The 144,179-nt window shown below is 42.9% G+C and overlaps 3 protein-coding genes across 3 annotated transcripts in view; 1 reads left to right on the top strand and 2 right to left on the bottom strand.

Moving 5' to 3' along the window:
* ACSL5 (acyl-CoA synthetase long chain family member 5) overlaps positions 1–11,720 on the bottom strand; it is a 41,546-nt gene extending 29,826 nt beyond the window's left edge. The window contains exon 1 of the mRNA XM_073354974.2: positions 11,606–11,720. The gene's annotated coding sequence lies outside the window, so the exon portion shown is untranslated. The remainder of the gene's footprint in view (positions 1–11,605) is intronic.
* A 12,240-nt stretch (positions 11,721–23,960) lies between these two features.
* On the top strand, positions 23,961–68,821 carry LOC140915217 (guanylate cyclase 2G). The gene is made up of 21 exons (XM_073354790.2): positions 23,961–24,332; positions 36,761–37,109; positions 43,403–43,512; positions 43,781–43,966; positions 44,520–44,664; positions 45,885–46,020; positions 48,340–48,443; positions 49,257–49,420; positions 50,697–50,846; positions 51,782–51,865; positions 52,768–52,872; positions 53,517–53,588; positions 57,119–57,287; positions 59,610–59,765; positions 61,105–61,282; positions 62,516–62,656; positions 63,540–63,732; positions 64,091–64,265; positions 66,145–66,243; positions 67,201–67,292; positions 68,738–68,821. The coding sequence occupies exons 1-21, from the start codon at positions 23,961–23,963 to the stop codon at positions 68,819–68,821; spliced, it is 3,264 nt and encodes a 1,087-aa protein (XP_073210891.2).
* Positions 68,822–76,412: 7,591 nt separating this feature from the next.
* TECTB (tectorin beta) lies at positions 76,413–86,989 on the bottom strand. The gene is made up of 9 exons (XM_078853935.1): positions 86,914–86,989; positions 84,761–84,951; positions 84,084–84,226; positions 83,908–83,980; positions 80,321–80,424; positions 80,150–80,233; positions 79,412–79,574; positions 77,729–77,798; positions 76,413–76,429 (listed from the first exon to the last, which is right to left on the bottom strand). Exons 1-9 carry the CDS (start codon positions 86,987–86,989, stop codon positions 76,413–76,415), a joined length of 921 nt encoding a protein of 306 aa, XP_078710061.1.
* Positions 86,990–144,179: the final 57,190 nt, after the last annotated feature.

Genomic DNA, 144,179 nt, shown 5'->3' on the forward strand with positions numbered 1-144,179 from the left:
CACTGGTATGCAGTCATCCTCTAGACTAGCACTATATGGGGATGAGACACTTGGCCAGTGGGTTTTATAGACATTTGCTGAAAGCAAAGGAATGGTGAACTCACACACATTTCATTCCAGGCTGTGGAGAGTGTCTAGTGGGAACAAATGCCTGTCCATTCCCCTAAACTTGACCCCTTCTGCCCTGTACCAGTCTTGTCTTTTCCACCCATAGCTCCTTGCCCCAACCCTATTCTCATCAAGGGAGCCCACTCTCCAATCAAGCTTCTCATGACTGTCCCTTAGCCCCACTAGTTGAAGTTCCCTCACAGCTCCATCTCTTGCACCCCCACCCAAGCATTCCCATACTCACATCCCAGTCCCCCTTCTCCAAGTCTTCTCCTCCCCCCCACCCCCCCGCACACACACAGGGCCAGTTCCCATTCTTCCCCCTCCAGCCTAGTTCTTGTCAGATCTCTGCCTCACCTCAGCCCAGTTCTTTGCAATCCCAGGATCCTTTCCCAGCCTCTAATTAACGTCTTCCCCTTCCCACAGGCTCCTTTTCCCAATTTAATCCCATGCTTTTGCTTCTGGGTTCATCTCTTGTCCCTCCACTTTCAATTTAGGCAGCTTCTTCCTCCTTGGAGCCTGAAGGCTCATCAGGGATGGGGAGGAAGAGGCAATGAATGAAAGCAGAGACAGGCCCCCTGCTCTGAGGCTTGCCTACACCTAGCTGAGGTACATGTGGAAAACAGCTACACCCGTAACATTGCTATTACAATGTACCGTCCCCAGCGTAGACACAACTATGTCAGTGGAAAAAATGTTTCTGCTGACATAGCTGTGGTCACTTGGGGAGGTGGTGTGTACATTGGCAGAAAAAGACCCCTTCTGTTGGTGTAGGTTGTCTACACTATGGAGGTTATGCAGACAGAATCTCAGTTCCAGTGTCTAGAGCCAACATGACTGAAGCATCCCACAAGTGCAATAGTGAGGAAAATCCTGCATAATCCCAAGCTGGAGCATGCTCTGTTCAGAGCCTAAACTGTGGCATCTGAGCACGTGCCAACTGCAATTTCTCCAAAAGCTCACAACTTGGTCACATTTGATGATATTTTTATGTGATAGGCCTCTTCCTGTCCCTACCATTACCACCCCCCTCCTGCTAAATGAGCAGTCCCTGCTCCAGAGCATATAGGAAATAACTTCCCACAGAAGGATTCAGAGTTTCATATGGACAAACTTTCCTCTAGCCTTATCCTTGAGGAAAGTTGATTTTAGCTGATACTTTCCAAAAAACAGCTTCAGGCAGACATCTGGCATGGAAGATTTCAGCTCAAAGAGTTATTTTTCAGTTCCTTAAAACACTGCCAAGCTTCATCTTATAATAGGAAGTATCAGGAAATGTTAAATAGGTGGGGCTGATAGCTAATTGTTGCAGCCCACAGTCATTTTAGATATACAATCCACATTCTGAGCCTAGTTTTCAGACACTGGGGCATTCCAGGGCAAACTGGAGCCTGATTAGCACTTTCCTGCTCTCCAGCTTGCTCCAGAGCAAGTGGCTTATCTAGCTAGTACAAGGGACTAAATTGGTCCCAGGCAGCCCCTTGATAGGGAAGAAACAAGCCAACTCTTCAGGTCCTGTTGTGGGGTTCTGCCCTCTAGCATGTACTGACCAATGTGGGCTGTTAGAGATTTTATCTGGATGGGAAGCTAGCAAGGCCATCTGCTCACTGCCTTCATGATCCTCCTCCCAACAGTCACCTGCTAACTATTGTCATCAGTAAGGCACCATGCTGAAAAAGTGTGCTAAAGTTCATTTAAAAATTGATCTTTAACAGGTTTATCACCAAAGAAATCTCAATCTCAGCACTGTGTCCTGAGATGCCAAGTGCATGCAGTTTCATTAGAGTCTAAATTGCTCGGAGAGCCAACATCTAGGTTAGTCAGTGAACTCTAACCTGATTCAACTGTTATTTACTACTCAAACAGAAAATGTAAAGAATTGATTCACTGAGCAACTGCTTTCTCACCCTCACTAACAGTCCAAGGCAGAGCCAGATTAACTATGCTGGACAAAGATCAGAGACTAGAGAAGGAGTGAAATTGTGCCCCCCCATCCCCATCTTGATTTTTGAAGAGACATAGGGATTAGGAGGTGTTTTACAGAAGCAGAAAGCTGTAAATCCCTTGTGGCACACCTAACGATTGCATCACTGGGATGTTTGATCCACAGGATGGCTGGGAGAAGAGAATCTTCAAGCCAACTGACTAGTCTCCCCAGGAATCAAAATTTAGGGGTATGTGGCCTCTTTAGAGTCCCCTCGTCCATCTGCCTGTCACTCTTGAAGACACTGCTAATGTCCAGAGGTCATCCCCCACACCTTACAGTGAGAGAATCAGTTCTCCTTACATATTCACTTAATCATCTGCGGATCTGAAGCAGAGGAGTTGCCCAGCTCCAGCCAGGATCTGGACCATGGAGTATCAAGGGTCAAGTCTGGGCCATAAATGCCAAGACAACCAGGAATACATAGCATTGAAATCAAATCCTCTACTTAGTAGTGAGCCTAGAGTCCAGTAGAGGCAGTTCTCCCACAAGAGAGAAAAGGGCATGTGAGTAGATACATCATGTGTGTGAGACAGTCATGAATGCAGGGTCACATCCTGCAACATTGAGCACCTGGAACTCATTGGCTTCAGCTGCTCAAATTCCACTTTAATTGGCATTGCCAGTACCCCTCAATCTGGTCACAGTTAGTTGTCTTGCTTAACTGAGTGATAGACCACCAAGGTACACAGGACTGTTGAGCCTGATCAATGGTCAGGGATAATGTGCACCAGAATCAGAGTGCAAAGGCTTACCTTTTATCAGAACAGTTTTATTACAGTGGTACCAGTTGCACTGCTGTACTCAAGGCTGTAGGTTACTTTTTTTTTTTTAATTGCACCTTACTCCTTTTTTAAAGGATTTCTAAAGGCTCTGTGGAAAGTTAAAGCAAATAAGACTGTATGCTTCTACTCATTGTGGATTTGAAAGTTCGACTTAGAGTTGATTTATCCTATTAGGAGAAAAAACCACTGAGGGGTGGAGATATAGTAGGGAGGGGGAAAAAAAAAATCTAATGAAGAGGGCAATGCAGGTGGTCAGAGTTATCTTTAGCCATGTAGAGGTAAGGGTTAATCTGTGAACCCTATGGCCTACAAGATCAGAGGATATATGGATTCCTGTGGCATAGGCACCACAGGGAATGGGGATGCAATACAGTATATGGGACAACCTCTTATTATATTCTCTTCAGTTGGAAGTCAGAGACCAGGACTGAATTCATAGGCACCTTTAAGAGGTTATTGGGCACATATCAGTGAGATGCGGATCATTTGCAAAGTGAGATGTTGCTGCCATCAATTTGCAAACATCTAGTAGATAATACGGTGATAAGTAACAGTCAGCATGGATTTGTCAAAAACAAAGTGTCAAACCAACCTGATAGCTTTCTTTGATAGGGTAACAAGCCTTGTGGCTAGGGGGAAGTGGTAGATATGGGATATATCTTGATTTTAGTAAAGCTTTTGATACTGTCCTGCAGGACCTTCTCATAAACAAGCCAGGGAAATGCATCCTAGATGGAGCTATTAGGTAGGTACAAAACTGGTTCCCAGAGAAGAAAAGGAGTACTTGTGGCACCTTAGAGACTAACCAGAGAGTAGTTATCAGTGGTTCAGAGTCATGCTGGAAGGGCACAAGTGTGTCCCACAGGGGTTGGTTCTGGGTCTGTTTCTGTTCAATATCTTAATTGATTTAGATAATGGCATATAGAGTACACTTATAAAGTCTGTGGATGATACCAAGCTGGGAGGGGTTGCAAGTGCTTTGGAGGATAGGATTAAAATTCAAAGTGATCTGGACAAACTGGAGAAATGGTCTGAAGTAAATAGGATGAAATTCAATAAGTACAAATGCAAAGTACTGCATTGTACTTAGGAAGGAACAATCAGTTGCACACATAAAAAATGGGAAATGACTGCCTAGGAAGGAGTACCATGGAGAGGGATCTGGGGGCATCGTGGATCACAAGCTAAATATGAGTCAGTGTAACGCTGGTGCAAAAAAAAATAAGCCACCCACCACACACACCATTCTGGGATGTATTAGCAGGAGTGTGATAAGCAAGACTCGAGAAGTAATTCTTCTGCTCTACTCAGGCCCCAACTGGAATACTGTGTCCAGTTCTGGGTGCCACATTTCAGGAAGGATGTGGACAAACTGGAGAGAGTCCAGAGTGTGCAACAAAAATTATGAAAGTTCTAGAAAACATGACCTATGAGGGAAGATTGTAAAAAATTGGGTTTTGGAGAAGAAAAGACTGAGAGCGGACATAAATTTTCAGGAGGAAGAAAAATTGTTCTTAACCTCTGAAGAGAGGACAAGAAGCAATGGGTTTAAATTGCAGCAAGGGAGGTTTAGGTTGGACATTAGAAAATTTTCTAAACTGTCAGGGTGGTTAAGCACTAGAATAAATTGCCTAGCGAGGCTGTGGAATCTCCATCATTGGAGACTTTTAAGAGCAGGTTAGACAAACACCAGTCAGGGATGGTCTAGATAATACTTAGTCCTGTCATGAGTGCAAGGGACTGGACTAGATGACCTCTCAAGGTCCCTTCCAGGTCTATGATTCTATCACCATAGGAGTTTTACTCATGGTGGCCATTTGGCATGCCTAGAAAAGGGTGAGAAAAGGGTGAACAGAAGGATTGTGGCCCTACATGGGTACCCATCACTGTTATTTGCACCTACAAGTGATAGCAGTAGTGCTCATTCCAAAGCAAGTTCACTGCCAATTGCCTTTGATGTCCTAAAGCCCTTTTAGGGCTCAGTCCTGCTTCAGAAAATTAGACTTTCCTTCAGCTGCTGATTGACTGGGCCTATTAGGTTTTCAATATCCAGCCAGTCACATAGAAGAGAGGAAATCTACAAGCAAGAAGCAGAGTGGCTTGGTTGGAGGAATACAAGGCTGTGATTGAACAATTGCTAGTTGTATCTGCTATCAAAGGCAGGTCATTTTGCCTACTGGCTCAGTTTTCCCAACTGTGAAATAGGGTAAATAAGTTATCCTCCTAGATGTTATATGAAAATTAGTTACTTTGGCATTTTGGACACATGAAATACAACATAAGCATTAAATATTTTCCGAGGATGAGAGGGGCCCCAATTCTCCTCACACACATGAAAGTCAGGAAGAGTACAGCTGACATTTTTGGAGTTGCACTAGCATAAAAGAGTAGTGGGGTGGGTGGCTGCAGGGGAAGGAATCCTCATGTTTAACATGGATTGCTTTCCTCAGGGTCCTGTCTAGCAGTTTAGTAAGCTTACAACCAGGGAAAGAAACCTTCAAGGCATTCAGAAATGCATGAGTTATTCTCAGATATGTCATTTTACTCTCAAAATGGAGAGTTTGGTACAACACGCCCTCCTTGTGGCCAGCTCTCAGCTATAACTCATGTTCTTTGAAGGTCATTCACTTGTCTTCTCTACTGCAGAAATCAAAACTTCAGGAGAGTATTCCCTTTCTGAAGTTTGTGAACACCACTTCACCTTTTAGATGGCAGTGATTTCTGGGCCTTGACTAATTGAGACAACTCCAAGCAGTATTGCTCAAATAAGGCTAAGGGTCCTTTTAATCTGATGTCCTAAAGCTTTTTGACTCAGTGTTATACCAATGACAAGTGCTTTACTCACATGGTTATAATGTAGACAAAGAAACCTGAGGGGCTAGACAGATTTGTTTATATAATCTCAAGCAAAACATGTCAGGAACAAAACCTAGGTCTTCTGATCAGTCCTATTCTGTAATCACCAATATAGGTGATCTCCCTTTAAGGTTCCTAGTCAGAAGGAGTTTACTATCTTTCTTGGTTGACACCTATATACTAATTAGGCCTTGTTTAGCCAGTTTTAGATAGTCAAGCTTCTTAAGGTATCAGGGTCGCAGCAGTGTTAGCCTGTATCCACAAAAAGAACAGGAGTACTTGTCGCACCTTAGAGACTAACAAATTTATGTGAGTAGAAGCTTTTATGGGCTACAGCCCACTTCAGATGCATAGATTAGAACATATAGTAAGATATATATATACACACACACATAGATACGTTAGAAGTTACTATACAAACTGTAATTGGCTAATTAGTTAAGATGAGCTATTAGCAGGAAAATACGTAGTGGAAAGTATCCTTACACCTACTTGTCAACATTATGTAAATAGATTCAATAGGTAGTTAATATTTAGTACTCTAAATACATTAAAGGGCCTTTTGTACACTAGTGACTCATTGGCACCCTGACAGCAGGATTGTCTGGCTATGTAGTCTCCCTCCTCAGGCCCTACGCTACCAGCACTCCCAGCTACCTTCGAGACACTACTGACTTCCTGAGGAAACTACAATCCATCGGTGATCTGCCTGATAACACCATCCTGGCCACTATGGATGTAGAAGCCCTCTACACCAACATTCCACACAAAGATGGACTACAAGCCAACAACAACACTATCCCTGATGTCACGGCTAACCTGGTGGCTGAACTTTGTGACTTTGTCCTTACCCATAACTATTTGACATTTGGGGACAATGTATACCTTCAGATCTGCAGCACTATGGGTACCCGCATGGCCCCACAGTATGCCAACATTTTTATGGCTGACTTAGAACAACGCTTCCTCAGCTCTCGTCCCCTAACGCCCCTACTCTACTTGCGCTATATTGATGACATCTTCATCATCCGGACCCATGGAAAAGAAGCCCTTGAGGAATTCCACCATGATTTCAACAATTTCCATCCCACCATCAACCTCAGCCTGGTCCAGTCCACACAAGAGATCCACTTCCTGGACACTACAGTGCTAATAAACGATGGTCACAACCACCACCCTATACCGGAAACCTACTGACCGCTATTCCTACCTACATGCCTCCAGCTTTCACCCAGACCACACCACACGATCATCGTCTACAGCCAAGCTCTGCGATACAACCGCATTTGCTCTAACCCCTCAGACAGAGACAAACACCTACAAGATCTCTATCAAGCATTCTTACAACTACAAAACCCACCTGCAGAAGTGAAGAAACAGACTGATAGAGCCAGAAGAGTTCCCAGAAGTCACCTACTACAGGACAGGCCCAAGAAAGAAAATAACAGAACACCACTAGCCGTCACCTTCAGCCCCCAACTAAAACCCCTCCAATGCATTATTAAGGATCTACAACCTATCCTGAAGGATGACCCAACACTCACAAATCTTGAGACAGGCCAGTCCTTGCCTACAGACAGCCCCCCAACCTGAAGCAAGTACTCACCAGCAACCACATACCACACAACAGAACCACTAACCCAGGAACCTATCCTTGCAACAAAGCCCGTTGCCAACTGTGCCCACATATCTATTCAGGGGACACCATCACAGGGCCTAATAACATCAGCCACACTATCAGAGGCTTGTTCACCTGCACATCCACCAATATGTTATATGCCATCATGTGCCAGTAATGCCCTTCTGCCATGTACATTGGTCAAACTGGACAGTCTCCATGTAAAAGACTAAATGGACACAAATCAGATGTCAAGAATTATAACATTAATAAATCAGTCAGAGAACACTTCAGTCTCTCTGGTCACGCAATTAAAGACATGAAAGTTGCAATATTACAACAAAAAACTTCAAATCCAGACTCCAGCGAGAAACTGTTAAATTGGAATTCATTTGCAAATTGGATACAATTAACTTAGGCTTGAATAGAGAGTGGGAGTGGCTAAGTCATTATGTAAGGTAACCTATTTCCCCTTGTTTTTTCCTACCCCCCCTCAGACGTTCTTGTTAAACCCTGGATTTGTGCTGGAAATGGCCCACCTTGATTATCATGCACATTGTAAGGAGAGTGATCACTTTAGATTAGCTATTACTAGCAGGAGAGTGTGTGTGTGTGGGGGGGGTTTGAAGGTATTTTTTCATGCTTTGTGTATATAAAAAGATCTTCTACACTTTCCACAGTATGTATCCAATGAAGTGAGCTGTAGCTCACAAAAGCTTATGCTCAAATAAATTGGTTAGTCTTTAAGGTGCTAAAAGTACTCCTTTTCTTTTTGTGAATACAGACTAACATAGCTGTTACTCTGAATCCTTTTATTTGATGCCTTAAGTAGAAAGGGAGAGAAAGCAGAGAAGTGTTATTAGTGGGGAAACCAAATTAGAGTGGTTAAACATCTTGCTTATAGTTACTACTGCTCAGTTCCTTGTGTAAGTATCAGTTATTTAGACTCATGAGTTATTAAGGTCTTTTTACCTATTCTGTGTACTTTTTAGCACCCTTAAGTTTATCCATAGGGATAGTAGCTCTTTAGAGCAAAGTATATTTTTACAGTTACACATAGCCACAAGTAGAAGTTCACCCTTTAATAGTAAAGGAAATAAATTTATATTTACTTTACTTATAAATTAAACCTTTTAATATAGTTACAAAGAAAATACTGCTAATGAAAAAAGGTACTAATACCTCAAGAACTGAAAGTAGGAAAACAAAAAAAACTTTAAAACTTACCTCTAGAAGAACAGCACTAGCTACTTGTTACAGTCACCTATAGAACACCATAACACATACTTCAAGACTAGCTACTGTTTGTCTCTGCCAGGTTTAAATAACCAGTAATCAGAAGAGCATGCTGGGAAAGGATCTTATAAAAGAGTGAACCTAGGCTGGAGAACATAGTGGTTCCTAGATAATTACAGGGAAGAGATTGAGTTTGTACCTTTCTGAAGGACTAGATGAAAGATAAGAAAGACTTTAAAGGTCAAAACTTGAGAGTTTGATGCAGTTGTTACTTTCTGAGATTGTTTTTGCTAATAAAAGCCCAGTTGTATTTTTAGTATTAGGGATTTTCTGTATTTCTAGTGTTGTATGCTGATACAATAGGGTTTCTCTACTGTTTGTGAGGTTAAAAAACAGAATCCTTTCTATTAGAATATCCTTTGCTCAATGCTATTATTTTTCCTTATTGCTGTTGGGTTTTTTTTGGTTGCTTACACCTGTGTAGGGTGCTAATATTCTGATCTGGTGATCGTTTCCCTGTTCCCACAAATATAAATAACCTTGCAAGGTATAAGGTAGTAGCTAATTGGACCCTAAGATTTTAAAGAGTGAAGTTGGGTTTCTTCCCCTTAGTGCCTTTCTGCATGTGAGAAATCCTTGGGGTTTCTCTTTTCTTAAAGGCCTGTAGACACCTCTGACACTCCTTCCCCTCCTAAAGGTAAGGGAACAGCACAGCTGTTGTTTGTTGTAGGTTTGGTGGCTATACTTCACCTAGTGCTCTTCCTTTAAGCCCAGAGATCAGATCCTGAACTCAGAGCTGTGCTATTCATTTTCACCAGCTGTGGATTTGGCTCAAGGTACTTAAAAGAAATCACTGTTGTAAGTACTGTCTTAATACACCAACTTTGTACATAGTCTGTCCCTAAATGTATCTCCTACAAACTCCTTGACTTCAACGGGGCTAAACTAGATATAAATCAGCACAGATGTGGGCCATTATTAATCTTTCTGTTGGGGAAGGGGGAGGTGATGTTTTGTGATTAAAGCACATAACAGGGAATTGGCTCTCTCATGGACTTGCTGTGTGACTGAGCAAGTAATTTAACCCCTCTGTTTCCCCATTTCTAGTATAAGAATAGTTGCGTATCTCAAATGTAGCTTGTTTTGTGTATGAAACTTGGCCATGTTCAGTTTTGCCCAGCACTAGCTGCTCCTTCGAATTCAGTCAGTACACAGGTATATATGCTCAAATAGGAAAAGCAGGCCTTCTATGTTAGATGTTTCCTGGATGCCACTTCAGGTGCATTTATATTCAGAAAATGGAGTGTTTATTAAAAGCAAATGAGTAAGAAAGTGATATGAATGTTGTGGGACTTCATATTAATTTTTTCATGATGACTTTCCAGCTTAAAAAACAAACATGGTTTGAGCCAAATCCAGCTCTCAGAAAAGGAGGGACAAGCTTCACTGACTCCAGTTAACAACTTTTTTCAAAGGGACAAAGTGGACCAGAAGCACAAGTACACAAATCTCAGTCTCTTGCCTTCTTAATGGGCTTAAAATGAAAAAAAACCCATCTGTACTTACACCCACTTGTAAGTAATTCAAATCAGTGGCGCAGACTGTCTATGTTCTGAGAACAGCTGTGTAATTGACTGCCTCCCCCCAGTAGAAGTGTTTGTGATGGAGGAGTGGTTAGGATGAGCTTTTACACAAGGAAACAGGGCAATTGTCCAAAGGTGGCAAAGTTACCTACTTACCTAAAGCAAATAGAGTATGCAAATAAGCAAGAAATACTCACTTAGTCCACAGTTCCCTCTGTACTGTTGCCACACCAGTGTTCGGAGGTGATTCCAGATCTGGAGTAGGACTTTCCTAAGTTTTAGTGAGTGTTCTGAGGTGTGTGCATGTGTTGATTTAGCTCTGTCTCGTCTCTTGGAAATAAAGTAATTCCCCTGCCCTTGTCAATCATTTGCACTTGGAACAACCACGTGTTGTGTAAATCCATTCTGGTTTGTATATTTAAGAAAATAGATCATAATGGGTCTCCTCTATGGTGCCTATCACTGCTGTGTATGTATAAAAACAGATAGGCACAAGGACTTTGTTTTGCTATTGAAACCAGTTATTCCATTGCTCAAAGATGGCAGTGTGATGCAGTGGGCTCGGACTCAGGAGACCCAAGTTCTCCTCTCATTTGCTAGTTGATTTTTGGCAAAATGCTTCATTTTGTCCCTCAGTTTCCCCCTTGCTCATTGGGGATAATGATACTTTGTCAGACTCTTTGAGATCTTCATATTCACAGTGCTCAGCAAAAGCGAAGTATTTATTGCAGGAAGCTGTGTTTCCGTACCATCTTGGTGCCACTGTCAGTTTGGAAAGGCACCTTACACTGTATCATGCTCAAAAAAAAAAAAAAATTTGAGGGATTATTTATTTCTATTATAGCACCTCTGAACCCCAGTCAAAGATCAGGGTCCCTTTGGACTAGACGCTACACATCTTTTCAGATAATCTAGTCCATGGATTTGTCAATCACTTAACTTCAAAATCTGTCATTTCTGATCACTTAAGTAACAGAAGTGGAGGAATGCTAGTTTGTTTGCATGGAGGTCAGGGGTAAACTTGGATCTGGATGGTGGCAAGGTATGCACTATGCCTTTGAATGGATAAAGGCATCAAACATATAAAAATGTGGCTATAACCCAGACTAGAGTCAGGTTTCACATTCAAGACTGCAACAGTAAGGGGAAGCTTATTTGATAGCTCTCCCTCCGGCATTTAGTATTCCTGGGATTGGCTTGCATGCTGCTTCTGACCTCAGCACTACTCCTTTCATAAACCCAGAAATCTAAACAGCCCAGTAATCACTCAGCTCTCGCCTTTAACAACATATATTGCGTGTTGTTATGGGAGCTTTGCATTTGCATGGGAGAACGGAGGGGACTGTTACTATTTTAATATCCCTTTTAAAATTCTTCCATAAAGGAATTTAAAATCATCATTTCCAATCAGGAGAAAGAATGTTACAGAGCTTACCTTGTTTTCCCAAGAGAGGGACACGATATATTGTGTGGGATTTATGTCCTACTCAGGTTGCTGTACAGCTCCAAGTGGATGTATAAGGCTTGTTCTTTTCACAAACTGTTCCTGGGGCAGGACTGTATCTGAAATAATCAACAGTGCTGCTTTAATAAACAGCTGACAGCGCTCCTCAGTAACCTTTGAACCGGCATTGCAACAGGTTCAAAGGCAGTAATTGTCCCTGATTAATTATGAGCAGTAATTTCAGCCAGTTAGAAATGTCAATTTAGACAAAAGGTTAAACATACAATTCTTACGCAATGGCTTTACAAAGGAACAGCACACCCTGAAAAGCTAACACCAGCCCAGAGAAAGCTTCATGCTTTATATAGGGCTTTCATTTGTTTTGAGTGCTTGGGATATGTAATAAGAGAGGCTTGATTCAGAATGGGACCCTCTTACATGCTTGTGATCAGGGCAACCAGATTATAATACCCTACTCCTTTACAACCTCATTAGAGAAGAGTCTTTCTAAGACATTTCAGGGAGGGGCAAATCCTGCCCCTGCCTGAGCAGAGGTGTAGATTCCCTTTGCGGTGGAACCTGTGCAGTTTTGCTAATCAATGGGGTAGTGCACTTCTTTGGCAGGGAGTTTGGTCCCTAGGGACTCCCACTTCAGCAGTGCGCAAGGAATGGAGGCACCATGGCCACAGTAGGGTCCAAGGACTTGCTGATTTGTGGAGTTCCTTATCTTTCCCCACTAGCATGGGGTGCTATGTAAGTGGGTCACGTCAGTCTTGGATTGTAGATAGGAAGCACAGTTCAGTGCTTAGAGTGTTAGCGTGGTCCAGTGACACCTGCGTTCAATTCCCTGGTTTACCGTAGATTCCCTGTAAAATGGGATAATAGCACTGCCCTACCTCCCAGGAGTGCTGTGATGGTAAGGTGCTCAGATATTATGGTGATGGGTGGTCATTACGTACAGATAGATATATCCTCTGTGTAACTGCTTCAGAGCCTGGGGAAAGGGCCTACCACCATGTCCGTGCGTTTGTCAGAGCCCAGTTTGGTTACTCAAGCCAAGAACTGGTTCAGGATTTACCTCTAATAGCTTGAAACACTACAGATCAAATCCCGAGTCCTTACTCAAGCAGGTGTCCCATTCAGTCAGTGATTTTGGGGTTGGCTCCAGAAACAACAATGTTGTGTGTAAGTTGTTAAACCATTATTGCAGCAGAGTTTTTTGAAGCGTTACAAATTACAATAGTACAGTTTTCATGTTGATTCAGGCCTGGCTGCAGCCTTGTGCATCTATGTCTTTTATTTTTAATGTGAACCAGTGAACCAATATTGACCCTTTTCATTAAGGCCTTGGGTAGTCTTAATCCAAAATACCACGATAGACCTTAGAGAGGCTTTTCCTAAAAGTTGAGTGACTGTTGCCCAGCATGAGGGTAGTTCTCTCATGTAATTGCACTCACTGTAGTATGTTAATCTATTGAGAAAATTATAGGAGTTTTTGAGCAGAAAGGAAATAAATATGGGTAAGATTCAAGCCTGATGTAAGCAAGTACAACTCTCACAGCAGTCTATGGCCAAATTCAGTGGTGGCATAATAGCATAACTTAACACTACTTTGCCTCTTATATCCCCATGTGCAACTGACAGAGTTATATGGTATTTCATGGGGGTGCACAGCCAGGGATCTTCAGCCAGCGTAAATTGGCGTAGCTCCATCAACTTCATTAGAGCTACTGTATACTGATTTATGCTCAGGATCTGGACTGAGAGTATCTTACATGGAGGTGTGAGGTGTAGGGGAAGAGCATAGCAGAAAAAGTACTAACAAAAAGATAAAGTAGTCTACCCATGCCTACACCCCACCCCATATATATACATACATACATACACACACTTGATCTTACACTTTCTTGATAATTACTTTTCCTTCAACACCCTTTTTCCTTTGGCCTTTGTACATCCATTGAGGGCCAAATCAATGCAAGTTTCGTTCCTCTACTATGACCTTACACCCGATCAGACTTGTTTTATGATCAACCTACACCATTGATAAATTCACTACTAACATGGCCCAGGAAGTCGAAGCATTTCTGAACTGTGGATTTGTCATCCCTTAATCAGGCAGATTGGGCCTTGCATGGAGCAAGTGTTTTGTTGAATTACTGACTCAACAGTTACCAATTATCCAGCCAGTTTCCCTTTTGAAAGCAGCTTTAAACGGACATATCTGCAAACACTGAAATGCTTCTAAGTTGAGACTCTGCAGTGCAGAGTTATTAAGTGTACTGTACGTGTGCGCCGTTGCTCCTGATTGAACGTTGCCTCACAGCTGGTGCTTGTGTCCTCCGGTCAACAGCTGAACTCTAAAGCACTGAACAAGTGACCTAAGACGCACTATCTCTAACATTTTCAGAAGTGCTTAAGGTTTCTAAGTCCCATTTTTAAATGTGACTTAGGCACTTAGTCCCAGATCCTCAAAGGTATTTAGGCATTACTCATGCCTATCCCCTAGGGGAATCCTCAGCCCCAAGGTAAGCACCCAGGCTCCCTATACAATGCATTGGGACAGACAGACAGACACTTAAGGAAGGGACCCTCAAAACCAGCAATCTGAGGGGGAAGCCAGGCAGGCCTGGATTAACCAATGTGCACTTGCACAGGGTCCCTATCTCAGGGGGACCCCAATGACTGGGATGGGGGAAAGCCAGAGGCCAGGAAGGGGGGGTGGGGATGTCATGGGGCCAGGGCCTCACTTACATGCTGCAGTGAGAACCAAAGGGCCAGAACAGGGAACTGGGTTAGCCACGCAGGACTGGAGCTGACGTTGGTTGCGTGTGGGGTGGGCTCACTCTCCAACACTCTCCCTCCCATCCTCCAGGGCCTCCCAAAGTTACAGGCAGGACCCAATCCCCTGGGGATCGGACAACCCCAGTGCCTCCCACCCCCCTAAGGCTATTACCTGGCCCAATCTCCCTAAGGTCTCCCAGCCCCCTGGGGCAGGATCTGATCCCAACCCCAAGGATAGGGAAGGTAGGGATTCCCATAGTACAGAGGGCTCCAAAATTCTTTAATTCAGCCCTGTAACCAGGCGTGAAATGGCAGGGAAAGGAGAGGGGCATGGGAGACTCCCTCTGCTCTGGATTGTCAGGTGCAAACCCTCTCATGGAGTTAGGTCACTAAGCCAGGTCAGCGCTTAGCTAGCCTGTGCACTAGCAGCTGAAACCGTCCCTCTGTCTCCTGCTCGCACCCCTGATACCTCTTTCACACTTGTTCTATGTTTCCCACAACTGTCTTCTGTGCCAGTGTGGGGCAGCCACCACATCCATCGATGGCCTCATCTGACCCTCTTGCTGCAGGGTCTGACACGTGCAAGGTCTTAGGTGCACTCAGAGCATGTTTACAGGATCAGGTCCTGCTGTGTTCCCCTGCCTAGTTTGAGAATCTCTCAAGGCCTCTGAGGCTTTAGGCTGAGCTAGGACTCTGAGCTGCTCTTTAGCTGTGGGTAGGGGTGAGGGTTTAGGCAGCTTTGTGAATGCGGACCAGTGGTAATGTTGTTGCCTAGGTGACTTAGCCTATGGCAGCTAGTTGTGATTGGTGATATAAATCACATAGTTTTATTTATGTTTCCTGACAGGAACCAATTCCACCTTGAATATTTAAATGAGCATAAGAATTCAAAATTTGTCCAAGACTTGTGGAAGCAACTTTAGAACTTGCCCTCTGTGAAATTTCTGCCTGTAAAATTTGATAGCTTGACTGACAGAGGAGCATGAACCTAGGGGTCAGAGCACTACTGTGGAAACTGCATCTAAAAAGCCAACTGAATGTCCTCCAGCATTCATCCGGCTGTAGTACAGACGATGGGCTATGTATCCATCTGTAGAGCTCTTACTGTAAATGTGTATTATGAAAGAAAGTACTTCCAGACCCAGTCCCATCCTTGCTGAGTAGAACTGTCTGCCAGACAACTCCTCTGGTTTTGATTTTTGAGATTTTGACTTTTTTTTTTTTTACTTCCACATTGGAATGGAAACAAAATCTTTCAAAATATTTTGCAAAATGGAATTGTGCGGAATGATTGGTGTCAGATCAAAAACATCAAGCTTTTCAAATTGTGTCTGTGTCTCTGGAAGTTACGGAAGAGTCCACCCTGGACCACAGAAACCTTCGTGTTGCAAACGGTGTTGCAATCAGCAGGTCTCCATAAACCATTTTGGTTTCGATGAAACAGCATATTTTGATGAAAAAACACGTTTTTCAAAAATTTCCTGACCAGCTGTCTTGATGAGCTTGTGCAATCAGCCCAAGATGGTAGGATGTAATGACCTTTAGATCTCTACTTAGTGCATAGGGCTGAAGTTTAATCCCTCACTCCTATATATATGTTTAATAGGCAAGAAAGCACATTGCTTTAGCCTTTTCTTTATTAGTCTTGTGCAATCTGTTAAAATGCAATTGGCTATTAAACAATAAAAGACTAATCCGTAATCCACTTAAATAAGCGATAATTGCCTGATTCATAGTAACATTAATTCGGTGCCAATAGTTTATAACCAGTAATATCTTTCTATCCGTCTATCTTTTTATGTTTGCTACATCAAACATAAAAAGTTAGACATATCGTTAAACGGCCCAGGTCGTTTAGGCTGCACACATATTTGAATATTTACAGTCACTTCGTATGCTTCCTGGATGTGCTGCTCTGATCTGGCTGTCGATTAGCAATGCTAGTGTATACGACTGGAGATGCCACTTCTGAATTCACTGAATTGACCCTGTGCTATTGAGAGTCTTCCATTCTCTCCCTCTGCTATGCTCCGGTGGAGTTATGCTGCAGGTTTTCTATCAAAAGTGTCAGTAAAGTAGGCTCAATGGCTTGAACCACAGCAAATAGCTCTACAGGGCAGCATGAGAGGCTAGTGAAGGCTTCAGAACAGGGCATAGGACTGAGGCGCTATGCAGGAACGGAAAAGTCTCTAATGCCAGCCTTGCCAGAAAGAGTCTGATCTTAGGCTACAACTACATTGCAAGCTAGGTGTGTAATTCCTACATACACACACAGTCCTGCTAGCTGAACGAGAGCTAGTGCAACTGTAAGCCATGCCTGCTTGGTGTGGCTCTCTGTCCCCCTCTACTGGCAGCTAGCAATTGGTGAGCTTGCTTTCAGCTCAGGCATTGGAGGCTCATGCATTATGCTCAAGGCTGCGATTCTGTCACAGAGGTCGCCGAAGTCCCGGATTCCCTGCTTGGTGTGGCTCTCTGTCCCCCTCTACTGGCAGCTAGCAATTGGTGAGCTTGCTTTCAGCTCAGGCATTGGAGGCTCATGCATTATGCTCAAGGCTGCGATTCTGTCACAGAGGTCGCCGAAGTCCCGGATTCCCTGCTTGGTGTGGCTCTCTGTCCCCCTCTACTGGCAGCTAGCAATTGGTGAGCTTGTTTTCAGCTCAGGCATTGGAGGCTCATGCATTATGCTCAAGGCTGCGATTCTGTCACAGAGGTCGCCGAAGTCCCAGATTCCCTGCTTGGTGTGGCTCTCTGTCCCCCTCTACTGGCAGCTAGCAATTGGTGAGCTTGCTTTCAGCTCAGGCATTGGAGGCTCATGCATTATGCTCAAGGCTGCGATTCTGTCACAGAGGTCGCTGAAGTCCCGGATTCCCTGACTTTCCGCAACCTCCGTGAATTCCGCAGCTGCAGCGGATGGTGCGGCTGACCCCAGGGCCTTCGGAGCAGCAGTCCCTGAGGCTTTGAAGCAGCAGGGGGTTGGGGGCCGTCAGCCCCTGCCGCCCGGGCAGGGGCTAGCTGTCGGCACCTGGGGCGCCCCAGACCAGCGGTGTTCCGGGGGCCCTCAGAGCAGCAGCGCCCCGGAGCCCCAGGAGCTGCTAAGTTTTTGTCAGTTTATTTATAGTAAAAGTCATGGACAGGTCGCTGGGCCGTGAATTTTTGTTTATTGCCCACGACCTATCCGTGGCTTTTGCTAAAAATACCCTTGACTAAATCTTAGCCTTAATTATGCTTCAGAGGTCACAGGTTTGACCCCAGCCACGGCTGCTGCCCGGGGTCTATCAGGGTAACATGAGCATGAATAGTGGGGTAGCCACGGTAGCATGGGCAGTTGAGGCACCGTTTAGCTGAGCTGAGTATGTACTCAGGGCCGGGGTTCAGGTGGGATTGTACTTGCTGCTATGGCTGGCTGCCTGTACTACTGCAATAACTATTTATAGTTACGCTCGCTCTCCTCAAGCTAGCGCAAGAGTGCGTTTGAAAGCACGGACCCACGCTCTTGGCTTGTCGCGTAGACGTAGAATTAGTTACACCCGTGTGACCGAGTAACTCCATTGATTTCATTCAGGAAATAGACGGCGTTCCCCTGGTCTTATCCTGGCAAAACCAAGGTCAGAATTTGTCTAGCTTTTTCCCAAGGAAAAACGTACTGTGTTATCTCTGTGGCCCTAATGGGAATCCCAAGAATGAAAGATTTTGGACTCTGCTTAATCTCCATCAAATGAATGTAGTTCACAGCACAACACTAGCAACTGTCGCATGGGTTCCAGTGTCCCATGTGACTCGCAGAAACAGCAATGCTGCCATGCAGAATGTGCACTCTGGAGTTCAGTGACGCTGTTGCTGTTTGATCCACTGATGTTCATTGCAAAGAAACACTGCGCAGGCGTCTCCTCCTGGAGAGCTTAATGCTGTAATGGAGGCAGGTGAAAGTGAATGGCCCCAAAAAGCTGTGCTCGAGTCCTGTTTTACGGCAGTTAGTAAAGATTACAGCGTGCCCAGTTTCCAAATGAGAATGAACACTGCTGACCCTGAGAAGTCTCGGCCATTCCTCTGAAGCTAACTGATCTCTACTTTTTGTTGAGTGTTCACATGTGGCTTGGTCGTGTTGCCTTGATCCTTTTGACTCTCACTAATCAGGTACCAAATCCTAAAAGGTGCTGAGCACCTAAAACTCTCATTTTACATGTTAGGTGCCGCTTAGAATTTGGCCCCATACTGTTCTGGATATTTTAGCATATTTAACTTTCCCCGCTGTAAGCATACAGCATGTGAAAGAAATCTGACATGGCCAGCATGAGCAGGCAAACAATTTTTGAAAGGGACTTTGATTATTGACCACTCAACTGAAAATTAAAGTAGAAGCAAGGGGTGGCTTTGGACTTTGGGACTATTCACTGATAAAAAAGCTAGCATTCAAAGAGAGCAATATCTGACGTGTAATATTTCGATGAGGCAAGATTAAAGACCATTTGGAATGTTTCTAAGTCTTAGCACTGTAAATTGTCTAGGACATTAACTTTTGCACAAATGTCCATTATACTCCATTATAATACACATCGACACCAAGGCTTGCCCCATCTAAAGCAAGGCCTAGTCTTGAAGTTAAGATCCAAATTTGGATCCAAACTTCTGGGATGTTTAGATCTGAGGCTTTGGTTTGGGTCCATCTCTGATTTAAGGACTGAATAAATAGCTCCACTGATGTCAGTAAAATTACAACATGGTAAAATTGGTGTGAGCAGAGAAACCTGCCATAACTACCCAAATGTGTATACATTATAAACACAGAGGGTATTTACAGTATTCGCCAGAACCCAAAACCTGAGAACTGCTTATAACTGCCACTTAAGTATTCTTTTTTTAGTCCTTACATAGGCTATTGACATTGAATCATTCGGGGTTTTGCCTGGGTAAGGACTGGAAAGAATCTATGAGGTTCAAGATTTGGCCTAACGAGAGTTGCAAGTGCCCAGCACTTCTTGGGATTTAGATTCAGGGACCTTATTCAGAGGCCACTGATTTCAGAGAGCTTTGGAACAGTCCCTATATCCTCACAAAACTGTCTCCAATCTGTAACCACTGGGGACTGCTTTCAAAAGATTTTTTTTTTTTTAGGCTACTTTGCCATGCAATCAAGAAATGAAGAAGTTAATTCCTTAGGCCTAAAATCAGGCTTTTAAATCTACACTTAAGCACTGAAATAAAACTGACCCTCCTTTCAGGGGTGCTGGCAGCAAATCTCCCTGATGTCACTTGTATTTAGATGCCTAAATGTGGATTTAGAAGCTTATCTTTAGGCACATAGGGAGGGATTTACAAAGGTACTTAAGGGACCTAAGCCCCAGACTTAGATGCCTTAAAATTATTTCATTAAGAGTCATGAATTATTCAGGCTTTGTTCACGTTCACTGGTTGTGAAGCAAAGGAGCAGTCAAATAAGGCTTCCTGGGCTCAAATTACCTGTCTCTCTTTAAAGAAACAATTTTCTTGGATAGAAAAATCTGTATTCGGCTATACTAGGCATATGCTGCAGTCTAGGGAAACATATGACAAGAAAAAGGAGATTGATTGATTTCTAACTCGAGGAATTAATGTTTCCCATGGCTGGTAACCTATAAGTCATGTTTATTAGGAGTTGATTTTATAAAGTATTTGAAAAGACAGTTATTCCAACGAACATGGTTTAAACAATTCCCACCTGCCTGATTCATCCGGCGAACAATCTGTGAGATTTCTGAATTTATTATGTGCAATATCATACTCTGTAGGGATGCAATTGTTGCCACCAAAATAGCTTTCAAAGACTTTCCAATACCCTGGAAATTGTGCAATTTCTGTTTCTTCAAGCTGGGTTCCCATTAATCTAGTTGCCACCAACCGAAGAATAGACGTTGGGCCCAAATTCACGGCTAGTGTAACTCCATTGATTTCATGGATGAAATTGGCCCTTTTTTGAAGTTTGACTGAGGGAGAATTTGTTTTTCTTACAAGAGCAGTGATTTTTGGGAAGCCAGATAGATTTTATTATCAAAGGAATAAAAAGACAGAAACACATTGCTTTACTCTCGCTGATCCACCTGTTAAAAGAATCCTTGGTGAGTTGTACCTTGTAGTTTTGGATGGAACTCATCTGCTTATCGCTTTCTAAAAGCAGTGTGTAAAGCCCATATTTGCAAACTGTGTGGCTGACAAATTTGTGCGATGCAAGGAACAATGTTCAAAACAATAGAGTGGGAGGAGGGAAAGGGTAGTGAATAAATGGAGTGGTTTTAAATGGGATTAGCAAAGTTCAAAACCAAACTTGTATATTTCCTCAGAAGTTTTATGGCCACATCTAGAACAGATATCTGTACAGTAGTTTGTTGTTGTACTGATGTAGGTATTTTTGTTATGCTTATTGCTATCTGTGGCCAATGTGAGAATAGTGATTTACTGTTAGAAGCCCCAAGGCTGTACTGAGCTTGCTGCAGGGCATTGGGGATGTATGTGAGGAAGTTTTCCCAAGATTGAGCCTGATTAGTTTTCTATGTGAACCTGTACTGGAATAAGAGATTTTCTTTTTCAGTTCTAATCTGTTTTGGGTCTCTGTATGGTGTCAGTTGCTTAAACAAGCATAGGAGAGCCTTATTATGTGCAAGCATATATGACCACTTGAGCTGCTACACAAGGATCTGCTGCTTTGTGAAAAGTGTGTCTCATGCACTGAAGCAAGTAAAGCCATAATGTGACTCCAGTCCTGTGACCTACAAATCCATTCCAGAGTTTGCGACTGCAGTGGCGAGAACTCCAAAGGTTTGAGAAAAAAGAAAAGGAGTACTGAAAGGTTTCAGAGTAGCAGCCCTGTTAGTCTGTATTCACAAAAAGAAAAGGAGTCCTTGTGGCACCTTAGAGACTAACCAATTTATTTGAGCATTAGCTTTCGTGAGCTACAGCTCACTTCATCGGATGCATTCAGTGGAAAATACAGGGAGGAGATTTATATACACACAGAACATGAAAAAATGGGTGTTATCATACACACTGTAAGGAGAGTGATCACTTAAGATGAGCTATTACCAGCAGGAGAGCAGAGGTGGGGGAGTGGGGGGGAAAGAAAACCTTTTGTAGTGATAATCAAGGTGGGCCATTTCCAGCAGTTAACAGGAACGTCTGAGGAGTGGTGGGGGGTGGGGGGGAAATAAACACAGGGAAATAGTTTTACTTTGTGTAATGACACAACCACTCCCAGTCTCTATTCAAGCCTAAGTTAATTGAATCCAGTTTGCAAATTAATTCCAATTTAGCAGTCTCTCCTTGGAGTCTGTTTTTGAAGTTTTTTTGTTGTAATATTGCCACTTTTAGGTCTGTAATCGCGTGACCAGAGAGATTGAAGTGTTCTCCGATTGGTTTTTGAATGTTATAATTCTTGATGTCTGATTTGTGTCCATTTATTCTTTTGCATAGAGACTGTCTGGTTTGACCAATGTACATGGTAGAGGGGCATTGCTGGCACATGATGGCATATATCACACTGGTGGATGTGCAGGTGAACGAGCCTCTGATAGTGTGGCTGATGTTATTAGGCCCTGTGATGGTGTCCCCTGAATAGATATGTGGACACAGTTGGCAATGGGCTTTGTTGCAAGGATAGGTTCCTGAGTTAGTGTTTTTGTTGTGTGGTGTGTCGTTGCTGGTGAATATTTGCTTCAGGTTGGGGGCTGTCTGTAAGCAAGGACTGGCCTGTCTCCCAAGATTTGTGAGAGTGATGGGTCGTCCTTCAGGATAGGTTGTAGATCCTTAATGATGCGTTGGTGAGGTTTTAGTTGGGGGTTGAAGGTGATGGCTAGTGGCGTTCTGTTATTTTCTTTGTTGGGCCTATCCTGTAGTATGCAGGAAATGCAGAATGTGAGAGTCCGGAAGGCAGAATGCACTTATGAAAGCAAAGAAGCAACTCATTCTGTCTAGGTATTTGTGTGACCCCTGTCAGCATAATATCCGATTATCCATGGGCTCTTGATCTCTTCAAGTTTTCATGTTCAAAGTGAACAGATAGGGCTGAACGGCAAAATTGCCACCGGGCCTTGGGGATGTTAATTTTGTATCTCTTCCTAGAAATGTAACCTCCAGCCTCACACTGTGATGGGCATAGAGAAGAAAAGGTTCTGTCTACAGCTTCATCTGGCATAGCCTTTCATGCCTGGAAATGGGCCTTCTAGTTCACTGCTGGGGCAGGTGGGGAAGCTTGCACTTCACAACCACCTGAGCTGTTCCAGGTAGAGAACTTTACTCTTCAGACTTCTCAAATCGATTGCCACCCTCTCTTAGCGCAGAATACACACACACAAAGTATTTTCTTGTTAGCAAACAAGGGTGCCCAAATTACACAGGTGTCTCACCTGTGTTGTATGGAAACTCTTCCATTTTAGGTATAAATGGTTTCTCCAATGGTGCATGTTCATTGATTCCTAGAGCGGCTTGAAAAAGACTATGCATGTTGAAATTTTGACCATAAAATGAAGGCAGGGAGGGAAATTTGTGAGAATTTCCCCTCCTCCCCCATTCTTGCCCCCAGCCAACTCCATTTGCTTGTAAAATTCCTCATTACTTATTGAGTGCTCAAAGAGGTGGTAGGTGTTCCACAAACCAAAGAGAGAATTCCTCCTCAAAGAAGGTACAATCTGCATTTGACATGACACAACAGCTGTCACAACAAACTAAGGTGACGAAGAACAAGGGTGACGATACACAGTTACTCAGTAAGCCTGTATACACGTTGATGGTAGTGTTACGTACTGTCCCACTCTCTTTCACATATAGTATTACATTATGTGAGGCATACACATTTGTTTGCTTTCTAACTAGGCCAGAGTGTGAAAGAAAGTAATATGTGTTTTTACTGTAGTGTTGTGATAGGAATCAAATTCAGAATAAGCCTGAGTGGATAACAAGGACTGAGTCTGAGATCCATGCTGTCCCTTTTAAAACAAACATGCAGAGTTAACCTGTGGAACTCATTGCTAGGGGATATTTCGAAGGCCAAAACTATACCAGGATTCTGAAAAGAACTAGATAAGTACATGGAGGATAGGCCCATCACTGGCTATTTGCCAGGATGGTCAAGGATGCAACCCCATGCTCTGAGTGTCCCTAGCCTCTGTTTGCCAGAAGCTTGGAGTGTATGACAGGATGGATCACTTGACGATTGCCTGTTCTGTTCATTCCCTCTGAAGCACTTGGCACTGGAAGATAGGATACTGAGCTAGATGGACCATTGGTCTGACCCAGGATGGCCGTTCTTATGTTATGTTCCTAAATGCAATGAAACGGAAAGCTGTAAAATATTTGAGCAGACTTGACTTGCAGCATCAAGTCCAAAGTAAGGACCCTGCTGAAAGGATAGATTGCAAAATGCTCTGGAGAGCAAGGGTTCAGTTAATTAGCATTGTTTAATTAAAATCATGTCACAGGCAAAGGAGCTGGTGCTGTCATTGGAGCCAATAGTATAAGCAGCACTCAGAGCAGGAGGAAAGTGAAATCTTCCATATTGCTGATGTGCAGCTAGTTAAGGGTCGGCGTGGATCTCAGAATGGGTCCTTGTTACATACGCAGGCTCATTCTGAATTTGATTCCTCTCCACAGTGCTACCGCAATCACACTTATTGCTGTGGTCTTTGCTAATGCTTTAGATTGTGGACTGGAAACTTCTCAGCTTATTGTGGCATTTCAAGCTCCTTGGAATGCTTCCCACCCACTTAGTGCCCGAAAGCTGGGCTCAGCTATCCAGATTGCCATTGATAAAGTCAATACAGACCCATCTTACCTGGGTAACTACACCTTGGATTTTGTTTATGCTGATTGCGGCTGTGATGCCAAGAAGTCCGTCAATGCTTTCATCCATCAGGTTCAGGAGGAGAACGTTTTGGCCCTGTTCGGACCTGTCTGCTCAGAAGCAGCTGAGGTAGGTATGACTTCCCACCACTTTCTCTCTCCCAGCCTTGCCACTCTTTGTACTGTGTATATTTCTGCTTTTCTTATGAGTTGACTAATTCAGGGAGTTGTGTTTCACCTATAAATCTCTAACTGGGCTACCTTAAAGATGTGAATTTAGCCCTGGTGCTTGAGTTAACAGCTGCTTGTGGAAAGTGGCTCCTGGGAAGATGTTTCCCCTGAATTCTTCTCAACTCTGGAACTTGCTTTCCTCATCCTTGGTCTGATACAGCCTGAGATTGCTGGCTTTCAGAGCATTCTGCAAAGCTGATCTCCTTTCACAGGCTTTTGTGGAGGGATGAATTAAGGGGGAGAATGTTGTTAGTTCTGATGGGCAGGGAGCATTTTAGTTGTGCTGTCAGTCCAAAATGTATTTTGGTTTGCATGTGTGCTTAGATCTTAGGGCACAGTGTACAAATCAAGGGAAAAAATAAAATTAATGACAGGTTTCAGAGTAGCAGCCGTGTTAGTCTGTATCCGCAAAAAGAAAAGGAGTACTTGTGGCACCTTAGAAACTAACAAATTTATTTGAGCATAAGCTTTTGTGATGAAGTGAGCTGTAGCAAATAGTCTCTAAGGTGCCACAAGTACTCCTTTTCTTTTTGCAAATAAAATTAAGATATTTGCTCCTTGGAGGGGGGGGAGGGGGCAACTATCAGTTCTGAAAGTTAATGAAAATCATGGAAAGGATAAAAGTGATACTTCCTAATAAATAACACTTATTCTAAGTCTAGGACATTGTGTCTATCAGATATATCCAGGCTATTATACACAGTTCCCCCCCCCCAACTTATCTCAGGATAGAAGAATGATAAGTTACTGTCTATTGTTAAAATGCCCATATTAAATTATTCCCATAGGCTATAAAAAGTTGCCTGCCGGGGTTGTTTGCCAGTTTCTACGGGCAGCTTTGAAAATCTCAGCTGTTCTGCTTACGAAGCTACTTATGGCTAGTTAATAGAATTACTTCTGTAAGTCAAATCTTCTTGTTTTACACCAGTAAGTTTCATGGGTCAAAAGCCAAACCTCAGTGACATTGAACAGGATTGATTTTTGTTGTTGTTGTGAAAATTGTTCTTTTAAAATCTGCTGGAAACAACTGAAGACCTTTTAGTAAGAATGTTAAGAAGGTGGCTGACTTGTAAGCAGTGATAGGCAAAAGGCCCAGAGTTTTTGTTCTATTTGGATTGGAATCCAAACGGTCAAAGGTTCATCTGAATCTCTTTGGCCTGCCAATCCCATCAGAACTAGCTTTCTTTTGAGATGTTCATTTCCTCCTGAGAAAGTGCGGGTTTGTTTGCACTATAGTCAGAGCTACAGTTCGCACATTGCATGGCAATAAAACAATGTGGGACTTTGACTACAAATAGAGCTTTGCCATATCAAAGTTCACAATAAGCAGAATCTGTTATACTGTGGGATTACCCCCCACCCCTCACAGTTTCTGCTTCTAATTATAGAAGTGGGTTTGGAATAGTCTTTCTTGTTCAACTTTCCATGCCATTGCTGCAGGATTGTTCCCTAGACCTGTCCATTTGGTGCATTGTCCCATCTGGTTTAAATATACCAACTGATGGTGTTTCTGCTCCTCTCCTTGGGACTATTCATCAATGTAACAGGGTAATTTCCCTGTGCTGGTGATTGATGATTAATTAAGGCCCTCTGCCCCTCATGCTATGCCCTGGTATAGATACCACCAGATCTACTTTATTCTGTAGTTTCTCTCTCTTTCCTGTCTTCTTTTCTCTCTTTTTTTCTTCTTCTTTAATTCGCTGTCCCCAGTTCCCCATTCACACCAGTTAACTTCATGTCTCTTGGCCTGGGAGATCCCCTGTTGTCTCTGAGGCCACAGCGTGTGCTCCCAAGGCTCAGCTACATAGGCAGTGGTCAGAGATCAGACTTTGAGACAGCAGCCCAGGTGTCTCAGAAAGATGCTTCTAGGGCCAGCTGTCTTAGAGGCCACTGAGGGAGCAGCCAGTTTCCAAGGGGGCACCACCTGCTTGGGACATGTTTGTATTGAAGTTGGATCCAGGGGCATATCAGAGCTTCCCTGACTTTGCTAGTTCCTATCCAGCCACCCATTCCCAGTCCCTGATCTCACCCCTTTCCTTCTGATCCCGATTCCCCGATCCTTTCTGACCCCTTCCTTCCTGACCCTGCCTTTTCTGCTTCCCATTCTCAAGCCTATTCCTGCTCTCTTCCTGTGACAAATCGAGGGCTTGTTTACCTGGGAAAGTGTTTTTCAGACCATATCAATTCCCTCATTGCAAAATATTTCAAATAATCAGACCTGGATATCGGGAGAGAGGGGGTGTACGGGGAAATGCGAGTGGGGTGGGTTTTGCTCCTGTGCAGTGGGAGGGGCGCTAGAGTGCAAGGGAGGGTTGCGGGGAGCAGCACCATGGGGAAGGAGCTGGGGGATGTAAAGGAGAGGTGGCTGTCCCAGGGAGAGCTGTAAAGACAATTGGAGGGCAGAGGTTTGTGCAGGGCAAAGGGCCCACACAGTTAGGAGTAGTGAGTGAGCAGATGGCCCCTACCAAGAGCCACGGGAAAGAGGCAGGTGGAGAGGGAGATGAGGAGCTGCAGAGGAGCTGGCTAGGTGGATGGTGAGCAGAGATCTACACTTAATGTACAAAAACTTGCTTGCTTGTCTTTCACTTCCCCATCTCTCTGTTTGTCTCATCCATCCCCTGCATCCTGCCTTAATGTACTCTGGGAGCTCTTTGGGGCAGAGACGGGTCCAACAAGTGGATCTGATCCTGGACAGGCGCCCTTAGGCACCCCTGTAATAACGAATAATAATACAACCGGGAGGGAGCCGAAGCTGGAGAATTGGGGCGTGGGAGGAGCATGGTGCCCATAGGGAAAGAGCTTCCTTCTCAGCAGTTCTGTGACATCAAAGGCTTGAGATATCGAGGAGCAAGTAACCCTTGGCTTCTCCACTGTAGCACATTGACCCCAAGAGTGGGCAAGGAGATATGGTGAAAATTCTCTTTAATAAAAAGGAAGTCAGAGCTTAATTAGCTCCCTTCTGGATCTGTGCTGTTCATACTCTCTCTCCAGGCAGGCCTTAGTGGGGTTGGTGTCCTAGATGGAAATAATACTGGAGCCTCCGCGCCAATGCCCTCAGAGAAGTCCTCAAGAGCTCCCCATAACACACCATAGCCCTGCTCTGAGCATGTATTAACCATGGCTAACACTGCTGAGCCTGGCTTGTCCTGGCCTACGCTTATAGGCAAGCTCTGCTCATCACTGCTTCAGCTCTGCCTGTCACTGACACCCACTGTTAGCAGTGAGTCTACTACTAACGTAGACAGGCTCCTCTCTTCCACCCCCCCATTCCTCTATCTCCCTGCCTTCCTCACTGTCTGTGACACACTCCTGAGGTAGCTAATGGATGCTGAACACGGTTATTCATGAATGCGCCTTTGAATTCTTAAATGGATTTGTCGTGGCTGTGCTCCCAGCAGTTTCACATTTGCTTGCCATGTGTGAGCTAAGGAGTGAGTTTCTTGGCAGGAATGTTGGAACACAAATTCGGTGTTTGTGTAACCCACACACCTCCTGGGTGTGGTGCTCTGTCCCATTTAGTGGCACTCAGACCACTTAGAGAGTGATTAATGAGTCTGCTACAGACGTAGCTAAAGGCTATGTGGCTTTTAGCTCATGCAGTAGAGGCTCATGCATTTAGCTACAGAGGTCTTAGGTTCCATCCCGCTGCCGACGACCAGGATCTGTTAGTGTTACATTTGCAATTGCAAGGATCCACACTGGAAACCTGACTCGAGGGAATCATACCCATCTACGCAGGGACCAGAACCATACAATATGACCTGCACGTCCAATCCAAATAGCTTGATGGTCAAAGCAGCCCTGCCAGGATGAAGCTTGCAGGCTGAAATACGGTGGTGAAAAAGTATCCAGCAAATAGTTTCAAGTGACAGAAAAATTCATGAAAGTTGTGATCTGCTCGCGATCAGTGTGGATTTTAATAACAGAATATTCATGCCAGCCAGTTGAACTCTAGTGTTCACACTCTAGTCACATTCTGGGTGCAGAAGTGCACTGGACCTTCTCACTATTCCTACCACTCCTTTATAGCAGCATGCTCCAGGGATGGCATCATGGCAGGCCTGGGGGATTCAGCTCAAGGCAGCATCTTTTGCAACTGCCGGGATTAGATAATGGAGGTTCCATCCCCAGGCTCGCAGGGATGGAATGCGAATGGGCAAAGGACTTGTCCATGGCACCCAGTCATATTCTTTCCTACACTGCTCTTTGTAATTACCTTGACTTTATTACTTATATTAATTACTGAGATCAGGACCACATTGTGCTAACTGCTGTACAAATGCAGTGTGAGATAGTCCCTATCCCAACAAGTTTAAACAGCCCAGGAATGGAAGGGGAAATAGAGTCCCAGAAATGTGAAATGATTTTTCCATTGTCCCACAACAGAGCTGGGAATAGAACCCAGCTCTCCTAAATCCTATGCCTTAACTACTGTCTTTTACCACCTTTCGTCCAGCTGTGATCCCAAAACAGTGCTGATACCCAAACCAATTTAAATGATTTTTCAGAGTATGTTATACCAATAAAATAAAAACCAGCAGGATCTTATTAAAGGGGAAAAGGCAAAATGCCACGTTTATTGTGAATACAGAAAGAATCATAGTAAGCAGTTAGTTATAGCTATAACATTCCATTCAATTTCATATTTATTCACACATTCATTCACACACACACACAGATTCTGCAAGGTTGTTATCATAGTTACCAGCCTTAGAGTTGCTCATGCCAAGCCATTGGCCAGGTGGCCTGGACATGAGGAGGGAGCAGGACCTTGTCTGATGCTCCTGGAAGTTGGTTTGCAGAATCAGACCCCAAAGTTCTCACTTTCTAGAGTCCATTTTTATAGGAATTTCTTCCTAAGCCAGTCTATGGGAATTGCTTCATCATGTTGTTGCTGAATCAATCAGCAGATGGCACATTCCTGACGGCTCCGTGCTGCCAGATGTTATCTTGTTCTTTGGTTCTCCCATTCTTGAGGCTGTTGGGTGGATTCCAGTCTGCCCTCTGGGGGTCCTCTGGTTATTTCCACTTGACGCCTTCTTCAGCTGATGGACACTGGATTCTTAGGCTGGCACCTCCCTGATCATTCAGTTATTATCCACACCAAGCATCCATCCACATACATCCTCTATCTCTATTTTAATCTCAATTGGTAACAAAGCGAGATGAATACAACAAAAAGGCGGGGAGTCTCTGGGTGCTGTTTCTGTTGTTACAGAGTATTGCTTTGAATCTCTCTCTGTGTGAGTAGTTGTTGTTACAAAGAATTGCTTTGAGAACAGACTCTGTCTTAGAATGTACTAACACAGTTAACAGCTTGAAGAAAAGGAGTACTTGTGGCACCTTAGAGACTAACCAATTTATTTGAGCATGAGCTTTCGTGAGCTACAGCTCACTTCCAAATAAAATGGTTAGTCTCTAAGGTGCCACAAGTACTCCTTTTCTTTTTGCGAATACAGACTAACACGGCTGCTACTCTGAAACCAGTTAGCAGCTTGCAAGTTTCACACATAGAGGGAGAGAAACAGTACCAAAAGCCAAGAGATCTCTTAATTAGTAATACCCTGGAATTTAAACTATGGGGAATCAAACTCATTTGTGATTTTAATACAGAACTTCTCTAATATGATCCAACAAGTACGCTCTTTCAAGATTCTTTAGCAAACGTTTTACTAACATCCAGATATATAACATTTCTACTGTGCTTCTTTTAGCTACTAGTTTTGCAATTCTGTGTTTAAAAAAATAGAGAAAAACCAATCAAGCTTGTCTGGCAAGATTAGTTTCTTATGAATGTAGACTATTTATAGTTTCTGGCACCTTTTGCTTTTAGATATTTAGTGATTATTTTTCTCTCTTCATATTTGTTTCAATATTTTACTATGTTTAGAAATTAGATCTAAATTAGATCTAGGATCACCCTTCTTACTTTGGCTGAATGCTGGTATGTTGTTTTGCTTTCCCCCAATCTTCTGGTGTCTCCATAGAGCTTCAAAATTAAATCCAAATGTAAATTCATTCACTGTTTCCCTTTACACTCTAAAAGCTGTTTCACCCAGGCCAGCTGATTCATATACATTCTCCCTTTTCAGAAGTTCCTTTACCTGATGTTCACCTCTGCAGCCCTCGGCAAGTAGATTTCCGTTTGTAAAAGACACAGCTCACCACAAAAATGCTTATCTTCAGTCATTGACCACTTTCAGTAGAGTATCCGTAGTTGTTTGTTCGTGTAATCTCCCTGAATCTCTGTTGTTAGCGTCACTCTTCCACTTCACTACTCAGTGTGCTTACTCACACACCTGTTATACCTGTGACACTAAGCATAGTTTGCTCTTCTATACTGTTAACCCAGCCTACACACAGAGCTTTCAAACAAATGGTTTCAGAGTAACAGCCGTGTTAGTCTGTATTCGCAAAAAGAAAAGGAGGACTTGTGGCACCTTAGAGACTAACCAATTTATTAGAGCATAAGCTTTCGTGAGCTACAGCTCACTTCTTCAGATGCATATCGTGGAAACTGCAGCAGGCTTTATATATACACAGAGAATATGAAACAATACCTATTCCCACCCCACTGTCCTGCTGGTAATAGCTTATCTAAAGTGATTTCCAGCACAAATCCAGGTTTTCTCACCCTCCACCCCCCCACACAAATTCACTCTCCTGCTGGTGATAGCCCATCCAAAGTGATAACTCTTTACACAATGTGCATGACAATTAAGCTGGGCTATTTCCTGCATAAATCCAGGTTCTCACATCCCCCCCACCCCCATACACACACAAACTCACTCTCCTGCTGGTAACAGCTCATCCAAACTGACCACTCTTCAAGTTAAAATCCAAGTTAAACCAGAACATCTGGGGGGGGGTAGGAAAAAACAAGAGGAAACAGGCTACCTTGCATAATGACTTAGCCACTCCAAGTCTCTATTTAAGCCTAAATTAATAGTATCCAATTTGCAAATGAATTCCAATTCAGCAGTTTCTCGCTGGAGTCTGGATTTGAAGTTTTTTTGTTTTAAGATAGCGACCTTCATGTCTGTGATCGCGTGACCAGAGAGATTGAAGTGTTCTCCGACTGGTTTATGAATGTTATAATTCTTGACATCTGATTTGTGTCCATTTATTCTTTTACGTAGAGACTGTCCAGTTTGACCAATGTACATGGCAGAGGGGCATTGCTGGCACATGATGGCATATATCACATTGGTGGATGTGCAGGTGAACGAGCCTCTGATAGTGTGGCTGATGTTATTAGGCCCTGTGATGGTGTCCCCTGAATAGATATGTGGGCACAGTTGGCAACGGGCTTTGTTGCAAGGATAAGTTCCTGGGTTAGTGGTTCTGTTGTGTGGTATGTGGTTGTTGGTGAGTATTTGCTTCAGGTTGCGGGGCTGTCTGTAGGCAAGGACTGGCCTGTCTCCCAAGATTTGTGAGAGTGTTGGGTCATCCTTTAGGATAGGTTGTAGATCCTTAATAATGCGTTGGAGGGGTTTTAGTTGGGGGCTGAAGGTGACGGCTAGTGGCGTTCTGTTATTTTCTTTGTTAGGCCTGTCCTGTAGTAGGTAACTTCTGGGTACTCTTCTGGCTCTATCAATCTGTTTCTTTACTTCTGCAGGTGGGTATTGTAGTTGTAAGAAAGCTTGACAGAGATCTTGTAGGTGTTTGTCTCTGTCTGAGGGGTTGGAGCAAATGCGGTTGTATCGCAGAGCTTGGCTGTAGACGATGGATCGTGTGGTGTGGTCAGGGTGAAAGCTGGAGGCATGCAGGTAGGAATAGCGGTCAGTAGGTTTCCGGTATAGGGTGGTGTTTATGTGACCATTGTTTATTAGCACTGTAGTGTCCAGGAAGTGGATCTCTTGTGTGGACTGGACCAGGCTGAGGTTGGTGGTGGGATGGAAATTGTTGAAATCATGGTGGAATTCCTCAAATTTGGTGAGCAAATACTCACCAACAACCACATACCACACAACAGAACCACTAACCCAGGAACTTATCCTTGCAACAAAGCCCGTTGCCAACTGTGCCCACATATCTATTCAGGGGACACCATCACAGGGCCTAATAACATCAGCCACACTATCAGAGGCTCGTTCACCTGCACATCCACCAATGTGATATATGCCATCATGTGCCAGCAATGCCCCTCTGCCATGTACATTGGTCAAACTGGACAGTCTCTACGTAAAAGAATAAATGGACACAAATCAGATGTCAAGAATTATAACATTCATAAACCAGTCGGAGAACACTTCAATCTCTCTGGTCACGCGATCACAGACATGAAGGTCGCTATCTTAAAACAAAAAAACTTCAAATCCAGACTCCAGCGAGAAACTGCTGAATTGGAATTCATTTGCAAATTGGATACTATTAATTTAGGCTTAAATAGAGACTTGGAGTGGCTAAGTCATTATGCAAGGTAGCCTGTTTCCTCTTGTTTTTTCCTACCCCCCCCCAGATGTTCTGGTTTAACTTGGATTTTAACTTGAAGAGTGGTCAGTTTGGATGAGCTGTTACCAGCAGGAGAGTGAGTTTGTGTGTGTATGGGGGTGGGGGGGATGTGAGAACCTGGATTTATGCAGGAAATAGCCCAGCTTAATTGTCATGCACATTGTGTAAAGAGTTATCACTTTGGATGGGCTATCACCAGCAGGAGAGTGAATTTGTGTGGGGGGGTGGAGGGTGAGAAAACCTGGATTTGTGCTGGAAATCACTTTAGATAAGCTATTACCAGCAGGACAGTGGGGTGGGAATAGGTATTGTTTCATATTCTCTGTGTATATATAAAGCCTGCTGCAGTTTCCACGATATGCATCTGAAGAAGTGAGCTGTAGCTCACGAAAGCTTATGCTCTAATAAATTGGTTAGTCTCTAAGGTGCCACAAGTCCTCCTTTTCTTCTTTCAAACAAAGAAATACAGCTGTAATGGGGAACAGTCTGTCAACCAGTTCTGTACCTTCACACACTTGCTACTCTGAGTAATGTGTGTGTAGTTATGTTTGAACCTAATTTCCACTATATGTTTTCATGCCTCCTTGTAAACACCACAAAGAAAGGTTTTATTGGCATTGAAAGTGGTGGGTTAGATTTTGGGTCCAAGGTGGAATCCTTGTCTAGACGTGGCCAAAATGTAACCTGATTTCTAGGGAAGATTGTCAGTGGGATAAGAAAATGTTAGCCATGAAAGGAGCCATCTCTCCCCTTTGCATCATACCACAGAGGGCATGGTGTGAGTGCAATCGGCCTCATCATGGACACCTATAAAGCATGCTTAAAGGTGATTTTGCAATTGCTTATAACAATTGTATTTGCTTAACCACTTATGATTGTTTTATTTTTAATTTCTCCATGACTAACCATTCCCAAACCTAAAAGAAATTCCTCATAGAAGACGAACGGCTTTCTAAGCGTGGAGTATTTTTGTTCAGCCATTTCTGAGTTACTGGAACATACATCTCCTTGCTAAGATGAAGTATGAAAAGCTGGTCCATCTGCAGCCACTAAATGGTTTAGTAGTTACCTATGGAACCATCTGCTCCAATTTTATTACTTTTGTCTTTCCTTCTCCCCGATTTTCCTCCTGTTCGTCACGCTCACTCATTGCATCTTGTATCCAATTACATGGTGAACTCTTCAGGGTAGGAACTGTCTCTTACTGTGTGTATGTACCATGCCTAGCATATAGAATCATAGACTATCAGGGTTGGAAGGGACCTCAGGAGGTCATCTAGTCCAACCCCCTGCTCAAAGCAGGACCAATCCCCAATTTTTGCCCCAGTTCCCTAAATGGCCACTTCAAGGATTGAACTCACAATCCTGGGTTTAGCAGGCCAATGCTCAAACCACTGAGCTATCCCTCCCCCCGAAGGGAGATCAGTGAGGTCCTGATCTTCGCTGGGGTCACTAGGGTGCTGTACTAATACAAATAATAAATAAACGTTTAAAAGTGGGTTTCAGAACCAATTAGGAGTGTGTGAAAGTAGGTTACAAAGAAATTCTGGCAGGAACTCTGTCATAGCGTTAACCAAAGCGACCATAGTGATATTTACATCGAGTCTTAATAGATGCAGAGTGAATATCCTTCCGGGAGCAGTGGGAGGGAAAAAAAAAATTCCCTTTTATTGTGCTCAGCTCTACGTGATCCCCAGCTCTTTCAAATATGTAAATTCCTTTTGTCAATGGGGAAAATATTTAAAGAGATACATGGCCATGAATGCATGGGATAAGATATGGGAAATAAGCACTGTTCAGTAAAGGTACGGCATATGACTCAAAAAGAACAGGAGTACTTGTGGCACCTTAGAGACTGACAAAGGCACAAGTACTCCTGTTCTTTTTGCGGATTCAGACTAACATGGCTGCTACTCTGAAACCTGTCATATGACTCAGTGTAAACTACTGAATAAGCTTGTGCTTTTTTTGCAGAAAGCCGGTGCCTGTGGGACTTATATGGCATGGTGGTCTTTTTCTTTTCCTCTGTTCACCAGTGAATTTCATCCCATGTAACCAGTTCAGATATAACAGCAGTGAATCCCTGCCCTGCCGGAGGTCTACACAATTTCAGTTGCCCAATAATTTTAATCACAGACCCACAGTAGCTGCTCAGCAATGAGGTGATGCTAAATGCTGTTTGAGAAGTGACTCATAAAGCCTACAAGGAGGCTACCCTTGTGGATGTGTGTTTATGTTATTTGTTAGGTGTGTTTGACTTTGTGGGTAGAGAGAAGAGCAGAAAAACTTTCAGGCTGACTTTTGCTGGCAGCCAGAATCATATGAGATGCTCACTAGAGAAAGTATTATCCCTGAAAAAAGAAAAGGAGTACTTGTGGCACCTTAGAGACTAACCGATTTATTTGAGCATGAGCTTTCGTGAGCTACAGCTCACTTCATTGGATGCATACCGTGGAAACTGCAGCAGACTTTATATACACACAGAGAATATGAAACAATACCTCCTCCCACCCCACGGTCCTGCTGGTAATAGCTTATCTAAAGTGATCATCAGGTTGGGCCATTTCCAGCACAAATCCAGGTTTTCTCACCCTCCACCCCCCCACACAAATTCACTCTCCTGCTGGTGATAGCCCATCCAAAGTGACAATGAGAAAACCTGGATTTGTGCTGGAAATGGCCCAACCTGATGATCACTTTAGATAAGCTATTACCAGCAGGACCGTGGGGTGGGAGGAGGTATTGTTTCATATTCTCTGTGTGTATATAAAGTCTGCTGCAGTTTCCACGGTATGCATCCGATGAAGTGAGCTGTAGCTCACGAAAGCTCATGCTCAAATAAATTGGTTAGTCTCTAAGGTGCCACAAGTACTCCTTTTCTTTTTGCAAATAAAGACGAACACGGCTGTTACTCTGAAACCTGTTATTATCCCTGATTATCAATGGTATGGGTTACCTTAGCAATAGAGAAACCTATCTGGACTTTTACAGGGATCCCTATATCATCAGGACTCCTTTAATAGACTTCATTAATGAAATGTCAAATTGGCACCACTAACTTTTCTCTTTCACATCATTCTTATCACAGAATAGAGCCTGCAGCATGAAATATTTCTGTGTCCTCATTTGAATTTGAAAGTGAACTTTGATTTGACCATGTTTTTGATACTTCCATGTTTTCATTCTAAAAACTTCCGAGTACTTGAGGTTTAATACTATGAATTTTCAAGAAAAGTGAATTTCAATCCTGACTATGCGCTAATTTCAAATAGCCTGTGTTGAACAGAAACAATGCAGCATGGTTTATGTAAGTAACCAGCACAGTATGAATTTGTGTAACTTGCATAGTCATTACTGATCTTTTGTTGTTCTGAATTTTGAAAATGATTCCTACCTTTTGTAACAGATCAAACTAAGTCTCCGTATTGAAACAACCACAGACATGAGGATGTCCAAAATCTTGATCTGAATCCTCATTTTGTGGCATGAGTCGAGCTCTTAGCACTTAATTTGAGGAGTGAGGGAAGAATTTGGAATGTTGAAGTCAATGGAGTTAACCAGGGATTAATTTGGTCCATACAATATTAAACCCCAATTCTTAGGCTTTACACAGGATAAGCTAGTTCTTCAGCTATACAGCATCATTGTTCTATAACAATATGGGGGCTATTTCTGATTTCACACTGGTGTAAATTAGGAATAACTCAATTAAAATTAATGGAGTGGCTGTAAAACTGGTGTGAGAGGAGAAGCAGATGCCAATAAATCTTATTAATCAAAACAATTCACTGCTACTTATCAGTCTAACCTTTGCATTTTAAATACTGGTATTAAATAACAACGTCTGAAAAAACCCTTTTTGTTGCCATCTAGATTACTGGTTTGCTGGCTTCTCATTGGAATATCCCCTGGTTTGGATTTGGTGGCCAGAGTCCAAAGCTGGACAGTGCAGATCTATATGACACCTATGTCAAACTTGTCTCCCCTCTGCAAAGAATAGGGGAAGTTCTGCATAAAAGTCTGCAGTATTTTGGCTGGAAATACGTTGGATTATTTGGAGGTTCATCTGATGCTTCCACCTGGGAGAAAATGGATGAACTCTGGATGTCTGTCGAAAACCAACTCAAAGTCAATATCACTATCACTGCTAAAGTCAAATACAACACAAAAGATCCAACTCTCCATCGGGAAAACCTCAAATACATATTGTCTGTTGCCAGAAGTAAGTTCCAGTTTAAAAGTGTTTTATACTGTCTGGCTTTAAAGGGACTACATGTAGAAGTTTGCCAAATACAGATGAATGAAAAATTACTACAACACATTACTTGTATCAATCTGGAAGCTTATCTGGTATAATTTTATTAAACACAGTGGGCTATTAGGGTATGTCTACATTGCATACTAAGCCCAGGCTCTGACTCAGGGTTCAGTCCACTCCCTTCCTTCCACAAACAAACCAGTCTGACTTGGGTTATCAAGCACTCAACCCCAAGGTCCTAAGACCCTGCCGAGGGTGTGGGTGGCTCAGATCCTGAGTCCCTCTGAGACTTCGCTTTAAGTCCAGTAATTTTGCAGTGTGAATGCATATCAAGCTGCAGACCCAGGTCAGAAAGTCTTTGTAGCACAGTGTAGATGCATTAGCATGGCTGTGAGACCAGACTCCAGCCATTTTAAACCCAGGTTTACAATCCAATGTGGATGCTCAAGCACAGGCTTGGAAATATTAAAGACAGAAGTCTAGGTCCCAAAGACCCAGGTTTAGTGTGCAGTGTAGACATAGCCTTAGTTACCTGTGGACTTCAATTGGAGAGCAAAATATGGCCCGCCATATTAAAGCAAAAATATGCTCATACCCCTCTCCCTCCTCCCCCACAGAGTATAGCTTGACTCGTATTTGTGTAATAACATGTCAATGGGAATAGGCTATGGGAGTGGAATGTGATTGTCAAATCAACCTGGCTGAACCAGAATTTTGCCCTTAGCTTTTCTCACATATGTAGGTCAGAGGAAATGAGATGCACAGCGTTGCCTGGGGCTTATTCATTTTTATGCTTAAGGAAAGAAACTCTAGCAGGAAGCTTGAATTGACTACTTCTTGGTGTATATGCTGCATTATTATTTTAGAATTATTATATTCAAAAGGTCAACTTTGAGTGACTTAGAGGGGGTTGATATGTTCTCACTAGCTGTGGAGTAAAGCAGGCAAGGCTCTATAAATAGGAAACATTCCCCTCTGAGTGAGAATACTGCAGAAAGAGTGTCTTAGTGTGGGTGGAACCTGGAAACCACTGACTTAAATGGGTTCATTGTGATTTGCATAGACATCATTGTGCTCCACACCATACAGTCTATGAATAGGCGACACTCCTAAACAGGCGACACACCCCAGAGGGATATGAAGAGTGATTCAGATGTTGACTTGTTTTTAATGTAACTGGAGAACTCTTTTTATTCTTTATTTCAGCATCCTTGTTAATTTAAATAAATTCAATCATAACTACATAACAGCAGCAAACAAAAGAACTCCCCATATGCAACACTGATCTCATTTCAGTTTGAAGTGCATAGCACTGCTGTGACTGTCAACTACTGCAGGAAAAAGGATCTAAAAGCCACGTGTAACATGCAAATGGACCAACAACAATTTGCAAGTCTGGTTAGCTAGACTTGTGAGATAAACTCGTTTGTTCATTAAAAGTCTTTTTCTAAAATAGCCCTTTGGCAGCTGGTATGTCCCCGTTAAAACTGACTTCTAAAGGGTTTAGCTACAGATTTCTCTCCAGCAATCAAAGGGTTAAATGTGGCTTGTGAACGGGGAATGACTAGAACCGGTTGAAAAATTTGAAACAAAATGTTTTCCCATAAGAAAGCTGGGTTTTGTTGAAATGAAATTTTTCCATCTAAATGAACAAGAGAAACATTTTATTCTGGGTCAGCATTGATCTGTGTCTTAATCCAATCCAGTGCCTCCAGGGAGTTGTATTTCCAGGTCTCTCATGCCCCCGTTGTCCTCTGTCGGCCCAGCTGCCTGCCTGGACTACATTTGCCATAACATTATGGTCCCTCCCTGTTGCCATACCCTCGTGGCACATCAAGGACAGGGAATCACTGGGGTCATTAGAGATCTAGAACTACTACACTCATAAGGAACTGCAACAGCTGGGGCAGACACAGAGGTTAGTGTAGACCCAAACAGAAATGTAATGGGTTTGTTTCAAGTTGACAAAGTGAAATGAAATGTTTAAATTCAGGAGCATTGATTGAAATGCTTCGACATTTCCAAATCAGAATGTTCATTTGGAACTTTTTGTTCGACAGAATGTTTTGAGATTTCAACTTTTTGTCCCAATTTGGAATAAAAGCAAATGGCAAAATATCAAAATTTCCTGAATTCCACCCTACTTAGCCAATCTCTTAGCTCATTGTCTGGGTCCCTCTCCTCCCCCACCCCTTTGCTTCACCAGTGACAAAGTGGGAATTTTTTGTAATATTTTTATGACTTCTGTTTGTGCCTCAGTTTCCCCTGTATGTTGCATTGTTTCCTGGTGGGTGGAAAGAGACTGTTTGCTCTTGGGCCAGGCTAAGACACAGGTGTGAATTGTGCCTAATTGTCTGGGGTTTAGGTTCCATATCAATGGAGCTCTTGAGAATACAATGGCAGATCCAGTTGCCTGGTCATTGACATCTAGCAAGCAACGCGGCAGAGGGATATGAACTTCCCCGCCTCTCAGCAGGGCGGCTGAATGGCATTTTCCCAGCTCAAAAACAAAGGACTGGGTGGAGTTCAAGTGTGGGCTGAGAGAGGCAATCAGGGGCACACTTGGGGCTCTGATCGAGGAGGTTGGAGAGATGAAGCTTGAACAATGGGTTTCTCTATGGCTTGGCTGGGCTTTGGGCTAACCAGAATGGACTGTGCTTTAACCTTCATTCCTCTAGGCTAACCTAGGGACTTCCTATGCTGTGTTCCAGATGACTAATAAACCCTACTCTTTTGACTATGCTGTGTGAGGGTCACGGCACATGCTTGGAGAGGCGCATTAGTCCCCAAAAAATGTACAAGTCTCCATGGGGGTATGTTTCAGTTGGACTTGCTGAACAGAGCTGTGGGTGTGAAGCAGGAGTGCTGCAGAAGGCGGTGAAGCCATGTAGCTTACCCTGGAGGATGTGTGAGATCACTCGAGGGGCTGGCTTACTGAAAGAGTTCCTTCGTGAGACTGTCCCAAATCTGGGGCCTTAGCATTGATCCTGTGGATCCGTGACAGATAGCAACCCCATTCACCTGCTTGTCTGCATCTTCCACACATATGTTCTTCCATGCTGTCCCCTGTGCACAGAACACTCTACCACTCCATGGTCTTAGGGCATCCTTCTTCCCAGGGCTCAGCCTGATTGTTTGGGCTGTACACATGCAGGGACTTGCCCATAGGATTACATAAAGCACTTGAATCACACAAGGAGCTCCAGTTGCTCATAGAAATAGAGAGAGCTCTCTCCCTGCCATTCAATGGACAATGTGTCCTTCCCACCATGCTGCTGACAATGTGTGTCAGTATTCCCTGGTGGCACAGTTACACAGGTCAGCTTTCTGTATTCATGAAAACTCTGCCTATGGACACAACTTTTCCAAATCTGGTCACAGGTGAGAGGAGAAGACAACCTGTCCAAAACAAATTAATTGACCTGTCAACTAGAGCTGGTCAAAAATATTTCATCAACCAATTTTTTCAAATATTTTTGTGAACAATTTTAATTTTTGTCAACATGTTCCTAAATTTTCAACAACCACAGCAACAAAACCCCCAACATTTTCTGTTAAAAAGCAAAACACAATTTGGTTTTCATTAAAAATATTGGGTTTTGATAAACTTCTTGTTTTCAAAAACTAAATTTTACTAAAACCAGGTTTTGAAATCACACAACTTTTTATTTTTTTGGTTGAAAACCATCATAAAGTTTGGGGAAAAAAAGAATGTTTTAAAAATTTCTGCTAAAACAATGGAAGACCTTTGTTTTATTCCTGGAAGTATGTGATCAAGGTTCTTCTTGATCTGTATTATACAGAAACCTCATCGGTTTAAAAGCTATTTGCTTTGGCAGTGCAGAATTCTGAAGCAAAATGCTAGTGTGCTCATCGGCATGTCAATATGCAAATGCTTGGGTAGATCAGAATGATTTCACAACAGCACATGGTTTAGCTCTGCAGCAAGCTGCAAGTTGTGCCTATTGCTTTCAGCTACAATAAGAATTTTTTTCTGCTTGTGTTTTGAAAGGCATGATTACAGAAAGCTTTCCTCATATTTAGCCTCCACACCTTTCCCTTATTAGCACGTCATCTTTAAGGAGAAATGAAGAAAGATACAAACTCAAATAAACATGTTACATCAGAAAACCTACGAAGCTGAATATAATTGCGGTGCACAATTGTATTGCTGGCGACAGACCCCAGCTGAGTCATTTCCGTTCACTCTTAGGCTCATGAGAAGCTGATCTTTGACAGGGTTCCTGCTGACTTTCTCTTTGGCACCAACAGCATCTTGAAAGTGTTCTGATTTTCCCTTTGTAACTAGACGACAATGACAAGATGCAGCCTATGGATTTTGCTCTCCTTACTGAAGATTAGTACTTTGCTCTTACTACATAGAAAATATCCAAATGTGAAACTGACAATACAATAGGCTGTGACCTAAATCCCTTCTACAAGTGCCATTCTATGACACCAAAGTTAGCACTTCAGAAGAGAAGAATACAAGGCAGACTAGAATCGACTGCCCCTTTTTGAGCTGCATAGGAGATACGTAGCATAAGTCAGAGGAACTGTTCTGAAGAGCAAAGGATCAGAAGAGGAGCAGAATTCCTCTGATCCGTTACAGAGGTGCATCTGACTGTTTAGGGCCATGCCAATACAAATCAGTGCAGAGGGGGAAGAGATAATGTGTACATCATAAAGAGCGGGAGGAATTGGGGTTGTGGTCAGACAACTCATTGACATGAGGGTCAGCAATGTGAAGGGAAACAGGAAACCTGTGGAGGGCGCATGCCCCAACCTGCTGACTTTCACCTACTCAGGAGAAAAGGACTCTTTGTGTGATGCTCGAATTGTCAGGCCCCCGAGCTTCTCTCGAACATCCAGTCCCACCGACAACAGTGGGATGTGATCTGTGTGTATATGTAGGACTCAGGTTGTAGATGGCTATCAGCATTAGCAAATGTTTGCATGCAATGGAACTATAAGGGTTAGTGTAATCTGACCCCAACCTGTTTGTTTCCATTGGGCACCACAGTGATACAAATAACTCCATCTGGAAAGTATATATTCTTACATGGGGAGTATTCCTTATGTAGCATCTGCTTGCTGGACTTCTACACATATCCTTGCTAGAGTGGCTGGAAATCTGACCCCCCAACCCCTGCATGCAAAATATGTGCACAAGAACAATATATTTTTGAAATTTCCCTCTTGGGAAATTCTGTTTTTGTGAGTAAGGGTTCCCCCAACATTCACTTTCTTGCTGTTTTACACTTTTTTCCAACTGGGAAACAGTAAGAAATTATGGGAGAGTTGCTTGGTGGGGGGGAATAACTTTTCATGTTTAAAAGTAACACTATTACAGTTACCACTTAGAAGTGAAATTGTTACTTTCTTTTACTGCCAGAGAGAACATTTCGTTACTGTTTTCCAACTGACACAAGTTAGTTAAAGGTCAGAAAGTCACGGTGGGAGAGGGGGTAGTGGTGGAGGCAGGAATCCAGAATTTCAGAACAAAAAAATTGCTCTTTTTTTTCTTCTCAGGGATTTTTGTTTTAAAATAGTGCAAATAAAAAAAAAAGTCTGTGATAATTTTTTCCACAATTTTAAATTTTTTTTTATTGAAACCCCCCTTGACAAAAATACCCAAACATACCCAAAAAACACTTTGTGTGAGGAAATGTATTGACTATCTCAAGTTGCCACTTGCCGGTGACCTACGTCTGCAGAGGTTTCCTGGCTGTCTTTGGTTGCTGCCATGCGTCTGTTGATGGGAATGTACCACTCAGTGTGTTTTGAGCTTCCCCGTAGATTTGCTTTTTTTCCCTGGAGTAAATTACTACAGATATTTCTACCTCTCTACTGTGAAGCACAGAGACGCCTATGACCCTGGCAACTCTTATTCATAACAGTTACCCTTTCTCACATGACAAATCACATTGACTTCAATGGGACTACTCACATGAGTAAGTAGTGGGTAAAGTGTGTAGGATCCTCGTTCCTTGCTTTCTAGCTACCACTGAAAGCCTCAGTGAGCCATGCATGTTTCATTTACACAAGACCATGACAAAGAGTTTTGATTAACATTGGTCCATGCTGGTTAAAGCAATAAATATGATCAATGTGTAATCATGAGCCATGTAATTTAACTCTTCTTTTTAAAAATCATCCCAGTGTTGATTGGCAGCTCTGATTGTCTTGTCCATTTTTTTTTTAATTTGGTGGATGGATGGGGAGCAAATAACTAAACACACCTTTTTCTCTTGCAGTTATTGTTTTAATCTGCAGCTCTTCAGATGCCAGGTCTATTATGCTGGAGGCCAAACATCTAGGGCTGTTGAATGGGAAATTTGTGTTCTTCGTTTTGCAGCAGTTGGAGGTCAGTGGCAACCTGGCGAGTATTGCTCCAAGTTGGTTTATTAGCACTTGTTTTTGTCTATCTGGAACCTGTCACCAGCAGAGAATTGACACTGAACATGTTGTAGCAAGAAAACTTTATCAACCAACGTACGGTAACGATGGCCCTGACTCTGCACCACAGTTTGTGCTAGCAGATCACAGTTCAAGCCCAAGCTCAATAACTGCACTTTGAACTAAGAGCACCATCACTTTAAGCCACTTACTGTACCCTCATCTTTCTCTTTCAGGACAATTTTTGGAAAGAGGCATTAAGCAGCGAGAAGAACAGCAGTGTGCTTGAAGCCTACCAGCCAGTGTTTCTGATTTCCCTCAGCCCTTATGGAGGATACACTATGTATTCAGATTTTCTGAAGCAGGTCCATGAAAAACTGAAGGGACAGCCATTTTACAGCTCACTTTCTTCAGAAGAAGAGGTTTGATATGGTCCTCTCTAATTGCTGCACGTGCGGCCACTGGGTTCAGGTCATACCAAGGGCCATCTCCCTCTTGTGCAACTTGTATGTGGAGTTCTGTGGATTCCACCAGGAGTACTTACTTGGATGAGGTGGCCTGAGATCAGAAACATATGTGGGTCACCCATTTATTGATTTTCAGTGGGTGGTGATGATATTGCCAGTTAAGTAGAAGGGTGACTTGAACCATTTTTATAGAGGTTTTCTTTCACTCTCATGCCACCCTATCTGGACAGTGATCCTGGTTGCTTTTCTATACAGAGGATCAAATTCATATGTATGTAGACACAGCTCCAATTGCAGTCAATGGAAAATTGCACCTGCTTACTCCAGGGCTGAATTTGGCTCAGAAATTCACTGTTGACTTTGTCCCAAGGTTTAGTATCAGTGCTATAACGTTTATATGGAAATTTTGTAAGCAAACCCTATACTCATTCTCTCGGGAGAAGGCCCTTCTGTCTAAGTCCTTTATCTCTGAAGCTGAAACATTGCTTTTCCATTTTGCACTTTTCAGGTGAGTTCTTACTCTGCCTACCTGCATGATGCAGTCCTGCTTTATGCCCTGTCCATCAGGGAAATGTTAAAAGAAGGGAAAGATATCGGAGATGGACGAGCACTTGTCAACACTTTGAAAGGCTACAACAAAACCCGTTTGTATGGTAAGCTGCTGATGTGGAGATTTTGTCAATCACATGTAACTGACTTAAACTAAGCCTCTCATGAGTTAGCATACTTCCTATTGTCTTAGAGAGAAGATATTCTTGATTTGCTCTGGGCAGTGTGCAAAGTAACATTTTAATTCAAATTAATCCTTTTAAAAAAAATTTTTTTTTTAAATACTGATGAATTGTAGAAGTTTTTCAAAGGTATGTAAGGTTGGATTCTGCTCTCAGTTATTGGAGTGTAAATCCAGAAGAACTCAATCCAGAGAACTAGAAATATTATCCTACTTTATTTTTGCTAAAATGGTGGCTTGCTTGTAACCATTCATTTTTCTTTTTATGCCTTAGCAAAACACCAGCTCTTAGCAACCCCCACATCTGTCATTTAAAAACAAACAAACAAACAAACAAACAAACAAACAAATAAACAAAGAGTTTTAGTGCTGGCCAAGGTGTACTTCCCATGTTCCCCTTTTTGCAGAAATGGTAACAAAGCATTATTGTGTTGGGGTTTATATACCAAGAGAGTAAGGAAGGGGTGTAGGTGGGCACTACAAACCCAGAGCTGCTTTAGCTGGAACTGTTTCTTGTCTTTATAAACTGTTTGTTTCCAAAATTGCTTTGAAATTTTTAACTTTGAAAAATATTGACAAGCTCCATAGTTAGCAGGGTGTTGTCTTCTATTGAAAATGGGTCCTTGAAGCTTACTTGGGCACTGGACAACTTCAGCTCCAGTTCACTCTTGTTGCAAATCAGGTTCCTGGTTCCCCTCCAGTTCCCTCTGAGCTGGGCAACTCTACCAGTCTCATTGCAGCCCCTGGCTTCTCTGGAAAGGCTTTCTCACAGAAGGACTTTCCAGAGACAAGTCCTGCCCTGCTCCTGAACTGACAACTCCTTCCCCCTTGGTTTAAAGGGTTCCATAGTCCTCCTTCATGGGGCAGTACTGCAATTCCAGCAGGCTTCTCCAGCCACCAGTCCCCAGGTTCTTGAACTCCTACACTTCTTCCCTTTGGTTCCAGGGCCCCACAGACCTCCTCCTTAGGGCTATGCTATGGTTCAGGCAAGCTCACTTGGAGGGTGCCTGGTTTGTGCTTCACTGGATGTCAGCTCCAGCCTGTTAGCTACTAGTGCTAAAGAAGGAACATGGAATTAACCGTGAACCAGAAAAAGCCCAGCAGTGTTGAGTGAGTATGCTATGTACTCTTTTATCTTTCTAGGGGTTACTGGCCTGGTGTATATCGATGAATCAGGTGAGAGGTGGATGGATTACTCTGTATATGGTCTGCAGAAAGCTGGGAATTCATCCCAGTTTGTTCCTGTTCTTAATTATGATGTCGAGAGAAAAACAATCAGGTACTGCGGGTCATATTTTTAAGTGAAACTACAATATTGAAAGTAGCTTATGGGTGATAAAAGTCACCCCAGTTCAGAGTGCAAGCACAAGTCCTTGAATATTGCTTAATATTGGGCTTATGTGTTACATAGGCCTTGTCAGATCCTCTCCACGGGGGGTGAAATTCACTGGTTGTGAACATGTCTGCCCAATGGCTGATGCTAACACAAGATTTTCTGAGAGTACTGCCTTACAGAGTTAATTCTTCTAGGACAGTGTTTCTCAAACTTTTGTATTGGTGACCCCTTTCACACAGCAAACCTATGAGTGCAACCCCCCCCCCCATAAATTAAAAACACTTTTTTTGTATTTAACACTATTACAAATGCTGGAGGCAAAGTGCGGTTTGGGGGTGGAAGCTAACAGCTCATGACCCCCTGTCATAAATATAAAGGGAAGGGTAAACCCCTTTGAAATCCCTCCTGGCCAGGGGAAAGCTCCTCTCACCTGTAAAGGGTTAAGAAGCTAAAGGTAACCTCGCTGGCATCTGACCAAAATGACCAATGAGGAGACAAGATACTTTCAAAAGCTGGGAGGAGGGAGAGAAACAAAGGGTCTCTGTCTGTCTATATGCTGTTTCTGCTGGGGATAGACCAGGAATGGAGTCTTAGAACTTTTAGTAAGTAATCTAGTTAGGTACGTGTTAGATTATGATTTCTTTAAATGGCTGAGAAAAGAATTGTGCTGAATAGAATAACTATTTCTGTCTGTGTATCTTTTTTGTAACTTAAGTTTTTGCCTAAAGGGGTTCTCTATGTTTTGAATCTAATTACCCTGTAAGGTATCTACCATCCTGATTTTACAGAGGTGATTTCTTTACTTCTATTTACTTCTATTTCTATTAAAAGTCTTCTTGTAAGAAAACTGAATGCTTTTTCATTGTTCTCAGATCCAAGGGTTTGTATCTGTGGTCACCTATGCAAATTGGTGAGGCTTTTTATCCAACATTTCCCAGGAAAGGGGGGGTGCAAGTGTTGGGAGGATTGTTCATTGTTCTTAAGATCCAAGGGTCTGGGTCTGTAGTCACCTAGGCAAATTGGTGAGGCTTTTTACCAAACCTTGTCCAGGAAGTGGGGTGCAAGGTTTTGGGAAGTATTTTGGGGGGAAAGACGTTTCCAAACAGCTCTTCCCCAGTAACCAGTATTTGTTTGGTGGTGGTAGTGGCCAATCCAAGGACAAAGGGTGGAATATTTTGTACCTTGGGGAAGTTTTGACCTAAGCTGGTAAAGATAAGCTTAGGAGGTTTTTCATGCAGGTCCCCACATCTGTACCCTAGCGTTCAGAGTGGGGAAGGAACCTTGACACCCCCCATGTAATAACCTTGTGATCCCCTGAAGGGTCACAACCCCCAGTTTGAGAATCCCTGTTCTTGGAACTGCTGCAGATATAACTTCGCAGAGCTTAGTTAGAGCAAATGAGATAGCCTTATATAAGTAGAATATGTTTTGTGTTTTAGTCTTATTGTATATGACCAGCATATGCTCTGATATTGAACTCATATGAAAGTGGCCTCTTTTCTGTAATACAGGTCACACACATAAGTTACATGCATCTTTGTTTCCACTTGCCTTTTCTATTAGGGCACACTTTGTCAACATGAAAATGTCTTACACAAGCAGACAGTATCACCTGAAAGTAATGGCTCTGCTGAAAGGCAATCAATTGCCAACCTTAACTGAATGTATCTGAGAGTCCGTTAGCAGGTTCGAGATTGGCACATGTTGATAATTAGCAAGTTTTTTTCTTTTAAAGGGTATTGATTACAGGCAGGTGGATAATTTCCACTGAAACACTTTCCCATTGGAAAAAAGGGTTTCAATGAAAATTTTTAATTTTTACAAAATATTTTGGTTTTTTTTAAATTTTCATTTCACTGGTAGTTGCACCGCCCCGCCCCGCCCCACGCACACACTTTCTGCCTTTTTTCCAACCTTTGGCAGCTGAATAAGAGCAACAAAGTATAAGGGGCACTGTTATGCGCTGAAAGTATTTTCAACACTTTGACAGTTTTCTAACAGACAAAGGTTGGGAAATGTTAAGGAAGTGTTAAAAAAACCCTGCAGAAAATCAGAAATTTTTGATCAAAACATTTCAAAAGGATTTTTTTTTTTCCTGGTAGAAATTTATGGTGGGGTGGGGATTACATTTTCCAATCAGCTCTAGTATTTATGAGCTTTTAGAAATGATGCCAGTTTTGTGTTCCCCACTGGAAAATAACTTTAGGAAAGGAGGACAGGCAGTAGAAATGGGCACTTACATTTATCTATCTCCATCTATAGCCCAACCATGGAAATTGCCTACATCAGCTGGCTGGCTGGCTTTCCTCCCAAAGACAGACCGTACTGTGGGTTTTATAATGAACAGTGTGAAACTTCAGTTATAAGTGAGTATGGTCATACTTCATGAGATCAGCGCTCTTGGACACATGGGAAGGGGAAAGAGACAAAGGAAATACTTTGCTGCTATTTACCATCTTTCATTTAAAGATCAAAGAAGCTTTTTGCAAACATTGATTAATGAAATTTCATGATACCTCAGAAAAGGAGAAACGTTGTGAGTGTGTCTGCAGTATACCACCCTCATTTTATAGGGAAATTGAGGCAAAGAGAGCCTAAGACTTAAGGCCAAGATTTTCAAAAATGGATACTTAAATTTACATACCTAAATCCATATTTATGCGCTTAAATAAGTAGAGCTACTGTGTGCTCAGGACTTCTGGCAATCAGGCTATTATTTAGGTGTCAGTACTACATCCATATTTAAGCATTCTTTGAACATTTAGGCTAATATTTTCAAAGGTGTCTGCTAATCATTGGTGGGTTCACAACTAGTGACACTTAGGGTTGATTGTCACAGGTGGTGCGCACCGACATCTCCAGTTGAATCCAGTATGAGCAGTGAGTAATCCGCATCTCTGAAAGTCAGAAGGAGGGTGGCTATGTAGGAAATGTTAGGAGGGCATTATTCCACTGGATTCTCCACTAGGAGCCAATTAAACTGGTGTTCCAGCTGTTTTATGCTGCCTGAGTGGTGCAAAGCCCCTGGATTGGAGCCAAGGATCAACCAAGCATATGATATCAATATGAAGCAAGGTGACCACTCACTCCTGGAAAAAAAATCACCAGTTTGGTTGTGCCATCAAGATTTTTCTCCACCTCCATATAGCTGGGGATGATCTGTATCATGTCTTTAACAGGTACACCAGTGACCGTTCTGATTGTCGTCCTGTTGTTAACAGCCTCAGGAGCTGCCAGCATAATGGTGTTTTTAAAGATCCATGAAAGGAAGCTGCAAAAGCAAATGGATGACATCTGGTGGAAAATAAACTACAATGATATTAGTATGCTTCAAGATCATAAGGTAAAGCAAGACCTTGAAATACCAGGGATCACACTAGTTATAAATTATACTCTAAGCGAGAAGGAATCCATAAGTTTGTGATCATGTTAACAATTAACCATGCTTTTATCATGAAGTTGTAGAAATTTACTTACAGCAAAGTACATAAGCATGTCCTTACTTTAAGCTCTTAAGCAGTCTTATTTAAATCAATAGGCCTTGTGCCTGAAGTTAGGCATTCACCTGAGTAATTTGCAGTATCAGGGCCTAAGGAGTTAATGGGTCAAACCATGCCTGTGGTCACAATGATGGGATCTGGAGTGATTCCTTTGTAGTAGTAGATGCTCAGCACAGGACTGGGTCCTTATACTGCGTTGATCTGACTAGTCGTTGATCCTTGCCTGGCAGTGTTAGGTCAGGAACACTTTTTCCCAATGATTTCTAAAACATTTTCTCAGCATGTTACTCACTAATGGGTGAAATTCACGGCTATCCAGAGGAGCAGCACAAGGCATATTCAGCACCAACAGTTCTACTTACACCTTAGTTGAGAATAGTTTGGAGAGGGCTCATATTAGTCCTATGTCAACCCTGAGGGTGGATATAACCCGCAGGCTTTAAATATAGAGCTTTCTGAACACCGATTTTTTCAGTTCAGTGGCTGAACCGAAAAATTTAAAAAATTCATTTCAGGTTAATTGGAAATGATTGTTTTCAATTTTTTTCAGAGAACTGAAAAAGTAAAAAAAAAATCATTTTTAAAAATGTTTTCATGGTTTTATTAAAAGTAAAATGGAGGGAAATACCAAAATGAAACATTTTCCAAAACGAAAAGTCAAAAGGTTTCGTTTCAGAAATTCCCAAACTGAACCTGTTTTGACATTTCAGAATTTTTTTTCGACTGGAACAATTAGCCAAAATTGATCTGAATTTGTGAATTGTGTTGATCAACCCAAGTCTGCATTTTTGTGTGTGAAAAAACCACACGCTTTCTCATGAAATTTTTGTGCCCATTTCTATTTATGTGGGTCCTATACTTTGTGCTGGTCCTCTGTATAGGAGTGAAGCCCAAGCATATGTGATTTCCTTCTACATCAGGTTTGGATGGCAACTTGCTTTTCATTACCTGTGTTTTGTCTTTATCGTTTATGGTAGGCACTGTAGGAAAACCCATTACTGGGGTTCTTCCTCATCAGTTTGTCTTTGTCAATATCGGCAAGTCTTAGGTTTGTCAAAATTTACCTAGGTTATTTATGAATTTTTAACAGTATCACGTCTCTTGTGTTTTCTCCTAAAGGATCGTTTTGAGCTATCAGAAACAAGCACACCAGTGTCTCAAGGACAAGAAAGTGTTGTGTCCAGTTTGATATTTTCAAGCAATTGGCGGTCTGGGCTGAAGGACAAGCAGGAGAAAGACGTATTTTATACCACAATAGGTCTTTACCAGGTACGACTACAAAGGGAGATTAGGTGAGCTTCAGTGGGTGTACTTTCTGCTCTGTTATGTTAACTGTGTCCTTTTCGGTTTCCTTTGTGCGGCTTTGGGTGCTCTCTACAGGTAAATAGGGCACAAGTTGGCAAAAGAATAAAAGCCACAGTAGTTCTCAGGATTCACAGGTAGGACTGTGAAACTGATGGTGCTAATTTACTAAGGTTGCTGATAAATGTCCAACTCTGCTTTGCCAAAAATGGCAGATTGCAGAAATGTCCTATATGAAATTCTGACAGAAATGGAGTCAGAGTTTTTGGGTAGTATAATTGGCCTTCCAAAAAGCATGACGTATCTTATCAGTCTTAACTTACTGGCTATATAATATAGTATTTTTCCTATGACAGCATTGCAGTTCTTGGTAATTCCTACATGAGTACATTATGTCATCTGCAGAAAATTGTTCTGAAAATATATGCTATATCGATTAACATAATTGTGCAGCACGTTATATAAGAGAACCTAAATTAAAATCACTTCTGGACTGTATCGTCTGTGACAACCATTGTTAATTTGACTGTTAGCACAGGGTCTTCACTTGACTACCATGCTTTGTTACAGTCAGCTGGCTTCCCAATATAAATTTGGCATCTTTCCCTTCAGAACCCTTAAAATTTGATTTAACAGGCAATTTCAACTTTGTCTGTCATTGGGCAAGTTAGTAATCCAGTACCTTGTACAGTGAAGCTCATATTGGTCATCTCTTATGGCTGCGTGTCTGTACAGGGAAGGATACTTTTAACCATTTTAACATATGGGAGTTCTAAACTTCTAAGCACATGCTATGTTTTCTCAAAGGTCCCTTCATAACCTTTTTGTGCAGATCTCTTCCAAACAGTTTCTGTGTTAAAGTACTGTATGTTGGATTCCACCTTTCTGAATATTCGTTTCAGGGAACTCTTGTTGCACTCAGGTATATAGATAACCAAATAGATGCCTGGATTCGGAAACAGTCAGTCCTTCATGAAGTTCAGATGGTAAGGTTCAACCTCAACATGATCCTCCTACGCCCGACTGAAATGAAATGCAAATTATGTTACAAACATACTGTAGGTACTGTTGAATCGGGCAACTGGTCCGCTATCTTTAGCAAGTTGAAATTCACATCCAGAGCCTGCAGTATTTTGTTGGTATTGAATCTGGGAGAAGATTGGATTCTACTTAGGCTTCATCAGTGTCATGCATTTTGGTTTTGCACACCTTTACATTAAAAAGATATTGACAAGCTGGAGAAGAGCAATAACAAATAGGACTTAGCTGACTGACAGGAGGGACTGACTTTTTAGGAGAGATCCTGGGCCAGATTGTGATACCTTTTCTCATGTTGAGTGTTAATCTTGCTCCAGAAGTAATCCTATTGATTTCAACGGGTCTAATCATGGTTCAAGGTTCTATTCAATGTGGGTAAGAGTGTCAGAATCTGGCCGCAAAGAACTAAATATTTATACTGTGAAGATAAATCAGGGAAATAACTGCCTTCTCCATCTTAAAGGTATAAACATTAAGAAGGGAGAGGAATTGTCTAGGGTGGTCCAATGGAGTATTTTCAGGGGCTGTGAGGAAGATATTAAGCTGAAATAATGGGCATTGTCCTAATAGTGGTGATCTATCAGGCTAGAATAGACTCCTGGGGGCTGGAATAGACTCCCAGAAATGGTGGAAGCTCAAATGCTTGAATCATCTGAAGCAAGACTAGTCTCAGGAATAGAAAATATATTGCAGAGACATTCCTAAACTAGCCAGGCTTGGACAAGGATGAGCTAATGACCTTTTCATTTCTAACTTGTAGGATTCTTGTAATAAACAATGGCTAAGGAACAGCTTGGGGGTGGGGCTGTAATGTAAACAAATGTGTTTAACAAGGCCTCTTTGCTTTCAGATGCGCGAGTTGAGGCATGAGAATCTGGTGGCCGTCTTTGGTATATGCACTGAAATTCCAAATATCTGTATTATTACAGAGTACTGCAAGAAAGGAAGCCTGAAGGTGAGAATACCAGCATCATTTACATCAATAGCCTTCGGGTTGACTTGTAAGAGAGCTTGCAAAGGAGCTGTTCTGAGCTCTTGCCAGGTCAGCAAGGACTGATTTTTCCTCCTTTTTGTTTGTTAGCTCTTTTTGCTGCCTACTCTTGCTCTGTTGATATCAGGACTTTATTGGCATCTAATAGCTACGACTTCAAGTGCATGTGTCCCTTCCTACTCCTATGAGTCTTCATTGCTTTAGTGCTCAGTTCTTTCTTATGTGCAACCATTTTGTGAATACCAGGTATGAGAAGCAGAATAGCACCCTGGAGAAAATAAAAAACCAGAGACATTACGCCACAGAGGCAGTGAGTATTAGGACATCTTATTTACCAAAAAACATCTTATTTACTCAGCTTATTGTGTAATAAATCTCTACAGAATTTGTATGTAAATATTGAATCAAGTTTGTAATTACCACTTGCCCAATAGTGATATGTACAGACTCAGCAACTGCTGGTTTGGAGACCCGTACACATGTATTAGGAAATAAGTTTTCGTTTCCAATAAACGTTCACAGAGCAAATAGTTCAGTTCCATGTGCTCACTGCATCTCCATCTGATGAGATTCAGTCCAATGTCATTTTGAACGTTTTTGTTTTTCAGGACATTTTAAGGAACTCTGATATTGAATTGGATTGGATATTCAAATGCTCTTTTGCCTATGATATAGTCAATGTGAGTATGACATTGAGTTGTTTTCTAATAGAAAACCTTATTAAAAAAGTTATGGAGCCTAGAAATGCTTATTGCTCTGGACTTTGAACATGTCAGAGACAAAAATGAGAATAATCACTATCCCGTTGGAGCCAGATGGAAGTGCTGGGTTTGCATTTGATAGAGGGTTGAGGAAGTTGTAATTGCAAATTGCCCTTATTTTATTTCAGAGTAACAGCCGTGTTAGTCTGTATTCGCAAAAAGAAAAGGAGTACTTGTGGCACCTTGGAGACTAACCAATTTATTTGAGCATGAGCTTTCGTGAGCTACAGCTCACTTCATCGGATGCATACCGGGCATGGTCTCTAAGGTGCCACAAGTACTCCTTTCCTTATTTTATTGCGTGTATTTATTTTATTAATTTGGGAGTTCTGTTGCAGTGACCTATGCTTACACCATTAAACAAACCCCAAATTAAACATTTATTACACATAGGGGAAAAAAAAGGGGGGGGGGAGACAGTTAAAAATAAAACATAAAAAGTTTTAAAGTTTTGAGAAAATTGTTTGACGTTGTAAGCTCTTCAGGACTGGACCAGCCATTCAAAAAGAACTAGATAAGTTCATGGAGGATAGGTACATCAATGGTTACTAGCCAGGATGGACAGGGATGGTGTCCCTAGCCTCTGTTTGCCAGAAGCTGGGAATGGGTGATGGAATGGATCACTTGATAATTACCTGTTCTGTTCATTCCCTCTGGGACACCTGGCACTGGCCGCTGTCAGAAGACAGGATACCGGGCTAGATGGACCTTTGGTCTGACCCAATATGGCCGGTCTTATGTATTCACTATGTACAACACTGAGCACAAAGGAAGCCTAATCTGGTTGAGGCTTCTAGACAGTACTGCAATATGAACAATAGTAATAAATAATACACAAAACCATTATTTTAACATGTTTCTCTTCTCATTTGTACAGAATTGTTTTCCAAAAGTAAAAATTCTTGCTTGAAAATTTATAGATGCTACTAAATGAGGGGCGGGGTGGGAGGGAATTCAATGTTGAGTTGCAGCTCTTACCATTCTGATTTTGTTGTTAAAGTCTGATTCTGGTTTGTGTGTGTTATTAAGACACAAGATGGGAGTGAGGAGAAAGGGGGAAAGATTACCAAATGATACAGAAGGTTGCTTCTTTTTCGGATGCTTGTTGGTCATTTACTTGAAGACCTGTAGTGCGTGGCCCATGACTCACGTAGCCATTTTGTAAGCTGGCTTTATTCACCTGGCCCTGGCAAATATTTAGCTACATTCCTTTGTCTGGTTTGTGGAAGTGAGGGAACTGTCCCCTTGCTGGGGTGCTCATGATCCCAAGGCGGGCAGGAAGGAGTATGGCTATGCTGCCACATCCAAAGGAATAGGCCACACCATTCTAGTCATGAATTTTCTTCTTCAATAAGGAATGAATGAAAAGTGCTAAATAAAATGATTTGTTTGTGTGACAGCAGTGTAAAAAGGCCTCTCTGGATTGGGGCTCCATTGTATTAGGTACTATACAAACACACAGTAGGAATAAGTGCCTTCCCTGAAGAATTTGTAATCTAAAGTTTTGGTCCAATGATTAGGGCATAAGTCTGGGAGGTAGGAGAGACAGGTTCATTTCCTATCTCTGTCACAGACTCTCTTATATGATCTTGGGCAAGACACCTAGACCTAGATTTTTAAAGGTGTTGTGGTGCTTAGTGTCACAATATCTAACTGATTAGGAATCTGTCTTGTTTTCAAAAGTGATTTAGGCACTTAAGAGTCCTACAATGGTATTTAGGCTCTAAGCACCTAACCCCCTTTGAAAACAAGACAGGTTCCTAAACCAGCTGGGCATTGCAATGCTGAGTGCCACAGGCCCAGATTTTTACAGGTATTTAGGCATTAAGTCTCTGTTTCTCAGTGCCCCATCCATATAGGGATAATAGTACTTCTTTACCTCACAAGGGTGTTAGGATAAATACGATAAAAAATGTGAGGTGCTCACATACTGTTGTGATGGGGAGTGTCACATTTCAGAGCAACCGCACCTGTATTTCTCTTCAGTGGTCCAGCAAGGGCACCCACTGTCAGGTTTCCAGCTCCCATGCCCATGACCTCTCTTGGTCGGAGAGAGGAGTCTCACTCTTGCCTGACTGGGGTATTTCCAGCCTGCACAGTCCCATGACTATACAATATTATTCCCAGCAGAGACAGACTGCCCAAGCAGGCCTGCTTGCTTTGTCTTCAGAGACAGTTAGCAGTACGAATGCCTACAGTTATATGTTACTACACAGCTCTTTCTAAGTAAGCCTGTTTGAGCCTCAAGGCAAAAAGTATTACAGAGAAAACATATTAAAATCAATACGAGACCCTACACACATGCTAACCAGGTTACCAGAGATCACCCCAGCCCTAACATGGGCTCTGGTAAGGACAGTCCTTCACTACTCCGTCCAAGCAGGGGGGCTGGAACAATTTTGATAGTGGGGGTGCTGAGAGCCATTGAACCAAATTATGGTATATGTTGGAAACCACTTCCAGCCAGGGGGTGCGACAACGCCCCTCGTTCCAGCACCTCTGTGCCTAAGGGGTTTCCTTGCGGTACCAAGCTCATCACAGCTTCAGCTCAGAACAAGCATGCATTCTTTTGGGGCTGAGCCCTTAGCAAGTTAAGTTCCTCCAATCCTTCTCTAAGAATTGGGGCTCTTCTTAGAGCAGGGGTCCTGTCTATTTGCTGGATCAGAAATGGTGTCCTGAGCCTGTCTGAAAACAGGCTACTTAACCAAAAATCTTTTCTTTGTCTGTTGGCCCCTGAAGGATCCAGTTTGAACTAATATAGGTGGACCCCACCAGATGGTTTCAATAACCAGAGGAACTACATATCTCTAGTATCATCCCCTAGAGGAGTTACAAACAATTCCACAGTAACACCGTTGCATTTTTAATACAATGGGCCCCAAAAGTATCAAACAAAACTCCATAAGGTTTAACTTAATTCAGGAAAGTTTATCTTCATTCCATCAGGTTTGTCCAGGGTATTGCATGATATTGTCAGTCTGTCACAGGGACCATATTAAGTACCCAAGCTCTCTAGGTAGACAGGTCAGAGATTCCATGTGGGCAAAGGGATTTGTCCATATGGAAATAATATCCAGGATTGGGGCCTAACGTAAGACCAGATGCCCTAGGTGAATGGAGGGAATGAGGACAATAGCAGCAGTGATAGGAGAAAGTGGCTCTCCAGACGAAGTATGGGCATAACTAGTAGGTTTCTGGATGGGTTTGACCAAAGCAGACCATTGCTACAGATAGCTTGGACAATGTAATGGAAAAAAGACTTGCATAGATACAATGAGATTTAGGGATGGTGTTTCTGATGAGAACCAGCTGAGCCAAGAGCTGGTTACACTTGCTGTTTGTTGCATTGACAGCCAAAACTAGATCCCGCCATTCCATTGGTGGTATTTTATTCTGCCTGGTGCTTCTGTAGCCACCATTCTATAGTCACCCTGTTCCTGTTTTTGTAGGGGATGTTGTTTCTTCACAGAAGCCCATTGAACTCCCATGGAAATCTGAAACCTACTAACTGTTTGGTGGATAGTCGCATGCAAGTGAAACTGTGTGGATTTGGGCTATGGGAGTTTAAGTATGGAACGAAATACAGAGTAATTACTGAGAAAAATACCAACTATGCAGGTAAGAGGATTATACAAGAATTACAAGCACGAGAGATGCAACAAAACAACGATTCGTGGATTCCTCTAGCGGATGCTTTTCTTCATAATGGTCTTCACACGGATTTTATCTACAACACCTCTTTGAATATTGGTGATTGGAACACAGCTTTTGGAAATTACAGAGGGTTTTTTTTATTCCAGTAATGCTGCATATGGATGAGGAAATAGCAGCAAATAATGCATATGATCAGTTTTTGTCTCTATTTTGCTCAATAATTGTCTCTGAGCAGCTTATGATTTTCTCCAATTTATTTGTTGTTTGAAAATGTTTGTTGAATAATTTTGGTGAATAATTCTTGGTCTGTAGCTGGGGATGAATTAAGGCATAAATGCTACAGACATTTGTCAATGTTGATAAACGCAAAGTAATGGACACTGGAAAACATAATCCCAACTATACATATAAAAAGATGGGGTCTAAATTATCTGTTACCATTCAAGAAAGAGATTTTGGAGTCATTGTGCATAGTTCTCTGAAAACATCCACTCAATATGCAGTGGCAGTCAAAAAAGCTAACAGAATGTTGGGAACCATTAAGAAAGGGATAGATAAGACAGAAAATATCATATTGCCTCTATATAAAACCATGGTATGCCCACATCTTGAATACTGCGTGCAGATGTGGTCACCCCATCTCAAAAAAAAAAAAAAAAAGAAAAAGATATATTGGAATTGGAAAAGGTTCAGAAAAGGGCAACAAAAATTATTAGGGGTATGGAACGGCTTCTGTATGAGGAGAGATTAATTAGATTGGGACTCTTCAGCTTGGAAAAAAAGACAACTAAGGTGGGATATGATTGAGGTCTATAAAATCATAACTGGTGTGGAGAAAGTAAATAAGGAAGTGTTGTTTTACACCTCATAACATGAAAACTAGGGATAATTAATAGGCAGCAGGTTTAAAACAAACAAAAGGAAGTATTTCTTCACACAACGCATGGTCAACCTATGGAACTCCTTGCCAGAGGATGTTGTGAAGCCCAAGACTATAACAGGGTTCGCAAAAGAACCAGACAAATTCATGGAGGATAGGTCCATCAATGGCTATTAGACAGGATGGATGGGCATGGTATCCCTAGCCTCTGTTTGCCAGAAGCTGGGAATGGGTGACAGGGGATAGATCACTTGATGAGGCCCTGTTCTATTCATTCCCTCTGGGCACCTGGCATTGGCCACTGACAGAAGACAGGATACTGGGCAGGATACAAATCTTTGGTCTGACACGGTATGGCCGTTCTTATGTTCTTCTAGACCTGTGCCTAGAGCCCCAGCTTCTGGAATCATTTGATTACAGGAAAATCGCTGCCTTTATTTATAAAAAAAGAAAAGAAAAAAAAACCAACCCAATTCTAGCCTTTATAGTTGCAAAGAAAAGCTTGAAAATGTGACTCAAATGCAACTGATGTAGTGAAGTCTGCCAGAGTCTCCAGGTGGTTGAAACAATCGCTCTGAGATGTGTTAACAGCCCCATGCATCCGAATAGGGTGCTTATTCCAAGGGCCACAGCTGTGAGGAGTCATGCCAATACCACCCTCTAATATCTTTCGAGGCACAGTTTTATTTCACAGATGTAGGCTAACAAATCCCAAAACAGTTCTTCAGCCCACTCTGGGCTACAGCTCCCAGGGGATTTCCACCTTTGCCTTACTCAGACTGCGGGGCTCCAGGGCCTGTGGCAAGATCCTTCTGTGCTCTTTTAACAGAGCTCCACCTCCCCGGCTTTCTCCCTGGAGCCCCCCACTTCCCAGTGTGTTCCCACTGCCTTGCCTCCTGGGGGGCTCTGGCAGCCTTTCCCAGGGAACTTCCTGCTGCTCCTGTCCCCCCTGCTTCCAGACAGCCTGGCTCTTTATGGCTACAGGTGCTGTTCTCCCCTCCTTGGCTGAACTGGGAGACCCTGTTCTAGCACAAGGGAGCTAGGTCTGCTTCATTTATGCACACTGTGACCCTGACAGACGACTCCACATGTGGGCCTACCCCTCCCAGCTGCTGGGAGGCCACTCTGCTTTTTATCTCTATTCTCCCAAAGGGGATCTTACTGCCACTTCTGGGGTGGGGAGGAAGGAGTGCCCTTGCTGCTGGCTACCAGGCAGTGGTGTTGTGTGGATGAATGAGTGCCTGTAAGCAGCAGAGAAATCCTCAGTTGGATGGCACTATAAAAGCACAAACCATCCCATAGCGTGATTAGGATTTTAAAAGGCTGTCTAGCCTCTTCTTTGCCAATGATGAGTTTGACCCAGCTGGAGCACAGACTTCTTTGCTGTTTCCTATTTTGCCTTGTAGATCTCTATTGGACAGCTCCAGAACTGCTCAGGATGGGGGAATTTCCATTCCATGGGACTCAAAAGGGGGATGTCTACAGTTTTGCTATAATAATGAGGGAGCTGATTTATAACAATGAGGATGGTCCGTTCCAAGACCTGAACAAGGAAGCAGAAGGTAGAATTTGTTCCTCACATTTCCAGATGATCTTCCCTCTGTGAGCACCTTTTTGTATCCTGGAGTTACCCTAAATGTAGCATGTCTTCACTGCAAATAAAATGTGTTTTAAAATTCAGATTTGCTGTGACCCATGTTAGCTAACTGCGGTTAAAATAGCAGTGAAGACACAGCTAATTCAGGTTAGCAGGTAGTTCAACCCCAGACTCCTGTACAGGCTTTAACCTGCACTGCCATCTCTTCCGTGTTAGTTTAACCCAGATTAGCCAGAGCGGGTTAGCTGCTCTGAGTTAGGAACACACCTTTAATTTGCAGAGTAGATGCACCCTTTGGAAGCAAAAGACTTTTTGTACACTGAACATTATGAATGAGTATAGGCAGATAATTGTGTCACTTAACTATCTGCTTGCTAAGGATAGACACCTTTGGTCTTTGGAAAGTCACACAGGCTTAACTGTCTATATATTTTAAATGATTTTGCAATTTTACCTAATAAATCATAAGAATTTAGAACTTAATCCGAGCAAGTGCTCCATGCTGGTTTCCTAACCCTGTACTGATTTCCTGTCACTATTTCTCATTGCTTCCCACTTTATAAGAAAAACAACAACAACTGTGGCTTTATGTTTAGTGTTGCTTCAAATCCAGCAGCAGTTGTCTTCTCCCACAAACTCCTATAGTCCACAGATAGTATCTCCTTGAGGTGCATTGCTCATAGGAAAACCTCTCTCTCTTGTTTGACCTTCTATTGATCTGAATAAATTCCACGCTGTCTATTCTGTTCAGATAATAGGGCTCTATGCTCCTTTTTATCTGACTTTATGTGCAAATTAAATGCATCACAGCAAAGTGAAGTATAGTAATTGCTCAGCTGAACATAGTACCAATGAAAACACCACACCATTCACATGCTGGAGCTACTCAGCAGCCTGCAGTAATACGGCATGTACCTAGTTACTCTGAAATCCCTGTCTCTGAGTGGAGAAAGCATTCATCTATAGAGACAGATTTAGCCTGTAGCTTTGGAGGAACAATTTCCCCCAGCGCTCCAGGGCATGTGAACACTGCACCTGGGGGATGGTACGAAAGGCTTCCTTCTTTGAAACTGGCCAGCTGCATGGGTTGCATAGAAGAAGCAGACCCTAAGCTCGTCCAGGTGAAAGACTGATTTGCTCTGACCATTATGTTAGGTGCATAAGAGAAAAGGAAGCTCCATGCATGCTGTTTTTCCTCCTCCTCTGACTTCTGCATTAAGGACTAGGACAATTTGCTCCAAAGTTAGGGATATTAAAATAATGAATAGACTCAAATCCTGATTGATCACATTTGCTAAATACAGAGATAATAAACCATCTCAGGGACCCAACTGTGCCTGTCCCACTGCGGCCATCCCTGTCAACAGAGAAATGCAATGAAAGGATCATTGCAATGCTTAGAACTTGTTGGGATGAAGATCCAGGGAGAAGGCCAATGTTCTCCTCTGTGAAGAGAGAGTTAAGAGATGCAACCCCCGAAGGGTGAGTCTCTCTTACCTGTCTGAGAATGATACCAGATATACATTGTGCTTTTCATCCAGCATGCTCCCAAAGTGTTTTATAGATGGCATCCATTATGTATGGATTACTCACACACTGCTGAAATGCAGCTGCATCAGAGATAGGATGTAGCAGCTGTTTAACAGCCCACAGCACCACTGCAGGATAGTTTAGAACAGGAAGATAAAGAGTTAGATTTTCCCAATATCTCACCTTTCTGACTATAAGGATAATAAAGATCTGGCATAGGCTTCCAAGAGAGGCTTTGGAATCCTGTCACAGGAAGTTGGACAAACACCTGTCAGGGACGGTTTAGATTACTTGGTCATTTCTCATCACAAAGGGCTGGTCTAGATGATCTCTCAAAGCCCTTCCAGTCCTACATTTCTGTGATGGTATGAATAATGTCCACCTGAAACCACAGTTGAGGGGTGGGGTGGGGGGTTAAATGGATGTAGTTAACTTGAAATCTAGTCAGTTTTTAGAAGAGAGTTTAAATTTATTTCCAAGTACTGTAGCTCCTCCCTGTCAATGTTTGCATTTTTGCAATGACGTTTTTCCTAATGGTGAAATGTTTTTCTTTCCTCTCTTGAGTGAAAGACCCACAGGGTGGAAACTGTGGGCTATACAGGAGGAATCATGAAACTAATGATAGGCAGAGTACTGCCAAAGTAGACTGAAAAAAACAGGCATTTTATGCTCTAATCTTTTTCACTTACAGTGTCTTAAGTGTTACCAGTAATAAGTATGTAAAAAACCAATCGGACAAAAATATATTTAAATTGATCATATTTTTAAGTAGTCAGTATGTAATTGTCCACAGCAGAATGTGGCCGGGATGCCAGGCTACCACTTTGAGTCTTGTAAGGGACTTTGGTTTGAGGTTGTCCCTTCTGGCAGCACAGTGCTCCCAAAGACTATGCGGGGGCATTGGGTCAGTACTAATACTATCTGCAGGTTGTATAGTCTCCATGGATTGCTCTTATCCAAGTTAAATGATGAGATCTGATGAAAGGCCCATAGTGGGGAGTAGCCAAGTATCAGAAGTCATTTCTCCCCCATGGACTCTAGATGCTAGAGGGGATCTTTGATGGAAATGGAAGTGGAATCCATTTCCATCAAAGATCCCCTCTAGCATCTAGAGCATCAATATTTTGTATTACTTAGTGCTATTATGTAAATTAAAAGCAATATTTGTTTGAACAATTCAATTAGCCACATCAGCATCTTGGATAACATGGTAAACAAACTGGAAAAGTATGCCAATCACTTGGAGGATGTGGTGGAAGAAAGGACAGCCCAGCTGGTGGCAGAGAAGAAAAAGACGGATACACTTTTGTCAGCAATGTTGCCCAGGTAATCAAACTGCTTTTGTATTTTCATAAGTTTGTCGACAATAGAATTTGGTGCAAGACAGAGCCTTTCCTACTCAGTGCGTCTTGGAATGCTTTGCAAAGTACTGGAGTCACTGAACCACTGGTAGTACAGTGTCTCCTGAAGCTGAATGTGGCAATCACATGCTCAACAGCTTTGGACAAAAGGTCTCATTCTATTGAAAAACTTGTGCATTGTAGCCTTGGGTTCTAACTAATGAATGGTAATTAAGCAATTAATTAGTATTATTCGTTATATTGTGATAGAGCCTAGAAGCTCCAGTCAGGGACCAGGAGCCCATTGTGCTAGGTGCTGTACAAACATAAAAAAAAAAAAAGACTGTTCCCCCAAATTGCTGACAGTCTAAGACAAAGGACTACTGCTGGGTACACCAAACATGAGGAGCAGAAGGAAACAATCAGACTGAACTGTTCAACAGAAGTTGTGGTCTCAGCGTGCCAGCTTCCTTAATCCTTGACAAATATTTTGTAGGTATAGCCTGAATCCATGCTAGGCAGCATCATTTTAAAATGCATTTAATGCCGTCAACTTCTTTTTGCTCCACTGACCTTCACTCTCCCACACCTCTCTGGCAAGTGGCCACTTTTCTCTGTTGCACCCTCTTCCCCTCCAGTAGATGCTTTATTTTGGGGACCTTTTGCCAAAGTGGAAGCTGGTGTAAATCCAGATTGAATCTGGTTTGGGGATCTTTAAGGCAGCCTTCAAAGTGCTTTAAATAGGCCATTTGGTGTATTTCCCAAACACGCAGGACGTTAAGGCCAAATGGATTTATTCTGAGGTGGAGGGAGAGAGCGAGCAAGCAAACAAACATGAAGGAAATGATTACTTTCTCCTCCTGTCCCAGCTTCGTCAGAGAGCAGCTCATTGCTGGGAAATCCGTGGAGCCTGAGAGTTTTGATTCCGTGACCATCTTCTTCTCAGATATTGTTGGGTTCACCAGTTTGTGTTCTCTCAGCAACCCCCTGCATGTGGTTAATCTCCTGAATGACCTGTACAGCCTGTTCGATAACATCATTAAAACGTACGACGTATACAAGGTGAGACATGCCACTTCTCAGGCAGCACAGTTGCTGGGCCCAGTGCTGCAAGCAGTGTGTTTGCAGAACTTCCATCAAAATCAAGGGAAGTTTCCTGGAGAGAGAGCACTTACAGAGTCAGGCCCCCTCTCTGTAGTCACTTGCATCCAAAACCAGTAATATCACTGACTTGCTGCTGTTCCAGTTGTTGATGGTTGAGTGCAGTCAGTGGCAGAAACATGACTAGAATGTAGAAGATCTTAACTCCCGGTTTTAAGCTTAGTTCACTAGTTTGCACTGTCTCTAATATTGGCTATTATTTGCCCTGTGCCCCAGACACATAACGTGCTGCCTAAGTGCTTTGTTTTCCTTGCTACAGGTTGAAACAATTGGAGATGCCTACATGGTTGCCAGTGGCCTTCCCATCCCCAATGGAATGAAGCACGTTGAGGAAATTGCTACAATGTCTTTGCACTTCCTTAGTGCAATGATCCATTTCAAGATAGGGCACATGCCCAATGAGAAGCTGAAGCTGCGGATTGGCATTAACACAGGTAAGTAGCATGAGTCTCATCTGCTTCCGATACTGAGATTTGTTCTTGGTCTATACAAATTGAGCCACAAGTAGATAATTCACATGTTTGCATGAATTCGTAATTCACCTCAGGATGAGTCAAGCATCAGGCTAAGATGAGACTGGAGAGTGTTTTTTAAGGGGGCTTATTCTCCGGTACTAATTCAGCCAAAATTCCCCTCGATTCAGCCAAAATTCCCCTCCCCACCTTAATTTGGATTTTTGCCTGAGTAAAGACTAGAGAACTGGTGGCCAAATGTTAGTTTTAATCTTGGGTATGGGTATGGGGTTCATCCTTAATTCACTGTAGCACATATTGAGCAGTTACCGCATGAGATAAGGAGTTAGAAATTCTGGATTCTCTTTATACCTCGGCCGTGATTTGCTGTCTGACCGTGGCTACTTACGGAACTGCTCTGTACCCTCAGTTTCCCCATCAGCAAGCTGGCAATATTAACATTCAGTATCCTCACGGGGTGCGGGGGAGATTAATTAGTTTCTATTTTTAAGCGCTTGGAGATCCTTGGTTGAAAGGTTCTCTAAAGGTGTAGAACGTTAATATCAGACATTCAGAAGTGCGTACAGTGCTCTTTCCTGTGTTTGTAAATCACTGTGTAAATGTAAAATGTTTACATAGCACTGTACAACGATTATACTGTAGTCATGTTGGGCTTCTGCTTTAGTACCCATCTAAGGAATGACACCTCCATTCTCAGCTGGTGCTTTCCATTTCCTATCCAAGTAATACCGGCACAGCTTGGCGTCTACGCTGACAGAAGCTCAGTGCAGCATATACCAGCAAGATCATTTAGACGTGCATTTCAGTGGTCGGACTCTTCCTGAAAAGATAATGCATGTATCCAAGGTCATCTCACAAATACTGGCCTAAAACTATAACGTTACCTGCCATTGGAGTGAATGTGATCTAATTTCTACAGCTGGGCAAAATTTTTCGGATGAATAGTTTATTTGCTGAAAAATGCAGTTTCAGACAACATGAAACTTATTCAAAAATTTGACGCAAATGTGTGAAAAAGTTTCATCTGCAAAAATGGAAGAGGAGGCCACGTCCCCTATAACTTTTTAGCCCAGTGTGTGTAGGGCAGTCACCAGAGATGTGGGAGGCCTAGGTTCTCAAATTGACAGAGGTCAGGAAGAAATCTCCCTTATGGGCAGATTATTACACAACTGCCTGCTGCATTAGAACGTTTTGAAACTTTCTCTGAAGCATCTGGTACGGTTGGAGTCAGGATGTTGTTGTAGATGGACCACGGATCTCCTCTAGTATGACAATATCTATGTTCCTTTCTGAGGGTGTTTCAGTGACAACTGCAAACTTTTGGGAAATAATTGTCTGAATGTTTTGATCTTCATACATGTCTCAGTTCTAATAACACAACTAAGCATTTCTATGCTGTTTTAATAATCCCTAGCTCTTTTCCCTCCATTGATCATAAAGAGCCTTAGAAAAGAGGTCAGTATTATTATCCCCATTTTGCAGATGCGTAGCGAGATTAAGTGATTAGTCCAAGGTCACCCAGCAGGCCCCTGGCAGAGCTAGAAATTGTACGCATATTAGTTTTTACAGCAACAGTCAGACGAGCTAGGGATTATTGCCATGTTCGCAGAAACATAGACAATAAGTCATGAGTTGCGCAAGTCAAGAATGGAAGTTGGTATCAAAACTGGGATTAGAATTTAGGAGTTGCCCATGCCCATGCTTGGAGACAATGACACTCCTTCATTTAAACTCCTTCTCCAGTGCCTAGTTAGGAGCCCCAGTGTGGGGCAGAGTTGCTTTGCATAACACCTTCTGTCTTGATAGCTTCATGGTTTGTGCTTTCTTTTTTGTACTTTAGGACCTGTTGTTGCAGGAGTGGTGGGAATCACAATGCCACGGTACTGCCTGTTTGGAGACACTGTTAATATGGCATCAAGAATGGAAAGTACCAGTTTGCGTAGGTACCATTTTCGAGGAGTTTGCAGTCATCCTGCATGGAATTTTTTTTAACCACAAACAGAGGCAGTGTTACACTTAACCCATTGTTAATTGACATTTTTTTGTGTCAAACGTTTGCCATGCAATGCTCTGATAATCCAGTTTGATGAACCCTGAGGGTTTCTTACATCTGAGATCATTGTTGTCAGATAACAACAACTAGTTCTGACAAAGCGCTTTTCATCAGCAGATCTCAGAGCGCTTTACAAAGGAGGTCAGGATCATTATCCTTATTTTACTGTGGGGGAAAGTGAGGGACAGAGAGGTGAAGTGACTTGCCCAAGCTCACTCAACTGGCCTGTGCCAGAGCCAGGAATAGAACCCAGGTCTCTGGAGTCCCAGTTCATGGCTCTGTCCGTTGCTATCCACAGTGACAATGTTTCATGTTTCATAACCAGCTGGGATGTCCAATCTTTGAAGAACGTAAAATGAACATGGTGTTTTGTGTGTTTGTGACTGCCCTCAGACACACATGGCTGTGCATCATAGACCCTATACTGCTACATGGAGAGGTCTTTGCTTGCTCATTTATTTCTCTGCTGATGCCATGAAGCTCTGAATGACCATATTGTGCAGCGTAGTGACAACTGTGAAGACCTAGATAGCCATGGACGTTACGATACCAAATATTAAAAGAGAAAGTTTGAGGTTTATATAATAAATACCATGCTTTTGCCCTGGGGACCGTTTCTGTCACGTGACTTCATTTTAAATGGAGTCAGACTAAAGCCTGAATCTTAATTATAAACCCTTCTGAACAGGAGGAAAGATTTGGGCCAAAAATGAAACACAACCTTTAGGAAGATAAACGTTAAGTTCGAAACAGATTGATCCTGCCCCTTTAACTGGTTAATCCTCCCCAGTCAGCCAGTCATATACATTTATAAAATAAGTAAATAGATTTATTTTGCTGTAGCTCTCCGAATCCATGTCTCCGCAACCACTGCTAATGCCTTGCAATCCATCGGTGGGTATGACCTACAAGAAAGAGGGACCATAACAGTAAAGGTATGAACATTAAGAGTGCAGAAGGGAGCCTATCATGCCAAGTAGGTAGGTCTAATATACTAGACAGCATATGGAGGAATTTTCGAACTCGTACAATGTATGCAGAACATATGCTTTCCTGGGTATGAACTAATGTTAATGCATCAGTGTAAAAACAAAACAACAAACATGTAGAGGTGTTCATAGGGTAACCAGACAGCAAATGTGAAAAATTGGGACGGGGATGGGGGCTCATAGGAGCCTATATAAGAAAAAGACCCCAAAATCAGGACTGTCCCTATAAAATCAGAACATCTGGTCACCCTAAGTGTTCAGTACTATGGTGTGACTGAAATCAGACACTTCCATCATTTTGTATATGATAACCGTCTGCCTAACATAGGACAGTGCTTTGCAAACTAGAATTAAGCATTCCAGAAAAACAGGACTCAATGCTGTGAAGTCTTTGTGCTTCCACAGCCCTTTCAGCATCTGACATCCTTGGATCCTGTGCATGGTTTTTACCTTGTCATGCTCTATGTTGATATTATTATTCTTTATTGCTTATGTTGCTGGAGTGCCTTGAGGCCCCAATAAGGGACCGTGGCCTCATCATGCTAGCCATTGTGCCAAAGTATAATCAAGAGATGGTTCCTGCTCCAAAGACCTTACAGTTAGAGCTTGCCAGAAGTTTTCTGATGGAACAGTTTCATTGGAAAATACCCATTTCTCAAACCTGAAATATTTGAGAAAAATGGTTTGAGTTCCAGCGTCTATGGCTCTGGGTCAGTTCTGCTATGCAGACTGCCTTGGGGCCAGGGACCCTGGGCTTCCAAGTGGGCTACCTTACGACCCAGCTGGTCAGGGAATCTGGAAGGCCTGGGGTCTCCTGCCCCAGAGCAGTCCAGGCAGGTGCTGACTGAAATTGACATTCGTGTCAATTTCATGAGCACAGTAGGAATTTCAGTCAGTAGCAGTCATGGTTTCAGGCAGGGCTGGTCTTAGAGGTGGGAAGTCAGGACATCTGCCCTGAGCACCGATATTGAGGGGCACTGGATCATTGTACTTGGGGGTGCCAAATCCCTGGAGGCAGGGAGGGAGTTGGTTTGATTTTTTTTGTTTTGTTTTTTGTTTTTGTTTTTTTTATTGCACCTTTTAAGTATGGGGAACACCAAAAATATTTTCCGTCCTGGGTGACAGAACACCTAGGGGTGGCCATGGTTCCAGGGAGCCTATTTCATTTTGAAAATGCTACGTGTCGATGTTTCTAAAACAATTTTTTCCCCAAGATTTCCAGTTTGGGGGAAACTGAAAAATTTGGAACAAAACTAAATTCTGAAATACCAAATTATCCCACAATCCAGACATTTCTAGTTTGGGCCAGCTCTACTTTCAAGCAATGCATCTCTTCCCCCCCCCCCCCGATTCCTTTGTACAACTCCACTTTCACTTCTTTCTGTTGTCAGGGCAAAGGAGAGCAAAGAACGTTTTGGTTAAAAGGAAAAGCTGGCTTTGACTTGTCTCTCCCAGAGTTCAGTGACAATTTGTGAGGCTGTTTAAAGGAAACATTGCAGGTAAGAAAGTGATTAGATTTCTGTAGGGAAGGGTGTTAAATCCATATGCTGATAATTGCAGTTATACAGTTCAAGGACTGGAGGAGTGATCTAACATGTGGGTCTACTGAAGCTACTAGCTGTGGCTTTGCCTCTTAGGAGGTATGTTTGTGCTGCAGTTGGGAGCATGCCTCCCCGTCCAGATAGACGGGCATGCACTAGTTCTGCTTGAGCTAGCAAGCTAAGAATACCAGCACATCCCGGGCTAGACACCAGAGTACAAGCCCACCTGAACCCCTAGGTCCGTACTCGGGTGGCTAGCCCGTGCTACGCTGTCCACACTGCTAGTTTTAGCATGCTGCCTTGAGCAAAGCAAGTGTTTGTCTGTCTGCTTCGGGAGACATGCAGTGCAGAAGTATCCTTATTGAAATATACGAGATTTTGGAGTGATTAACCTGACTCCTCGGGTGGTTTAAATCAGTGTTGCACCATTGACTGCAGTGGAATTATGCTGTTCTGCATCACCTCAGGATCTGAACCTATTGTGTGTTATCCAAATACTCTAGTTCCGGCATGACAGTCTGAGTTCAACAGAGGCCTGGCGGGATAATGGCATTGTGGTTCATGAGGATTGTGAATAACAATTCCTGGGCTATGAGATGGGATTATCACTTACAATAACATTTTCAAGCCACACTGTTTTGGTTGTTAAATCTGAAAACAGCAGGTTATTCCTTGCCCATTAACTCCTAGACTCAATTGAAACTCAATCCACTTGGGATCTATGCTGGCATAGAAGTGTAACCAACTGTTTAGTGTGTGTTACGCAGCCCACCGCCACATGGCCAATCCACATAGCATCTGAGTCTCTTAAAGCTCCCAATTATAAGACAGTACTTAAACTCAAGATGTAAAGGTTTTGGAGCTCCCTGGCTCAATCCCTGGTCATGACCAAAATGGCAGTTGTCACAGGTGCACATGAAGAACTCTCCATTCATGCCAATGGGATGTTCTCCTTTAAAAGCAATGGTAGGATATGACCTTTGGTACATAAGAAATAGAGGGAATTAAACTAGTCTTTGCACCACGTTATAGCATATTCACTGGGTAAAATTCAATTCTGTCATAAACAGATGACATAAGTAAGATCTATAGTACAGGACAGGACAAGGAGTAATGGTCTCAAGTTGCAGTGGGGGAGGTTTAGGTTGGATATTAGGAAAAACTTTTTCACTAGGAGGGTGGTGAAACACTGGAATGCGTTGTCTAGGGAGGTGGTGGAATCTCCTTCCTTAGAAGTTTTTAAGGTCAGGCTTGACAAAGCCCTGGCTGGGATGATTTAATTGGGGATTGGTCCTGCTTTTGAGCAGGGGGTTGGACTAGATGACCTCCTGAGGTCCCTTCCAACCCTGATATTCTATGATTCTGTGATTCTATATGAGCAATTCATTTGGCCTACAGTCTTTCCCAATATGAGGACTATTTGGCTTGTTGCATTAAAACCTTGGCAAATCCTATCTCTACCCACAGGAGATGCCCTTTCAAAGCAGATGAAGTTTTGTATCTTCCTATTTATGTTCCTTTACTAGTTGATTAGAAGACAAGACAGAGAGTGTGTTGCAATCCTATGCAGCGTAGTCTTTAAGAAGGGAGAGAAACATTTTCACCATTTGTAAGCTGATGATGCATTAATATGCATAGCCCACCAAAAACATCCTGGAAACAGAAAGCATGTTATGCATTTTGAAAGCTTTATATAATTAGGAAGCAAAAAGATCAGGAAACATTTGCACCGCTGTGCTGTGGCACATCAAGAATTTGGAGACTGGCATTTTTCTTCTCAAGATATTTTTGCCTTTTGGTTGAGATGTAAAACCCAAAGGGCCAGATTTTCTGGTCTGCAAAGGCCCTTTTGTGTTGCGCCGATGGCTGCAAGTGACCGTAAAACTAGAGAGTGCCAGTGGAGAATCCGCCCTGTTCAGGAGAATTCTCTACTGGTGTACGCCAGCGTCCCCCTCCTACCCAGAGTAAGGGGAATGAGAGAATGTGGGTGAGATGGGGCAGGGAAGAGCTCTGCTACACCCAATCCTCTTCTGGTGTAGGCCCATTATACCACGTACAGGCAGCCCTGAAATGGGGGAGCCATTGCAGCTGTTAATCTCCATGATAGCTGAGTACAGCTCAGGGAATGAAGAATTAGGACCAGCTTAAATTCCTAGGCTAGGTGGCTATGCACTGATATGCCACATTCAAACCAAGAACACACTGAGGTGAAATAATTCTTATAATCTGTTAAGAGCCCAGTCCTGAAGTGCTCATGTGGCCAAACCTTTCTTAACTTCAATGAACAAAACTCCCACACCCAGACTGCAGAATTGGGGCTACAGGTTTTGAATCCATTTGTAAAACATTTTGGGATCCTTCTGAAAGAAAGTCACTGTCACAAGATGGGCTGGCCCTTTGAGGGATTTGGACCCAGCCCCACCTGTGCCTTGTCCTCAGGACCCTGGTGATGAGTTTGGGCTTCAGCCAATGGTTGGGTCTGGTGACCAGGCATCATGTGATGGTAGCCCGTTGGCAGGGCTTCTGATAAGAGAGAGCCTGCTCCCTCAGAGAAAGGGAGGCCAGGAGCAAGGACAGACCTGGGAGAGGGCTCTCCAGACAAACCCAGAGGGGACCTGGCAGAGGTGCCCTGCTCAAAGGGATGCGGGGAGCTGAGAGAGAGAGAGCTGAGGTCCGAACCTCTGATATAAAGGAATCTGGGGAGAGAGGCCTGCAGGGATCTAGGGGGAGATACCAAGGAAAAGGGCTTCCCTCATCACTGAAGGGAAAAGGCCTGGCTGGAGCAACCTGCAGTTAGCAGCAGGAGCAGAAACCTTAAGAGATGTAACAGCTGTAAAAGGAAGAGGCTTGAGGAAACACTAGGCAGGAGAAGCTGGGTTTTTGGAAAGAAGCCCAGCGAGAGGCTTAAGAAACTGGAGTGGGGAGACAGGAGAAAGACTTGTTTTAGCTGCTACTATACTTGTTGCTTTTTTATAATTGTGATGATGTCTTAATAAACCCAGACCCCAAGAAGGGGTAGTATTAGACTCGCTGGGCACAGTTTTTGAGAAACTCAAGAAGGGGAAACTGAGTCAGCAGCAGGGTCCCATGCTGGATCAGGCCTGACCCTGTTATAGTCACCCATATAAAGGAAGTCCTCATCTCCTCTGCATTGAAAATTGAATCATATTGTGCCACTTCTCCCTGAGGTTCTTGACACTTTGGATCACCATCACCTTCTTGTTGCAGTAGGAGGAACTCGTTGCTGGGACTATTGAACACAATACAAACTGAGGCCATTTGACTGCCACATGGAATGAATGGAAGACTAATATCATCGTTCAAACACTGCACTGATGAATGCGGAAATCTTCAGAACTAGACAAATATCTTTCTTCCCCACCAACCACAGCAGACCCCCGTCTTCTCCTGTCTTGGAAGGTGATCTCTTGTAGAAGCTAAATAGATTGTTGTGAACAAAATGGGCTAAAATCTCTTGCAACCAGCCACATTCCAGAATGAACCCTCAGATACTAGCAATGTAAATAGCAATAAGTTGGAAATTAACAACCATGAACAATATGGAGATGAGCAAAATGAAGGTTAAGTGCAGTTTCCCTTCTCTGCATTACAGGCCCCATTAAATAATGTTTCAGGTCTTTCCCTTGTAGGTCAGAACGCTCCTGGATTCCCTGGGAATAGCAGCTGGGTCACCACTGCAGCCTGTACGTGCTGCTCCAGACTGGTTGAGTTGCCCCCTTTGGGATGGGGACTGATTTGGCTGAAACCCCCTAAGGAGTTGTATACCCAGTCACAAGCCCGAACCCAAATCACTTCTGAACTTTGGGGAACAACCGATCCACATTTGGATCAGGATCCAAACTTCGTAGCCTGTGTTATGACCACATGCAGCTAGTTGCATGGGCTAAATCAGGAGCGGTGTAATATCAGCTGGGAGGTTTGGCACTTAGACGCTTGGTTCCACAACTGCAGGGACTGTGGGAATTCTGTGACACACTCAGCTCCTGGGAACACATGGGTGCGAGACTCACCTTGGTGCAAAATAACAGCGGCTGTATCATCAGTAGCAGCGCTAATGAACCTATCAAGGGAGCTCAGTTCAGGCTTCCTATGCAAGAGTTGTGGAACCAGACAATCTGATACAGGAATAGATAACCAACATGGACATAAGAACCTGCCTTTGGTGAAGGTGCAGGGTAGACCCAGAGCCAATACTGTCTAACCTTCACATTTCATGACATGAGCATGTTAATCCCTTCTGGCATGGACAGGCGGAAAGCTTTAGGCCAGAAAGCAGCTGGGAGGAGTTGCTAATGTTAGGGGAGGTGAGCAAATAAAGAATGAAAAAAGCCACGTGAAACTTTTGTGGAGTCAAGATGCTCTGTGAATCTCTGAAACGTTCAACAGGATCTGCTGGGGTCTAGGAAATATCTCAAAGCAGTAAAATCTCATTGACATGTCTTCTCGTGGGCAGTTTTACTGATAGGAACAGGCCTAAGTGAGGAAAGCCATCCACCTAATGTAAACCCAACCTAGCTAGAACAATTTGGCTGGAGACTGTGCACTCTAGGCTCAAAAGGCTAAATACAGTCGGATCTGATACTATTATCTCAGCGGTCGTCATAGTGGATTCTGCTTGTCACTTATTTTAGCTAATAGGAATCCTTGCTTTAAGCTACTTATAAATTAAACTACCTATATTAGATGCCTTACACCTATTTACGCAAATAGTGCCCAGAGTGAGAGAGAACCTATACAGAATTTGAGAATTGTAGACATACAGCATCATCTCTGAATACTCTAGCAAGGAAAAAGGAGGACAATAAGTTTGAAAGGTATTTTACTGGAATTATTTCAGGGTTTCCCCCCGGCATTAGCTTTAGCGGTGTTGACTTTCATGTGCTGCCATAGTTTATGTAATAGGTTAACACAGAAATGGTATGTTAGTTTTTTTACAGTGGTTAAGTACTATATGTGCAACGTCAAATGAATTATTAACAACTATTGTTATTAATTCTATAATTCTGGTAGCACCTAGAGGCCTCAACCAGGGCATGGGGCCTCACTGTGGTGGTGCTGTGTATGATTACATAGTTCATGACTGCCCCTGCCCCAAAGAGTCAGACAAGATGTATCAAACGGGTGCAGCTGGGAGGGAGTGGGAAGGAAGAATGGAGGAACCATAACAGAATATTATAGCATCAGTAGCAATGATCCCAATAAATGAAATGGAAAAAAGGCAAGCACATTAAAATGGTAGCTTGAAAAGAATGCAGCTATTAGAGGAATTTAGCAGGGTTCAAAGAGGGGCAGCATGGTTACTTAGCTAACAAAGAACAGACAGAGGTAGGATAGTTAATGCAAAGTGCATTGGAAAGGAGATAGAACCAGATGCCTCGGGCTTTAAACCAAACTTGATTCGGGATTAGGATAAAACTGGCATGTGAGGCAGATTACCCCATCTCTCTGCCACAAGGCTTTTTGCACTTTTGTGTGAAGCATCTGGTCCTAGCCACTGTTGGAGACAGGATACTGGACTAGGTGGATCTCAGATCTGATCCAGTCTGGTATTGTCTATGTTCTTGTTTTAGTCATGTTCTATGTTCTGTACTGGTATGTATAGATATGTGTAGTGCCGGCACTGGGATTAATGGGGGCAAATAAAAACTGATTATACCTAGTGTATTCATTTTAGTCTCTTTTATCATAAATACATAAAAGTTTGATGGAAAGACCTGTTAGATCCTCCATCCAGCTCCTTGCTCACTGGAAGAATGTTCCTTTCTGGACATTTTCAAGTGTTTTGTCCAATCTGGTTTCAAATGTGTCAACCAATGGACCTTCCATCACTTCCCATAAGACACCATTCTACAGCTCAACACATCTCGCTCCTGGGAAATGGTCATGTCTCCCACTAGTGGGAATCCCCAGAGGTGATAATTACCATCCACCTACTGACAGCTCAGAATTGTTGTTACTATTATAATTTGTATTGTGATAGTATCTTGGGGCCCCAACGGAGATCAGGGCCCCATTGTACGAGATGCTGTTTGAACACTGTAGTCATGAGGCACTTTTACAGCAGGAGTTGAACGAACCGGAGTTAGATTTGCTTGCGCTAGCTCGCTCAAAAAAAGCAACATAGCAGTATAGCCCCCCAGTTATAAGTCTGCCTGGAACCCTCCATATGTAGGAGTGGCTGGCCCCATGCTGCCCCTCCACTGATATTTCTAGTGAGCTAGCTTGATCACATCTAACTTGGGTATGCCTACACGTGCTGCCGTCACACCTTCCGACTGTCTGTCCATAGTGAGAGAGAGTCCCTGCCCCAAGAAGCTTGCACTTTAAATACTTCTCTCATTCAAGGGGTGAGGATTTGTGCCTTTTGTGCTGCTGATCACGCATGTGACCCTTGCTGACAACAGTGGTGTCTGTTCGTATGGAGCCATGCTAGATTATATTGATCTGCTTCTCCACCGAGTCAGTTTTTATGGCTAACATAGGTCTAGGTAAAAGTTAATGCAACATTTCCCATTGTGTGGTGCTCAGACCCCTGCTGGACACACAGGGGCAGGGAGAGGAGGTGAGGTGCACGAGATGTGTGAGAGCTCAGTCCTGTATGGTGCTGAGCATTTGGGCCTGATCCTGAGACTTATGCACATGAATAACTTCATGACTTCAATGGGACAGCTCTTGTGCTTAAAGTGCTTCACTGGATCATGGCTGACTGCTCAGCACCTTGCAGGATCGAGTCCTTAACTGAGCTGGGGAAGTCTTTAGCAAGACCCAGTGGAAAGGGGCTACAACTGGTGGGCTTTTTGTTTGTTCGTTTGTTTCTGAAGGGGGCTCAGCTTTGGGAAGTGCTGAGTTCACATGTCCCTGTGTTTCTTACATACTAGAAACAAGCCCTGTTTCACACCACACACGTTCAAAGGGGAGAAGTGAACAGCACATGTAAGCCCTTGCTGTTCGCTTTTGTAAAATAACTGCAGAGGCTGGGAAAAGAAAGATCAGTGTCATTATTTCCCATTATTATAGAAACAAAAATCAAGCCATGTTTTATTTATTTTTCCTGTAAAACAATACAGTTCCCCCTCCACCCCCCGTTAGTAAAATAAACACTGTTTTAAGTAGTAAAGTACCGTTACAAAGTGTGTTTGGGCTGGCGGGGGAGCAGGGGAATGATTTGAGAACTGCAGCTGGGTTGTGTCTCACAGTAAAACAGCACAGATTCCAAGCAGGAAGATTAGATGACTGAGAATAGCTGCAAGGAAATCACAGAGAGCAAGGTAAGTTCTCAGCTGAAATCTTCAAACGTCTTAAATTAAATTCTGTTTAGGTTCTGATCCTGTGCCCATCACGTTGGCATCTGAGCTCCCTAAAGTGACTCGGTCCGTGTGTTAGGCTTTTGAAATGTGTTTTACAAATCCGAACAAGAATAGAAATGTTTTCATGGCATTTTTTCTAAGCATGAAAATAAGAGTGAAACTGACACTAGAAGAAAGTGCAATTGACAGGTCTAGTTTCACTGTCCAAGGTACCCTAAGTACCAAAAAAGGAAACAAACCACATAAATGTTGCAAAATAAAAATCGATATTGAAAATTCTTTCTTCTGTAGGAACTCCATTTGTTCTGAGTAGATTTACAAGTTTTTAAAAAAGCATATGGGATCGATATGGACAGTTGCTTTCTGGGATGGGCATTTTTGGTGTCTTATTTTGCTCTTTACCTGAGAAGTTGTAGTAACCGGATAAACCTCCATCTGTATAATATTAGAAAAGAGAACAATTGGATGGCATTGTTTAAAGGAAGGCAAAATCCAGCAGTATGATTGGGGGAACAGAACAGATAACATGCAGCTATATATGTCACATTTTGATAAGCATTTTCTCTCACGGCTTTAACATCTCTGTGAATTTCAAGCTGAACAGGACTAATCCTCCTTCCATCTCCAGTGCCTAATTCTCCTTTTGCTTACATTGATGTAAGTGTGCATATAGGAACAAGAGCACTGAAGTCAGTGAAGTTACACCAGGGTAAGTGAGAGGAGAATTCTCATTTACACTAAAGGCTTCTTTATACTGCTCAGGTAGCATAAAGGGGCTGTAAAGTTGGTGTTGATTTAATTGTCACCGTGGTGTAAAGGGTCCCTAGTGTAAATGAGAATTAGGCCCATAGTGTTCAAAGAATCCACACGAAAAGACTTGCACGTGAGGGCTGGATCCTACAGTCCTAAGAGTGCTAACTTCTGGGCCCTCCTCTAGGGAGAAGTAGGTATAGGTGGACATGATGGGTTTGAGCTACATTTCTCTGTGTGTGTGTGTGTGTGTGTGTGTTGGGATATCACTGGATGGAGCGGCAAGTGGATCCACAGTTGTGCAGATCCACCAGCCAAAGAGCCTTATCCATAGAAACACCTGAAGCACAGATTCACTGGCATACAGAAGACTTAGGGGAGATTCCCCACCCCCCTCCCCAACCCTCCCCCCCACACACAGTGCAACATCCCTGCCTGGAGCCCCTTAACCCAGGCTGCATGGGTATTCCAGGATTATAGTAGTTGAACTAAACGGTCGCTTTATCTATGGAGGGACTTTGGAACTGGTCCTTCTACAGCAGTTGTAGCAAAATTCAACCCTTCCAAGTAACCACCAAAGTCTAAAGATCGTTATTTAATTGCTGCTAATCTTCTCCATTCTCTGACTAGGGATAAATGTATATGGAAGCAGTACCTCTCCCTCTTACTGTCATCCCTGCTCGGAGAATGACTGACTGTTACCATATGTGACACTTCGTAAGAGAGAGAAATTCTTTTCCAAATAGAAAACATTCACACTTACTGTGTACTGCAAATTCCGCTGCTAGAACGCCTCCGGTTTGTTCGGTGCGTCGTTTTCGTTTTTCACACGGCTCAAAAGAACAGACAGAGTCATTTATTTAAAAAAAGAAACCCTGAAGTTTTCCTTTGTTAGAAAATGAAATCTTGGTCAGTCCCTGTATTTTGCATTTTAAAATGAAACCTGATAGACTCCAATTACTAGCTCCTTGCACCCCTCCTGGGAGGGGTAGAGCAGGACCAGCTCTCATGCTTCAAAGACTATCCCTGTTACATATTTTCTGAGAATCCCAGAGTGGATTCAAATGGGCTATAGGCAGCAGTCCTTAAAAAATGACCTTCAAATTAATTTGCTGCTACTTTAAGGTGCTGAAATGACAGCTGCCATCAAAACCCATGTCTTGTATTGAACCACAGACTTGGCCAACCTGCCCTCTCTACAATAGCTTGGAGAAACCCCCTCTAGAGGGGAAAGCAGGGTTGATCCCCATGTGTTCAAAACTTGGCCGCTCTGCAAGGTGGTCACTGAGGATACTGCTATGGTTATTGCCAGCTGAGATTCCTGTCCACTGGGGAGTGGCCTGAAACCACCAAATTCATTCCTCATAGACTGCCAGATACGTAGCATAATGCCTTCTGTCACTATTGGTCTTGGAACCAGTGCACTACAGCCTGAATGATCTTCCCTGTTCCTTGGCCCTTCCAGATCACATAACTTGTTTATTTTTACACAAGCTGCACATGGTAACTTTGGTTTCCAGAAAAATACATTGCTTGTAACCCCAGAGCCACCACCTTGGTTCAAGCTTATCTGCAGCAGACAGGCTGTGGGCCTTCCTGGTCGGAATGGGCTCCACTAGTTGTTAGACTCCTGGAGCTCTTTGTGCATGCCAATGAGACAATCCCCATCCTATACCCTCAGGCTGGCTGCAGAAGATTTGTGGCAGCTGAACCGTGCTCAAATAAATTGGTTAGTCTCTAAGGTGCCACAAGTCCTCCTTTTCTTTTTGCGTGATAATGGGAATACTTGGAAGTACTGCAACCACCAGCTTGGCTCTCTGTCAGGTTCCATTCCAGGCCCAGGGATTCAGGGGGCTTTGTTTGCTTTATTTTCATAAATGATTTTGTTCACTCCTGGCTCCATGTGATGATAACTGGGACACCCAGGAGGACTGGTAGGAGACTGTTTCCTGGCCTTAGTTGCATGTCATGGGTCAGGGGGACAAAAGTTTCATAGAGCGGGGTGGAAAAAACAGTGAACATTTTTTGAAAAACACTTGTGATTTTTATTTTCTTTTACCGTTTCTTTCAAAACTGGGATAATTATTTTCACTCAGCTCTATTGCTGGTGAAAAATACTGAAAAAAATTCTATACAAATCTTTCACTGAACTTTTTCCATTTAAAAAACAAAACAAAACTGAATTTGCCCCAAACCATTTAATCAAACTTGAAATGCAGACATCAGCCTACTCAATATAGGGACAGTATGTGCTGACTCCTCTTACAAGTGCATTGCTTTGGCTCCCTCTAGTGGACAGAACATAACTACACAATGAAGAAACTTCTCTTGAGAGCAAAGAAACAGACCAGACCCCCAGATTCCAAACACTTGACTGGGGGCTGTTGACCGTGAGTCTGAATTTTGTAGCTTGGGCCCATCTCTTAGCCTTAGCGGAAGGACTTACCACAGGGCAGGAAAACTTTTCACTGTCACAGACATGTGTCTCACAGTGCAGCCAGACTTTGGACAGTTTGGGGATGTTTTGGAACCGGAAAGCATTGAACTGGAAGGTGGCCCGGCTGTTTTTCCCATTTTCGTGCACTAAGATAGAGTTGTCCGTTGCGCACCTAAATTGCACATTGAAAAGTGTCATGAGAACAGACACAGCTGCAAGGTCTAACGGCCCTAGATTTCTGATGCTCTGCTTTCTTTAGCCTCCTCCGAAAAGCAGCATCAGGATACTCCCTTTGCCTGAGACTGGAGTGAGACAGGCATTCATAACGCTCTTCTTGAGCCCATCTTGATAGTCATTTTGCTTTCAGCTGCACCATTATGACATGTAGGGGAATACATGGGTTGCTTGGGTGTCAGTGAAAGCAGAATGTGATACAGCTTCTTCATGCAACCCTCTTACTTTTGGAATCCTTGGATGATTTTACAAACATTGGAGGCCCAACAGAGTCCTCTCGGTAACAAGCTATTACCTATTAATCTGTCCTGGACTATGTGCCTCAGTACCATTACTGCTAGGCTTCTACGCAAACCGCAAGACCAATCCCTCTTGTGCACACTTTGTATGACTGTAGACACTAATATCATGCTTTGCCAACCAGTACAAACATGACCTAAAAACACCCAATTTGATATTCACGTAACTCATCCATGTAACACATCGTTTGGCCTCACTCATATAATTACCTACCCTTTTGTGATCAGTGGCCACTGGATTTGGTAGAAATACTCAGATGAAGGTGTTGCCCAGCAGTTGTTCAGAACTACTTTAAACCTGTGAGGAAACCAACCAATACACTGACATCAGCAACAATCTATCTGTCAGCGACAGTTCCCAGTTGTAAATCAATACCTTTCATACCTCTTACTTAACCCCTTGGCTTCTACTCCAGCAAATACATCTGAACCAATTTCTGAGGTTTCAACGACAAAGGGGGCTTCTTTTTTGCTTGAAAACTTGGCATTCTTTGAGAGAAAGAAGCAGCGTGCATTAATAACACCACCAAAGCAAAGACATGTGATTACGTAATAAAGCCAAGCACAGAAAAATGGAGTTCAGAAGTCTGGATTCCCTTGATAGGGGTGTTCTGATATGGGGTCAGACACGATTAGCTTTACATATCACTATATCCATCCATCTTTGCTAACAGCATTTCCCCCATAATGTCAGATTACAACAGTCATTGACATGATTAAGGCTTAAATTGTAAAGTCGAGTTGCAGGAGGGCTCAAGAAACCATCTTCCTTTTCTCAGGAAAGGGGCTAGCCAGCTACCTTATGTTTATGTCCAGCAAGAAAGAAGAGGCTTCTGTAAAAGACAGTCTGAGTTGCAAAATGTGTTTTGCTGAACTGACAAGGATTGCGTGCTGATGTCCAGACAAAGCATGTCTCCATGGGACCCTGAGCCTTGCAGCTTCTCATTGCACTGTAGTAAAACAAAGCTAGTAAGAGACTGAAACTGTGTAAACGAAAGTGTGGTGTACAGTTCAAAGCGTTGTCTATCTGGTTAGATAGAAAGATACACAGCCCCAAAGCTCCACAGAACCATCTTTCATCTGTTTCTTCCCTTGAATTGTTTCCTAACTTTCTCATTCTCTAGCACTGTTTTTCTCACATTCCTCTGGACAACAAAAGCCTAGAGACATTACAGCAGTCTCTTGTAGCCATAGCTTTGAAATATCCAATAGGCTGCCTGTATTGAACTTAAACCTAAAGACTGTACCTAGGCTAACAACCATGGGATGTCTGTGACATTAAGAACTTTACACTGATTTATAACTGCTTAGCCTTGTTGCAGAAGGAAGAATGGATGACGGGGAATGCAGAAACTGGATGTACCAATCCTCACAGGGTCTATAAGATTCACTACCTGCAGAGATGACCAAGAGAAGGAGGCAAGGGATGAAGGATAAGAGCACCATACTTATGGCTGGGATGGAATTAATCCTGCCTGACTCTGTGGCTGAGGAAACGCATCATGGTACAAAGTTCCTGCTGCTACCTAGTCCCTTGAAAGTGCTAATAGCGTCCTGGTGGAGGCAGACATGTACTTTGCCTCCGTTGAAAGGATGGGGGAACTCCTACTCCAGTGTGAGCGGCCCGGGAGCGTCCGGAAGAATTCTGAGTCAGGCAAAATCCCTCCTGCAGTGAACTGCTGAAGTGCGCACCCCTGCCCCTCGTGTCAAGTACACTCGCTCCACCACATCTGCTGCATTGGCCTCATTCCAGTAGCAACCTATTGACATGGTTTTTTTTGTAAAACAGCAGGTGCTTTCTGTTTGGAGGGCCCTGGCACATTCCTCCGGGTTTAAGACTTGGAAGGGGAAATGTAAGGCTCCCTGCTGCCCTCTGTTGGGAGAAAGCAGAATTTTCTACAACCTTTTTTACAACACAAGGTAATGTTAACCATCCTGAAAACACTGGGAAGGTATTTGTTATCTTTGGCCTGAGGTGATTAACATATTTGAAGGCATGAGGCAGCCACAAGCCTAACTCAACATGTTTTTTTAAGATGCCAGCATAGATACTATGACACTCTCTGTCAAGAAACAGAAGGAATCTCTAAGTCATGCTGAAGCCACAAGTGGTTTGAGCGTCATTAATCCTCACCCTGCAACGAGCTACACTTTTGAAGCTGCTTTTCCTGACCTGTACCACTTGACGTTGATTTTTCTATTAGTTTCTTCCCCCAGTTTGTTTATTTCATTATGACACCAAACTGTGAAAGGTGAAAATGTTTATGTGGGCTTGTGGTTACTGAGTCTGTGCGCACAAATGGCCATTTGGGCAATCAAAGTCGTTGCATGCAAATGGTTATAAAGCCCAAGCCCCTTATGCTTTTTAGTTTCACTCTGAGCCATTTGGCATCACCGTGACAGCGATTAGCAGAGGTGGAAGGATCCCTGTAGCGATAAAGCAATATTATGCCCCAAACTAGAGCTGTTTGAATAGTACAAAGAATGGAGCTCATTGCAAAACAATTTTCATCCTGCAGGAAATTTTGATATTTTGACCTTTTCTTTTCATCTTGAATTCGGGGTGAAAAAGAAACTGCACTGTCTCATGAGAAAGTGAGTCTGGCTTGGAAGCTGGGCCCACTTGGGCAAATGGGGCATGAGCGACCCAGAACTATAACTCCACTGAGGCACCATGGCAGCTATTTTGCTGATGGAAAATTCCACCAAAACTGAGCTTTTTCCCATTTTCTAAAGAGAAAATGTTTTGTTCAGAACATTTTGAGCAGCCCTAACAAAGTAGTGATTCACCCATGTTTTGCCCATACATGTCATGAGTCAGCGCCACACTTACTCACAGTGGTCATTATTTGTAGTCTGTGAGTACTCAAGGAGTACTATTGGCTGTTTGTGACTCCTTGGAGCCTCAAGAATTTTAGTTCAAATAATTAACTTGGCTAAAGAACAGATTGGAAATAGCTTGTTCGTTCTCCATCATTTGTTATTCTCCCATCATTCAGCCAGGAACTAGCAACAGGATTGAGGTATTTAACAGATCAGTCACACACCACAAATAAGCAGGGACCAAAGCCTTTGGTTGTTGGTTCCCTAAAACCAGCGGGGATGGGGAAGATTCCACTGGTACCCTAAATCCAGTAGGTATAGGGGAAGATTCCATCCATCCAAGCCCTGTAGAGGATCCATATGCAAAGCCGCCCCATAGCCTGGCCTCAGGATTTGGCTCCATATCATTACTAGTGTGTTTTATTCATGTAAAATCTAGGCTACTGGGCTACCCTCCACTTACACTGTGATTTTCTGGAAATAGATTCAGGGGTTGGTTTGCTGCTCTGCCAATGCAGACAGACTCCCGCGTGCCCCCCCGCCCCCCCGAAAAGGTGGTAGAACTTTAAAAGGAAATCTTGCTGGCATGGGGCAAACATTGGAAATCAAATCCAGTGTGAACTAAAGATCTCAGGGGAACACTAAGCAGCCAGCTCATCGGAGAACAGCTAAGCAAATTTCAGGAGGAATGAAAGGGGCTTCTATATTTTGTGAGACTGGAGGATAGAAGCAGTGTCTGTGGATTCACACAGTTCTTTGTTTAGCCTAAAAGCAAAGTTTGGCTGTTTCTTCTGACACCATCAAATCTGTAACCATGCAAGAGAGAAACACGCCTCTAGTCAGCGAAATCTGTGCCACAAAGGGACATTACATGTTTTAAAAATGGTATATGAGCTACTCTGTTCCATCTAGATTGATCCTTATTAATTTATTAGAAATAAGTACATCCCCCCCCCATAAATCCCATGTTCATTATCTGCTGCGTGGTGACAGTGTGCTCAATACCGTACAAAACAGAGGCGCTCTTATGGCTGGATTCCCTTCTCATGGACGCTGGTGGAAATATGGAACGGCTCCCATGAAGTGAGTGGACTCACCCCATTGTGCAGGCTCTGACAGACTAAATACCGGCTGAGAAGGAGCACTTACAGAGTAGAAGTTGAGGGATAATTGACTTTCAAATGAACCGGAGCTCCCATTCTTCACATGGACTGTCGCCACTCTAGAAAATTGAGAACATTTCGTATGACTGAAACATATGTTATTGATAATGGAGCCAGCCCTGTGCTGAAAATGGGGGAGTCTGTTCCTCCTGGGGGAGTTACCTTTGGTCGAAGGCAGCCTGGTTGACCAAGTAGTTTGCATGGTAAGTACAGGTGAATGAGTAATTCACAGGCTGGCTCTTCACAATTACCGAACTGTCGTTGGAGACGATGGAGTTGTAGAAGTGATAGATAGGGTTTTTAAACTGCAGTCGGGGGGGACAATGAGAGAAATGCTGGCAGTGAAAATTGGATGCAAACAGGGACCTCTGCCTGATGTTTGAAACAGGAAAAGGCCATTCTTGTGACATAAATGATCAGCAAAACAATCTGTTCTGGTTCTTTATGCATTTCTGTTACAGTAGAGTCTTGAGGCCCCAGTTGCCGAGAGCTGAGCACACAAGTAAATGAGAAGACGGTAATGTTAGTACATGTACATGTAGATGAATTGAATGTGGACCTAATCCCATGTGCGTTTTGGCTGCGCCAGGGATGCAGGGCTGTCTGACTTCCAACATAAGTGTCAATGATCCATGATATTGAAAAGCCCTAGAGCCTTTGACAAATCGTCTGAGTTTACATCCTGCCTGCCTCAGTTACAGCATGTATAGCCTGACCCAAAGAACATTAATGGTCATGGGAATCTTTCCACTGACTTCAGTGGGCTTTGGAATGGGCCCATGCTGTACAAAGTAGCTGCCAATGCACGGGAAGCGAATTTTTGCTCATGATGTACTTACCTCTGATTGAGTTCCACAGTAGGACTTGTTTTGAGGCGATAAATCTGGAATCGTGAATTGGTAGTATCCTGAATCATGAACCCCATTGTAGCAAACGCCTCCAAGAGCCAACTGATTAACCTCCCATCCATAGGGACATTCGGGAATTTTTGTAATGATGGTTTTAGGATAGCAATACACCAAAATGATGTCTAAAAGGAAAAAATACAAGTATTCTAAGTTCCATTCTCCTGCTAAGACTGATCTAGATCTGAACTTTGTGGGTAGTGTTTGCATCTGGAGTTTACATTTGGATCTACCTTTATCTCAAACTGGATTAAGGATCTGATGTCAGTGGAAGTTTATCTACTAACTTTAAAGGAAGCAGGTTTGGGGCCTATGGGAGTTTGGCATTTGAATACCATTGGATTTAAATTTGATATCTATTGTTATTTGCCTGGCTAAACCCCTTTAGGTCTCTTTGAAAATCCAATCCACCAGCCTAAATCTATAGAGCAAACCATAATAATCAAAATTCTTTTGGTGAAAGTCTGTCCCCATTGGAGTCTGGGAGAGTTTTGCCTTTGACTTCAGAGGGGCCAGAATTTCACCCTTTGTGTAAATTTTATTACAATTAGAACAGCTGATCAAAGAACAAAGAAAAAATGAAGTGAAATCGTACTACAAGGAAAATTGTCATATTACCGCATGTTAATGTTATGGGCCCAGATCCTTAGCTGGTGTCACTTAGCATATCACTATTGACTTCATTGAAAATAACCAGGGCAAGTGTGTTTGTTGTCTTCAGGAGACGTACATCTATTCATAGCAGCTTTATATCTGGGCCATACTATTACTAAAAGTTCTTATATTAATATCCATTGCTGTCGATACAGGGCCAATGTAAACATAATTGTCACAATTTCCAAGCCAAAATGCAGTTTGCAAAAGATGAAACAAACAGACCAAACTTTTTAATAACGGTCAGTACAGAGGCTGGACCCAGACATGAAGTACAGATATTACACATCACAGCATAGGGTTGCTTACTTGGTCTTGCAGTGATAGTGCTTCTTATTTACATGGAAACAGGTTGCATGAATTTGAATACATAAAAAGTAAAAGCAGCCTAAACATTAGTGGGCTGAAAATTGAAATTTGACTGCTAGCTACAGAAACAAAATATTGTTTAAAAAAATCCCCCCCAACCCAAAGCACACTGCTGCTTATGGGATACATAGGGCTTGATCTTGAATTCACGGCATAGCCACAGGCTTTGCTTTGTGTTGTGGGTGCTCAAGGAAGACAGGATTGAGAATGTAGCTGTGGAGACATTAATAATTTCCACTTTTTTTAAATCAATGAACTTTCAAAATTCCCAGCCTGATCCTCCTTGTAACTGCGCTCTGATCCTGCACCCACCCACAAGTAACTTTGCACGCATTAGTATGCCTATTGAATTCAGTCAGACTACTCACATGAGTAAAGCACCTTACTCATGAGCAACTGTTAAAATTCATCAATAGCTCATGGAAATGATTCCTGCTTATCCATTTTGTTGACACAAGCACAGTGGACATGCAGATAAAGTGATACTTCATATTTTAAGGGATCCTGGATAAATTTCTAATATATGTTCTCTAATTTTTGAAAGTTGCAAGCCAAGGTCCCAGTCCTGCACTAAATCAGTTGGGCTCCCAGGCAGAATTCAGTGGAGGATCGGAAAGTTACTTTCACCCCCCTAATACAGTACCCTGGTTATATATGTTAGGTTTCAGCCCTACAAACCCTTATGCACGTCAGTAGTCCAACTGGAGTCAATGGAACTACTCACATGAGTAATGCCTGCTCATGTGGCAAGGATTTGCAGGATGTAGCCCTTGATATGTTAGAATGCTTTAGATTCATTTCTAATTTCAGGACTCTTTTAGGCCCTGATCCTGCAGAGATTCACACATGTTTAATTTTATGCACTGTGACCGCTCCTTAGTTTGGCCTTAGTTTGTTTTCTGTGTTAGCTGAGACTAAAGTCAGACCAATAAAAACTGTGCCAGAATTAAAAACTTTAAATCCCTCAAGATAGATATTTCATTGTTACCTAACCAGAAACCCTTTGGCTTCCTTTAACTGTGAGAGAAGATTTTATTTAGAAAAATAAATTGAAGTTATTTTACCTGCTTTATTTGGATTGCAGGGGGCTGCAAAGGCTTGAACCAAGATGTCCAGCAGATAAATAGCAACAATCACCATGTCTTCCAAAGGGCCAAGAATACACTGATAACAAAAGCAGAGTTTGCCTTTTAAATGCTGTTGGGTCTTAACGCATTTTTTTAAAATGTTAATTTTTTTTAAAAAGAGAAAATGTCTCTGAAATTCCATCAAGTGCAATTATAGACTTGTAGATGTGGTTTAACATGCTCCTTAGTCACTGCTGGAAAAATCATTCTGTGATATTGAGACGTCATCCAGTTTGATTGCAATGGCCACTCAGAAATATTTCCTGAGCACGTCTGCCTCTTTGGCATCATTATTGATCATTTCAGCATCTGAGTCTAGTAATGGATCTGTGTCACTGCTAAGGATTTCTTTTTTGTTCCTATAAAAGTCACAGAATAAAAGAGCTTCAAACATGAATGAATCAAAATTAGACAATGAATTTGAAGGAAAAAAGAGAAGCAGGAAAAACAAAATCAAGCAAGGAAATCAGAAGAAGAGAGAGAAGAGCTAATTGGAAGGAAGAAGAAGAAGTGTAGAGGTGAGTAAAAATACACTTTACTTATTAGCCAAACAGAGAAACTATTCCCATATTCAGTCCGGATGGTTGTTATCCTGCAATATATATCTCACTCTCTCATGCAAAGCTGTTGAGTGAATGATATGATTTCTCCTTTAATATTAGCCTCTGAGTTTGCAAAATAGCAATGTGAATTAATAGTATTACGAATTCAGTCACAGACCTCAAACCTTCAAGCTGTTCTGCACCGATGCAGGCATGGTCCCAGCACAGAACAGTTTGCAGGATCAGGGCCATAATACTTGTATTTTTCAATACTAGACACTTTTTAGGTAATTCCTCTAGCTTACACAGATCACTCAGCAGACAGAAATAACAAGTATCATTTAGCCAGTAATGTGCCCAGATAGAAAAACAATTTTTTCCTTGGAATTAGTATTTTCAACACAAAAAACATTTTCAATCAATCAGCCTGTTTTTCTAATAATATATTAAATGTTTATACTGTATATCTAAGTGACAATTCCTTTAAAAAAATCACATGCACCCATTAGAAGTTTAAGGAATATAATACCTACAAGACAAGAACAGGCAAAGGATTCAGGTGTTCATTCTCCCCGTTTTATTCTGTTAGCTGTGTATCTGCTCTTCCCAAGATGTCCTTCTTTCAAATGAATCCAGCTGGCGTTATCGTCACTTTATATAGGCCATCTTGTGAAAGGGACCCATCTTTGGTTAAATCTCAATCAACCAGTAGTATCCAATAGGGTAGGATGGCCAAAAAGAATTGTACAAAGTAACTGAATGGAAAGTTCAGTTCCCCTGCTCTAGGGTAGACATTATTCATGCTATCTGAATGAGGTTTAAACCTATTTATTATGGTCTTCAAACAGAATTCTGCTAACAGTATGAAAGTTGCACCAAATTTGTTTTACATCTTAACTTGGAAGATAGTATGTGGACTTTTTTTTTATTGGCAGGAAGCCAGTTGCCTGCTGGCTGAAATCTGCTTACTTAAAAGACACTGAATGCCCATTGGGTGGGAATTTCAAACAAGCACAAGGGTACTATGTGTCAGGAAGCAGGGCCTGCAGCAGACCTACTCTCCAGACAATCTAATAAGTGCAGCTAGCCTTTAGAAGGCTGCATGATTCGTTCCATTACCTGGAAGGATCAGCAGACTGGCTCTTAAGACCAGTTGCAGCAGCAGTTCACTGGCTGCTCAAAGCATTTGCCCACAGTTATGATAGGTCCTGTGCCTGCCTGGTCCAGCCCTGCTCTTGCCTTACCTCACACGAGGTAACCCGGTCTAAGGGCATGTCTACACTTACCTCCGGAGTGATCGATCCAGCAGGGGTCGATTTATAGCGTCTAGTGAAGATGCGAAAAATCAACCGCCAAGCGCTCTCCCATTGACTCCGGTACTCCACCGGAGTGAGAGGCGCAGGCGGAGTCGATGGGGGAAGCGGCAGCTGTCGACTTACTGCAGTGAAGACACCGTGGTGAGCAGATATAAGTACGTCGACTTCAGCTACGTTAGTCACGTAGCTGAAGTTGCGTAACTTAGATCTATTCTCCTCCCCTCCCTCCCCCAGTGTAGACCAGGCCTAACCCTTGGCTCTGATTCCTGACCTCTGACTTTGGGTCTAACCCTTGGCTCTGGCATCTGGCTGCTGAATTCAGTTCTGACCCTGGCTCTGCCTCTGTCTGTGATCCTTGGCTTGGGCACCTCTCTGCTCTGACCACTAGGCCTGACTGCCCACATCCCCATCACGGACACTGTGTGCCCAACTCTTATTGAATATCTATGGGAGTTAGGGCCTAGCTCGCTTGGGTGTTTTTGAAAATCCCACCCTCTAATGTCACTCGGATAGACACAGGAGACAATATTCAATAGATTATTTTCCAGCATTGAGGCTCTTTCATATTTCAGTAGATTTTATTATCCTTTTGCAGAGGCTCACATGAATCCAAGATGGAATATATTTCCTTAGGTGGGACTTGCCTTTTGCACCTAATCCCAGAAAAGCGTCCATAATGGGTAAAAGTCACCCTTGTGCGGAGAGCCAGATCAAAAGGCCTATATTCACCATACATTGTGGCCAGCTGTGTCTGCAAATGTATGTGGGTAGCGGCACATATAACCCATGGCTTCCCCATGACATGGTGTTTTGAGACAGTAGATCATACAGAGACCCAATAATCATGATTGTAGCTCATCCACATTCTGTCCTTCACCAGGCTGTATGCTAGGAGGTGCAGAGCCCACCACCTATCCCTGTTACCAGTGTTCCCTCTAATTTCTTTTGTCTGTCGGCGGAATTAATTTTGTTATGTGCACCAATATGGAGGTGATGTGTGGTAGGGGTGAGGCCTAGGGGTTCAGAGTGTGGGAGGGGGCTCAGGGCTGGGGCAGTGGGTTGGGGTGCGGGGAGGTGCGGCCCTGGGATGCGGCTGGGGATGAGGGGTTTGGGGTCCAGGCTGCCCTGGGGCTGTGGTGGGGATAGAGGACTCCCCCCAGCCCTCTCTCACTGCAGCAGCTTGGGGCCAGGTGAGAGGTGCCTCTCCCCAGCCATGGCAGCTCTGGTGGGGCTGGGCCGGGCTGGACTGGGCTGGGCCGTGGCACTTCTGGCAGAGAGGTGCCTCTCCTGGGCTGTGGCAGCTCCTGTGGGGCTGGGCTTGGGTCGGGGAGGGGCTCCTTTCCCCAGCAGCTCCTGTGGGGCTGGATTGGGTGGGGGGATTGGCACCTTTCCCCACCTGCACAGCCCTTGATAGCCTGCTGCGCAGTCGCGCAGCTTACAGGGAACTTAGCCTGCTATACAGCAGGAAGTTGGCATTTTCATTGTGTTTGAGGACTTCAGAGGGTGCAGATGTCCAGTGAGGATTTGCCTACAGCAGGTTGACAGTTTTCAAAAGCAAAATAGCTAAATAAAAAAAAAACGGCCTTTCATTCAAAATGAAAATTATTCAAAAAATACCCCCCCCATCCTTTTTATTTGTTTGCAAAACTCTTGCTGCCTTTTTTTAATTACAAATTTTTTGTCAAGGATTTGTATCAGAAACCACTGGAAACTGCTATCAAAATGTTGATTGAAATATTTAAGCTGTCTGAAAACCTAATTTTCAGCAAGCTACATGTTTTGATAATGGTATCAATAAAAATGTCAATTAACAATTTTGTAAAAATGGGGAAAAATTGCTCTGTTTTGAATTCTGCAAAATGTAAACAACTTCCACATTTTGAATTTTTCATAAAACTTACCAAAAAAAACCCCACAAAAACCCAGCCTAGATTTTCCCAATAAAATGTATACAACTAAAGTAATTCCTTACATGGTGAGTTAGTATTAGGGAAGTTTTTAATGTGTATTAACATTTCTAATGCGATGTGCAACTCCCTCTTCTCTTTACTCCTGCCATTTTTTCCTCCTTCTCATTCCTAAGGAGATGAGTTAGTCACCAATATCACAAACAGTTTGTCCTTGGGTGTATTGGAGGGGAACTTGGTCTAAAAATAAGCAATCAGTTATGTGGAATTCTAGTATGCAGCATTGTAGCTGTGTTGGTTTCAGGATATTAGAGGAACAAGTTGGATGAGGTAATATCTTTTATTGGCTCAACTTCTGTTGGTGAGAGAGATGAGTTTGAGTCCTAATTTTCAGCTCTGTGTAACCTCGAAACATTGTCTTCCTTGCCAACAGAAATAGGTCCAATAAGAGATACTACCTTACCGACCTTGTCTCTCTAATGTGGAATTATAGTAATATAAACACTATTTTCTTAATAGTAAAAATGTTGGGGCCATCTCAGGCTATGAATTTTTAAGCAGAACTCCCCATTGATTTCATTATAATGTGAGGGTACAATATAGCCCATGATATTTCAAGTAAAAATAGTGGAATACTGGACCTAACAATTCCCTATTTCCTATTTCAAACAATAAGCCACAAGCCTGACTCTGCAACTTTAGTCAGATAACAATTGCAAGACTAGACCAGAGTATATTAAATAGGCTGGTCCTTTTGCCCTTATGGGCCCAATTCTGTAAATAATTATCCATTGATTTAAATGAAATTACTTACACATGTATTGACATGCAAGATCAGGCCACTCCACCCTAGTCCACTGTCATTGCAACTGAGTTAAAGAATAGTTCATTATACAAGAACAGAGAGCATGAGTCAGCTGGTTTAATCCAATTACAGATGAGCCTGGGCCCAGACCAAAAATCCTGGAATTAGTGATATTGAAAATCCAGATCTATATGTCACTTTATAAAGCCCAAATTCAAACATCTACTCATTTCTTGATCCAAAATTAAATGGAACATTTGTGGTGTGTGTTTTAACAAAAAAAAAAAAAAAAAAAAAAAAAGAGAGAGAGAGATTGAGATAGAGTGGTTAACTTATTGTTGTCATTGCTTTTGTGATTCTCTACTTCCTAGTTTTGCTTAGGACTGGAAACATCAACATAAGTGTCAAAACATCACGAGACAGGATACGTGCAGCCCAAACACAAGAGGAAGGATCTCATGAGAAAGCTTGTCCTTGCAAGTCTGCCCATCCCAATTCTTCAGACTCAAGGAACCAAATTCAGCCCTGTGGTAGACAAAGTGTGACTCCATTGACTTCAGTGGAGTTGGATTTGGGCTCAAGGCGTTTAACTGCGATTTGATCAAGAGCTATGTAGGTACGGACATAATACAAACACCCTGACTGACAAAGACAGTAGCATATATATTTTTGGTTGATCATCCTATAGCATTAGTAGAAACACTTAAAATACATGAAGATTGACTACATAGTAGTGCTTTTTCTTTGAAGCAGGGTGATGAAAAATATTCACCCCTTGGGTAACCCAACTGACTTCAGTGGAATTGCACTCAGATGGATTTATCTCAATAATTTTAGGAACAAAATAAATCTCCCACAATCTCCTCATGGCGGGGGAAAAAGCCTCCAGCTACCTGATACTCCTTTTAGGTGAAAAGTACAAAACAGAATGAAGTCCATGAAACAAATTCGACTACAGTGCAGACTGGTCTATAGATGTTTCCATTTGCATAAGAAACAAGGACTGCACAAAATGTACTTAGGCCAACCGGTGTTTGATACCTGGGCTGATAAAAGGTTAAGACCTGGGGGAGGTTTGTATTTCTCTGAGTAATTTAAAAAAAAATAAAAGCTCATTAAATTGCAAAGTACACCACTGAGACTCATTGCCCAGCCCCTCCCCTTAATTTAAGCAACATTTTAACAGTGTACGTATCAGTAGAAATCTCAACCAAGAGTAAATGAAAGCTTTGTTGTGAACCTAACCTAAAAGGGCAGCTTGTCTCTTTTGCTTTGGTCCCCCCTTCGACTGAGAGCTGAGCAAACATTTACTGTCCGGCTGTTACATGATGGAAACTAGTCTATGCTGGGATGAATATTATGACATCTGGTTTTTATTACACTGGATAAGAGAATAAAGCTGATGGATGCTCAGATCTATAAGCAATGATCTTATGGGGCCTAATTTAACTCTAACTGGAGTCAATGGAAAGGGTCTATCTGATTTCAATGAGAATTAGATCGGGCCTATAACCCCGAACCCTAGATTCCACTTCATATTGATGTTGTTTTGAGCACTATGTTTCAAAGCACGTTATAGAGAAATTGGGCCAAATACTGAAGTACTTATTCATTTCCATGGAGTTTTGCCTAAGAGAGAGATGACTGATTAAAAACTAAGGCCCAGATTCTCAAAGGTATCTAAGCTCCTAACTTCCATTGATTTCAACAGGAGTTGGAAGCCAATACCTTGCAGGTTCTGGGCCTGACAGCCTGATCATGTCATCTTTATTCACCCTAGTAGTCCTTATTTAGGAGAGTAGTTAGTCTGTAGGGATGTTGTGAGGCTTATTTTCATACTTCGTATGTTGCTTTGAGATCTTGGATGACAGGAGATCTACATAAGTACAAAGTATATTAACCTATAAAAGCAATGATCCAATTATCCATTAGTTTACGCAGAAAGTTAGACCTTTTCTTTTCTTGTGAATTATCCAGCAACAAGCCCTGATTTGTATGAATGTATTTGTTATTAATGATTGTTCAGTTAACAGGTAGTGTAAATACATTTCAGTTCATGGAGTATTTGGGAACTGAGTGCTTCAGCTCTTCATAATGTTAGTCATGGTGTGTGATTGGTCGATCACCTGAGCTCATGATGGTGTTTCCGTTTCCTGATTGGATGGCTGAGCTAATTAGACAGGTGAATAATGGAAAGCATTTACTCTAATTCATGCAGGTATTCCCTGATGTGTCGTGTGTGTGAATACAGGAGAAGAATAAAAATACCCCAGACATTTATATCAACCAGTCATTCACCTGAATGTTCATGATGACCCATTAAAAGTGGTGTGAACATGCTAGAAGTAAACATCTATTGGTAACCAGAATGACTGCTCACAAATGTGATTTTTTTGTAGTATATACCCAGTTTTATCATCTAATTTAAATGAATATTCTTTTAAAATTTCTCTTACAAAGTTTTTGCCTGGGAATTTGTTTCCATTGGGACTCTTCAGGTATGTCTACACTACAGTTGGACACCCGGAGCTGACCCGTGCCAGCTGACTCAGGCTTGCGGGCTTGAGATATGGGGCTGTTTAATTGCGGCGGAGATATTCAGGCTCGGGCTGCAGCCTGAGTTCTGGGATTCTCCCACCTCGCAGGGTCGTAGAGCCCAGGCTCCAGCCTGAGCCCAGATGTCTGCACCACAATTAGAAGTCCCTCAGCCCGAGTCCTGAGGGCCAAGTCAGGTGGTACAGGCCAGTCGTGGGTTTTTAGTTGCAGTGTAGACATACCCTTTCAGTTCTAACTAGTAGAGCTGGGTGATATTTTTTTCAGCGAATAGAATTTTTGTCAAAATATGCATTTTTGGGGACTCCAAAATATTTGTCAAATTCAACCCATATTTGCAAATCAGTTTTGGCCAAAAAGAAAAAAACCCTAAAAATATTTTCTCAAAATAGACAAAATGTTTTGTTTGGACCATTTGGAAATGTTTTGGGTTTTTTTTGTTTTGAAATGCTTCATTTTGACTCTCCATTTTGACACGTCATTTCACTTCCAAATTTGGCCAGTTTAAAAAAAACCACACAAAAAAAGAGAAAAACACCCCGAATGCCTAAATTGAAATGAAAAACTAAAAAAACCCAGCTCCTCATTTTGAGTTGACTAAAACTATTTTGGTTGATTCAAACAAAGGTTTTGACTCAATGACAAATATTGGAAAAAATTGGTTTTGGTTCAAACGGAACTGAATTTTTTGTTGACTTGGTCCCTGACTGGAAAATCCAGTATTTGCTCAGCTCTACTAACTTGTCACATTGGGTGGTGATTTCATTTCATTAAACTATAAGGTTTCAATGCAAGTTTCCTATTAATTTTTTTTAAAAGGCACATTTAGGGCCAGATCCTCTGATGCCAGGGAAGCTATCACTGAGTTACACCAGGTAAGGACCTGGCTTTTCATATTTTTTTAAATTTGCTGGACTGCAATCTCACTGTTTCTCCAGCTGTGTTGCTGCAGAGCAAGAAGTTGGGGAATGCAGCCTCACTCTCTTCTGAAACGTAATGAGCAGAGATGGGCTAAGACAACTGCTACAGATTTCCCTCTGAAAGGCTTGATGGATTGTCTCATACTATCGCATGCCGAGTTAGAGGCATTACAGTGCTGTTGCCCATATCTGCTGCAACATTCCAGTGCTACGGGGACACTGTCCAGAAAAAGAACATTACTGGAGCAATAGCTATGGGGCCAGTGCTGGCTGCCAGCCTGAGAAAATCAGTTAAAGTAATGAACGACACAAGGGACCCATTCTCTCTCCTTCCTCCCCTTCCACTAAAAATTCTTCTACATTGCAAAAAGATCAAGACCTGTGGTAGCGACAAAAGAAACTAAAAGGCTTACATGAAAGTGCTGTTACCTCGTGCCCCATTGCTTAAAATGCCTGCATGCCAAATCCACTGTTCTAATACAGAGAACTGGGTACCCAGTAAAAACTCAGAGTAGCTCAGAGTCAGGGCTGGGGAATTTTCAGTCTAGTGAAAGAGGATGCTTCTTAAAGTGGCCACATCCTGGACACTTAGGGGAGGATAGAAACACAAGACAGACACATTTTCCACTGAACACACTCCCCAAAGTGTCCCATATTTGGTGGCCTAAATTAGCACTATGGGAGTCATCCGGGGTGAGGGAGGGGGCTGCAAAAGCATCCAATCTACAGTTCTTTTCTGTTCGCACCAATGGAAAAACCGAATGTACTAACTAGTGTAACTTTGTAGCTGATTCTGCTTAGTTCTTTTGGAAAGGGGCTGAAATACAGCGTTTGGCCTTCCTGTAATGTCTGATCATTCCAGCTGACTTAAAACATGGCATTTGATTTGATATACGGCTGAAGACAATGAACAAAGACCACTCCAGGTCTTCAAAAAAGAAACCAGCATATGCTTAGCTATTTCAGAAACATGTTTTACATATGCAAAAAAATGTACAGATCCAAAAATGTGGCTAGTGATTGTGAGTGCCTAACCTGAGATGTGTGAAAAGGAACCTGATTTCAGAGCACAGATGCTCAGCACTGACTGAAATTCAAGCCCCTTTTTAATATCACAAGTTGGTCACTCCAAAAATTGAAGTGGTCAAAATATCTATTCTCTCTCGAAGGTCTTGGACTGTATTTTTAACTCTTTAGTGTCTGGAGAGTCAGGTTTTCCAGACCTGCAAGGCTTCATGCCAAAACCCCCAGTACTAACGTGGAACTTAAGCTCCCAGCCCTTTCACAGGGGGTGGGCTAATGCAAGTGAACATACATCTTCCAGCAGGTCTGAACAAGAACTCTTGCACTTTTTCCCAGTTTACGAGCTGAATTTATTTTTAAGAGCTGCTGAAGACAACATCCCAGTTTATTATACAATCTATACATCATCCTAATCCACCAAAATACCCATGTTATAGAATAAGAAATAGAAAAGGAGGTAGGTACGCTAGCCACTGATCATGACAGGAGACAGATGGAGGATGGAACACAAACTGTTCTCAAATAATTTATCATGATCCAGATATTGATTTAGGGTTTAGAAATCAGTCTTTCCACAGCTATTATTTTATCTTGCTGTGGAAAATAGGTATACGGCTGTTATTAAATTATGTCAGGACTTCTTGTTTACTTCCATTTTTTCAGTGCTGTCAAGCAATTAAAAAAATTAATTGCAATTAATCACCCAATTAAAAAAATTAGTTGCAATTAATCGCGCTGTTAAACAGTAATAGAATACCATTTATTTAAATATTTTTGGATGTTTTCTACATTTTCAAATACATTGATTTCAATTACAACACAGAATACAAAGTGTACAGTGCTCACTTTATAGTTATTTTTATTACAAATGTTTGCACTGTAAAAAATGAAAGAAATAGTATTTTTCAATTCACCTAATACAGGTAATGTAGTGCAATCTCTTTATCATGAAAGTTGAACTTACAAATGTAGAATTAGGTACAAAAAAACTGCATTCAAAAATAAAACAATTTAAACTTTAGAGCCTACAAGTCCACTCAGTCCTACTTCAGCCAATTGCTCAGACAAACGAGTTTGGTTACAATTTGCAGGAGATAATGCTGCTAACTTCTTGTTTACAATGTCACCTGAAAGTGAGAACAGACGTTCACATGGCATTGTTGTAGCCGGCATCACAAGATATTTATGTGCCAGATGTGCTAAAGATTCTTATGTACCTTCATGCTTCAACCACCATTCCAAAGGACATTCCTCCATGCTAATGAGGGGTTCTGCTCGATAACGATCCAAAGCAGTGGAGGCCGACGTATGTTCATTTTCATCATCTGAGTCAGATGCCACCAGCAGAAGGTTGATTTTCTTTTTTGGTGGTTTGGGTTCTGTAGTTTCCACATCTGAGTGTTGCTCTTTCAAGATGTCTGAAAGCACACCTAGTCCCTCTCAGATTTTAGAAGGCACTCCAGATTCTTAAACCTTGGGTCGAGTGCCATAGCTATTATTTTTAAAAATCTCACATTGGTATCTTCTTTGAGTTTTGTCAAATCTGCTGTGAAAGTGCTCTTAAAATGGATGTGTGCTGGGTCTTCATCCGAGACTGCTATAACATGACATATATGGCAGAATGCAGGTAAAACTGAAGAGGAGACATACAGTTCTCCCCCAAGGAGTTCAGTCACAAATTTAATTAATACATTATTTTTTTAACGAGCATCATCAGCATGGAAGCATGTCCTCTGGAATGGTGGCTGAAGGGGCATATGAATATTTAGCATATCTGGCACATAAATACCTTGCAATGCTGGCTACAAAAGTGCCATGCAAATGCCTGTTCTCACTTTCAGGTGACAGCATAAATAAGAAGCGGGCAGCATTATGTCCCATAAATCGAAACAAGCTTGTTTGTCTTAGCGATTGACTGAACAAGAAGTAGGACTGAGTGGACTTGTAGGCTCTAAAGTTTTACATTGTTTTGTTTTTGAGTGTAGTTATGTAACAAAAAAAGGTCTACATTTGTAAGTTACACTTTCACGATAAGGAGATTGCATTATGGTACTTGTATGATGTGAATTGGAAAATACAATTTCTTTTGTTTATTGTTTTTACAGTGCAAATAGTCATAATCCAAAATAATAATATAAAGTGAGCACTGTACACGTTGTATTCGGTATTGTAATAGAATTCCATACATTTGAAAATGTAGAAAAGCATCCAAAAATATTTACTACATTTCAAGTGGTATTCTATTGTATAACAGTGCGATTAATCACAATTAATTTTCTTAATTGTGATTAATTTTTGAGTTAATCACGTGAGTTAACTGCGATTAATCGACAGCCCTACTTTTTTTTTATCATGACAAGAGCATATCGGTGCTAGAACTGTAGCAAATTAGTGTGATTTTGTTAAAGCTAGATTTATCAGTTTGTTATAGTCATGTCAATGCTGTGAGCCTGAATCCCTTCTGCACCAAAAACTCTGACTGACTTCCCCTTTGGCTCACTATAGCTGTTATTTGTGTCCATTCCCCTTCCCCCTTCTTCCCTCTTACTACAGATACCAGGAAAGGTGTGTGATCTAGTGGATGGGACACTGGAGTGGGAGTTAGGAGAACTTGGTTCTGTTGTCTGCTCTGATCCTAAATTGCTTTGTGAATTTCGGCAAGTCACTTTACCTTGTTGCCTCTGTTTCCCCTCCCACCCTTTGTCTTCATTTCAGGGCAGAGACTCTCTGTGTGTGTACAGCACCCTAGTACAACTGAGCCCTGATCTCAGCCAGGGCCTCTGGGTGCTGTTGAAATATAAATACATAATAGAAACCTCACTCTCCTTCTGCTGTCCCGCTCCCTCACCAGTTTCCTGGAGGCACTTCTGCAAGCCCTAGATTATCTTTGAATATGCCATAACTCAGAGATTGTATTAGATTTGTAAAGCAAATGGAGCCCAACAGGTAAGAGGATGAATCCTGGTTGCCATGTCCTGCTTGTCGCAGGCTCGAAAACTCGCAGGTGTAAGGGGGGCAAGGCACAGATATGTCTGCTCTGATTCAGGCTCCCAGAAAAGCCCATGAGGGAATATAGGTGTAACCCTTCTGCCCATCAGAGTTGGCAGCAACAAAGGCCAGGTTCAATATCTAGGGGATTCATTCCAATAACACAATGCAAACCGGCTCGAGCCCCCACCCAGTGACCTGGGACAAATATATACCACCCCCTCTGGGCGCCTCCAAGAGGCAATACTTCCCCTCTCGCAAGCACATAGTCTGAGTGTAGCAAAAAAACTTTTAATAACAGAGAGAAACAATGTGGCATTATGTTGGGGAAACACCACCAACAGGATTCGTAACACAACCCATGAGCAAAAAAAACAAACGAAAAAAACCGCCTCAAGCAAATTGGGGCATGTCCTTTCCCTTTGGTTCTTGAGTCCAGCAACCCCAAATCACCCAAAGTCCCAAAAGTCCAATGACCCAAAAGTGTCTGTCCCTGGTCAGGGCAGCCCCAGAGTTCGAAAGTTTATCTGTGAGCTTTACCTCCCAACCTGGGTGGAGATGGTGGGGGGGAGAGAGGTAGGGGGCACCTTACATGATCTGAAGCTGACCGCCCCACAACTCCATAGGCCTTCGCTCTGCCAGCCACCCCACGAACTGCTTCGCTCGGCTCCGCTGCTCCACCAGCCAGTCCACAAACTGCTCCGCTCCACATCCCACCAGCAGCTCCCGCCGTCCTCCGAACTGCTCCACCAGCCTGTCTGCAAGGCACTCCAGCCGTCCCACAAACTGCTCCACAATAGATCTTCAGGCTCCCCCACCACTTAACACAACGCTCAGGGATTTCAGCTCTTAGGTGAATTCAGCTTGTAGTCGGGGAGCCTCCTACTGCACCATTAGCCCAAAGTGAGCTCAGCAGCCTGTAACTAGACTCCTAATAGAATCAAAATTAGCTCTGATATTCCACAGTGGAGAGAGGAGGAAGTGCAATTAGCATGTAAGGCCCTCACCCAGGGGCTCATGCCACCAAATATTAATACTTGTCCCCAACCTCTCTCAATTCACAGAGTTTTGGAACCCATGACCCTTGCCTAGCAAGTGCTACTTAGTTGATGGTGAGTCCCTCCATCATAACAAAAGGCCAAGTATAGTTCCAAGCACAGTTCCCATAATCAGGGTAATAACAATTTATTCTTCCTGCCCCAATAATAGAGACACTGGGGATCCCACAGCAGCCAAAGTGACCATTTGGGCAGCTATGGCCTCATTCTAGGCGGGGTGGGTGTGCCTATGCAAATGAGATCGGCCCCTGAAGTTCTTTTCCACAACTTGCCACACCTCACCACCAGATGTCAGGGTGGAGCTCATCCTGACACTGCTTACATAGGGAGGAACATTCTGGGGTGGAATATAGCTGGGCTTGGTCTGTGCTTTTGGGGATGTACACCCTGACCTGGCAGAGAATTTATGCTTTCTCTCCTGAAGATTTTGTTCTCCGAGCAGGTATAATCTAGGCAAACAGCTGTCAGCAGGACCATTGATGTTGGGAATATGGGCACACAACAGCACTGCTTTGATCTGAGTCGGCAGGGAGGAGAAAACCACAGTGCACGCTGTTCCTTTGGATGCTGTAACAGGGTGGCCTGCGCCATTAAGGACCAGGAGGCCTTGAGGCCAGTCAGCTCTATTCATTTAGCTCTGCTGGCTACAACTGGACAGGGTCGGACTTAAAAGGAAAGAAGTCCAGTAGTGGGGAGCTGGCTGCAGAGGAGCGCAGAAGACTCTGAGGAGCCAGAGGAGAGTACAAGGCAGACAGAGGCCTGTAGAAGATTCCAGTCAGGAAGGCTGGGGAGTGGCTGTTCAGGAAAGAGCAGGGGGCAACCCAAAGGAGCCCAGGCGGGACTGAGGAGAGAGGTGAAAAGGAGCCTAGGAATGGTGAAAGCTGAGCCCCAAGAACAGAAAAGACAGACTCCTTGGGAAGGTGGCGCTAGTTGGAGAGTGGAGCGAAGACTTTGCACTGGGTATGGTTTGGACGTGGACCCCTGGAATGGGTGGTCTTTTGTTAGCAGCTTGGCAGGAAGGCCAAGTCATGTCTATGGCAGCAAATTGCCACTAAAACAAGAATAGGCTGAAGACTGACTAAAGGGAAACTGAGGCAGGGATTCTGGCACGGCCACCCCTGCTGCAAGGGGGGCACTCTGGAGACAGCCACCTTCCCCACTCCCATATGTTATCCAGTGGTGGCTAGCCTACAATCTTGGATATGGTGATATAGAACTAGACTTGGTGACTTGAGTGGGAGCTGTGCCTATTTAGCATCTCTGACCGCCAGGGCACATCTATGTCAGTGCCTCTATCTAGATTTAGATGCTGAACTTTTGCCACCCAAGTATGAAAATGTCGCCTTTGAGCTTTTTGTGCCTCAGGTTGACCCTCTGGTATGATGCTGTGGGTATAACCATGCACACCTGCTCTATCCGTGTGTGGCGCTGGAGTGCGGACGGCAAGCCTGAGGGCCCTTGGGAGAGTCTTAGAAATGGGTCCATATTGCTGATTCTTAGTACTGAGTTTGTTTGAATACTTTATTGCTCTGTATATATGTGTGTGTGTGATTAGCTTTGTAAACTACGTTAGCTGGGAGCTGCCTGTTTCAAAGTAGTGTGGGGGTGGCTTGGAATGGGCCCTCACAGGAGCCTCTCACCCATGTGTGCTGCTGTTTGAGGACTTGGACTGGTCGCTGCGTGCTGAAGGAGACTCTCACAAAACAGTCTGAATTCCAAGATTAAACAAAGTTGTCTTTCAAAAGTTGGGCCTTGCTGCTGAAGAGGTAACCCAAGGCCTAATCCAGTTAATGCACAGTGCTCTAAGACAGGGGTGGCCAACCTGAGCCTGAGAAGGAGTCAGATTTTACCCATGTACATTGCCAAAGAGCCACAGTAATACATCAGCAGCCCCGTATCAGCTCCCCCCACCCCACTCCCAGCTCCTCCCACCCACTGGCAGCCCCGCCAATCAGCACCTCCTTCTCCCTTCCCGTGTCTCCTGATCAGCTGTTTCATGGTGTGCAGGAGACTTGCGGGGAGAGGGGGGAAGGAGAGGAGCGAGGGCACGGTAGGCTCAGGGGAGGGGGCAGGAAGGGGTGGAGTGGGGCAGGGCCTGCGGCAAAGCCAGGGATTGAGCAGTGAGCACCCCCCTGCACATTGGAAAGTTGGCTCCTGTCGCTCCAGCCCCGGAGTCAGTGCCTATACAAGGAGCCGCATATTAACTTCTGAAGAGCCGCATGGGGCTCCAGAGCCACATGTTGGCCACCCCTGCTCTAAGATGATTCAGTGAAAGTCTCTACTAGCCAGTGTTGCAAACTCTCACCAATTTATTGTGAGTTTTGCAACATTTGATGTTTTCCCTTATAGCCTGTAAGGCCTCAGCATCCAACAGAATCTCAGCTTTAATTTTTGTTTCTAAAAAGTAAGTTTCTAGCCCTTGCACAAGAAAACATGAACCCTAAAGATTCAAAAGCTGGAAGGCAAATAACAGGACTCCAAATGCATTCTTTTAAAACTCTCATGATTTTTAAGCCACTCATAAGTTAGGCTCCAAAAATCATGATTTTTTGAAAGTTTGGGTTTGGCCATGCTGTGCTATAGAAGGGTAAAGTCTCCCTATTACACTCAGACCTTAGTCCACTCTCTCATACCTCCAGTTAATATTCAGTTACTCACTGTTATCAAACAATCTTCCATCAGTATCTATAGTGCTGTCCTCTCAAATCACCGCCCGTATAAAATGTAAACTCGAACCTTTGCACTCTTATCAATAGCCGTTGCTGATTAGAATCAGTGTTCATGTTTTCCAAGCCACATAATCCCACTAGTTCATTCTTAGACCTACTTTTATTAATACACTGTAACCATTAGCCTTCGAGTGTCCTACTTTTTAAACGTTTGTGATTTCCAGCAGGTCGATAACATCCCAAATGGAGACAGTCTCTTATTGTCGAGGGTCTGATAAATGCATTATGAAGAGTTGTTAAATGGCTTTTGAGTGCTGGTGCCCTTTCTTTTGAGATCATGCATCATACTTAATGGTGGTCATTAGAAATATAAATAGCTTTTGCTTTGCTTGTATGCTGTATCCCTTGCTTCTCCTTTAGACTGTATGCTCTTGTGAGCAAGGACTGGCTTTCTCCAGAATATGTTTGTACAACACCAATGCAAACAAGAAATGGCTTTGTATGAAGTTGAGTTGAGATCATGTTGGGACTGATCTAATGGTCAGTGAACTCCTATTGTTGGCACTGGATTGGCCCTAAACTTGCAATAGGTAATTTAGGCTCTGTTTTTTTGTGCAGGGGCTGTGGTCCAAGTCACAAATCTTTGGTGTTTTGAATTCTCACAGGGCTAGAGATTCTAAAGTGAGGCAGAGATCCCCAGGGATTACCCCTGGATCTGCCCTGAAAGAATCTTGAATTGACAATGACCATCTCTGTCACCTCAGCAAAGCTCTCCCACCAACATAGTGCTGCTTACACCACCACTTACACTGGTGAAACTTACGTCGCTCAGGCTGAGAGGTGGTTTTATTTCCCCACTCCTTGAGTGACCTAAGTTTAGTTTAGAGCCACCTTTGCCCTTTCCTCATCTCAATTGCAACTGGCGCTGTTCCTCCTGCGAGACCAGCACAGAATGTCGCCCCACGTGCGTAACCAGGTTATATTAAAAAAAAAGAAAAGAAAATGTATATGTATTATATTTTAATGTAAGCGCTTACTCTCTTTTTGCTTTGTTTCATAGTGGCAGAGATGAAACTGCAGAGAGTATGTGATCTGGCATTTTAGTGGCAGAAAGAATGTAATTTTAATCCAAGAGAGCAAGGGAACATTGTGGTCATCTAAGCGGTATTTTTTTTTTCAATTATTGCACATCAAAGCCATTCCTTATCACTCCCTGCCTCAAGGAGATAATGTTTTACCGTCTCTGAAATTTATCAAAGTTCTTTTCTTCCATTAAAATTCCTAAGTGGTACAGAATCTGATTAATTTCCAAGGGATACATGGAGTTTAAGGAGTGTAACAGAGTGTAACAGATCAGATTCTAACCTCAATTACACTGTTGTAGATCCAGAGTAACTCCATTGCCATCAGTTTAGAATCTGGACCCAGGTATCTGAAATAATTAACACAGGAACATAGAATTCAGTGCAGCTGGTAGCACTGTGAAAATTAATAGCTAAAGGGAAAGCTAGACAGGTATCTTTGTATTGAGTCAGCAGTGAAGATTTGAACAATGTAGGAACATTATAAAGCTTAACTGAATCTGAAATGCTTGTAGTGATGGATTTGAGTACTGGGTCAATTCAGGGGATTAGTCACTTTTATTTTTGCCCCAGGGTTCCTGTTAAAATCTGCCCCGGAGCGAACTTTAGAAATGTTTCGTTATGAGAGTTAATTGGACTCTGTGCTTGAGCTACTGCAATCTATGACTAAAACATCTCAGTTTCTTAAGGAGTCCATGATTCCCTCTATTGCCTGGTTTGAAGGTGTGCAGACGAGTGGTGGCGACATGCAAAACACCCCTTTCTCTCCCCCCCCGCCAACCTGCAAAGCCACCTTTCCCCCCTCTGCCAGCGTCTATGCTGGCAAACTTCATAGTCGTAACTCACAGCCCATGCCGCTGCATTAGTGGTGGTAACAGCTGAAGCTGTATTGTAGGCAGAGCTGAGGCTTTGATGTGAAAAAGCACGAGCCCTGTCTGCACTACAGCTTCTGCCATGTCTACTGCCCATGTCTAAGTCTGCCAGGTGACTGTAGACAAGCCCGCTACGGCAGCTGCTGCTGTGTTGGAGCTGAACTCTGCATGGCTTGGGAATCTGGGGAGAAGTAAGGTGAAGAGCTACTCCTAATGGGACATCATCCTCTCGAGTGCAAAAACTAGCCTAACGAACTGCTGCTCTGTGCAGAAGAGATTCCTCTTCCCTGGCTGTGGGTTGTGAGTGGATGGCTGCCATTCACCAAGCTAATGGCACAAGAGCGTGAACAAAAGTCGTGTCATTGTGAGGAATGCTGGTGTGGGCAGGGAGAAGATCTAGGCCAAGCTCAGAGCTCTTCCTCTTGTTCTCTCAGATCTGTGCCTCTCCCCAAGGAAAAGAAGTTCCACTCACTAGCCGCCTGATTTTACTGCCAGCCCCTGCCTCCCGTGGAAGGCAGCGAGCAGAACTGCAATGGCCTGGGAGCCCTGTGCAGGATGACGAGTAGCGCTGGAGTAAGAGAGGGATGTGGCAGGAGGGGATGTAGTCTGGTGAGAAACTAGGGGCTCAGGAATACAAATGCAGGCCAGTGGCTCTAGAACGTTTTTTAGCATGGGGGTGCTGAGCTGCGCCCTCCCTTACCCCAGTCTGTGCCACTCACCACCAGCAGGGCTGTGGCTCCGGGAACCGGGGGGGGGAATGCAGGCAGGGGTAAGGCGGACGAGGCTGGGGCCACAGCTGGGGGAGGGTGCGGAGCCCCAGGTCGGGGCCAGGAGCGGAGCCCTGGACGTGGGGCCGGTGGCCAGATTTGGGCCCAGCAGCTGGGACCCCAGGCCAGCAGCGGAGCCCCCGGGTGTGGGGCTGGCAGCTGGGACTGGGCTGGCAGCAGAGTGCCTGGGCGTGGGGCGAGGGGCTGGGACCCCCTGCACACCTAATTCCTGTGCCTATGATGCGGGGACAGCCTGCAACATGAAAACCACAGGCCTCTCAGCATGGAGCCCTGGCTGCTTCTTCGAGAGTGTCCCTGTGGATGCGGCACTATATGTGTATATGCTCCTCTGCGCCTCTAATTGGAGAGTTTCGGCAGCAGTGTCTGCTGAGTCCCCGCATGTGCTCTCCCTCCATTGTGGTCTGCCTGAGGCTATCTACCCCCCCCTTCCTTCTCAACTGCCTTTGGCCTCATGGAGGGAGCAGTCATCCTTTGCTTATCTGCGTCAGTAGCATAAGTAGTAGCTGGTTTTGTTTCTTTTATTCTCCTTAATAAGTAGTGTTTCCTTTGTTTTACTCTGTTGGGATTAAAGAAATAAAAAAGAAGAGAGAGAGAGAGAAAAGAATGTTAGTTTCCTGCCCCGTCTGGGGGCATTCCCTCCCTTCCCCTGGGCATTTAGTAGACTCTAAGTCAGGGGTGGCCAACCTGAGCTTGAGAAGGAGCCAGAATTTACCAATGTACATTTCCAAAGAGCCACAATAATATGTCAGCAGCCCCGCATCAGCTTCCCGCACACCCCCCGGCTCCCAGCGCTTCCCACCCACCGGCTGCCCCGCTAATCAGCGCCTCCCTGTCCCTCCCCGCACCTCCTGATCAGTTGTTTCATGTGGTGCAGGAGGCTTGGGGGGGGGGAGGAGGAGCGAGGGCATGGCAGGCTCAGAGGAGAGGGCAGGAAGGGGTAGATTGGGGGCAGAGCCAGGGGTTGAGCAGTGAGCACCCCCCGGCACACCGGAAAGTTGGCGCCTGTAGCTCTAACCCTGGAGTCGTTAGACAAGTCCTTGTAGACAAGGAGCAGCATATTAACCTCTGAAGAGCCGCACGGGGCTCCGGAGTCACAGGTTGGCCACCCCTGCTCAAAGTTTTTTCAGTTTAAAACAAAAGGGCGGGGGGGGAGAAGAAGAGGAGTAAAGAAGACCTTTTTCTGCATTCCTCACTGCTGGAAGATAACAGCCCCCCACCCAGGGGCATACCTGGCTCTCCCTGCTCCAAGAGGTGCCTCTCCCGCAAGGAGTCGATTCCTGTAAGGCCAGATACTCTCACTGTGTCTGGTGACTGGGAGAGCCTCACAGAAGAGCTTCACCCGCCACAGCTAAAATGGCAGTCTGCAGGAACTGGGAGCTGAAGTTAAAACTCCTCCTCAAAAAATATTTTGGGATGGGAAAATAATTTCCTGCCTTAACACTTGCAGCTTAATATTTCAGCTTCAGAGGGAAAGGTGAGATTTCCCAATACTACATTTTCTAAGACCCTTGCTATGTAGAACACTTTCCCTGCAAACACTCCATTCCAATTGAGTTGGATGGAGGAGAAACCAAGTTTAGTTTGCAGAACAGCTCTTTGTCCGTGTAAGCTCGAAAGATAGTCTCTTTTACCGACAGAAGGTGGTCCAATAAAAGATATTACCTCACCCACCTTGTCTCTCCAATATCCTGGGACCAACAAGGCTACAGCGACACTGCAAACTGCTGATTCCAGATGCTTACTTTTTAATTTCAGCAAAGAAAAGGAATGGAGTGAGGCAACCATCCAAGGACTGCTCTACTTCTTCTGTCTCTGATTAGTCTCAAGGCCCAAGGGTAAAGACTGTAACAGCTGGTAGAAGGAGTGTAAAAATATTATTAGGAAGACCAAAAAAGAATTTGAAGAACATCTAGCCAAAGACTCAGAAAGAAATAGCAATTTTTTTTAAGTACATCAGAAGCAGGAAGCCTGCTAAACAACCAGTGGGGCCACTGGACGATCACGATGCTAAAGGAGCACTCAGGGACAATAAGGCCATTGCAGAGAAACTAAATTAATTATTTGCATCCGTCTTCACAGTTGAGGATGTGAGGGAGATTCCCAAACCTGAGCCATTCTTTTTAGGTGACAAATCTGAGGAACTGTCCCAGATCGAGGTATCATTAGAGGAGGTTTTGGAACAAATTGATAAATTAAACAGCAATAAGTCACCAGAACCAGATGGTATTCACCCAAGAGTTCTGAAGGAACTCAAATGTGAAATTGCAGAACTACTAACTGTAGTCTCAGAGTAGCAGCTGTGTTAGTCTGTATTCGCAAAAAGAAAAGGAGGACTGTTAGAGGGCTTATTCCTTCACCCACTTTCTTCCCTGGTCCTTCTCGCATGAACAGAGAGCAACAATACCCGAAGTCCAAAGGTGCAAACAATTCAATGTTTATTGGGGTTAACTTCCAGCAAGCATGACTCCAGCTTCCTTCCTTAGTATCCTCCTTCCCAGCTCTGACACCACAGAGCCTTACATCTGTGTCCCTGTTCCCATTCGTGCCCTTAGCCCAACATTATTCTAATTTCCTTACCCCCATTCCCATTTCCCCTCTTTAGCAAAACATGATTCCAATTTCCGCACCCCCATTCCCTGTTCCCATCCCCCCACCCACATGCCCATGCCCACCCACACCCAGTCACTTCCTCATTGACTACAGATTATATAGTAAAACTTGAGTTCTGCTTAGCTATACCTTAACCAATCATTTTCCTGAAATTTAACTAACCAATCCTAACATATTGTAACATGATTATGTAACCAATTATATCCCACCACCTTAATTAGTTTACACCCAGCAAAATTAAATTATACAGCAGACAGGAACAATCACAGAACCAGAGAGATTATACAGACAAACAATAGCAAAGTGGGAACTATAATGACAAAACAATACAGAAGTGAGGATTTCACATCCCAGCTATTGATAAGTGAGTTCTTGCCAGACAGGATGCTATCAAACTAAGTTTCCTTTTACATTTTCTAGGCACTTCCCTTTCTCTGGAGGTGATAGGAATACAATCCTGTCCTGATAGTGCCTAACAGCCCAATAGCACCTTATTTCAATGTGACTAGTTTGGAATGTGAGGATGTGACTGTTCGCTTCCTAGCTTATGGCTGCCTCTGTTGCCTAGCCAAAGGCCTTAGCCTAAGAACAGGGCCTCAGACTGTCACAGTAAGAGAAGGCCCTTACACCAGCAGACAGTGATTTTGATTCTTCTTTTATACCTCTAGAACTAGCCAAGTGATAAGAATACCCCTAAATTCTTAAAGTACAGGCCTTTGCAGACAGGCCTGAATATCTATATCCTAACAAGGACTTGTGGCACCTTAGAGACTAACCAATTTATTTGAGCATAAGCTTTCGTGAGCTACAGCTCACTTCATCGGAAACTCCACTGAATGCATCCGATGAAGTGAGCTATAGCTCACAAAAGCTTATGCTCAAATAAATTGGTTAGTCTCTAAGGTGCCACAAGTACTCCTTTTCTTTTAACTGTAGTCTGTAACCTATCATTTAAATCAGCTTCTGTACAAAATGACTGGAGGATAGCTAATATGATGCCAATTTTTAAAAAGGGCTCCAGAGGTGACCCTGGCAATAACAGGCCAGTAAGCCTGACTTCAGTACCGGGCAAACTGGTTGAAACTATAGTAAAAAACAAAATTGTCAGACACATAGATGAACATAATTTTTTGGGGAATACTCAACATGGTTTTTGTAAAGGGAAATCACGCCTCACAAATCTACTAGAATTCTTTGAGGGAGTCAACAAGCATGTGGACAAGGGGGATCCACTGGATATAGTGTATTTAGATTTTCAGAAAGCCTTCGGCAAGGTCCCTCACCAAAGGTTATTAAGCAAAGTAAGCAGTCATGGGATAAGAGGGATTGGTTTCTCTCATGGGTTTGTAACTGGTTAAAAGATAGGAAACAAAGGGTAGGAATAAATGGTCAGTTTTCAGAATGGAGAGAGGTAAATAGTGTTGTTCCCCAGGGGTCTGTACTGGGCTCAGTCCTATTCAACATATACATCTGGAAAAGGGGGTAAACAGTGTAGTGGCAAAAATTGCAGATGATATAAAAGATAATTAAGTCCCAGGCAGACTGTGTAGAGCTATAAAAGGATCTCTCAAAACTGGGTGACTGGGCAACAAAATGGCAGATGAAATTCAGTGTTGATAAATGCAAAGTAATGCACATTGGAAAACATAATCTCAACTATACGTATAAAATGATGGGGTCTAAATTAGCTGTTACCACTCAAGAAAGAGATCTTGGAGTCATTGTGGATAGTTCTCTGAAAACGTCCACTCAATGTACAGCGGCAGTCAAAAAAGCTAACAAAGAATGTTGGGAATCATTAAGAAAAGGATAGATAATAATACAGAAAATATCATATTGCCTCTATATAAATCCATGGTACACCCACATCTTTCCCGTATATAAATCCATGGTACGTCCACAGATGTGATCGTTCCCTCTCTAAAAAGATATATTGGAATTGGAAAGGGGCAACAAAAATTATTAGGGGTATGGAACGGCCGCCATATGAGGAGAGATTAAGACTGGGACTTTTCAACTTGGAAAAAAGTCGACTAAGGGGGGATATGATAGAGGTCTATAAAATCATGACGGGTGTGGAGAAAGTAGAAAGGAAGTGTTATTTACTTCTTCTCATAACACAAGAACTAGGGGTAATTAATGAAATTAATAGGCAGCAAGTTTAAAACAAACAAAAGGAAGTATTTTTTTACACAATGCATGGTCAACCTATGGAACTCCTTGCCAGAGGATGTTGTGAAGGCCAAGACTATAACAGGCTTCAAAAAAAGAACTAGATACATTCATGGAGGATAGGTCCATCAATGGCTTTCAAGGTTCCTCCCCCACTCTGAACTCTAGGATACAGATGTGGGGACCTGCATGAAAAACCTCCTAAGCTTATCTTTACCAGCTTAGGTCAAAACTTCCCCAAGGTACAAAATATTCCACCCGTTGTCCTTGGATTGGCTGCTACCACCACCAAACTAATACTGGTTACTGGGGAAGAGCTGTTTGGACGCGTCTTTCCCCCCAAAATACTTCCCAAAACCTTGCACCCCACTTCCTGGACAAGGTTTGGTAAAAAGCCTCACCAATTTGCCTAGGTGACTACAGACCCAGACCCTTGGATCTTAAGAACAATGAACAATCCTCCCAACACTTGCACCCCCCTTTCCTGAGAAATGTTGGATAAAAAGCCTCACCAATTTGCATAGGTTACCACAGACACAAACCCTTGTATCTGAGAACAATGAAAAAGCATTCAGTTTTCTTACAAGAAGACTTTTAATAAAAATAGAAGTAAATAGAAATAAAGAAATCCCCCCTGTAAAATCAGGATGGTAGATATCTTACAGGGTAATTAGATTCAAAAACATAGAGAACCCTTCTAGGCAAAACCTTAAGTTACAAAAAAGATACACAGACAGAAATAGTTATTCTATGCAGCACAATTCTTTTCTCAGCCATTTAAAGAAATCATAATCTAACACATACCTAGCTAGATTACTTACTAAAAGTTCTAAGACTCCATTCCTGGTCTATCCCCAGCAGAAACCAGTATAAGACAGACACACAGACCCTTTGTTTCTCTCCCTCCTCCCAGCTTTTGAAAGTATCTTGTCTCCTCATTGGTCATTTTGGTCAGGTGCCAGCGAGGTTACCTTTAGCTTCTTAACCCTTTACAGGTGAGAGGAGCTTTCCCCTGGCCAGGAGGGATTTCAAAGGGGTTTACCCTTCCCTTTATATTTATGACAATGGCTATTAGCCAGGATGGGCAGGAATGGTGTCCCTAGCCTCTGTTTGCCAGAAGCTGGGAATGGGCAACAGATCACTTGTTCTGTTCATTCCCTCTGGGGCACCTGGCATTGGCCACTGTCAGAAGACAGGATACTGGGCTAGATAGACCTTTGGTCTGACCCCGTATGGCCGGTCTTATGACTTCCAGTTGAAATCCCAGACGAGCCCTGACTTGTAACACCGACAGACCCCGATTATTGGTGGGCAGGATCGAACATGGGGCCTGTGGAGCTTAGTGAATGAATCTTTTCCGCATGAGCTAAAAGCCATCTGCTTGTTAGCTAAGGCTGTAGAGCAGACTCATTAATCTGTGTGCGTGTGTGCGTGTGTGCCTCTCTCTAAGTGGTCTCGGTTTCACTAGATGGGACAGAACACCACATCTAGGAGGTGTGTGGGTTACATTTGCACCTCAGAGCTAATTATTTTTATTTTGTGTTGTGATGGTTTGAAGCTGGAGGTGGACAGATTTTGGATTTGCATATCGTACTATTTTGCATATATACAGCATGTTTCATCTAAGACTCTCAAAGCACTTTACAAACATGAATTAATTCAGCCTCAGAACACCCACTGTCCTTTAGATAAATATTATTAACCCATTTTACAGATAGTCTTTCTGTGATTCAGGTTCTCTAAGTGACCTGCCAAAGGTCACGGGAAATCTGTAGTAAAGGTGGGAATGGATCCCATGCCCCTGACTGCCTTAACCACAAAGTGATCCAGATTATTATTTAGTGTTGCGTCATGTTAGTTGGAGCAAACAAACAGTGGACCGGATCACACAACCCTTTCACTTTCTTATATGTCCCAATAAACTCCGGTCATATTAAAGAAAAAGGTTGAGTGCTTTTTTTTTTTTCGAGTGAGCAGATTGACCCTGAGGGGAATTGAATGACACAAGATCCTAGGATTTTTAGAATCCTGTTCCAAATCTTAAGCAGGGCAGGTAGCAATGAGTAGGGCTGGAATGTTGTTTCCTCTCGGAGGAGGAGCAAATGCCACACTTTCCCTCCCTCTTCCAGCACTGCTGATACATCAGTTATAAGGCTGTCTGAGTGAATAGCCAACACACCTCTCCTCGCTGCTACAACGTCCAGGTTTTTGTTAAATCCTGACAGCTCTAGTTATTTAATACCTGAAACCTCTCATGCCCTCCCCCTCCATTCCCACTGCTAATGCCCTGCTCCATGCCAAATCTTTTCTTATCAGTACTACACAGTCCTCCTCTCTTATCTCCCTTCAAATCCATCCACACCTGCCACTAAATCAACTTCTTGCCTGTGACTCTGACTATACTATTCCACTGCCTTGAATACCTGACCTGGATTTCAGGCATCAAGCGTCTCATCCTCACCATTTCAGGATGGAAACCAATTTAAAAATATCTGAATTTTTAAAAGGCATTTTTTCATGGAATTCTCTGGAAAAAAATATTTTCTTGGCCAGTGCTGACAGATAAACTTTCAGTTTCATTAATCCTAAATGTTTCCTTTCAAAAATTCTCTCTTCCATCATCAACTCAACAGGGAGAGCAAGAAGGTGGGGGAAACTGCGTATGTGCATGGAGGGGAAAGTGGAGGGCAGGACCAGGATGAACTGGTGTGTGACAGAGGGGGATGGTGGAGGATAGGTGGGAGGGGAACTCTGGAGAGTGCATGTGCAAGGAAATGTTTTAGAAAAAAAAATCCAGGCTAACTATATAATTATCATCCAACCTTCCCATAGTGTCAGTGGCTGGTTTCGGTGCATAGCCATGGTAGTACCAGGTGTATAGGAACTATTTTCAGTCATTATAATTATAAAGGTATTGGAGTAATAATATTATTTACATCCAGAGATGTAATACATGTGCATAATTACATGTGCCATGAAAATATCTCGCTTGATTTCAACTGGGGAAAAGAATGATCACAATCAAACGAAAAGTGAATTGCATGAGCTGTTCTATGTATGAATATGCATTTGCAGCTGTGTACATGGTGGAGTCCAAATCCACCTCTTTGGAAAGATCGCTTTCAGTGCATGGGGGAATTAGCTTCTTTTTGGTAGATTGAATGATATATTTTTGAGAGAAATGGAAGAAAATGCTGGAAATAAAGAACAATTTACAAAGGGAGATATTTAAATTAATGTGTAATTGCAGAAGTAGGACTTTAGATTCCAGACACCAGTTCTTCCCCTCTTTCTTTATTTTGCTTTTCTTTTCTCTCCAGTGCTTCTTAGTTAGAATGAATTTCATATATTTATGTATAAATGAAGATTGCAAGGAGTTCCTTTGATTTGTAGGAAATTTTTCCATTGTGTTTTTGCTTTTCTTCTTGTCATTGTGTGTGTATGTGTTATATGTACATATGTTGAATTTTTTAGTAAACAGTTAGCCCTATTCTATGCTCATTCAAAACTCCAGCTGAAATTAATGAATGTTTTAGATGCACAAGATATGCAAGATTGGACGTAATATTACATTAGAAGTGTTGTTGGTGTTTTAATCACAAAAAATGCTGGTGGTTCTGTTGTTTGGAAGGCTTGTAATTAACGATGTGTGAGACTGGATAAAGATTTGGAACTTGATTCAGAAAAGCACTCAAGAACTTTATCTGCCAAGATTCATTCCTTCTGTAACCCATTGATGTTGAAGATATACTAGGAATTAATTAGCCCCAGATGGTTAGCTGAACTATCTGAACTTCTTGGATCTACAGAAATGAACTGGAAATCTTCTGAAAACAAGCTTTCTTGTGAGATTTTTCTGGTTCTTCCTGCTTCTGGTCTTGGACAGAAATCCACAAGACAAGCTCTTCTTGCAGCATTTCAGTTGGAAGCATAGGATCAAAATTATGTTACAGTGAAAAATAAGTGTGTGAGAGAGGGGTGGGAAGGGGAAGGGAAAAAAAGGAGTTAATCAAACTTTAAAAAAAAACTTTGTTTAATCTCAAAGCCAAATTTAGTTTAGATTCCGTTTGAGTTGTGGGGTGAGGTTTCTAAAATATTTCCTGTTTAATTCTTATCTGACATATTATTTATTTCTATTGTGTGCAAAAAACCCAGCTTTCATAAAAGCTTAGAATTGAGAAATCAAGCAGTCCAAATGCAGGAAATGTAGAATTAGGGAACCAAATTCTGCTTATGTAAATCTGGACCACAGCAGTGAAATTCAGAGCAGAATTTGGCACAAGGTCTCTAGCCTAAATTGATTGGTGATGCAAATAATTGGGTCAAGTGCATTTTGAGTGTGAGTTAGAAAAAATACCTCTGTACCAAAGTAGTTCAAGATGTGCCAGTCTGAAACTTGAGCAGGAGTCTATGTCCTATAGTCACTCTACAGGGTTGGTAAGGAAGGGGGGAGGCATGGCTGGAAAAGGCAGCGTGGCCAATCCAAGAGCTTTTCAAGGGGCAAAATCTGCTATAGCAATCTAGTGGTGGCATAAACAGTCACTAAGTGACTAATGGGGGAGTGCAAAATAAAGCAGCCTCCGCTCCCTGCTTTAACTTACACTCCCACCATGATGGGCATCCTTATCAGAGCTGGGCAAAAAATTTCTAGAAGAAAAGGTTTGTTTTCAGTGTCGCAAAATTTTTCAGAATCCTGAAGGAAATTTTTCAAACTTGAGATTGGTCACACAAGTCTCACAGTAATAAGTCACAAGTTACACAAGTCACACACTGGTTTCCTGTTTGGCAGAGCCTAACCCGTGTGATCAGGAGAGGCAGCACAAGCACTTCGGACTAATTTTCTCTGTTTGGGGAGTTTTTGCCCTATATTTTGCTATGCAGAGCTTCTACAACCATCAGGTGCTGGCTGCATCTAATGTCACCACTCTGCTAGTCTTGTATGACAGAAAGCTTTCTGTCATTTTCCTGACTTGCTGACAAGGGCAACCTTAACTTTGAGATAGTTGATATAGTTCTTTGCGTGGAGTTTTCTCCATTTTTCAAAAATGGTGAAAGGAGAAGGAAAAAAAAAGGGTACTCACGAATAGGAAAAAAAGAAATAATATGGGAAGCCCAACTGACTGCTGGCAAACGTCAGTGGAGTTGTTTCATTTGAAAGAGTGGTAAAGAGTGGCAAGAACTCCTTAATGCCAACTGGCAAGGACATTATGGGATTGTCCTGATTCTGGTTCATCAAAGAATGTATAGTGAGGTCTTAAATGAAAGCTGCAGTCACGCTGGTCATTAATATCATTGTGAAATATATGTACCTATATTATGTAAGGAGCTATGTGTATATACACTGAAAATATGGGCTTAGTCTGTATCAAGGTATGACTCACCAGCAGAAGTGAAAAAACAGGTTTTCTGTCAGACGAGATGTTTATTCACCTCCGTCTATCTAGATGTAAATTAAGCATTGTAAGCCAGCACAAAGGGTGCCCATGTACATATGAAGTCAGTGAAGAGATGTGAAACTAATGGGGAAGCAGTACGCAGGAAAAACAATGCACAGGTGGTTACCTGTTTCTGAGTGCAGACAATTAACTTTGGGGGTGTATGTCGGAGAAAAAGATGACACCCCCTCATTCTGCACCTAGGAAGTAAACAGACAATGCGTTTACAGCATTGAAACAGGATCTCAGCCAACCTTGGCTGAAAATGCTGCAGAGGACTTCGGGTGAGATAAACTTCTTTAGACGGGGGGCTAACCTGATAGTTAAAGTTAGTCTCTAGAAAGCGTATTATGATTGTTTTATGGGTAACCATTTGTTTTCAATATCCTCACTTACTGTGTCCTGAATCTCTAGCCTTTGATGATAAACTTATTCTTGGCTTCACTATAAATATAGCTGTGCTGTTGCTAAGCAAAGTGCTGGTTCTGAGATGAATTGTACAAGCTGGTATGTGTACTGTTCCTTTAAGAACAGCAGGCCTAGTAGTTCTGTGAGTAGTCAGTGTCAGGAGCTGGATATCGCAGGGAAAGGGACTGGGGTGCACCTATGGTTAACCTGCAAAGTAAGCCCATTGCCCAGAGGGGAGTGCTTGAGTGGCTAACCAGGCTAGCAAACCCAGCTAAGCAAACAATTCTCCCTCACAGTGAAGGCGGGGTTAACAAGGTGACTCACAGTGAACCATCACAAATACATCACCGTAGGTTCCCATCAGAGACTAGGCACCTCAAAAAGTAATAGACATTTAATACTGTGCATGCTATAAATGAAATATTTAATTGGTTATTATCCCCCCCCCCTCTTTTTTTTTCTTCCTGTTTACAAACTTACCCAGTGATGTGTCCTCATTAGGAGGTACCGGTGCCCTTGTTTCAAGTTTGAAGTGTAAATCATTTCTATGAAACTCATTTTATAATCACTTATAAAACTAACAGTGTAATTATAATATTGTTACAGGCAATTCAAAACCAAACAAAACATGAAAGGCAACACCTCCATTTGATCCACACCATTTAACTGGGTGTCATTTCAGAGTTTTACACAGCTGCACAATGTATCTACCGACAAGTGTGTAGTCTCAGTTTTACCCACGCTGATTCCCTTCTCTGAGTGTTCCGCTTACCAGCTTATCTGCTCCGGAGAATTCGGTAGGGGGAAGCAGGGAGGCCTTCCACTCTTTGCTGAAACAGGCTTCTTGCCTAGACCCCTTACCCTAGTAGCATTGCTCCATAGTTCCATTGCTTCCAGAGTCATGCTGCCATAGTTGTGTTCCCCCTACAGCTGTTTAGTAATGCTAAATTGCATTAACTCTCTGCAGGATGAGAACATAGTGGGTCTGCAGGGCAATGTGTTACAGGGTAGAAAGTCATCCTGCTCCTGGAGCCCCTCATTCCCTTCAAAACCTCATTCCTTCCAAGGGTGATCAGGAATCTCACATGATTTCAGTGGTTCTTGAACACTCTGTTTCCAGTATTTATTGCAGATGATCACCCTTGGCTGCATTATATTTGATGACAACATTGAAAACTGGGTAGAACAGGACATCTTGGGATCTGTTTTTACACATCCCAACACCCACAGTGGATTATGCATTGCATTTCTGAGCTCAGGCTGTGTGGTAGGTATTATGACATAATTCCATCACGTGCAGCAATTTCATCTTGATAATCTCAACAAGATTTGGTGGTTAGAGGTATTTGTGGAGGTATTTGTGCTTTTACATTAAAGTTTCATCATGAGCTACTCTCTCAAGCTCTTGTAAGGTTAAGTCATTCTGAGCTTGGGCCAACATTGTTTTGGGAATTGGGTAATCTTTGTGTTGTATATACATCTATCACAGGGTGACTCGCCCCTTTAAGAAGAAGAAGTGTACCAGACTGATTACATGCTATCCAGTTGAGGCACCTGGGTCTTATGAAAGAGGGAATATGGCAGAAAGGTGCAGACACTGAGAAAGATCCCTGCAGGCAGCAAAAATTTGCTACCTGTGGACTTCTCTCTCAGCTCAGCGAGGTAAGGGAAGGTGTTTGGGTGTGAAAGAGAGAGGGCTGAAGAAGGCTGAGGGCCAGGAAGAGCAGACTCCAGGGAAGTAGGAAAAACTTCCTGAGGGTGGCGAGAAGAGCTGCAGAGAGCAGACTTGAAGTGGGAGAAGACTGAGTTTTGTTTTGTGTTTTATTCCAGGAAAATAGACTCTGGGAGAAAGGGGAGGGGCATTATTGGACAAAAATAAAGCCTGCCTGGAGTTTATTAAAGGAGCACAAAGAAGGGAACCGAAGCAGGGTGCTATAAAGCAACACTAAGGCAGAAGGGGCGCTGTAGGCCAGGTGTGCCAACTGACAGCATCCTCCTGTTCTTGCAGCATCTTGCATTCACTATTTATAGGCACCTTTGAAAGCATCCCTGCTATAATTAACTTATTTCCAGGCCTGTATATTGTATTTAACAAGTGCTTTTGCAATGTCAATGTTGTTTTATGAAATTTACCCAGTGATTTGCACAAAGGTTTCTATTAACATAGCTTCCAAAGTTTTATGAACTCTGCTTCTAGTGTTTTCTCCCCATAAAATCATTTATGAAACCATTTTCAATAAGATCCCATTACTAGCTTTTCTTTATCATCCTGTTCTGTTGTGATTCAGTCAGTGAAGTAGAATCTTATGCCACCGTCAGATCATTTTGCAGAAGGGCAGCCAGCAACTCATGTGTTCTTGCATCAGCTGAGATCTTAAAAACATTTTAGTAGAGGTGGTGCTATGACAAAACTTTTTTTTAATTCTCCAAGACTTTTCTTTTCCCTCTTCTAGGACAGGGAGCATAGGGTAATGGCTAATAGTCCTGGCCTGGGAGTAATGAGATTCAGGTTTTATTCCTAGCTGTGTTGATCACCAGCTGTGCAACCACAGGAAAGTCACTTCAGCATTCTGAGCCTCAATTTTCTTTCTCACCCTCTGTCTGTCTTGCCTGTTTAGATTGGGAGCTCTTTACTAGGTATTTGTGCAGCTCCTAACATTATGAGACTTGAGCTTAGTTGAGTCCTTAGGCATTACTGTCATAAAACAATAAATAATACTCAAAGTGGTGCACTTGGGATAAATTAGGAATGAATTTGTTGAGATGTGTTAGTAAAGCTTCCTTATTTCAGGGCTTTTCCATTTGTACATTTGCTTATGAGCTTGTTTTGTTTTTGTTTCTTGGTGTGTTTACTTGAACTCTGTTGTCACTGAGGACAGGTGTACACTACAAGGTTAAGTCGACCTAAGTTACGCTCTTCCAGCTACGTTATTCACGTAGCTGGAGTTGACATAGCTTAGGTTGACTTATTGCGGTGTCTATGCTGCACTGGGTCAACGGGAGAAACTCTCCCGTCAATTTACCTTTGTTAGAGGGCTTATTCCTTCACCTTCTCACTTCCCTAGTCCTTCTCGCATGAACGGAGAGGAACAATACCCGAAGTCCAAAGGTGCAAACAATTTGATATTTATTGGGGTGAACTTCCAGCAAGCTTAAATCCAAGTTCCCTTTTCCTTATTTTTGAATCCCAACTTACTTCTTGTTTTCCCCTAATTTATATAGTAATATTCTCAGGTATACCTTAACCAATCATTCTACTGAAATTTACCTAACATACTGTAACATGATTAGCTAACCAATTATATCCCACCACCTTAGTTTACACTCAGCAAAATTAATTGTACAGCAGTCAGAAACAATCACAGAACCAGACAGAGACCATGCCAGTAAACAATAGCAAAGTGGGAACTATAATGACAAAACAATACGGAAGTGAGGATTTCACAACCACATCTGTAAAGACATAAGGGTTTCCTAGCTGTGTCTATTGATAAGTGAGATCTTACCAAACATCAAAGTAAGTTTCCTTTTACATCTTCTAGGCTCTTCCCTTTCTCTGGAGGTGATAGATCGGATCACCTTTCTAACAGCCCCTTATTTCAATGTGATTAGTTGGAATGTGAGGATGTGACCATTCGCTTCCCAATTTATGGCTGCTCCCTCTGCTCAGCCAAAGGCCTTAGCTTAGGAACAGGGCCTCAGACTGTCACAGTGAGAGAAGGCCCTTACACGGGCAGACAATGATTTTGATTCTTTCTTTTACACCTCTATAGCTAGCTAAATGAAAGGCCTTTACAGACAGGCCTGAATATTTATATCCTAACAACGTTATGCTTCTCGTTCTGGTGCAGTACTGAAATTGACGGGAGAGCAATCTGCGGTCGATTTAGTGGGTCTTCACTAGACCCACTAAATCGACCCCCCGGTGGATCAGTCGCAGCAGTGTCAATCCACGGTAAGTGTAGACATACTCTAAGTGTGTCCCCACATAACTGATTTCATTCAGGTCCATCTGGTATTTTGATTCCATTCAGTGTCAGGTTCTTTCGTTTGGTGTCACAGAACACAATGCAACTCCTAATTGTGCTGTTTGTTGATCATTTTCATCACAAATCAGCAGATCATCTATAATTATATCCACCCGAGCCAGGTTTCCAAAGATCCAGGATTTGATGCTTAGGTCCACCTCAAGTGCTGAGGCCATCCTGAAAGGAAGATACTTAAGACTATATTGACAAAAGGGGGAGTTTGGGTAAGGTAGAGACCTGGCCTGCTTGAAGTCAATGGGAGTTTTGCCACTGACTTCAATAAAGCCAGGATTTCCCCTGTAGAGCTTCACACTCTCTGTATTGAGTCAGAGCTGACACAACCCTTGGCTTGAATCCAGAGGTGCAAATACGTTGGTATCTCGAGGTTTAGACATCACCTCCTCAGCTGTTCTCATGGGGTAGGCAAATATTTGAGGACTTCATTCAAATCTCTTGGATCTATACAAACCCTTAACTCATTTGCTTTTATTGTGGTAGCTATACCATGATGATACCTGAATCCACGCAATAATATCCAATTTACCAATCAGTTCAGTTCAGCTTTTACTTGATCTCTCAGTACTTGTTGGACTATCTCTATTACATATGAGGCATGTTGGAATATGCTGTGATACAGTGTAAAGGTTTTAATGAAACTTGTTTTGGAGCCAGGAGCCCATCCCAGTCTCATGTTATTTAAAACCTTTTATAGAACTCCACCCTATGGAATTCCACAGGTATATTTCTAACACCACCTCCTAACTCATTGATCATTATGAATTCACAGTTCATCGTAAGTCCATCATTTGTTGAACGGAACAGAACTACCGTTGTGTCTGTGGCCATAGCCGTGTATCCAGGCAGTTATTGATTGCTCTACTAGTTCTCCTTGAAAATCCATTAACTTTTTCCTCTCCTGCTGGACCAGCCAGTAACTGTCCCAAATAACAAGTACCTCCCAGTGATAATATTGTAACAGACTAAAAATTGTAAAACAAGGGAAAGCACAATTATGCTTAGATGAGTACTGCAGAGAGCATTGTTGGGGCCCATTTGTTGTTTCATTTTCTGCTTACTCAGTGTGTCCTGGTTGTATGTCCTATAAAGTGTGTCAGTGTAGCAAGATACTTTCCCCCTTATAGGCCCCAATTCAACAATGAATATAAGCATATGTTTACTTTCAGGCATGTGCTTAAATCCATCCTTATTCAGCTAAGCACTTAACCATGATAATATGCTTAAGTGCTCTGCCTGCCTAAATTGAGGCCATAGATTGTTTGATTGGCTTTTGAGGTCGTAGAGTTAGATTTCCACTGGTTAGTAGAAATTACATCATCATATGAATAATACTTAGGTTCTGTCGGGTTTTAAAATCTGATAACTTTAAAAATGGCTGTGTTTGGTCTTTGCTCTTTACACAACATTGAGTGAGGAAACCTCATGGACAAGGCTGGCTTCCAAATAACCATGTTTATTAGCTGTTTGTAAACATACAAAAAACCAGGAGGCCAACTGTGGACTCCCAAACTATTTAAAAGGGTATCCTATTCACTACAGTATGTAAGTAAGCCTTAATGAGCACTGGGTTTTTATTTGTTTGTTTTTGTGTGTGTGCTAAGTTTGGAAAATTAACATTTACCAATTAAAAAGTTATAAATGCTTGAACACTCTACTTCTACAGCTGTGTAGTCAAAACATACATAGCTACTTAGCTCCAGTATTAAAAACTCCAGCATTGTGAAACTACACTTATGTAACTAATTCCCAGTCCTGCACCATTGCTTACATGAATAATTCTCACTTCTCATGCAGCAAGTCTTTTAGTGGGACTTCTCTCACTACTCTGAGTAAATTATATTATTCTGCAGTAAGCAGTCCTGCACAGTAACTGAATTTAATGGAAATATTGTACTGCACATGTGAAATGCTGACTTTTTTGCCAAAGGCTTATTGCATGAGTAGGAAAACCCACTGTTCACAAATCTATCCATGGAAAAAGAGGCCTCTTAAGCGGAGTTATATCCATCTTTTCTCCAACCCCTTGGAAAATCTTCCATATAAACTATGCCTGGCTGGAGCTCCTCAGGGCATGGAGATAGAGTTGAGTGCAACGGGTGCAGAACTGTAGAAGAGAAGTGGGCAAATCAGTAGTTTTTGGCATTCATTTCTATGCATTCACACTGCCTCGGAGGAGAGTTTGGAGTAAGCTGCAGACAGGGATGCACTGGTCGTGTGGACTTGAGGAAGCCATGCTTTCACATGGGACGCTCTACCCACGGTATGTTAGAGGGTTCAACCTTCCTGGTGAACACTTCAATCTTTGGCAGATGCTTTGTGGTCCATGAGATATCACTACAGGTCTATGGGCCATCACCATGCCGGAGAGGCATAGAATTCATACAGCTACTCTGCTGTTAAAGAGTATTTTTTGTCAGGTTTTCCAAAGGAACCAGATTCACATCGTTTGCTTGCAAGAGCATTGCAGTTCCTTCTGGGTTACACCCAGATATTTTAGTAAACAACCCCTTCACTTTAAACAACCTCATGCGTGTAGCACGTTTAGGAAAGACACTATCATTTATTGTTCACATAATATGTGACCCTGATGAGTCATAATTCATACATAGCTATGAAGGAGTGTGGTCCTCATAAGTGACAGAAATAAGTTGGCAGACAATGTTCTTCCCTGTAAACAGGCCAGGAAAAGTATTAGGAAAACTGAACCAAATCAGTAAAATACCTGTTATGGGCATAGAGCCTGGGACTTAGGCTATGTCTGGTGCTCAGGGTCTGACTCCCAGCTTAAGTGAAGGTCCTCACACTAGCTAGATGAGAGCGAGTTTGATAAAAATAGTAGTGTCACTGAGGTAGCCTGGGCAGAGGTGAGCAGCCGTATGGGCTAGCTACCTCGAGTACAAACTCGCCCGGACCCCATGGGTACATACTCCGGTCAGATGCTCTGTGCTCCTGCTCACTGCTACCACAGCTACACTATTTTACCACACTATATTGTTGAGAGCTAGCATACATCATTACACCTCCAGCTCCAGGTTTAGACATCGCCTCAGTCCCGATTAGACTGTGATGGTGATACGGTGGTGTTTCAGTGTGGTAATGGCTGCTGTGGTATTTCAGTGTGAAATTTTGAATGCTGGATAAAATCATTCAACTCTGAGGTCCCCATTGGTCAACAATTCTGTGTGAACTTTTCTAAAAATGTTTTCAGTCAGCGCCAATCCAAATCTTGTGACCTTATGTACACTGGAAAGTCTAAATCACTTCAGATAGTATCTTTGACACAGTGAGACAACCTTAATTATGTTGCTTCAGGGATGCTGCTACAATAATGACAACATTGTTTGCTTGCAAACCAGTCAACAGGAAGAAAAGGCCTATAAAAGAAAGTGCTCAGGTCAGGGGGATATGCAAAGAGGGGGGATATGCAGAGAGGACAGGCTATTTGGCATAGAACAGCAAAATGCAGTGTGATATTGCCATGCTTAATTAAATCAAACAGATAAGGGCAGAAAAGTCCTTGGTAATAACGGACTTGGAGCTGGTATGTTCATCCTTTTTACAATGCCTTTAGCATTAGAGTTTACATACAGCATATTTCCTTTTCCCATCAGTATCTTTATTGGTAATGTGTCCTGTGACAGAATAATGTCTGGGTATCAATAGCCATTGTTATAGGTTATGAATCCCAAAACTAGTGCTGGCTTTCTCATTAAAAGGCTACAGAAGCGAGCAGGTGTGTGTGGGGTTTTTTAAAATTTTGTCCAGAACTAAACCAAATTATAGCCTACTGTATCCATCAAGTAATGAACACATGTTGGCATCAGTAAACTGTTTGAAATGCACTAAAGCAGGGGTTGGCAACCTTTCAGAAGAGGTGTGCCAAGTCTTCATTTATTCACTCTAATTTAAGGTTTTGCGTGCCAGTAATATATGTTAATGTTTTTAGAAGGTCTCTTTCTATCAGTCTATAATATATAACTAAACTATTGTTGTATGTAAAGTAAATAAGGTTTTTAAAATGTTTAAGAAGCTTCATTTAAAATTAAATTAAAATGCAGATCTTATCAGTTTAGTGTGATCCTTGCCCTTGCTTTTCCTTGTTGAGTTTTCCAATGTCTGGCACGTATTTGGATACTTTAAGCTGCACACAGGCTCCTGAGTGATCAGTTGTTAACCGGCTCTGAGAGGGACAGAAGACAGATTTCTTGTGTGAAAATACCTGTTCACACAGGTATGTGGATCCAAATGCTGAAAGGCTTGCAAATGCAGTTTTCTTCAAACAGTTAAATTTCACTGGCAAGGATGACCAGCAGGTCAGAACAGAGGCCCCATGATCTCTCTCATGCACTCCGCAGATCTCCAAACACTGATGCCCACATTTCTGAGCTTTTTAACTGAATGAGACGCAATTCGAAATCTTCAACACCCATCCCCTGAAATACAGACAAATCCAAATCGGTTTCATTGAACTTTTCAGGTTAATTAGAAAAGAATGAATTGGGCCAAATCGCTGGAAATCTTGAAATCTGTCAGAAAATTCGGATTCCAGTTCTTGCGTGTACATTCTAATCTCAACGTCAAACGCAGGGCGCTGTTCCATGTGGCGTGATAGTGATGTAAGCTGCAAATCAGGACTTAAAAATATCCCAGTACAGTGGCACTGGAACAATTTTTAAGGTGGGGGTGCTGAGCTGCGCCCCCTCTTGCCCCTGTCTGCACCCCTCACTGCCCCCGGCTGGGGCCAGTGGGCCACAGCTGGGGGCAACTGCAGAGCCCCCGGCTAGGACCAGTGGGCCACAGCTGGGGGCGGCTGCAGAGCTGGGCTGGTGGCCGGGACCCCAGGCCAGCAGCAGAGCCCCCCGGACTGGAGGCCAGGATCCGGGCAGTGTCATAGGTTGCCTACCCCTGCACTAAAGTATAATGCCTGAAGGAAAGATGTTGGATTAATAGAAATAAGTCTAGAATATACCTGGAGCACCCACAGCTGTAGGGAAAAAGGCGTTACACACAAAATTCATGGCTTTGAATTGCCAAACAAGTGAAAATTTATGATTAGTTTAAAGCAACCCAACCCTGCTCATGTCTTTTGGGTAGGGTTCCCTATCATCCTGAGAAGCAATATCCTCTAATGATGATGGTGTTTGTTTTGTTAAACATTTTTCAATGTATTGCATACTTCTCCTTTATAGAGACTTTCATCCAACTATCCTGAAGATTTTTACAAACAACAATTAATTAGACACAACCACACCCTAGAAAGTAAGTATTTCTCCACTTTAGTGGTGTAACCCAGGAACTTATTTGTGCCAACTGGCAGAGGGCACAGGGAAGCATAGAGTTTTACAGGACTCTCTGGGTGAAGTTTATGGACAATAATTCACCAAACGGTGGCTTTACTGAAAGCCAGTAGCCCACTGGTTGTCATAATCATGGCAAACTGTTGCATGGATAAGAAGCTATGTATCTATACTAGAAATTTTGTTCTTAAAACGTTGACATTAAAGGCAGGTCACCAGGAGGTGATGTGCTTCAGACAGGTTCTGTCAGGCAGTGGGAGGTAGATGCTTATCTCTGTCTGGTCATTGTATACTGTATGCTTCATAAGGTTAGTCTATTTGCTAACCAGAGCCACCAGCTAATCAAGATAGCAAAATCAATTGCAAGATCACAAAATCTATTGGAAGGCATATGCTGCCGGAGAGTACCTTGTTTTTGACTAAGATCAAAGAAGGAGAATACATGGTACAGGAGGAGAATGCAAGGAGAGGCAAAGTATCCTTCACTTAGGGGACAAGAAGACAGTGTGGCCTGTCTCGTGAGAAAGGGATCACAGTCTGCCTCATTGAAAAGCGTGGGTGAGTAATACTTTATTACCAATGAGAGTATCTTGTTAACTAAGTCTATCCTCTAGAATGCATGTTATGATTTTATTTTATATATAACCATTTGTTTCCAACATTTCTTCTTGCTATCATTTGAATCTCTATACTTTATTAAATAAACTTTTACTTGTTTTCACTATAAACTTATCTAAGTGCTTTGCATTAAGTGGAGTGGTGATCTGAGGTGTAACTGGTAAGCTGGAGTGTACTATTTATTTGGGAGCAGTAAATCTGTAAATAATGTGGGTGTCCCATGAAGCAGGGGCTAAGCACTCCAGAGGGTCACTTGAAGGGTTTGGGGGTTGGAGTGTGCCTATGGCTAAAAGGCAGAGTGACAAAGGAGCCTGTATCGGCTAAGAGGGGAATGCTTCTGTTGCCCATGGCAAGCTGATCTTGGCACGCTCAACCAAGGCTTCCTCACGCTAAGGACAGGTGGTAGCAAGGTGCCTCACAATGCTGGGTACCGCTGGGATGTGGGGGTCGGCACCACCATGTTGCGTGATGGACACTTGATAAAATTACCATACTTAGTGATGGACATTGTGGGGGTTATATCATTCAGTCATTCAACGTTTTTTGAAAAATTACTGTAGACCTCAAGTTTTTTACCACAAACACTTGTGTCCATGTACGGACACTTTGCTGACCTATGCTGGGATGCATCACAAGAAGTAATAATTAATCATAATAATACTTCCCAATTTTATAGCAACCTTCATAGAAGAATTATAGAATGCTTTACAAAAGGCATTATTTTCTCAGCGGTGGTAAACCAGGCATACAGAGGCTAAGTGTCTTGCCAGTGGTCACAATATGAATTAGTAAGAGAGCCAGGAATAGACCTCATACCCCTGACTCTGTTTCATGCTCTAGCTATTAGGCCACACTGTCTTTTTATGCATCACTGTATGCACTAGACCGTTTACTTCCAGCCAGCTTGGACTTGCACCACTCAGTTGAGAGTAAAACATGTTTTTGTTCCTGTGCCATCTCACTACTTACATTTCTGATCTTATTAATTGACTATAGTATGTAAGTATTTTGAGATGGTCTCTCAAGGAGATGGTCTTGAGCCGGTATATGTCCAAAACACCACCATAAACCACATGGAAATCAATAGGCAGCGAATGCATATCCTGGACAATTGGTGTCATGTGCTTCTGGTGAGATACATATTTTAACAAGTAGATTGCCACATTCTGTCCCATCTTCAGTTTCCAGGTTGGTTTGTAAGATGTAGCCACATTATAGGGTATGTCTACCCAGTGGCAGCGAGCCTCCAAGCACATCTCGACAGACTTGGGCTTTCAGGGCTTGTGCTACCATTCCAAAAATAGCTGGGGTGTAGGCAGTGCTTTTAGCAACAGTTCAGGCCAGAACTCAGGCTCCGAACCCAAGATAAGGGGTTGGACTTCAGATCCCGAGCTCCAGCCTGAGCTGCAACATTTACCCAGCTATTTTTAGAACAGGCTTAGAGACTCACTGTTGCAGGCGGTGTCAACATACCTGGGGGACACATTGTGAAAGTCTGACCTTGAGGCAACAAAGACAGTTTACAGTAGTAAGATCTGTGTGCAAAAGTAATGGCCACAATCTTCTGGCCAGATGAAAAAGGAAAAATGGTTGTCTAGACACTGCTGCTGTGTGATCATCTGGAGATTCAACAATACCCCCAGACGGGAATTTTGATGATTGTTTATTGTCATTTCCATTTTTAAATACTTGCGAGGTTCCCAGATACTATGGAATGGGGGCCATAAAAGTATACAGCTAGAAATGGTTGGTACACACCCTTTAGTGATTAGGGATTTAGGAAACCCAAGTTCATTTACCTGCTCTGCCTCAGACTTCCTGTGTAACCATGGGAAAGTTACCAAGGCTTTGTCTCCACTTAAAAGTTATGGTGACATAGCTATGTCAGCTAGGGATGTGAAGAAACCATACCACTGTGAAGGGTTCATGTAGCGTTCATGCACCTGGAAACAGTCAGGGCACACCCTGACTGTTGTGTAGGAGCGATGCACACATTGCTCTGTTCAAGGACATGGACCATGGGAACATGGACCATTGGGAAGTCAATTAAAGGACATACCGTAGGACAAACCGTAGGAAGCTTCCTTGGACTAGACTCAAGGCCTGAGAACAAGGATTGTAGTAGATAAAGGCTGGTAAATAAGAATATTAATCAAAGTCATATTATTTCCTTTGTTGATGCCTTTTGCTGTCGGAGTATGTAATGCGCAGGGGGGAGAGAAATAAAAGAGAGGTGGAAAAGCTGACAGGGGCAATCCAGTCAGCAAACCAGCCTGCTTGCTTGCCTAAAGCCGTGTCCTGTCTTGTATTGAACCGCCACACTGCTGACTGACATAGCTATGCCAATGCTACCCCCAGTGTGGACGCAACTGTGTTGATGGAAGAGGGCTTCGGTTGATGTAGCTAATATCATTTGGGACAGTGGTGTTCCTGTGTTGACAGGAAAAAAATCCTTGTCAGTGTATGCTGCGTCTACACTAGGGGGTTATGCCGACTTAGCTATGCCGACATAGGTTCCACAATGGAGACATACCATTAGTCTTGTGGTGCCTCCATTCACATCTGTAAAATGGGGATAATAGCATTGCCCTACCTTCCTTGAGTGTTGTGAGCAAAAATACACTAAAGATTGTGAGGTCCTCATATAGTGAGGTAATGGAGGCCATAAAAATACCTTACATAGACTAAGAGGGGCAGAGAAAATCCTTGCCACATCTTCTGGTTTCTTTCCCCGAACACTAACATCACCTTTGTTTTATATGGATTGAGCTTCAGCCAGTTATCTCTTATCCATGCACTAATCTTGCCCAGAGCCTGGATCAGGCACTCAATAGCACTGGCTGGATCTGATGAGACATGCATACATTTATTTCTTCAAGTTTCTAAAATACAGCGATATAGCTGCCCATCTAGTGCTTTCCACACCTTTTCCATGAATTAAAATCTAGTCACATAGGACTGTCAGTTAGTACACAGCTACCTATAACTGATGTATTGAAGGCACTGCAAACCTGCCTTCTTACTCATTCTTCCTGTGACATCATGTACATGTTCAGTATGAGATGGAACACTGGTTGGATGTTCATTTGCAAATTGGATGCTGTTCATTTGGGCTTGAGTGGAGACTGGGAGTGGCTAGGTCGTTGTGCAGGGTGGCCTATTTCCCCTTGTTTTTTCCTACCCCCTCCCCCCCAGACGTTCTGGTTGAACTTGGATTTGGACTTGGAGGGTAGTCAGTTTGGATGGGCTGTTGCCGGCGGGGGAGTGGGTTTGTGTGTGTGTGTGTGTGTCCCCAAGAGGGGGTGTGTGGGAGAGCCTGGATTTGTGCTGGACGTGGCCCACCTTGATTGCCATGCGCATTGTGGGGAGAGTGGTCACTTTGGATGGGCTGTTGCCAGCGGGAGAGTGAGTTTGTGTGTGTGTGTGTGGTGGGGGGTGAGAGAACCTGGATTTGTGCTGGAGGTGGCCCACCTTGATTGTCATGCACATTGTGGGGAGAGTGGTCACTTTGGATGGGCTATTACCAGCAGGAGAGTGAGTTTGTGTGTGTGGTTTTTGGAGGAGAGTGAGGGGGTGAGAGAACCTGGATTTGTGCAGGAAATGGCCCACCTTGATTATCATGCACATTGTAGGGAGAGTTGTCACTTTGGATGGGCTATTACCAGCAGGAGAGTGAGTTTGTGTGTGGGGGGGTGGAGGGTGAGAAAACCTGGATTTGTGGTGGAAATGGCCCAACTTGATGATCACTTTAGATAAGCTATTACCAGCAGGACAGTGGGGTGGGAGGAGGTATTGTTTCATGATCTCTGTGTGTATATAATGTCTGCTGCAGTTTCCACGGTATGCATCCGATGAAGTGAGCTGTAGCTCACGAAAGCTCATGCTCAAATAAATTGGTTAGTCTCTAAGGTGCCACAAGTACTCCTTTTCTTTTTGCGAATACAGACTAACACGGCTGTTACTCTGAAACTAATCAAAAAGAAGAAATGCAGTGCCGCGTGAAAGTTAAGGAGCTGAGGCAAGCCTACCAAAAGACAAAGGAGGCAAACGGTCACTCTGGGTCAGAGCCCCACACATGCCGCTTCTATGATCAGCTGCATGCCATTCTAGGAGTGGACCCTACCACTACTCCACCACTGTCCATGGACACCAACAAGGGGGGAGTCTCACGCAACAGGGAGGAAGATTTTGTGGATGAGGAGGAGGAGGAGAATGCACAGCAGGCAAGCGGTGAATCCATTCTCCTCGGCAGCCAGGACCTTTTAATCACCCTGGAACCAATACCCTCCGAAGGCGGGATCCCCAACCCTGAAGCTGGAGAAAGCACCTCTGGTGAGTGCACATTTTAAACCCTACAGTACAGGGTTTAAAAGCAATAGTGTTTAATGTTTGATTTGTCCTGAAGAATTGGGATGCATTCGCAGCCAGTACAGCTACTGGAAAAGTCTGTTCACATGTCTGAGAATCCTCCAGGGACATCTCCATGAAGCTCTCCTGGAGGTACTCTGAAAATATTCTGGAATCATTGCAGCACAAAGCATGGCAGTGTATGGTCCTGGGTTTTGGTCACATTCAAGCAATATTCGGTCTATAGCTTTCTGTGTTAGCCTCAGGAGAGTGATATCATTCATGGTCACCTGGTTGAAATAAGGGAATTTTTGTAAGGGAACAGTAAAAGGACCCCATTCATGCTGGGCTGTTTGAGCGTGTCTAAAAGGGATCATCCCGGAGAATAGCTATGCGGTGGGGTGGCAGGAGGTGTGTGCTGTACATCCACCCAAAAACCGCAGTCCCTCCTTTTAAATGTGAAACCCAACCCATTGCTTGCTATGCGAAAGGATGGCGCTGCAGTTTGAAACCATTCCCACATGTTATGCATAAGAAGCCAACCCCACGTACCCTTTGCCTTACCATGGCTGCCTGGAAACCGAATTTTGTTGCCCAACCATGTGTGATGTGTCACCATACCAGCAGGCGCTCAATATAAAAGGCAAAATGCAACCTTGTACCTAGAGCACATGTGCTGTTTGCTGTGAATTGCTTGATTCACTGTGAAAGACTCTCCCTTTTGTTCTCAGAAATGTACCATCTTAAATTTTACTCTCCCTTTTTATCTCTCCTGCAAGTGCAAATGATTCCAGGTTCCCCCTATCATCTCCGTCCCTGAGGTTATCGCAGATTAGAAGGCGAAAAAAATGCACTCATGATGACATGTTTTCTGAGCTCATACATGTCATACATATCAGTCGTCCCACACTGATAGGGCACAGCTGAATGCATGTAGGCATTCAGTGTTAGAGGCTAGGTTTGATTTGTAGTGTGGCTACAATAAGCAATGTGGCCTTGTCCTTCCCTCCTCCCCCTCCCCACCTGGGCTACCTTGTCAATTATCTCCCCTTTTTTTTAATTAATAAAGAAAGAACGCATGGTTTCAAAACAATAGTTACTTTATTTCAAAGGGGGGAGCGTGGTTGGCTTACAGGAAATTAAAATCAACAAACGGGGTGGGTTTGCATCAAGGAGAACTGTCACACACAACTGTCACACTGAAGCCTGGCCAGTCATGAAACTGGTTTTCAAAGCTTCTCTGATGCGCAGCGTGCCTTGCTGTGCTCTTCTAATCGCCCTGGTGTCTGGTTCCTCAAAATCGGATGCTAGGCAATTTGCCTCAACCTCCCACCCCACCATAAACGTTTCCCCCTTACTCTCACAGATATTATGGAGCACAGAGCAAGCAGCAATAACGGTAGGAATGTTGGTTGCGCTGAGGTCTGACCGAGTCAGCAAACAGTGCCAGTGAGCTTTTAAACATTCAAAGGCACATTCTACCACCATTCTGCACTTGCTCAGCCTATAGTTGAACTGCTCCTTACTACTGTCCAGGCTGCCTGTGTACGGCTTCATGAGCCTTGGGAGCAAGGGGTGTTCTGGGTCCCCAAGGATAACAATTGGCATTTCAACATCCCCAACAGTAATTTTCTGGTCTGGAAAGTAAGTCCCTTCTTGCAGCTGCTCGAACAGCCCAGAGTTCCTAAAGATGTGAACGTAATGCACCTTTCCCAGCCATCCCACACTGATGTTGGTGAAACGATCCTTGTGATCCACCAGTGCTTGCAGCACCATTGAGAAGTACCCCTTTTTGTTTATGTACTGGTTGGCAAAGTGGTCTGGTGCCAAGATGGGGATATTCGTTCCGTCTATTGCCCCACCACAGTTAGGGAAACCCATTGCAGAAAAGGCATCCGCCATGACCTGCACATTTCCCAGAGTCACTATCCTTGATAACAGAATGTCAATGATTGCATTGGCTACCTGGATCACAGCAGCCCCCACAGTAGATTTGCCCACTCCAAATTGATTCCCAACTGACCAGTAGCAGTCAGGCATGGCAAGCTTCCACAGGGCTATCGCCACTCACTTCTCAACTGTCAGGGCAGCTCTCATCTTGGTATTCCTGCGCTTCAAGGTGGGGGAAAGCAACTCAGAGTTCCTGGAAAGTGGCCTTACGCATGCGAAAGTTTCTCAGCCACTGTGAATCATCCCATACCTGCAGCACTATGCGGTCCCACCAGTCTGATTTGCCGGGCCCAGAATCAGTGTTCCATTGTATCAACCAGCCACACTGCCACCATGACATCCCAATTGCCACAGCCCATGCTTTCAGGAACGTCTGTGCCCATGTCCTCATCAAAATCGTCCTCATGCTGGCGTTTCTTAGCCCGGTTCTGCATATACTCCAGGATAATGCTCAAGGTGTTTACAATGCTCACAACAGCAGCGGTGAGCTGAGCGGGCTCCATGCTTGTTGTGGCATGGCGTCTGCAGGAGAGCAGAGTTGCAGCAGAAGTGGTGGATGCCACGAGAATAGATATTTATACAGAACAACGAGAGGACTTGCGAGGTGGATTCATGGCACCAGGAGGGCAGGAGAGCAGAGTTGCAGCGGAAGTGGTGGATGATGACAGTTAACAGTCGTACTGCACCGTCTGCTGACAGCAGCACCCAGGACACAACAGCAGCACTGACGGTGAGCTGAGCTGAGTGGGCTCCATGCTTGCCATGGTATGGTGTCTGCATGGAAAAAAGGTGCGAAACGATTGTCTGCCGTTGCTTTCATGGAGAGAGGGGCGACAGATGACATGTACCCAAAACCACCTGCAACAATGTTTTTGCCCCATCAGCCATTGGGAGCTTAACCCAGAATTCCAATGGGCAGCGGAGACTGCGGGAACTGTGGGATAGCTACCCACAGTGCACCGCTCTGTAAGTCAATGCTAGCCATGGTATTGAGGATGCACTCCACCAACTTAATGCGCTTACTGTGCTCATACGCAATTGACTATATAAAATCTATTTCTAAAAATCAACTTCTATAAAATTGACCTAATTTCGTAGGATAGACATACCCTGAGACGAGGCCTACACACACAAGCTGTACTGCTTTAACTATGTTGGTATAGTTAACGTGGAACAATCCCCCTAGTGTGGGGAAGGAAGATAAACTACACAGATATAAGGCATCTTTATACCAGTATAATTGCATCAATACTGTTGTACCAGTATAACTAGATCAGGAGGGGAAAAAGTCACCCCCGCCAAATGACACAGGTTTACTAGTATAAAAATTCATAGAATCATGGAAGATGAGGGTTGGAAGAGACCTCAGAAGGTCATCTAGTCCAATCCTCAGTCCACATGCTTTCTGTAATGGGGGAGGGAGGGACAGAACTGGACTCAGTACTCCAGATGTGGCTTCACCAGTGCGGAATAGCAGGGAATAAGCACTTCCCTTGATCTGCTGGCAATGCTCCTGCTAAAATGCAGCCCAATATGCCGTTAGCCCTCTTGGCAACAAGGTCACACTGTTCACTCATATCCAGCTTCTCGTCCACTGTAATCCCCAGGTCCTTTTGTGCGGAACTGCTGCTTAGCCAGTCGGTCCCCAGCCTTTAGCAGTGCATGGGATTCTTCTGTCCTACATGCACTTGTCCTTGTTGAACCACCAATTTCTTTTGGCCCAATCCTCCAATTTGTCCAGGTCACTCTGTGTTAGACCAGGCCTAACCTGTGGCAAAACCCCACATTTAGGAAAGCCCCCCCATCCAGTAAAAGCATGTGTTTAAGTGCTATATCCCACTGATATCAATGGGTCTACAAGTGTGTTTAAGTCTAGGTGGACGTAGATGCCCAATTCAATGGGTGCACTACACTAAACTGCTGAAGGGGCACTGATCATTGGCAGCAGTGCCCTCCATTGCAACACTAAAACCTTAATTCCAACCTGGTGTGGAAAAGGGTGTTGCTGAAGAGTAAGTCGGCCCGGTACTCACCCCACAATGGCTGTTCCTTACTCCTGGGGCCTGGATACATGCTCCAGGCATTGCAGCCTGGCACACAGGGTCTCAGTGCCATTCAAACCAACCTGATAGCTTTCTTTGACAGGGTAACAAGCCTTGTGGATAGGGGAGAAGTGATAGATGTGGTATGTCTTGACTTTAGTCAAGCTTTTGATACTGTCCCACATGACCTTCTCTTAAACAAACTAGGGAAATGCAACCTAGATGGAGCTACTGAAAGGTAGGTGAAAAACTGGTTGGAAAACCATTCCCAGAGAGCAGTTATCAGTTCCCAGAGAGCAGGTTCACAGTCATGCAGGAAGGGCATAATGAGTGGGGTCCCGCAGGGATTAATTCTGGGTCCGGTTCTGTTCAATATTTTCATCTATGGTTTATATAATGGCAGAGAGAGTACACTTCTAAAGTTTGCGGATGATACCAAGCTAGGAGGGGTTGCAAGTGCTTTGGAGGATAGGTTTGAAATTCGAAATGGTCTGAAGTAAATAGGATGAAATTCAATAAGGACAAATGCAAAGTACTCCATTTAGAAAGGAACAATCAGTTGCACACATACAAAATGGGAAATGACTGCCTAGGAAGGAGAACTGCGGAAAGCGATCTGGGGGTCATCGTGGATCACAAGCTAAATATGAGTCAACAGTGTAATGCTGGTGCAAAAAAGGCAAATATCCTTCTGGGATGTATTAGCAGGAATGTTGTAAGCAAGACAAGAGAAGTAATTCTTCTGCTCTACTCTGCGCTGATTAGGCCCCAACTGGAGTATTGTGTCCAGTTCTGGACACCACATTTCAGGAAAGATGTGGACAAATTGGAGAGAGTCCAAACAAGAGCAACAAAAATGATTAAAAGTCTAGAAAACATGACCTATGAGGGAAGATTGAAGAAACTGGGTTTGTTTAGTCTGGAAGAGAGAACACTGAGAGGGGACATGATAACAGTTTTCAAGTATGTAAAGGTTTGTTACAAGGAGGAAGAAGAAAAATTCTTTTTCTTAACCTCTGAGGACAGGACAAGAAGCAATGGGCTTAAATTGCATCAAGGGTGGTTTAGGTTGGACATTAGGAAAAACTTCCTGTCAGGGTGGTTAAGCAGTGGAATAAATTGCCTAGGGAGGCTGTGGAATCTCCATCATCAGATATTTTCAAGAGCAGGTTAGACAAACACCTGTCCGGGATGGTCTAGATAATACCTAGTCCTGCCATGAGTGCAGGGGACTGGACTAGATGACCTCTTGAGGTCCATTCCAGTCCTATGATTCTGCAATTCTATGCTTGTCCTGGATGCAGGGTGAATGAGAACTGGGCTTGTTCTCTACTCTCTGCCCTCCAGGGTCTCCTTCCCTACCGGGCTGGGAGAAGTGTATGTTTGCCTGGTTTTGCACCCTTTGTTTCCTGATTTCTATGGAAGCCGTGAATCCAGATACAAAAGCTGCCCCTAGTTTAAGTGCTTTCCTGAATTGAGGCCTAGATGCCAAATAAAACTTTAAATAATGTTAAGTAATGAATAGAATAATGCTTTTAAATTAAAGATGCTGTGCACATCCTTAAAAAAAATTCAGCCAGAGTTAATCTAGGAGTTTAAAACACATATGGTGTAGCACAGAATATTTTGACTGCTTTAGTTAATGTCATATTCTCATCACTTATGAATAAGGCATCACCTGAAAAACTGCATGATCATATAAAGAGCCTATTTTTCGAAGTGTAGATTTGTGCTGTGTCTATTGTTTTGGGGATTTGAAACATCCATCACCACAAGAATATTCTCCCTCAAGGACAAAAACAAAAAAAAAACCCACCACCACCCACCGTACAATTAAATTATGTAACCCAACACTGATCTTTGCAAGGTGAGCTTTCCTTATTATGTAAAAAAATGTAGGGTTGCCCAATAGGGTATGACTCTTAGGGTGTCTTGTAAGCTATGGTGATTACCGTTTTGATGAAAAGAGACTTGCCTTTTTATCAGTTTCTTTTAAAGCATTAGTACGAGTATGTGCATAAAGCTATTTGCTCTTTTGGACTGGCCATGTGCAAACAAGCCAGTGACATTGACTCCTCAATGCACTAGTTATGGTAGGTCTGAGAACTGGGCATAAGGAACAGAAGTGGAATACTTTTAAATGACAGCAATATTCACTCTTGCTTGATATTTTTTTCACCTTCGGAGAACAGAGCAACTGGGACATTTCATGATCAGCTTGTTATTTGGGAGGGAAGGAGGACAGAGCAGGAATGTCTCTTGAGAGGGGGAAAAATGGGTGATTTGGGAGGGGTCAAGTTTTAAGGTAATTCTTAAAACTTATCTTTGTTTTGCTTAGGATCTTTTTAGTGATTTGATGGGTCTACTAAATCAGTGACTCAAGTGACTTCAGTGACTGAAGCTTGGGGGAGAGAGTCAGAAAATTTCCTAAACATAGACAAGAGGATTAGAAGCAAAGTTGGATAGTCAGACTCTGATCAGGCTGTGAAAAAATCAGAGGCTTTCCTTTCCCAGTACTGCTGCTGCCTTGAAAAGGAGTGCAATGATTTGAAATAGCCACGTTTGTCTATGTACAGAATTTTGTTGCATTCCAAGCTTCTCTGCCTGCTTTCTTTCATCTAATACTACAACTTTGTCAGCTATTCTGGCTGTCACCCTTGCAATGGAATTGCATCTAATATGTCTGAGTAAAAGAAAAGCTCTTTCCCAAAGAAGAAAAAATAATTTGATTTATTTTAAAATATGTTGTGTGACTTGAAAAAGCATAAATATAATTAAATGCTCACCAACCTGGTGTATTAACTGTGATGCTGAAATAATTGTCTCTCTTCTAAATGTGGTATATGATCTAACTGTAGTAATCTGAAGTCCAAAAGAAATACTTGTCTTATCCTGTATGGTGCAATATGTGATGTTAGACTTGAGTGTTTTTTCTTTTAAAGGCTGGAGGGCCAGGTTTTGATCTCACAAACCTATAAACTTGAAATGATTCCATTGAAATCAGTGGAGCCATTCCAATTTATACTAGTATAAATGCGATCAGAATCTGACCCATAAAAACTATGCCACTGTGCAGTGTTTATAAATGATACAGACTTTTTTGAGAGGTATCTTATGTTACCCCATTTCATGTAAAATGAGTATTGTTTCTCTAGAAAAGAGGCCAAAATTTTCACTACTTTGAAGTTAATGGGAAATCTGAGTTTTCAACATCTCTGAAAATTAGGCCACTTTTTAAGGTCTGTCCACATGGATATAGGTGCCTAAATTTAGGCACACAGATCTACGTTAATATTTGTGTTGGATGTAATGAATGAGTTAAGTTATAATTAATGACAATTTTTATCATTTCTTTAGTAATACCCAGTAAAGGGTGTCACGGGGCAAGTCCAGATGGCTATAGAAAAGTAGTGGGAAATAGATATATTAGCTCCAGGCTAAACAAATCCCTGGTACCAGGATAAGTGAAATGGCAGCACAAGGAAGGAGGCCATGAGGTAAGGGTGAAGTGGAGCTTGAGGAAGTGAGGGCTGCTGTGGGGGAAGTAGCCCAGGGAATTGTACATGTCATGTTTCTAAAAGGTCAGCTACCATAGCTGATACTATTATGGTCCCTGGGCTGGAGCCTGGAGTAGAGGGTGGGCCCGGGGTCCACCACCCCCACCTTTGCCCCCTGATTAATCACTGAGACTGGGAGACAACAGAGACTGTGCAAGGAAGGATAACTTCTCCTCATCTCCCTCGCTGGCTTATGATGAAAATGGCTCAGTAGACTCTGATCCTTGACTCTAGAGAAAGAAGGGTTACGTGCATGGTCATGGTGAGCCTCTGAGACTAGCTAAATCTGCCAGGAAACGTGGGACCCACAGAGGCAAGGACAGAGCTCTTTCACAAGAAATATAAGGTAAGTGAATTTTCCTGAGCTTTCCCTTCAGAGTAATAAAATACTTTATAAATTCATATTAGTTTCAAGAAAGTTGCAATCCAAGACCCTAATCCTGTAAACACTTACACAATTGCATAATTGAAGACTGTAAGTATAGCAGGATTGGGTGTTAAATATACTTGTGTATCATGGATATTTATCTGTGTGTTAATGGTGATTATGTTTTAGATCAAAAGGTTGGAATTAGTCAGTACAGATAAGCTGTTGTATTGTGCATTTATGTTTTAGTAAAAAGTGTAATATCAACATGCTTTTCAGGTCATAAAGTTTAAAATAAAAAGCTTCTGTCTGAGAGACTGTTTAATATTTTTCTGATCAAACTGAAAAGAGAATATGAAAGGGACTGATAGAGAAATTGTGTAATTGTAAATTTAATGGAGGAGGGGGATTTGCAAATTAAGAATTGTAAGGAGATAAGTTTCTCCTGCCAGTTTATGCATGTTCTCATTGAAGCATTGTCTCTGATAAGAAATATTTATTAATTTTGGAAGGATCAATCTGCACTCGCGTGATCGTCTATGGTACCACTGGCTGAAATCTGGAGCATATCATAAAAGACATTTAGCACAAAACACCTTTTCTATTTCTTGGTATTTGAAAGTCACTTCTTGCCAGGGGTGCTGACGATAGAAACCATATATTTGGTGTATGTTGTTACTACTTCAAGCCACAGGGTACGGCAGCACCCCCAGTTCCAGCACCAGTGCTTGTTGTTGCTCCTTGCAGCTGTTACTCAAGATCCTGTCTAGTGGCTTGACTTTTCTGTTCATAGCAGAGTTTGTGTGATCTTGTGTATTTGATTCTTTATCCTGAATATCTATTACATAACGTTACATACTGCAGTTTCTTTGAGTTACCTTGTCCAGGTTACAAATGATAAATGATTTATGTAATGACTTTAATTAAATACATTATATAAGACAAATGTTGCATAGCTATTAATTAAGAATAGATGTATGAATTCAAAATTGATCACAGAGGATTTATAGCTATTAGATTATCACTTATACATAGCCATTGAGGTTTATGGTGCTTTGCAGATGAATAAAACACCAAGGGTGAAATCTTGGCTCCATTGAAGTCAATGGGAGTTTTGCTATTGACTTCAATGGAGCCAGGATTTCATCCCACTGTTCTTAGCTTCGACTGGATAAAACCTGACAAGAACACAGGAGGAGATGATAAAATGAAAATAAGATTTGCACAGTAGAAGGTCATGCGGTTATTGGTTTTTGTACAGCACCCACAGTGCTAGCCTTCTTTGTAACATTTATTCTACATTCATTTTAAGTATGTTGGCATTGGAGCAGGATCAGTGCTTGGGGAGAGAGTCAAAGGATGGCCTGGAATTGGCTTTGAACGCAAGCTGTGATAGTCAGAGAGTATTTGAAGGTAGCAGGAGTATCTCTTTAAAGCCCCAGTCCAGAAAAACACTTACTGTATTGTAGCAGGTTTCAGCTGGAGGCCAGCAGGCCTAGTGGGCAGGCCGCAGCTCGACAGATCATCCACTCCTGAAAGTCCTGGGATGGGCTTGCCTGGCAGTCAGCAGGCCTAGTGGTCTGTCATTCCCTGCTTCTCCAGAGTTCTCCCAGCTGCACCAGAGCTGGGGGGAGAGGGTAGAAGAAAGTTGGGGGAACTGTGCCCTTTCTCTCCACTGGGTCCCAAGGGGGAGAGACATGGAGTGTCTCAGTCACCTCTTCCTGGTGCACCTGATCAGCCTCCTCTGGGCCGCTTCCCACCTCCCCACTCTCTTCAGTTTGGGGCATGGTCACAGCCCCCATCCACCCGTAGCAGGGAGTTTCCAGTCACTCGTAGCAGCTCAGTTGGTCAAATAAGTATTCCCCAGCTCTCTTCCCAGTGTTCAGTTATTCTCCCTCAACAGGGAGTGGGGAAGGGAAAAGGGTCAGTCCCCTAGCCTGCCAGATGGCATCTTACCCACAGTCTAGACCCTTCTCCTGTGAATTGCTCTGTCCCCAGAATCTACAAACTGACTTCCTCCCTTCAGACAGATTCTCCTCTCTTCTTTCTCCAGGTTGGCTATCAAAGTCCGCTTTTGAGCATGCACTGTAGTTGCTGAGAGGCAGAGCCCTCTTGGCCTACTACTGCTCCTTTACTCCTTTAGTCTCTGTCTGGGGACTGTAAGCCCCATCACACTTACCTAGGAGCTTAGCTTTAGGAACATGAGAAGTCACAATGAGCAGGACTGGGGACCAGAGTAATATAGAGATATACTTAGGAGAGTTCAAATGAAGTGTGACACTCAGGTTGAAACCAAAATAGGAATACATGTGGAATAAGGTACTTTTCAATGCAGGGATGCTACAATTTGGTTCTTAGTTGGTTGGCTAATGCTCTGGTACATCAGGGTTTATAGCCTTTCTTTAAAAAAAGCCTCGGTCATGTAATTGTGGATGTTTTCATCATACAGATAAATATCTAATCCTTTTTTGAATTTTAAAATTCCTTTTCTCAGTTTTCAAGTTGTCATGGACTTTCAGTGGTTGCCCCTCTTGATTTCTGTACTGATAGCACCCAATTTACCTTTTCTTTTCTATTCATAGCTTTGCATTTATATTTCAGTCAGTTCAAGGCATTAGCACTTGGCCTCTGCCACCCACTCAGTTAGGATCCATTAGCTGTTCTTACCTGTGACTCACTCATAGACTCAAAGAGGTTGGTCTTGTGAATAAAGCACCCATGGGCGTGTCTACACTTGACATTTGTTGCAAGTTGAATGATTTTGCATTAAAATAACCTGTATCCACAAACACATTTTTTGTTGCAAATATTAACTCACTTTGAAAAAGGGCTTACTGAGCCTCAGGAGCTCTGGGTTCAATTCCTGGTTCTGCCACACACTTCTTGTGTGATCTTGGGCAAGTCACATAGCCTGCCCCACTTGCCCATGTGTAAAATGCTTCCCTTACTGACACAGGAGTTGAGCATAAATTCATTAATGTTCAAGTTGCTTAGATTCTATGGTAACTATTATCATATTGTGGTAGTCTCTAGGATCCCAAGCTACGAACCAGAACCCCATTGTGCTAGACGCTGTACAAACAGAACGAAAAGACAGTCCATGCCCCCAAAGAGTTTATAATGGGGGCAACATATGTATCTAGGTAGAAAAGGACTACTTTAAACAGTTTTCGTTGTTTTCAAAAAAGACTAATTCAGAGTTTAAATTTATTAACTGCTCTTAACTCATCAGTTACTGCCCTAGAAATTAGTTAATACCTTTCTGACTATGGTTGAAATATTAAAAATAACTGCTCAAATGAGGTGTAAAAGGTTAATACTAATGAAAAAACACTCACACACTGGAATTCCTTATGTCACATGAATCATCTCTCTAGCACTATAGACAAATTCATTGTTCCTATTGAGTCTGTTCTAATTGGTCATCAACTGTGTTTCAGACCTGGTCTACGCCGGGGGAGGAGATGGATCTAAGTTACGCAACTTCAGCTATGTCAATAACATAGCTGAAGTCGACGTACTTGGATCTACTTCACTGTGGTAAGTTGATAGCTGATGCTCCCCTGTCGACTCCGCCTGCGCCTCTCGCTCCGGTGGAGTACCGGAGTTGATGGGAGAGTGCTCGGTGGTTGATTTATCATGTCTAGACTAGTTTTCATAAGTTTTACCAAATATTTCCAAAAAGCTAACCATCTCCTTTCGGAAAATTGACCACCAAAGCACCAGCAAGCAGACCCTAACTTTCAGGCGGCAGGCAATACTGTTTGAGTTATTGTAAAACACCAAACAAGAAAAGCAATCCCACATTTGCATAACACTGGAGAAGTAGAAAGCCCCCCTCACATTTGCTGAATGACTTGTTGAGTGTGTCTCTGTAACCAGGGGTTGTGCTATCCCACGCCATATGTTGAAATCAATTGTAGATGAGGCCTGGCAAATTCTGATAAAATTTGTGACTCATCTGTGATTTTTTTGTTTCCAGAATGATCTGCACAGCTTCCATGTCTCATGCTTCCTCCTCTTCTGTTCCCAATAAGGGTATCCCCAGAGGGACGGAAAGCAGCTCTTCATTTCTTGGCAGGAGGCCAGGCAATTGGAACAGGAAGAAATGGATCTTTGTACTTCCCCCTGCAGGGGGCTTGGCAGCAAGTAGTAGGCAAGGGGCACTGAAAACGAAAACAAAGAAGTAAGTGGAACCTGAGACATCTGTGAAAACTGACACAAACCCAGTCTTATCCATAATACACTACAGCCTCCTAATACATACTGCTCTTTAACTGATTGACAAATTGACATATAAGGGAACAATGAACATGATTCTTTACCTACCCAAAGCTATCCAATGGCCAGTATGCAAGGAGTTAGTGTTCTGAGCTCACTCTCTTTTAAACAGTTGTTCAGATTTTTAAAAAAAGTCACAAGTAACACTGACATCTTCTCTGGTGGTTTCAGCAAAGAAGGCCCAGGGCTGAATTAAATATACTAAATGCCCCCCTTCTTGCCCCTAGTAAGTTGCCTCTCCCGATCAGAGCAAAGGCATGAGGCAGGGAGGGTTTTTTTAGAGAATTTTGCATTTTTGCACTCAGTGCTCCATCTCGTCTGTTGGCTAGAAGAATGTTGTTTTAAGTGTTTTAAGATCACTGGCACTCATTTAAAACATACTAAGAAATTCATATGGAAAATGGAGGCATTTTAAATGCTTTTGCTGTAACTGCTTAATGCACAAATGATGCTGTGGTTGCAAGTTTAACAGCTTATAATACTGTCATATCAGTTCTACTGCTTTTAATCCAGTAATGCTTTCGATTAGAACAAAAGCCTTATTGTGCTAAAGTAAAGTGAGTAACAAATAAAAGGGAAAAGCTAGAAGTAGAGTTGATGGCTAAAATGACCTTTATTGTTTCAAGATTACAGTAACAAAGATGATAGCTGGAAGGGAAAAAAACCCACAGGAGAGAGTCACTGTACTTGCACTATATTTTGTATTAGTTTTCAGGATATGGGAGGTGAAATAGATGCAAGAGAATATTCTGTCTTAAAATGAGACATAGGGATAGCTGAACCATTACTGCCTACAGCCTTATCTGTCAATTTCATGGCCTCTTGACATCTTCAAATGTTCCTCATACATTATATACAGAAAGTAATAACATTGGCATGGAAGCTTGCCACTGCCAAATTGCATCGCCTTTATTGTTCATAGTCTTGTCAGGTCAAGCTGAGTCACTGAAAACAATGGCTCTTTGTATGTATCTTTACTCCCTAATCACACAGCTTTTGGTTTCCAAATTTTTGTAGCACTCCCTGGTTGGAAAGTATCTGTTTAAACAGGATACTTTCACTCTTTTGTAAACATGTTTCCGTTAGTGAAAGCGACATCATGGGAACTGGTAAAAGCCAGTCAGGAGCAGATAATGCGTATAGACTTTATGAAAACAGTATTTCTCTCTCAATAAGATGATGTTTTGGAAGTTATAATGCTCAATGTAATCTTAAAATTGTAAATTGGGGACTAATCAAAAATTGTTAAAAGGATTTAAAAATATACCCATCTTGCCAGCTTTAGTCTCCTTTGAAAACTACTGTGTAACGAAGCATCTTGCAAAATATAGTATTCACATAAAGCAAGGGGATTGCCAGTTTGTCATCATATGTAAATTATCTCCCTGGACTCAGTGGCATAGAAAATACATTCATTTAAGAAGAAAAAAATTTGGCAAACCTTAGGCTTGCTCCTGCTCCCATTGAAATCAATGGCAAGACCGCCATTGATTTCAATAGAAGTGGGAGAGAGTCTCTGTTTTATGGTGTCAAAAGACAACTGTATTTGA

This window comes from Lepidochelys kempii, chromosome 7 (assembly GCF_965140285.1).
Source record: "Lepidochelys kempii isolate rLepKem1 chromosome 7, rLepKem1.hap1, whole genome shotgun sequence".
Taxonomy (NCBI): domain Eukaryota; kingdom Metazoa; phylum Chordata; order Testudines; family Cheloniidae; genus Lepidochelys; species Lepidochelys kempii.

Coding starts and splice junctions, on each gene's coding strand:
- LOC140915217 (XM_073354790.2), top strand. CDS start 23,961: ATGGGTCCTTGTTACATACGCAGGCTCATTCTGAATTTGATTCCTCTC. Junction 59,766..61,104: donor CCTGAACAAGGAAGCAGAAG/GTAGAATTTGTT, acceptor TGCTAAATACAG/AGATAATAAACCATCTCAGG. Junction 62,657..63,539: donor TTGTCAGCAATGTTGCCCAG/GTAATCAAACTG, acceptor CTCCTGTCCCAG/CTTCGTCAGAGAGCAGCTCA.
- TECTB (XM_078853935.1), bottom strand. CDS start 86,989: ATGGTGATTGTTGCTATTTATCTGCTGGACATCTTGGTTCAAGCCTTT. Junction 83,981..84,083: donor CAGGCTGCCTTCGACCAAAG/GTAACTCCCCCA, acceptor TCAATTTTCTAG/AGTGGCGACAGTCCATGTGA. Junction 80,425..83,907: donor TATCCCTCAACTTCTACTCT/GTAAGTGCTCCT, acceptor TTTCTCTCAAAG/AATGCCAAGTTTTCAAGCAA.